The 138157-nt window shown below is 46.1% G+C and overlaps 8 protein-coding genes, 1 long non-coding RNA gene, 1 other non-coding gene and 1 pseudogene across 19 annotated transcripts in view, besides 1 other annotated feature; 6 read left to right on the plus strand and 5 right to left on the minus strand.

Moving 5' to 3' along the window:
- Sox12 (SRY (sex determining region Y)-box 12) overlaps positions 1 to 608 on the minus strand; it is a 4436-nt gene extending 3828 nt beyond the window's left edge. The window contains exon 1 of the mRNA NM_011438.2: positions 1 to 608. This exon is cut by the window's left edge and continues 3828 nt beyond it. Within this exon, the coding sequence (NP_035568.1) occupies positions 1 to 260 (260 nt within the window). The 5' untranslated portion in view covers positions 261 to 608.
- Positions 1653 to 2288: an enhancer, noted in NCBI's record as "VISTA enhancer mm271". NCBI's record gives its function as "enhancer in: midbrain (mesencephalon)[7/10]" and the evidence as "EXISTENCE:transgenic organism evidence [ECO:0001131][PMID:17130149]".
- On the minus strand, positions 14518 to 17606 carry Zcchc3 (zinc finger, CCHC domain containing 3). The gene has a single exon (NM_175126.4). The coding sequence runs from the start codon at positions 17337 to 17339 to the stop codon at positions 16137 to 16139; it is 1203 nt and encodes a 400-aa protein (NP_780335.1). The 5' UTR covers positions 17340 to 17606; the 3' UTR covers positions 14518 to 16136.
- Positions 17607 to 18148: 542 nt separating this feature from the next.
- 6820408C15Rik (RIKEN cDNA 6820408C15 gene) lies at positions 18149 to 46898 on the plus strand. 10 transcript variants are annotated; one of them, NR_110367.1, is made up of 12 exons: positions 18149 to 18284; positions 30031 to 30327; positions 30503 to 30557; positions 31487 to 31586; positions 36598 to 36710; positions 40047 to 40205; positions 42172 to 42271; positions 43327 to 43484; positions 43562 to 43663; positions 43778 to 43905; positions 44936 to 45054; positions 46635 to 46892. NR_110367.1 is itself a non-coding variant. In NM_001289738.1 (12 exons), the coding sequence occupies exons 2-12, from the start codon at positions 30317 to 30319 to the stop codon at positions 46693 to 46695; spliced, it is 1068 nt and encodes a 355-aa protein (NP_001276667.1). In that variant the 5' UTR covers positions 18149 to 18284; positions 30031 to 30316; the 3' UTR covers positions 46696 to 46892. The 10 variants fall into 10 exon arrangements, 7 of the variants coding, with proteins under 7 accessions (NP_001276667.1, NP_808324.1, XP_006499379.1 ...); NM_001289738.1 differs by having other exon boundaries at positions 36595 to 36710; positions 43778 to 43864; NM_177656.4 differs by having other exon boundaries at positions 43778 to 43864.
- Gm27343 lies at positions 19824 to 19886 on the plus strand. Its single transcript, XR_003954177.1, has one exon. It is a non-coding gene; the product is annotated as a U7 small nuclear RNA (small nuclear RNA).
- A 3611-nt stretch (positions 46899 to 50509) lies between the features above and the next one.
- On the plus strand, positions 50510 to 52611 carry Gm39960. Its single transcript, XR_866859.1, has 3 exons — positions 50510 to 50660; positions 51340 to 51444; positions 52389 to 52611. It is a non-coding gene; the product is annotated as a predicted gene, 39960 (long non-coding RNA).
- Positions 52612 to 61616: 9005 nt separating this feature from the next.
- Defb23 (defensin beta 23) lies at positions 61617 to 67182 on the minus strand. The gene is made up of 2 exons (NM_001037933.2): positions 67097 to 67182; positions 61617 to 62154 (listed from the first exon to the last, which is right to left on the minus strand). The coding sequence occupies exons 1-2, from the start codon at positions 67152 to 67154 to the stop codon at positions 61712 to 61714; spliced, it is 501 nt and encodes a 166-aa protein (NP_001033022.1). The 5' UTR covers positions 67155 to 67182; the 3' UTR covers positions 61617 to 61711.
- On the plus strand, positions 69937 to 70485 carry Gm14156 (predicted gene 14156; annotated as a pseudogene).
- Positions 79625 to 82496, plus strand: Defb20 (defensin beta 20). Its single transcript, NM_176950.3, has 2 exons — positions 79625 to 79733; positions 81916 to 82496. Exons 1-2 carry the CDS (start codon positions 79685 to 79687, stop codon positions 82155 to 82157), a joined length of 291 nt encoding a protein of 96 aa, NP_795924.2. The 5' UTR covers positions 79625 to 79684; the 3' UTR covers positions 82158 to 82496.
- Positions 82497 to 88227: 5731 nt separating this feature from the next.
- Defb22 (defensin beta 22) lies at positions 88228 to 92700 on the minus strand. The gene is made up of 2 exons (NM_001002791.2): positions 92616 to 92700; positions 88228 to 88767 (listed from the first exon to the last, which is right to left on the minus strand). The coding sequence occupies exons 1-2, from the start codon at positions 92671 to 92673 to the stop codon at positions 88286 to 88288; spliced, it is 540 nt and encodes a 179-aa protein (NP_001002791.1). The 5' UTR covers positions 92674 to 92700; the 3' UTR covers positions 88228 to 88285.
- A 17617-nt stretch (positions 92701 to 110317) lies between these two features.
- Defb26 (defensin beta 26) lies at positions 110318 to 114298 on the minus strand. The gene is made up of 2 exons (NM_001039120.2): positions 114197 to 114298; positions 110318 to 110862 (listed from the first exon to the last, which is right to left on the minus strand). The coding sequence occupies exons 1-2, from the start codon at positions 114252 to 114254 to the stop codon at positions 110360 to 110362; spliced, it is 561 nt and encodes a 186-aa protein (NP_001034209.1). The 5' UTR covers positions 114255 to 114298; the 3' UTR covers positions 110318 to 110359.
- Positions 114299 to 120816: 6518 nt separating this feature from the next.
- On the plus strand, positions 120817 to 124009 carry Defb28 (defensin beta 28). The gene is made up of 3 exons (NM_001037502.2): positions 120817 to 120922; positions 122578 to 122742; positions 123884 to 124009. Exons 1-3 carry the CDS (start codon positions 120829 to 120831, stop codon positions 123892 to 123894), a joined length of 270 nt encoding a protein of 89 aa, NP_001032591.1. The 5' UTR covers positions 120817 to 120828; the 3' UTR covers positions 123895 to 124009.
- The last annotated feature ends 14148 nt before the right edge of the window (positions 124010 to 138157 follow it).

The following is a 138157-nucleotide window of genomic DNA, read 5'->3' on the forward strand; positions in this document are numbered from 1 at the left end:
ATCTTCTCCGAGTCCTGCAGCAGCTGCCAGCGGCGGCCCAGGCGCTTGGAGATCTCAGCGTTGTGCATGTCGGGCCACTGGTCCATGATTTTTCTCCGCTCGTGCTGCGACCACACCATGAACGCGTTCATCGGCCGCTTAATGTGGCCGCTCGGGGTCTTGCACCAGCCTGGCTCGCGCGCCCCCTCGGCGGCCGGCCCGGGCCCCGGGGGCGGCGGCCCGCCGTCCCGCTTGGCCCGCGCGCCCCGCTGCTGCACCATCGTGCCGGGCCCGGGCCGCTAGACGCCGCCGGGGGCCGTCCGCATCCTCCGCGGCGGCGGTGGGGGAGGAGGCAGCGGCGACGGAGGGGCGGCCCCGCCCCGCGGCTCGGCCCGGCCCCCGCGAGCTGGGAGCGCGGCAGCCGGCGCTCGGGCCGTCTGTGCGAGGGGGAGGTCAGTGGCGCGGGCTCAAGAGGGCTCCGCGCGTCCCCGCCGCCCCGGGCCAGTAGAGCTCCTCCGCGCGCCGCGCATTGTTTTGCAGGGCCAAGGACTCGAGCCTCGTGGGCTCCTGCGGGCTCCGGTCGCGGCCTGGCTCTCCGCGGCCCCGCGCGCGCTTGCCCGCCCGCCGCCGCCTTCCAGTGTCTTTCTCCCCGCGCGGCCCCGGAGGCGCGCTCGCTCCCCTCCCCCTCGCCGTCTGCGGGCCGCTGCGGCGCGCGCGGGGCCGCCCCGTGTAAACACCGAGGTGCCCGCTCGGGCAGCGGCCGGGCCACGCCTCGCGCTCGCTGCGCGTCATCCGTTGCTGGGCAGAGAACTCAGCATTTGCATCTCCCAATCGCTGGTTGCTTGGGCGGGCGGTCTCGCGCCTGGGTTGGGGGCTGGGGGGACGGATGAGATAGGTTTCTTTTCTTAGGATCCGGGCTGGAGTGAAGTTGGGGGGCGGGACGTGGAGCGCTGCCCATCTGTTCTCCAAGGTTTTCCTTTCTTCGCCTTGCACATTTATTCAATGACACCTGCCGCCAGGTAGGACTTCTTCCCGGTCTCTTACTGGGACACTGATGGACTCCCTGCTACAGAGAATTGGTAGAGGGACGGAGACTCCTTTAAGGAGACAGACTCACCTTGTAGTTAGAGCCCCTCCCTACTACACACAGGGTCCAGCCACAGAATGCTTAACAAATGCTTTTAGGCCCAATAATGGTTTTTATTTTTGTTCTTTCTTATCCTTTGGGGCGCTAAAGGAATCCCTAAGGGACTAGAACGCCTGCTTTCCAAAGACAAGCCGCAGGACGCGCGCTGCCATTCTAGCTAGTCTGGCGGTCCTAGCTTGCTCCCTAGAGCACCTAGGGGCTGGGCCACCGTGCTCCGGAGCGGAGTCGCCTTGTACAGTTATTGCACCCCGGGCGCGTCCTGGATCTCGCCCAGCGCGCGCAGCCAGTCCACTGGGGGCGGCTGAGCGCCTCGCCCCGCCCTGGGCGGAGTCTTCCTAGGGGCGTGACCGAGAGGACTGCGGGCCGCGCGTGGCGGGGAGGCGCCTCGCTCTCCAGGCTCACCACGTGTGAGCCAGTTGTAGCACCGCCCGGCGCGTGCAGCCCTAGGGGGAGGTCACCTTCATGGCGCCTGGGCTTGGCGATGGGAGGGGCTGTGAGGGCCTCGCCCCTCTATACCCATACTGGGAGGGGTCGGGTCAGTTTCTGGAAAGTGACCTCCTCTGTAGTGGAGTGGGCATGGTTCCGTGTAGGCAAGGAATAGTAGACCTCACTCAACTCCAGGTGCAGCGAGGACTGAATGCGAGGTGGAGTGAGCGCGGGCCGAAGTGTAGATGCAGGATAGTGAGTGATCTGGAAGGCAGGCGGGCGGGTGGATGGTTGGAGGGAGCATCCCTCGTGGGAGGGGGCAACTCTAAAAAGGCTCCGATGCTGGAAAGGCTCTGGCTCTGCTCCTGCCCGGGGTCCCTTCTCATTGGAGGCTGGAAATCGCTGCATTTTAATCCCTCCAACTGAGGCCTGGGTGGTTCTTTGTTCAGTGGAGGCTGCCTTCCTGCGCTCACTTCCCAGTCCCTCCTTTTGCTTATCTTCAAGTGCAGATAAAGCAGTTTCTCCTTGGCTCAGTGGCCTTATGGATTAAGTGGGATAATGCTTGCAAACACGGCCTTGATGCTTAATAAAAAGTACAAGTTGTCGGGAATTAGATTTTCCTAGGTCGCCAGCAGTGCACAGATACCAACTTAATGAGAAAAACATCTAGTGAGTTTGGGATGTGTTTCACATTTCAAAAAAAAGGCATCAAAACGGTAATCATGGTGTGTGTCCATTGAAATGTCGTAGGCAGATATTTTAGCGCATTCTCTCCCAGCAGCAGTCAGACTGACAGGAATACTTACCTTGCGGTTGAGGCTAGCCTTGGCTAATATCCGAGACCTTTTCTTAAAATTAGTACTTTTGCAGTTTACTAGACAGAGTATTTAAAGTGACGAAGGAGCCAGCGAGATAGCTTAGCAGTTATAGTCACTTGCCTGAGTTAAAATCCGGATCCCACAAATTGAAGTAGAGAACAGACCCTTATAAGTTGCCATGTGACATGGGCCTCTCTAGCTCTCATTCGTTCTCCGTGTCTCTCTCTTTCCCCTACACAGACACAAAATAGATAAATACATGTTTTAAAGTGTCATTAAAGATTGCTAGCTAGCAGAACATTTCTTTCATTGTTTCAAACCTGTCTCCAACCATTTTTTGACCTTGTAGCTGCAAATGCCCTCCTGCCCGTGCCTTAAGGACCATTCTGAACCGTGTTCTTGGTCAGATTAATTTGGTCCGGTTGCTTCACTCTTCTCAAAAGAACAAAAAAGCACATTAGCTATTCCACCACCCTTCCCCTCTGTCCTTCCACACACGTGCTCATCCACTCAGTTACGAGGTAGGCCCTGTAATGGATGCTGCATAGATCACCTGGTAGGCAGGGGGGGCAGAAGGGGGAATTCTGCTGCTCTGTTACAGCTGTTAGCATGGATTTCCATGGGGAGAAATGTTATCACCTGCTTTTTCCCTCTCCCTAGAGACATTTATACAGTATGTGAGCTGTTCTAAACTCCCCCTAAATGAGAAGACATTTAACATGCAAGACATTGAATTTAAAGCCAGGGCTACTGAAGTACAGAACTGACTAACATGAAAGTAGTCTTATTTTTATTTATTGGGGGGGGGGGGGGAGATAGCATTCAAGGACAACTAATGGCAGTCACTTCTATCATGTGAGTCTTGGGGGTCCTCACCTCACCACGCCCGGCTGCTGGGGTCCTTTCTTAAGGAGCAATTGGAGGAACAGGAAGAAAAAAATGGAAAACCTCTGGGTTATACAGAGAGACCCTGTCTCGAAAAACAAAAACAAACAAACAAACAAACAAAAAAATGGAAAACCAAAAGAATGAGTGCCTGGGACAGATAGGATGCTAGAGCCTGGGTGTGGGTTTACCATCTCAGGATATGAGATACACACTGGTCCTTAGGAAAATACAGACATCAAACAAAGCAGCAAATGAAAAGACTGGAGCCAAGCGTTTCTCTGTGTAGCCCTGGCTGTCTGGAACTCACTTTGTAGACCAGGCTGGCCTCAAGCTCAGAAATCCACCTGCCTCTGCCTCCCAAGTGCTGGGATTAAAGTCGTGCACCACCACGCCTGGCTTGAGACCCTATCTTTACAAATGAAATGGAACCAAGAGCTGGCTTGGGCTGGGGCTCTGTGGTTCTGGGGCTTGTCTAATGTACAAAGCACAGCCCCGGGTTTCCTCCCCCAGCACTCTGGGAATCAACAAAGCCTGGAAAAAAGTTCTCAGTAGGGGGGTGGGTATGGGGGACCTTTGGGATAGCATTGAAAATGTAAACGAGGAAAATACCTAATAAAAAAAAATTAAAAAAAAAGTTCTCAGTAAATACATGAAAGCCAATTTCAGTATTAAGTATTCAAATTGGGTAAAATGACATTTTACTAAACAGTCAAAATAGAATTTCACTAAATTATACATTGTGTAGTTTATTTACTTTTTTAGTCTTTTAAAATTTTCAGCTGGGGACCAGCAAGTCAGGTCAGTGAATAAAGGCACTTGCCATCAAGTCTGATGATATGAGTTCTATTCCTGGTACCATCATGGTGGCAGGAGGGAGAGCCAACTCCTACGAGATGTTCTGTGACCTCTCTCTAGACAGGCATAGTACCATGAACCTTCTTTCCTCCCCAAAATAAATAAATGTAATTAAAAAAAATTTTTTTTTAAATTAAGTACGGGGCCTGGAGAAATGGCTCAGTGGTTGAGAGCACTGACTGCTCTTCCAGAGGTCCTGAGCTCAGTTCCAGCACCCACATGGTAGCTCACACCCCTCTGTAAGGGGATCTGATGACCTCTTCCAGTGTGCCTTGAGGACAACTACAGTGTATGTACATAAAGTAAACAAACAAATCTTTTTTTAAAAATTAAATACAGCCGGGCAGTGGTGGCGCACGCCTTTTATCCCAGCACTCAGGAGGTAGAGGCAGGCGGATTTCTGAGTTCGAGGCCAGCTTGGTCTACAAGTAAGTTCCAGGACAGCCAGGGCTACACAGAGAAACCCAGTCTCGATAAATAAATACATAAATAAAAATGCCTGAAATGGCCATATGAAAATACCGAATCAGACCCTTCAGTTTCAGAGCCGACGACGTGTTACTGTTTATTCTGAAACTGCTGTGTAAATGCAGACTCTTATGCTAACAGAGGGAGACATGTCCGTACAGGAATCAAATGTGTGCAGGAAGGAATTTTCCTCAAAACTAATTTGTGTAGCTACCTCTGGCTTCTGGGGTGCTGGGACTGACTGTGTGTCTGGAGTGCTTTGAATCAGTTTGCTTGTAAACTGTTACCTGTAACAGCCTATAAGCAATTTAGAGCTTACAAATGTGCTGCTAAAACTCAAGCTAGTCCATCAGCTCATTCTTTTTTTTTTTTTTTTTTTTGGTTTTTCGAGACAGGGTTTCTCTGTGTAGTCCTGGCTGTCCTGGAACTCGCTCTGTAGACCAGGCTGGCCTCGAACTCAGAAATCCGCCTGCCTCTGCCTCCCAAGTGCTGGGATTAAAGGCCCGGCCAGCTCATTCTTTTAAGAGAGATTACTTCTGGCATGCTTCAATAGCTGAGGTTGCAGGGTGTTTATAAAAAGTAGACTGTGTTTCAATGTTATTTTATGTGTGTGAATGTTTTGCCTGCATATATGTCTGTCCAACATGTGTGCCTGGTACTCAAGCTAGAAGAACAGGAGCTACAGAGAGTTGTGAACAACCATGTGGGTCCTGGGAATTGAACCTGGGTCCTCTGGAAGAGCAGTCAGTGCCTTAGCTACTAAGCCATCTCTCCTGTCCTTGAATCAACTTTATTATTTTCTGAGTTCTCTGCAGACAGTGTACCCATTACCCACACAGTTAATTGGTACCCCACTGCAGACCATTTCTGTAGTGTATCCTTCCGTGTGCCCCGAAAGCTCCAAGAAATTGAAGGGTAGATACATCTGGCTTTCTGTTCTCACTATGGTATATTCCAAGCACCTAGCAGAACTACACATACTGTAGGTGCCTACTGTGTGTTCAGGGAAGGAAGGTGCAGTCAACCAGCATGGGCATGACTGTGCTAGACTTACACCAACTGTGTGGCTCCCAAGCATCCATCCTCCAGCCTAGGGTAGCTGTCTGGTACATTCAGGAAGTCAAGACAAGTGAGTGGATTCACGATGGAGTCCTGACTATCCTGGAACTACCTATTATATGAACCAGGCCATCCTTCAACTTAGACATCCACTGGCCTCTGCCTCCTGAGCTGGCCTTAAAGGCATTCACTATCATACCTGACCCTTGAATAAATTTCTTCACTTAAAATTTCTTTTTTGGCCGGGTGTGGTGGCACACGCCTTTAATCCCAGCATTTGGGAGGCAGAGGCAGGCGGATTTCTGAGTTCGAGGCCAGCCTGGTCTACAGAGTGAGTTCTAGGACAGCCAGGGGCTACACAGAGAAACCCTATCTTGAAAAACAAAAAACAAAAACAAAACAAAAAGGCCAGCAAGGGTAAAGGTGCTTACTGTCTGAGGATAGAAACATGATGGCCTGAGTTTGATCCCTGACCTCACATAAAGGTGAAAAGAAAGAACCAGCTGCACAGAGTGTGCTTGGCCCATAGGGAGTGGCACTATTAAGAGGTGTGGCCTTGGGGCTGGAGAGATGGCTTAGTGGTTAAGAGCACCGACTGCTCTTCTGAAGGTCCTGAGTTCAAACCCCAGAAACATGGTGGCTCACAACCATCTGTAATGAGATCTGACGCCCTCTTCTGGTGTGTCTGAAGACAGCTAAGGTGTACTTGGATATAATACTAAATAAATCTTTAAAAAAAAAGAGGTGTGGCCTTGTTGGAAGAAGTGTGTCACTGTGAGGGTGGGCTTTGATACCCTCCTCCTAACCATGTGAGATCCAATCTTCTCCTGTTTGCCTTGGATCAAGATGTAGAACTCTCAGCTCCTCCCTTACCATGCCTGCCTGGATGCTGCCATGCTTCCTGCCATGATGATGATGGACTGAACCTCTGAACCTGTAAGCCAGCCCCAATTAAATTGTTTGTTATAAGAGTTGCCGTGGTCATGATGTCTCTTCATAGCAGTGGAATACATAACGAAGACACACTGTGATACTTTCATCCAAGTATCATACACACATGCAATTACTTTCTTTAAAACTCGGATATTATGACATGGTGATGCATGCCTTTTATCCCAGGACACAGGAGCCAGAAGCTGGTGGATCTCTGTGAGTTTAAGACCAGGCTGGTCTACATAGTAAGTTCCAGGTTAGCCAGAGCTACATAATAGAGAGACTTATCTTCAAACAGACATATAACCCTCAGATTATAATAGTATATGTGTGTCACAAGGTTATATAGTGTAAATGTGTGTACATGTGGTGGCCAGAGGCCCATATCAGATGTTGTCCTCTGTGGCTCCATACCTTACTTTTAGACATGATTTCTAAAAGGTTGAGAACTGCTTTAGAGTGTCAAAACATTTATGTGGCTTGATTCAAAATTAGAATGACTTACTGGTCCTGGTGGCTCATGCCTGTAATCCTAGCACTTGGGAAGCCGAGGCAGCGGTTGGCAATAGGTTTGAGGTCAGTCTGGGCTCAGCCTGAGCCAAAGTGAGAACCTGACTCAAAAGATAACAAGACTTGCCTGGCGTGGTGGTGCACGCCTTTAAACCCAGCACTTGGGAAGCAGAGGCAGGCGAATTTCTGAGTTCGAGGCCAGCCTGGTCTACAGAGTGAGTTCCAGTGCTACACAGAGAAACCCTGTCTCGAAAAAAAACAAAAAACAAACAAACAAGCAAAAACAACCAAGACTTAAATAATCAAGGGAAGAAAAAATGAAATTAAAGTAAGGAAAAAAAATCTAAATTTCTTGAGCTGGGTGGTGGGAGTGAAGTGGAAACTTAAGGGTTCTTTAGGAAGTCAGTTGTGAGTTGTGTTGGGTGATGTTTTGCTGGTGCAAAATCGTGAAGGAGTTTCCCTGAAGTGGACACAGGTAAAAGAGGAAGACTAATGAAGGAAAGTTTAGCTGAAGCAGACACAGGAGAGAGGATGTTCTACTAGAGCAAGCATGTGAAAGGACACGTGATGAAGGACTCTTTGCTAAAAACATGCATGTATTGGTCCACATTACATAGTTGAGCTGCATTTGTCAGGACTCCATGGAAAGAAATGTACCAAAAAACTTCTGGTGGTGTGCTGCATTTTCTTGCCACTTCGGTGGACTTGGGCTGATTGGCAAAGTGAGGTGAGCTGAGACAGGCAAGGGCCGAGGCAAGACAGGCGCAGGAGAAGGCGCAGGAACTTACTCTGACTCTGTTAACGGTGAATGGACCCTGTTGTCCTAATTGGGTTGCCTTGTCTGGCCTCAGTGGGAAAGAATGTGCCTACAGGTGCCAAGGTGTGTTGGTACCCAGGGGGATTTCCCCCTTCTCAGAGGAGAAGGGGACACGGTTGGGGAGGGGCTGTGTGAAGGGGGTCTGTGAGGAAAGGGGCGTTGTGATCGGATGTAAAGTGAATAAATACGTAAGCTAATCGGGAAAATTATTTATCCTCTAGTTTTAATGTTTGGGATTTGGGAGTTAGGCTGAGCTCAATAAAAGTCACTTGTTAATCAGACCGACACTTCATGAGTTCAATATCAAAAGTCCAGCATTGGGCCGCAGGATGGTTATGCGGTAAATGCACTTGTCACATGTTAGTGAAAGCTGGCCTACAACAGAGACTCTTCATCTCCTGATCTTCCTGCCTTCACCTCCCAAGAACTGGGAGGAGTCTTTCACTGTCATAGACAGCTTGCAATTTGTATATAAAATATCAAGGAAGAGGGACAGGTGATGTTGATCTGTAACTTAGCACACGATAGGCGGAGCTAAGAGGATCGCTGCGAAGTTACGGCCACCGTGAGCTGCACAGAGAGATCCTGTCTCAAAATGCCAAAGGATGACGAATTTCTTGATCATTTGCAAAAAAACAAAAACAAAAAACCTGATCACTGCTTGAAACTGCTTTAGTAGCGATCAGCACGTATTGTTTGATCTAATACAAGATGAGACCGAAGAGCACTCAGGCTGTAACTGGCAGAGGGGCTTTCTCCGGTTCCTTCTATTTTGAATTCCTTTTTTAAAAATTACAGTCCCATTCCAGAGAAACCATTAGGCTGTCAGGGACACTGTTCATTGGTGGCGTGCCTGGGCAGAAGGCCGAGCACTCAGTCGTGGGAGCCTGCCGATTGGTGAGTGGCGCTATGGAACTTGTTGCCCATTGGCTGAGTCGCTGGAGCGTGGGGCCCGGCGCCGCCGTTCCCTTGGCAACCAAGGCCTGGAAGGGTAACTCAGGCGGGTGCCGCCCCCAGGTCCGGGCGCTGGGGGCAGGGCGCCCTGCAAGAGAGTATCGCTCCTCCTCCCCTAGGGACAAGAACTGCCACCTAGAGTGGAGGGTTGGGTGGATGTGTGTGTACGAACTATCCTCAAAGAAAGAAAACTGACCTGTAATTCAACCCTCTCCAGGCCTCCTCGGTTGGCATCATTTTGAATCCAGAGCCTGCCAGAAGAGGATCCTGAAGATGAAGGCAGCAAGATCTGGTGGGAAGCCGGCACTTGCCCTGTGGACTCCTAGCGCCAGGGTTATGACAGCCTTGGATATATACACACATTCAATGGTGTAGTGGGAGGAATGGATGTGTGAGTGTGGAAGTTTAATAGCCACTGTTGTGTGGCTCCTGTTTTATTTCTCAGGCTCAGAACTATCCCAGAACCTGGGAGGTTGTGGGAAGTGCTACTCACCTAGGCACTCCACATCTCTTAGACACCCATCGACGCTGAGGCAGCATTCCTGCTGTAAACCGAAAGACAGAACTTATTTTAGCTCACAGTTTTGGTTCATCGTAGTGGGCAGGGCAGCATAGACAAAGCAGACTGCCCAGCTGTGGCCAGAGGCAGAGAGACTGCCTATGACGGTTTTTTTTTTTTTTCTGAGACAGCCTCACACTTAGTCCAGGCTAGGTCAAACTTTTGGCAGTCCTCCTGCGTCAGCCTTCAAACTGTTGGGATTACAAACACATTGAGATTATAGTTTCCTATATCCAGGTTCCTAATCTCTCTTGACTGTGGATGTGCATGTACAGTCGCATGGAGGCTGTAGTATAACACTGGGTTTTGATCCTAGATCTGAGGTTTAATTTTGAGGCAGTGTCACTCACTGCCCTACTGCTTACAGTTTACCAGATTGGTTAAGTATTTATCCCTGGCTGGCTCTGCGCCTCGGGCATCTGCCTGTCTCCCCCTCCCCATTGCTGGGCACCATACTTGGCTATTTTATATTTTACACGGGCCCTGCTTATTGGATGTAGGTTGTCATGCTTATATGGCAAGCACTTTTTTTTCCCATTTTTTATTAGGTATTTAGCTCATTTACATTTCCAATGCTATACCAAAAGTCCCCCATATCCACCCACCCCCACTCCCCTGCCCACCCACTCCCCCTTTTTGGCCCTGGTGTTCCCCTGTACTGGGGCATATAAAGTTTGCAAGTCCAATGGGCCTCTCTTTCCAGTGATGGCCGACTAGGCCATCTTTTGATATATATGCAGCTAGAGTCAAGAGCTCCGGGGTACTGGTTAGTTCATAATGTTGTTCCACCTATAGGGTTGCAGATCCCTTTAGCTCCTTGGCTACTTTCTCTAGCTCCTCCATTGGGAGCCCTATGATCCATCCATTAGCTGACTGTGAGCATCCACTTCTGTGTTTGCTAGGCCCCGGCATAGTCTCACAAGAGACAGCTACATCTGGGTCCTTTCAATAAAATCTTGCTAGTGTATGCAATGGTGTCAGCGTTTGGATGCTGATTATGGGGTGGATCCCTGGATATGGCAGTCTCTACATGGTCCATCCTTTCATCTCAGCTCCAAACTTTGTCTCTGTAACTCCTTCCATGGGTGTTTTGTTCCCAAATCTAAGGAGGGGCATAGTGTCCACACTTCAGTCTTCATTCTTCTTGAGTTTCATGTGTTTAGCAAATTATATCTTATATCTTGGGTATCCTAGGTTTGGGGCTAATATCCACTTATCAGTGAGTACATATTGTGTGAGTTTCTTTGTGAATGTGTTACCTCACTCAGGATGATGCCCTCCAGGTCCATCCATTTGGCTAGGAATTTCATAAATTCATTCTTTTTAATAGCTGAGTAGTACTCCATTGTGTAGATGTACCACATTTTCTGTATCCATTCCTCTGTTGAGGGGCATCTAGGTTCTTTCCAGCTTCTGGCTATTATAAATAAGGCTGCTATGAACATAGTGGAGCATGTGTCCTTCTTGCCAGTTGGGGCATCTTCTGGATATATGCCCAGGAGAGGTATTGCTGGATTCTCTGGTAGTACTATGTCCAATTTTCTGAGGAGGCAAGCACTTTTTAACCTTGCTGCTCTTTCTTCACCCCCTCCTTCCAGATTCAAGGCACTGTTTCCCACCAGGTAGACTGTGTGCAGCTTCTAATTGGGATCTTTCTTTCTTTCCTTTTCCTTCTTTTCTTCTCTTTACTGGATACCTTAGAAACTCATCGCTGGGCTTGGAGTTGTAGCTCAGAGGTTGTCTTAGTCAGGGTTTCTATTCCTGCACAAACATCATGACCAAGAAGCAAGTTGGGGAGGAAAGGGTTTATTCGGCTTAGACTTCCATATGGCTGTTCATCACCAAGGAAGTCAGGACTGGAACTCAAGCAGGTCAGGAAGCAGGAGCTGATGCAGAGGACACGGAGGGATGTTCTTTACTGACTTGCTTCCCCTGGCTTGCTCAGCCTGCTCTCTTATAGAACCCAAGACTACCAGCCCAGAGATGGCACCACCCACAAGTGGACCTCCCCCCTTGATCACTAATGAGAAAATGCCTTACAGCTGGATCTCATGGAGGCATTTCCCCAACTGAAGCTCCTTTCTCTGTGATAACTCCAGCTGTGTCAAGTTGACACAAACCCAGCCAGTACAGAGGTGGAGGGCCTGCTTTATCTCTATGTTCAATCCTCAGGCCTCTAAATAAAAATATCCCAAACAAGAAGGTACCCTATGGGGGCTGGAGAGATGGCTCAGTGGTTAAGAGCACTTGACTGCTCTTCCAGAGGTCCTGAGTTCAATTCCCAGTAACCTCATGGTGGCTCACAACGATCTGTAATGGGGTCCGATGCCCTCTTCTGATGTGTCTGAATATAGCTATAGTGTACTCATATACATAAAATAAATAAATCTTTTTTTAAAATCTTAAAAAAAAGATAGTACCATATATTACATTATTTCCCTGCTTAAAAATTCTCCTGTGACTGATGCATCATTTTTAGACCTAGATTTGTTCATTCCCCCGCTCCTCCTCCTGCCTCTCTCGCTGGCTTTGCTTTGTATGTAGCTCAGGCCCGCTTGAAACTTGCCATCCTCTCACTTTAGCCTAGGGGGGTTGGAGGGCAAGGGTGGGGCTGCTGGAATGACAGGCATGAGCCACCTTGATATTGGCTCTGTTGCCCAGGCTGGGCTTGATCTCATTAAGTATAAAAATTTTGAGCTTGCCTTCCGGACAGAGACCTCGCAGTCTCAATGACTCGCCAGAGCATCTCATGAGACCTGTTGGAGCACTGTGACAGCACAGTGTGGCCAGGACTGCTCGGTTATGTTCACCTGTATTTGAACTTGTTAGGACCCCAAAGATGGATCTGACCTACAGAGGTCCTCTTCCCAGAGTGGCCACATTGAATAAATCTCTTTTCTCTGCTTTTCACTGTTGTTTGTTAAACTGCCCTACGATGGATTTTTTTGGCTGACCCTGGCTTGTTCTGGGCTCCAGGGCTCAGGCTCTGACCCTCACACGTGACAAAGATGGGAGTCACACTTCTGACATCTTACCGGTGGTATTGGCAGTGGGTGCTTCATCCCAGCCGCCTGTCCTTCCTTGAGCATTAGCTTCAGCAGTGTGACCTCAGACTTCCAGGGGTGGCTGCCTGTCTCTTGAGAACTGGTAGCGGTCCTGGCAGCTCAGCTCTGTGGTGATCTAGAAGGCACTGTCAACCACCCAGCTCAGGGTCCATCCATTTTTAATACCTAAAGCGGCATGAACACACACCTGAGCCAGTGCACAGGGTTTCACAGAAGTTTCTAGAACACCTTCCACTCTTTATTTTAATTGCTCTCTGATTTGCCTAGGTCAGCCGCACTTTTGCTTTCTCACAGTGCACCACCTTCCCTTCTTGTCCTTTCCAAGTCAGGTAAGGGTTTTGCTTTGTTTTGATGACAGTGTCTCACATGTTGTCTGGCTGTCCTGGAACTCACTATGTGTAGACCAGGATGGCCTCTGTTTCCCCAAGTGCTGGGATTAAAGATATGGGCCCCTACCACAGCCTACTTCAGGTATTTTCTGTGGGAAGCTTTCTCTGACCAGAGTCTGAACCAGCTTTCCTTGATCTAGAGACTTCACCCTTGCATGTATGTGTGACTAGATTACTGCTGAGTTCCAAATGCTTTCAAAAAGCCCTTGCTTTACAAATGTTGAAGTGGACAGGACAGAGGTCTGACCGGAAGCCCTGAAACAAAAAGCATTGTCCTTAGATATGGCCTTCTAGCCCCATCATCTCCTAGCCTTGTCTCTAGCCACACATGCAACCCTCAGCTGGCCTGAATCCATTCTGTACCTCGGGTATATTGTGGTAGGCGGGCACTATATCTCCAACTGTGTGCTCTCTGCTCCTAAGATGTCTGCTTCCCAAGCCCTTGTCTTCCTTGTATGGTGGGTCTCAGTCAAGACCTTGCCTCTTCCAGGAAAGACACTTGCTTTAGCTAGTTCTGGGGAGGTGGGTTTGTTTTGATTGCCACATGAAGTATCTTAAGTTACTGGATGAGACTGTTCGAGCTGCCTGCTGGCTTGGTTACCTGTGCCCATCTCCACCGTAGCCCTATCTAGCAGATGGCGGCTCTACAGAGTGCCACGCTGGGCCTGTTTGCTGCAGGGACAGCCTCTGGAAAGCTGAACAAATAAATTCACTGGTCAGGCAGCCTCCCAGAGGAATTGCAGCTCGGGGGCTGCGCTCTGACCGGGAGAGGAAGCTGGGGGGGAGGTTTGGTGTGTTCCAGCCTGAGCCTGGACCGCCCGCTGGAGGCCCTGGCGTGCATTCCGAGGGGGATGGGCAGAGAAGCTGTTTCTTTCTCGGGGTTCCAGGGGTGGGGGAGGGGCGTCGAGAGCGAAGACTCCTTCAAACATCAGCTCCTAGGCACACAGCCTGCTGGGAGGAAAGGGGTGGGGAGCGTGCTGAAAGCCCGCTTTCTCTGGGAGGCCACTAGCCGTGTCAGAGGGAAGAATACGGGGAAGAGGAAGAAGGGGAGGGAGTTACTTTAGAGGGGTGAATCTGATGGCTTTCCATCCGAGGAAAAAGCGTTGAGCTGGTTAAGAAAGCACGTTCCCAAGGATTTCCCAGGCCCCTGCTTTTGGTCAGTTCTGCAAAACCACCCTCGTCAAGTCTTGAGACTCCTACGCTGGAAACCTTATCCTTCTAGCATCAGATCTTCAGAACACCTAAATGGTGGAAGTCCTCCAAGCCTTTAGCAGCAGCAGGGAACCAGATATGGGTCCAGAGACCTAGCATCTATTTTGCCTACACGCCAACCTCACCCTCACGTATTTCCAGTTGTGTTCTGCACACATCTGTCCCCAATAATCTCAGCGCACCCGGGAGGTCTAGGCTGGACAGAGTTCCAGGCCAGCCAGGACTACACAGAAACCTTGACTCAAATAAACAAAACCCCAACCCTCCCCCTGCCCCCAAACCTGAAAAGCACATAAACTAGTGAGCTGAGCACTGCGCTGGGTTTAGCTAACTGCAGAAGGCCTGCAGGTTAGAGAAATAGCAAGTAGGGAAGGGTTTTGAACTCGGGGTCCGCAACTTCATCTAACACTTCAGAGAAAAAAAAAAATACACAGTAATACGAAAGATAAATATTTATTCAGAACAAATCTTAACAATTGATTTTACATTCTAAGCCACGAGGAAATAGCAAAACAGCAAAGAGAAGACAACAGCTGAAGAAAAGCAGTTTATCGAATTTCAAGCTAACTTGGTGACATGTCATTGACCCAGGCCCTGGCCTGGCCTGGCCTGTTTCCCCAAGAACGCTTTCTGGTTTACCACTCACTCGTGATTCTGGGTTAGAACCACCTTTCTCCTGAGGGTCAGAGGTTAAACGTTGTGGGTGAGCTTCTCTAGGGTTCCTAGTGGCTGAGGCAGAGGTGCAAATGTAAACGTCTGCTAAGTTTCTTTACTGAGGGGAACCGTTTCTCACTGGTGACAGTGATAGTGGAAAGGGATGGCCCTGGAACATTCAAGATGTGGTACTCCGAGGGCTGATGCAAGCAGCCTGGAGTGCTCCTGGCCCCTTCCTTCCCTAGCTCCCAAGCAGCAGGGCGAGCTTTCTGGGCTCTTTCGGGATGATTTCTCCACACTGCTGGGGTCCGCACGGTGGAGAGCGGACTTTGGGCCCAGCAGTGTCGAGGAGATTGTTGTGAAGTGTGAGAGGTAGTGGGATGAGCACCGGGCTTGGGGTCAGGGGACTCTACTGTGGGCTATCTGAGGCACCGCGCTGTGTACTTTGTCCCTGTAATTTAACTTCTCTGGGTTCACTTTATCTGCTGGAAAACCAAAAGGTTAGTTTAAAACACCGTCCGGGGAGGCAAAGGCAAGAGTCGGGAGGGAGAGTTACTGCACGTTTGCAGCTAGCCTGTTCTCTGAATGCAGCCGGTCCAAGCCGGCCTACGGGAGACACACTGAGACCCTGTCTCAAAACACAAAACCAAAAGCAACCCGCCTCCCAAACTCAACAAAAACCACCTCTTGGGTCTTTTCCAGCAGGGAAGCCTAGGCTCTGTGATCTTGTAGAAACTCGGCTTCTTAGCCACCACATGGAGCTGTCACAATGGAGGGACATTTTTTTTTTTTTTTTTTTTTGCCACGAGAGGCCCTTGGCCACCATTCAGAGCTTATTCAGAATACACACTTCTAGCAACACTGTTTTCACAAAGTCTGATACCACAGAGAAGCAGCAAATAAAAAGGGCCCAGCAGAGAGTTGCAAAAGGTAGACACTTTTGACAGAAGCCAGTCGATACCGTTTTGATTCAATGAAAGACTTGATAAGAGTGTCTATCCCGCGTTGGGCCCAGTACCCTGGGCTGGAGGCATAATGACCAAGGCGGCCCAAAGGGCTAAAACCTTTTAAGGATTAAATGTATGAGGAGGGAGGTAGTAAAATAAAAAGTAGAGTGGGGAGGGGAGTAGACGAAAGTACCAAAAACAAATACAAACCGGGAGAAAAAAAATATATCTGTATGCAATGGTTCTGAATAGTTCTTACGGGCAAAAATTCACCATTTCAAACATGCCAAAAAGGAGCACACGCGGTTTAAAAAAGGCATAGAGAGAACGTCTCTGGTAGGTTTTAGAAATATCTCCATTCAAAACGATTAAAAAAAAAAAGGTTAAAAAAAAAGTTTTGGCACTTAAGGGAGGGGTAAGCTGGCAGTGTATTCACCCTGGCAGGCAGTCGCGCCTTCAGTGCCCCGCCACGCTGGTGAGCTGAGCTGTCACGGAATTGTGAACTGCTTTGGGACACTGGGCAAAGGCGTGTCCTCTTTTGCCACAGAGGTTGCACACGATGACCTTCCGGCAGTAAGGGCTCAGGTGCCCCTCTTCCCCGCACCTGAAACACCTGTCCTGCGTGCAGGTGCCGCTCATGTGGGTCCGGGAACCACACTTAAAGCACGTCTTGGGCTGCCCCTTGTACCAGCTGTAGCCCCTCTCCGCTCCCAAGAAGAAGGCCCCGGGCAGGTGCCTCACTCCGCCCTCCCCCTGGCGCAGCTCGATCTCGCACTTGTACTCCCCGGTCCAGATCCCGAACCTGTCGGTCACTTTCACGGGCACGGCCAGCACGTCGCAGTGGCGCTTGAGCCAGGTCACGATGTCCTCCACGTCCACGGTCTCGTTCCGGAAGAGGATGAAGAGGGTCTTCAGGCTGGACCTGCTCCGCCCCAAAACCACAAAGTTCTCCCAGCAGTCCTCCAGCTCTCGCTTCTCCTCGTAGACGCGGAGAAACAGGGCTAGCTTTTCGGCGGATCGGAAACTCACGTCGAACTCGCGGCTGCCGGGGATCTGAATGACCGCGTAGATGTCGTCAGGGTCCATGCCGATGGAGCGCAGGATGAGCGCGCCCACCACGAAGTCCCGGGTCGGACAGGCACTTTCGTCTCCCTGGAAACAGATGCGCACGAGGAAGCGGCCCTTACCCGGGCCGGCAGCCGGTGGCTCGTCCTGGAGCGGTCGCTCGGTGGCATCTTCGGTCGTGCCGGGCCTGGCGGGGGTCGCCATGGCCGCCGTCACCTCGGCCTTCTTCCTTCGACTCGGGTCTCCCGCGCCGCTCGCGCTCTTTTTCCTGTAAGCGTCTGACGCCTCACCCGTAGGGTCTCTGCGGCGGCCCTTTGGGTCCCCGCGAGCGGCGGGTGGGAAGTCGCCGGGGTTCGGGGTGGCCAGGCCCCCGGGGCTGCCGAGCCCGCCACTTGCACCGCTGCCAGTTTCGTCGCGCCGCCGCGGCTCGCGGAAGTCGCCCTTCTTCTCCGCCAGGTTCTTGACCACCTGGGCCCAGCCCATCTTCTCGCGGACGCCCTCGGGTTCCTCGACGCGGGCCACGGGTCGCGCGGGGAGCGGGAGCTGAGGCCGGCCCCGCTGTGACTCCTCCTCCGCTCCGCCGCCGGTGGCCATGTTACCTCTTTCCCAGCATCCTCCACTCGTTCCCGCGGTCCGAGGTGCCCATGGCGCGCTCCCGCTCGGGATGAGGGATGAGGGCCGCGGGCTGCGTGGGCGACTCCCCGCCCCCGCTCTGAAACCCGACGCTTCTGGCTTCCGCCCTCTTGGAAGTCTTGCGTGCGGGAATTCGTGCCGGCCGGAGACGGCTCGTCTTGACCCCGGCTCGCCTCCCCTCTGCGGACGAGCGCCCGCCCTACCGCTCTCGAGGGTTTGGCATTTCTCAAGCAGGCTTCAACTGCATTCCAGGAGCAGTGCTTCCTGCGCGCACTGTGAGGGCTTCGCTACAATCTCGCTCCTCTTTTGAGTGGCTTCTGTGAAATAGCAAAAGAAATGGCGGCCCCCAGATCTCATCACATTTTTTCCCCACCAATTTTGATAACCTAATCAACACTTTCCAATGTACATGATAGGCATTTTCTCCCTCTTAGTGGCACACATAATAAACCAGATTAGACCCGATTAAAAGTAGGTAAAGGCAGGTTTATTAGGAGGCAGTTCTCATGTGAGTCACCGATCTCACAGGTGGAGGTCAGCGAAGTTACACATCTGGGCTAAAGCAAGGGGGTTTTATAGAGTTTAGGGGAGGAATGGTATCCATACATGGTCAAAAACTAAGTCCCTGGGCAGGCACTTTTGGGTGGGTTGCTGGGAGATGAATGATAGCTGGGGAGAAGAGTGATATGTTAGCAGGAGTTTTCTTCAAGGGAGGAGGGGTTGGGAGAAGGAGGGCAGACTGAGTTTTCCTGCTTGCTCAGGAAATGAGGGGTTCCAGCCTAACATCCCAACCTCTTTGAGTATAGGGGCAACGATTCAGATCTGGCTACTTCCTGCTGAAAAGGGACAGCCTGGGGTGGGAGAGTCCGGAGTCGGCGGAGTCGGCGGGGTCCTGCTCATTGGGAGGTAGGAGTGTGGGAGCATTTGGTTGACTGTTACTTGGGAAATCCTATGAATCTCTTCCTGGAGGAAGAGGAAAAAGCATGGTGCTAACAGAAAAAACAAAATTAGTATCATTTGCCCTATGAACAGGGCTAGAAGCCATGTGAAGAGTGAAGACTAGCTTCAGAAGGGACAGTATGACAGGGTTTCCACTCCTGGAGTGGAGCCAGTGGGGTGTGGGCCTTCACAAGTGTTGACAGTTGCTGCAGGTGTGAGGCTTCTTTGTATAATAATAATTACATGTTTTCATGTTCCCCTTTAGGGGAACGCTCTCCCTGCTAAAGTTAATGACTCTATGATAGTTAGAAACAGTATGCGTCCAAGAGGGGAGACTATGTTCTGTGTTCCTCAACAAAAATGGTAAATGCTGAGACCTTCAGGACCGCCCTTGAAGCTGTGGAAAAGAACTCTGAGAACATGAGTTCAAGAATACATAAACAGGATTTTTCAACTATGCAAAATAAAAGGATGCAATATGAATTGTACGAGGGGCTTCATGGACCCGAAAGAACAGGGCCAACTGCCCTAATGAGTCAGTAATGGGAAATGAATGGGAATGGGTAGAGGTAGCAGGGAGTAAGAGTGGTGATCTCAGGGCAGGATCCCACCCAGCTAAGCTTATTGTTTGTGTTTAGAGAGGCAGGTTGATCTCTGAGCTCAAGGTCTGTTTACAGAGCAAGTTCCAGGACAGCCAAACTTAGGCATTGAAGGAACTGGAAAACAAAAAGCTAACTTTCTCACCTAAAATAGCTTCTGTGGGGCTGGAGAGATGTTTCAGTGATTGGGTACTGACTGCTCTTCCAGAGGTCCTGAGTTCAATTCCCACCAACCACGTGGTGGTTCTGAGCCATTTGTAATGGGATTTTATGCCTTCTTCTGGTGTGTCTGAAGACAGTGGCAATGCACTCACACATATAAATAATCTTTTTTTTTTTTTAGAAGATTTATTATTTGAATTTTGTGAGTATACTGTCTCTGTCTTCAGACACACCAGAAGAGGGCTCTGATCCCATTACAGATGGTTGTGAGCCACCATGTGGTTGCTGGGATTTGAACTCAGGACCTCTGGAAGAGCAGTCAGTGCTCTTAACCACTGAGCCATCTCTCCAGCCCCATAAGTAAATCTTAAAATATATATATATATATATATATATATATATATATATATATATATATATATATATATATAGATATAGCCTCTATGTCTAGATTTGTCAACCACAAGTACTATACCCAGTGAATTGCACAGGACTAGCTATGTTAAAAAAAAAAAGTTGTCTGGTTCATTTGTCTTGAATGTATTCTATATTCCTAAGAGGCATAAAATGCTGATTTGTGGGATAATGAAAAGGGAACCTGTGGTAAATGATTGAATCAATATGCAAGTAAAATACTGGGCTTTGGTCTGCAAGGGAAAGCTACTGAGAGAGCTGTTACAGTTCTCTGGCAATTTTTTCTAACAGGTTTTCTGTCTTCTGCCAGGAAACCCAAAGCTATCTGAAGAGCTATTGCAGCTCTTTTAGAATTGTTTCTAGCAGGTTTTCTGACTTTGGTTAGAAAATGCAAGAGCTGTCTTAAACAGAGAGCTATCACAAGCCGACTACCGAGCTACCAGCTTGCACCCATCACTGACGTGGAGTCCTTCCTTCTGCTCCTCCCAAATACCCCTTCCTCTGGACCCCCCTATGCAAGCTGAGTCTGGTCCTTGGCAGAAGACTGTTAGAAAGAATGGAATGTGTTAGAAAGAATGGAGGTGTGTCCTGGTTGTATTGGCACAGTTCTTTAGACCATTTATGGAGTGACTAGATCTGGGTCTTTACCAGGTCAGACTCATTGATGTAATTAATAGTAGCATCCTTTTCCCCAGGAACGTGCAGGTGTCACCCTTATTAGTCATGAGGCTGTTAAGGGCCCTCTAGTTTTATAGGGCCATTGAAATTAAAAGAATCTTATTCAGTTAGCACTATTGTTGTAATTTGTACTGAAACCCATAGTAGACTTATACTCGGGAAACAATTAAAATCTGATTAGTATTAAAGCTCTGAACTTTGTGTGTGTGTGTGTTTTGTTTGTTTGTTTGTTTGTTTTTTGTTTTGTTTTGTTTTTCGAGACAGGATTTCTCTGTGTATCTCTGGCTGTCCTGGAACTCACCCAGCAGACCAGGCTGGCCTCGAACTCAGAAATCCGTCTGCCCCTGCCTCCTGAGTGCTGGGATTAAAGGCATGCACCACCATGCCCAGCTAACTTTGAAGTTTTAATACAATAGTTACACAGCAAGGGGGAGAATCTGAAACATTTTTAAAATATTTTTTTTCATTTAAGCTTTTACATCTTTTAACCTTTATAATTTGTATTTATCAACCTTAAAACATCTTTTTAGACTCTGTCATGGTTTGAATATGCTTGGCCCAGGGACTGGCACTATTTGGAGCTGTGGCCCTACTCGAGTAGGTGTGTCACTGTGGGCGTGGACTTAAGACCCTCATCCTAGCTGGCTGGAAGTCAGTATTCTGCTAGCAGCCTTCAGATGAAGATGTAGGACCTCCGTTCCTCTTGCACCACTCCTGTCTAGAGGATCCTATGTTCCTGCCTTGGTGATAATGGACTGAACCTCTGAACCTGTAAGCCAGCCCCAATTAAGTGTTGCTTTGGTTGTGGTGTCTGTTCACAGTAGTAAAACCCTAAGACTCTAAAACAGCTTTTGTTTAGATACTTAGAATTTAAGCTTTATATCCTCAGAGCCCATATAAATTTCATCTCTTTTAATCCAGCTATTATGAGACATAGATGGCTGATCATTGAGAGCAGTTATTGCAAAGTATGTTCTTTTAGATAAAGGAATATCAAGAAGTCCTATAGAATGTTTTTGAATCTAATAGTAAGGAAAATTGTGTGTAAACCTAGTAGTAGCAGCTCTAGGAGGGAGAGGCGTGAGGCCTGATTTTTACACATGAAGACTGAGAAGGCAACGGAAGTCTTGGTTTTTGTTGTTAAACTGATCCTCAAACCCGTCAGAACCCCTAGAAGGATAAATTTCATCTGAGTAAGCAGGAGGTGCAGAGCAAGTAGCTTCCAAGTCTATTAAAAATGGCACCGACTTGCCAGCTACCTGGAAAGTCATTCCTCTGGTCGGTGGGGCATCCCTGGTTGCCATCGGGCCCAGAAGATCTTCCAGACTTTTCTGTGAAGCAGGACTATGAAGGACTGTCTTACCTTATTAGGGAACGAACGCCAGTCAGTCAACTTCCCAGTGTCTTGCCCATCCACAGTTTGGACAGTGTGCTGTCAGCATTTGAGGCAAAGGGCAGTTTTATAGCCCAGACTCCAGCTTTGCCACATTTAAGGAAGCTTTAGTGAAGGTTCTTCTGTGTCCATCTTCTTTGGAGGAAATCAGAAGTGCTGTCAGGAGCCAGTGTGTCTCTATTACAAAAAGCTTTTTTATTAGACATTATCAATGTCCTAGTCTGTAAATCTTTGACGTGTTTGAGGACCATTCATTTATCTACAGTATATATAACAATGTTACTTGGTTTTTGGCTATTTAGTTTTTAACTTTGAAAACATATATATGAGACTAAATAAAGCTTGTTTTGGTAAATAATCATGACTATAAGTATAATTAGGAACATATTAAAGAATATAATTATGAGGTAATCATTAATTGTAAGTTTTAATTATGTTTAACAGTTTATGATAAGTGTTTATATGATATATTTAAGCTGAAGGTAGTGTTAGGACAGGAAAGGGTTAATAGGTTGGGAAAATGACAATGTTTTTGGCTTTTAGGCTAAGGGAACCTTGGCTGAGGGAACTGTTATTACAGGTCATAAATTGTATTGAAGCTTATTTGGTTATCACCAATGTAGAATTTAGCTCTAGGAAAGGAGGGGAACGAATCATTGGGCTTTTTTGGAGCCATATCAGTGAGGACGAGGTGGGATTATTGGCATGGTACAGTTGGAACAAGGTTTGGGACCCATGGGGGCTGGAGAGATGGCCTAGCAGTTAAGAGCACTGACTGCTCTTTCAGAGGTCCTGAGCTCAATTCCCAGCAACCACGTGGTGGCTCACAACCATCTGTAATGGGATCCGACGCCCTCTTCTGGTGTGTCTGAAGAAAGTGACAGTGTACTGAGTACTCACATACATTCAATAAATAAAACTTAAAAAAAAAAAAGTTTGGGGAACCATGGCAGCAATGGGGGGTTGGGGTGGGAAGGGTGAGGGGTCTTGTGGGAGAGAGGGTTTGCAGTGGGATGGTTTAGAGGGACAAGAGTGACAGTTGTCAAGGAGTGGTGGAGAGGCTGATGTGCTCAGTACATGGTTATTGAGGCCTCCCTGCCAGGTCAGGCTGGACTGTGCAGAGTAGGCTGGGTTGACATGGCAGTGAGCATGGCCTTGCCTGGTGGGTGAAGAGAAAAGGGAGGTTACCAGGAGGGAGGTGGGGTGCTGGAGCTTTACAGGAGCTCAGGCAAGCTGAAAGGAAGAGAGAGAGAGAGAGAGAGAGAGAGAGAGAGAGTGTGTGTGTGTGTGTGTGTGTGTGTGTGTGTGTGTTGTGGGGGAGGGACGTTGCAAGAGCCAGGGCCATGTGGAAAACATAGTGGGCTGAAGAATCAGACTCTGTAATTTAGAATCAATTTCACAAACAAGACCCATATGTACCTTACTTAAGAGGACTAAATTAGCAGCCTGGTTTGGAGGAACCATTGTAGCTTGTGCTGATTCAGTGGAGCCTTGAGGTTTGAGCTGCTGCTACTGATTCATGTGTGCTGTTCATCCAGTGGGCTGCACTGCTGCTACTGATTCATGTGTGGTGGTCATCCAGTGGGCTGCACTGCTGCTGCTGATTCATGTGTGGTGTTCATCCAGTGGGCTGCACTGCTGCTGCTGATTCATGTGTGGTGTTCATCCAGTGGGCTGCACTGCTGCTGCTGATTCATGTGTGGTGTTCATCCAGTGGGCTGCACTGCTGCTGCTGATTCATGTGTGGTGTTCATCCAGTGGGCTGCACTGCTGCTGCTGATTCATGTTTGGTGGTTTGTTAGTGGACTGAGCTACTGATAAACGGACAAAGACGATTGGAACCACCCCAAAGAACTATTTTTAAACAGTTCCACATGCTCCTTTTTCCCTATTAACATTTCTTTTGTACTACCTCTGGTTGGTGTGGGAGGTTAGAAGGGAGTTTGAAGCATTAAAGAACCCATTAAAAGTAGGTTTTGAAAACAAACAAACAAACAAACAAACAAAACTAAGCCTATAGGTGATGCCCAATGTGGCTTAGGCAAAATGGATAGCTCACCTTTTAATGTAGTAGACAAAAAGGCAAATTGTGAGGGGTTAACATGTTGTTTGAGAAAGTTGGCAAAACAGCCACTGCGTCTGCGTGGCTTCCTACCTTGTCCCTGGAGGGAGATGTCTGGTTTTGTTTTGTAGTCTTCATGCATACCATTTTGAAAAAGAATGGGGTGAAAGCTGAAAACTCAGAAGGTTCACGCAATTTTCTTGTGTTAGAAAGGACTGCAGAGTTGGCTCTGCACAGAGAGTATGAGAGGCTGAAGTGCTTGGGAAGCAAAGAGAGCCAGTGTGAGAACAACAGGGTTCAGGCTTAGTGTCGGAGACCAGGAATTCACTGCATGATGGAGGGAAGGAAGCAAACTAGGCTGGATGGTAAACTACCACCCTGCCTGGCTCCACAGACTTTCTCTGTCAGGTCAGGGTTGGAGAGAGCAGGAGACGGTCCAGGGATGTACTACCTTGCCTGGGCCTAAGCTTTTCATGGCCATTATGACTCAAGATCTCCATGTCAAGATTCTGGTCAGAAGCCTGTGTCTTCCAGCTTCAAGATCTGGATCACAGGTGAGCCCTTCATTTCTGAATTGTAGTTCACTCCAGGTGTAGTCAAGTTTGACAACCAGGAATAGTCACACATTTTGTATTTTTCCTTTTTTAGCTTGCCTTTTCATTAAAATGTTCTTCATAAAGAGTGAACTTTAGTAACCACAATACAAAATCATTATTATTATTATTTCATCTTTTTTTTAACAGTCCAGTCGTTATCACCCTCCCAGTCCACCCTCTGACAGTTCCCTCATCCCATTCCTCCGACCCCATCTCCAACATACAATAAAATTTATAGCAGGCTGTTTTGAGACTTCCTTTGTCAAAGCAATTAATCTAAATCTCTTTACCTTAGCCTCAGGCAGACTCTTTGAACAATGGCAAAAAGTAGTCCTATTTTTCACCAAAATATCACAAGAAACTCTCAGTCACATACTAACACTCTTTTCCACCGAAACCTCTTGGACCAGGTCTGCCCAGTTCAGATCATCCTCAGCACCACTGTCTTCCATTAATTCCCACATAAAGGATTCTCCTGCTTCCCAGATCCACATCCTCCAAACAAAACCATAACCAGGCCTATCACAGCAATACCCCAGTTTATGGTGCCAACTTCTGTCTTAGTTAGGGTTTCCATTGTTGTGAAGAGACTCCCATGGCCAAAGCATATTCAAACTACTACATGTGTCCATGGTCCAAAACAGGATATCCAGGGATTGAATTTCCACATTTTAAAAGGGGGCACTGCTGACATACCAACATCCTTGCCCTTACAGACCTGTATGGCAAGAGCAGTGGCCAATAATAAAAGAAAAATTGCAGGCACTTGAACAACTGGTACAAGATCAGCTGGAGGCTCAACAGATATAAGAGTTTACCAGCTCATGGAATTCACCTGTGTTGTAAGACTCTATAAGAAGACCATTGTCCTGATCCCTTAAATTGGGGTGGGTAAGTTTGGCACTTGATATGTTAATGGTTGTTATCATCTAGAGTGGAAGACTGTTATTGGTCATGATCAGGGACTGATAAAAATTTAAAGTCTCCAGGCAGTGGTATCACATGCCTTTGATCCCAGCACTTGGGAGGCAGAGACAGGTAGATTTCTGAGTTCGAGGCCAGCCTGGTCTACAAAGTGAGTTCAGGACAGCCAGGGCTATACAGAGGAACCCTGTCTCGAAAAACAAAACAAAACAAAACAAAAAACAACAACAACAAAAAGTCACTGGGCAGTGGTGGCACATGCCTTTAATCCCAGCACTCGGGAGGCAGAGGCAGGCAGATTTCTGAGTTTGAGGCCAGTCTGGGCCTCACAGAGAATCCCTGTCTCAAAAAACAAAACAACAAATTTAAAGTAGTTTTGCTTAATTATTGTATATTGATAGAAATTTAAGTTTTTTTGTAATTATTATATACTGATAGAAATGTAAGGTTTTTGTTTAATTATTGAGTATTGATAGAAATTTAAGCTTGTTGTACTATTGTTTGACTATCTTGTACATAAGACATTTGTTTAAGGTGTGATGTGAAGTTCTAGTTTTGTAGTTCTTATAATTGTTTCTATTGTGTGTAGATTGTTAATGCTAGAGAAAAAGACAATTTCAACCAGAAATAGGGATATGAATTGCAAACTTCTGGTTTCTTTCGATACTCAGTGTGGTCATATGTTTTGCTGAAGCAGACACAGGTGAGAGGATGTTTTGTTGAAGCAGAAACTTGAAGGGATGAGTATGTTTAGAAAGAATATAAAAATGACCCACAGACGGTGGTACAGAGCTCAGGCATTGGTTCTTCTTGCTGTGGCTTCACTAGTCTTCCATGATGCTGTCTGGCATTGGTTCACCTTGCACTATGTTGCTGATCTTTGCTGCTTGTGACTCTGTGGAGAGAAAACAAATGCACCAAAGAACTTCTCACGATAGACCTTTGGCTGTTTGCCACTTACGTGGATGTGATGGCTCTCCATGGTTGTCAACTTGCCTATATCTGGAATGAACTACATTTCAGAAATGGAGGGCACATCTGTGGTCCAGATCTTGAGGCTGGAAGTCATAGCCTTTAATCCCAAGAGATTGAGGCAAGCAGATCTCTGAGTTCTAGGACAGCCTGGGACACATAGGCACTTGAGACTTCCTCTGTTCCTGACAACATGGAAATGTTCTGCATTCTTTGTTTTGTTTCTTGTTTCCTTTGTCTTTTCTTTTCTTTTCTTTTCTTTTCTTTTCTTTTTTTTTTAAACAGGGTTTCTCTTTATAGCCCTGGCTGTCCTGGAACTCACTCTGTAGACCAGGCTGGCCTTGAATTCAGAATCCACCTGCCTCTGCCTCTGCCTCCTGAGTGCTGGGATTAAAGGTGTGTGCCACCATGCCCGGCTGTTTTGTTTTTTCATTTTTGTGATGCTTAAAGATTGAGACCAGGGTCTGTGTATACTAGGGCACTGCTCTACCCCTACCCTCTGCAGTAGATTTTAAAATGTATTACTTTTATATATACAGAGTCCTATGGTGGTCTCAAATCTCTTATAGTTCAGGGTGATTTTGAACTCCTAACTCTCCTTCATTTGCCTCCCACGTTTTGGAACTTACAGGCATTCTTCACCATGCATAGCTATTTATTTTGATTTTTTAAAATATTTTTTAAAGATTTATTTATTATTATATGTAAGTACACTGTAGCTGTCTTCAGACACTCCAGAAAAGGGAGTCAGATCTTGTTACAGATGGTTGTGAGCCACCATGTGGTTGCTGGGATTTGAACTCTGGACCTTTGGAAGAGCAGTCGGGTGCTCTTACCCACTGAGCCATCTCACCAGCCCCCCCCCCCCCCTTTTCTTTTTTTCTTGAGGCTGGCCTGAAACTCCATTCTCCTGCCTCAGCTTTCTTTCTCTCTTAAATATTTGTTTTTATTTTATGTATACAGGTGTTTTGCTGGTGTGTAAGTATGGGCATCATGTGCATGCTTGTACTTGCAGAGGTCAGATGATGTCTCCTGGGACAGGAATTCTAGGATTACAGATTGTTGTTACTCACTATGTGGATGCTGGAAATCAAGCCCGAGTCCTCTGCAAGAGGCCTGGAGCCATCTCTAGCTTCCTGCCTCAGCTTTCTTTTCTTTCTTTTGCTTTTTATCTTAGCTCTGTTTGTTTTCAAGACAGGGTTTCTCTGTGTAGCCCTGGCTGTCCTGGAACTCACTCTGTAGATCAGGCTGGCCTCAAACTCAAAGATCTAACTGCCTCTGCTGGGATTTTTTTTTAAAAGATTTATTTATTATTATACATGAGTACACTGTAGCTGTCTTCAGATGCACCAGAAGAGGGTGTCAGACCCCATTACAGATGGTTGTGAGCCACAATGTGGTTGCTGGGATTTGAGCTCAGGACCTTCGGAAGAGCAGTTGGTGCTCTTACCGCTGAGCCATCTTGCCAGCCCTCTGCTGGGATTTAAGGGTGTGTCCCACTACAACTTGGCACCTGTCACCACAGCTGTCTAACCACTGAAATCACAGGTATGTATGACTGTGCTTGTTCTATAATGTTTTTTTCAAAAAAGTATTTACAGCTTTTCCCTAAACTATAAATAGATTTTTTCTCCTTGGCCAGTGTGTGTGCGTGCGTGTGTGTGTGTGTGTGTGTGTGTGTGTGACTTTACATATGTGATGGTCAGAGGACAACTTCTGGGAATTGATTTTCTCATTCTACCTTATGAGTCCTGGGATAGAACTCAGGTCGTCAGACTTGATGGCAAGCAACTTTACAGACTGCAGACTGCACCAGCCTCTTGTCTGGTTTATTAGATGTTAACTTCTTTGCACTGGTGAGCTCCTGTGGTACAGTAGGCCTTATGAATGGAACAGAGACACTTGGCATAGTGATTCCTTAATTTCTCTAGGAGCTCTGAGGCACACCTTGATATTTAGGACACCCAGGTTCATTTTTTCCCCCTCTCTCTAACAGTAACTTTTGTCTACCATGGTGAGTATGCCATTGAAAACACACTCTCTCTCTCTTCCCCCTGAGACTGGATCTCACGTGGTCACACAGCTCAGCTCTGTAGATAAAGATGATCTTGAACTCCTTAATCCTCCTGCCCCTCTCTGTGGAGTGCTGGGGCTACAGGCGAGTGCTGCCATGGCCTTGTTGAGACCTGCTCCTTTTAACATAACTGCAGCCATTTTATATTCAGTCTCCATTTTGCTCATGAGGCAAAATTAAGTTCAGGCTCTTAGACTCCACTTCCCAGAAGTAATTATCAAAAGCTGATACTGAAGAATGCTACTAATAAGCCAAAAAGTTATGGTTGAATCCCTCGTACTACTGTTATCTCAGTGTTCTGAAATCCCCGTTTACCACTTGTCCACCATCCCCTGTACCTCACCCAGGACCAATCAGCTTAAAGGTTAGCTGATAATACTTGTCTAGATAGACAAAAATGTTGTACCACTTCTTGTACGGCTTGCCTCGGAATTTTTGCACATGGTTTTTCATATAAAAAGCGTGCCCCGAGGACAGGTTGGTGCACAATTAGGGTTTTCCCTTCTTGTGGGCCTGGATGTCCAGTATTATGGTGTGTATTCAACAAATTGTTCTTCTTTGAGATTGGTGTATGCATGGTTTGTGTAGCAACTCCCAGACCCCAACAGTCCTGCTAGCACCTATGATCTACAGAGGGTGGGGAAAGTTAGGAGCTTTCCCCTAGTGTTCTACAGTAACATCCTTCTGTTGGCGTTTTGGAGATTTTTATATCATTTGTTCTTTTGTAGTTATTTTAAAATTGTTTTTTTGAGTTTGATTACATCTAAAATTAACTAAAATCCAAAAATGGGGGGCACACCAGTGAGGATTTTTCTTTTTCTTTCCTTTTTTTTTTTTTTTTTAGATTTATTTATTTATTATATGTAAGTACACTGTAGCTGTCTTCAGACACTCCAGAAGAGGGCGTCAGATCTCATTACAGATGGTTGTGAGCCACCATGTGGTTGCTGGGATTTGAACTCCTGACCTTCGGAAGAGCAGTCGGGTGCTCTTACCCACTGAGCCATCTCACCAGCCCTTTTTTTTTTTTCTTTCCTTTTCTTAATTTGAAGTAGCAAGATCCAGGTCTACTCTGGGTTTTGAGGAGGGAAGAAGACACACCTTTAATCTGGGCCACCCCTTCTGCCGGCAGCCCAGAGGAGGAGGGAGCCTTTGCTCATTGCTTGCTGGCCCCTTGCTAGCAATTCTGTTCCTTCTTTCACTGGCATTAATGCTGGTGGGATTCCAGCACCAGCTGAGACATCCAACATTATGGACCCAGCAACTTCTAGATTCTTGGACTTTTTGCTCACACCAGGCATTGTTGAATTAGTTGGACCATAGCCTATAATAATAGCAGGGCAGAGGATCTTTGTGAGTTCTAGGCAACCCTAACACAGTGAGTTCCAAATAAGCCAGAGTTACACAGTAAGAACCCTACTATCTCTGTCTGTCTGTTTCTGTCTCTCTCTTTCTATATATGTGTGTGTGTGTAGTTCCCCCCTCCCAAATTTATCCTTTGAGGCTTCATAGATGCACAGAATGTACCGCGATCATATATATGTACCCCCACCTCTCCCCTATCATCTCCTCCCTTCACTCTGGGATCTCCCCTGCAATCCATGATGGAAAGTGGGCTAACTTGATTTCGTTCTGCTCAGATATCTTTGAGAGAGTGGGAGTGTATGGGATTTGGAGTGGAAATTTAGGAACTGGTCCTGGGTGGTGATTGATCCATGAATACGGTGATACAAGTGTATGTGGGAGAGTCGGGGTGGGGGTGGGGACGGAGGATGGGGGAGTGTTCGTGAGACGAACATGTCATGTTTTCTAATCTCCACGATATATTCGATGAAATAGGAAGCAAAGTCGGGAGTGAATACGAGAAACAAGTGATGGAAGTTGGATGAAAGTGGAGGTAAAGAGAAGACGTTTGAAAATATGTTGGAACTCCGTGGGGCCTCTGCAGTCTTGCCTGGCTAGGTCTCTCTCTGCGTTCCAAGGTTGTCGTTTCCTTGGAGACCAGACGCTGCCAGCAGAAAGCTCGCCTAGTCTCCTTGGGATCCGTTCTTAGACAAGAGGCGGCAGAAGCCTCACCGGTATCTGGAGACAGCCTATACCCAGAGGACCTGGATTCTTTTCCCCAATGGCACAGAAGTACGCAGAGAGCATGGAGGCTAAGGGGGGGGGGAGCGCATGTGTGGGCTCCATCCCTCAACCGTTGCTTTCCAGGCTCCAGCTCCTGGTTTGCTTTGGTAAAGTGGGGCTGCTGGATCCCTGCTTGGGCTGGGGAATAATGGAAGTTCTCCCACCCACTCTCAACTCTTTCCAGACAAACCTCGAGACCTCAATTCTCAGGGAACAAGTTTCAAGTACCTGTGAGATTGGTGAGTTCGGGAAAGGTTAGAGCAGATTGTTGTTCGGGTGGGTGAGTGGTGGTGGTTGAGGGTCTCCACGACCCTGTGTTCTACCTGCCTTCAACTCCCATGGTGATAACTGCGTGTTGCGCTCTGGGCTTGAATGCTAAGCCCATCGAGCCTCACTTAAGGCCACTCCTTCCCTGATCAGAACATAAGGGTGAATCAGGCTGCTTGCTTACTGTGACTCAGGTTGCCAAAGGGTGGTTCTTGCTTTCTGTTTCTTCAGCTTCTTTTTTTTTTTTTTTTTAAAGATTTATTTATTTATTATATGTAAGTACACTGTAGCTGTCTTCAGACACTCCAGAAGAGGGCGTCAGATCTTGTTACAGATGGTTGTGAGCCACCATGTGGTTGCTGGGATTTGAACTCTGGACCTTTGGAAGAGCAGTCCTTTGGAAGAGCAGTTGGGTGCTCTTACCCACTGAGCCATCTCACCAGCCCAAAGATTTATTTATTTATTTATTATATGAAAGTACACTGTAGCTGTCCTCAGACACCCCAGAAGAGGGAGTCAGATCTCATTATGGATGGTTGTGAGCCACCATGTGGTTGCTGGGATTTGAACTCCTGACCTTCGGAAGAGCAGTCGGGTGCTCTTACCCATTGAGCTATCTCACCAGCTCCCTCTTCAGCTTCTTTAGTGCCTTGCAGCCTTGGTTCTGATTGGCTGATAAAAACAGACAAAAGTGATGGTTAGTACTCACAGACTACTGCAGCCTTTTCAAATCCTCCTCAGAATTCTTGCACCAACTCAGGGAGTTAGGTTGTGTTAGGAGGTTCACATTAGAGTTCAGGTCACTTTAGGATACAGATCCCCTGAAAGGGCAAGTCAGAGTTGAACCCATCAACCCTTTGACTCACTGTGTTATGTATGGTGGTATTGTGTTCCCTGACAGGGGCCAGAGAAGAACTTGAAGCCATCTACTCTGCCTCCCCTCCGACAAGTCAAAGGCCGCAACAAAAGCAAGACGAAGAATCTGAATAAAATCCAACCAGGTGGGCAGAGGCTCTTGGGAGAGTTTGTGGATGCTGGGGATAAGCTATAGTGGCTGCCTTTGGCCCTTGGCACACCATTCATATTATGGTAGGCTTACTGGTGTGACAAATAGCCTTCAATTTTCAAGTATCAGTATATGGAAATTCATTTCCCAGCAATGCATTTGTAGAAGTATGGTCTGCTTTATTCAGTGATTTAGGAATGTAGGCTCCTTGCACCCCATAGATCTAATCTTTGGTAAGCCCTTGAGGTCCTCTGCTGGTAGAGATGAAAGAGAAAGCAAGGACAAGAGGATCCAGACCTGAAGTGACACCACTTGTATTCCTTCCAGGAGCTGTAACTCCCATCACATAACCATCCCTGACTGGGAAGCTGGGAACTGTCTGGCTCTATGTCCAGGAGGGGAGCAAACAGTCTGGGGGAATGTATAGAATCATCTTTAGCACATCGTCGTTAACCTTTCCAGGGAAATTCTGAGGTCTTGGCTCAGGCAAATGTGGGTTTGCATCTTGGCAGTGCTGCTCACTCACTTTGGAAGAGTCCTTCATCTTTCTGAGCCTTAAACATTTTCACTGTGAAAAAGGACTGTGGGATAGGCAAGGTGGTGCACATGTGTAATCCCTCCAGCATTCAAGGGGCTGAGGCAGTAGATAATGAGTTGAAGGGGGCAGCTTGAGCTTCAAAGGGCCACCCCTGGGTTGTGTAGCTGTTTCCTCCTAATAGAAGCATGGAGGGAGAAGGAAAGGAAAGTCACAGGGCTCAGGAAGGAAAGGAGTTATCAGGCTCAGGATCGCCCCTAAACACAAGCTGCAAGGCCCTCCCTCCTCTAGCTTCCCAGAGTGAAATGGAAGAGCTGTTTGCAAACAAGGAGCTCCAGGAACACAGTTTTTGTGAATTTTCACTCATGCTTGGGTAGGCTTTGGGGGATACAGCTGCCTATGCGTCATCTATGCCATCTATGCTACTGTAAGTAACCCTTAACTACAACTCCTTCAAGTAACCCTAGAAAACATTGGTTCCAATGGTTAGACTTGGTTAGAATAATGTGTCTGGTTTGTTGCTTGGTGTCCTGTCTAAATGTTCACACCTCTCTAGGAAAAGTCATACTATACCCTGTCTGCCCCAAGTACCACACACACACACACACACACACACACAGGAAAAGCCTCAAGCTGGTCTCAAACTCAGAGAAATCCTCCTTCCTCTGACACCAAGTCTAGACGAAATAATAGATATTTTGGAAAATTCCTTATTTGAAGAAGTGCTAGGGTGGGGGTGGGGCTGAGTGGGTTTTGTATTTGCTATGGAAGCATTAGGACCTGAGGTCAGATCACCAGTACCCATATGAAAATGGGCATGGTAACAGGTCTATAGCTACCGAGCTACATCCCATACCATCTCTTTGATTTTTTTAAAAATTATTTTTATTTTATGTGTATTGATGTTTTGCCTGCATGTATGTCTATGGACCACTTGCATGCCTGGTACCCTTGGAGGTTGTTTGTGCTTCAGTGGATGGCCCCACACCCATGCATATATGGGTAGCAGTAATTAGTAATTATAAAGACATGAAGTTGAAGTTGGGAGGACATAGAGAGTATCTGGAAGCAGTTGTGGGGAGGAGGAGGGAGTGGACATGATAGAAACACATTATGCATTTCTCAGAGTAGATGAGAAATATTAAATATATATTTAAAAAGTCAGTAGCCCAAGCTAGACTGTGGCACAGCCCTCTAATCCTAACTACCTGAGAATTTGTAGGAAGACAGTCAGTTATAGGCTTTCCAGGGCAACTTAGCAAGACTCAATCTTAAAATACAAAGCAAAGAGAGAGAGGCCAAAGAGGTATCCCAGTGGTTAAGAGCATTTGCTGCTCTTCCAGAGGCCCTGGACCTGGTTCCCAGCACACACAATAAACAACTCACAGCCACTTGTAACTTCAGTTGTAACTTTAGTTCCAGGGTATCTGACACTATCTTCTGGCCTCCTGATACATGGCATATGTGTGGTACAAAGACAGATAATCAGGCACACATACATACAAGTAATATAAATGAAGAAAAATTAACTAAAAATAAAAGCATAAAGTGAGAGAAAATGAAACACAAATCCGTACAACTTTTAGAAAAAGGCAGAATAGAAAAATATCTTTGGGGCCTGTCTTGGTTAGGGTTTCCATTGCTGTGAAGAGACATTGTGACCAAGGCAACTCTTATAAAGGCAAACTTTTAATTGGATCTGGCTTACAGTTTCAGAGGTCCAGTCCATTATCGTCATAGTGGGAAGCATGGCACCATGCAGGCAGACTTGGAGCTGGAAGACCTGAGAGTTCTACATCTTGATCTGAAAGCAGCCAGGAGGAGGCTGTCTTCCTCAGAGGAGACTCTCTTCCATCCTGGATAGAGTTGGGGCACCAGGAAACCTCAAAACCCTATACAGGAACACACTTCCTAACAGTGCCACCTCTCATGGGGCAAGCAGATTCAAACCACCACAAGGCCTATGACTAAGTGTGGAATTTGTTACATGTTACTCTATCAGCTCATTCCAGGGAGGAAAAATAGGTATACCAGAATCCATTAAAATAAAACAATCTGGAAGGGGCTAGCAAGATGGCTCAACCAGTTGAGGTGCTTGCTAAGAAGCTTGGTGACCTGAGTTCAGTCCCTCAGCCCCACGTGGTACAAGGAGAGAAGCATCTTCAGACAGTTGTTAGGGTCCCCTGACCTCACACATAGGCTATGGTATGCAGTGTTCATGATCTGTCACCCACGCTGGGGTGGGCTTTGAGTTATGCTCCTGTGACCCCCCACCCCCACACTCCTGTAAGTGGCCCCAAGAAACTCACTGGTTCCCTCAGCTAGAATTGGGCAGAATCATTCCTTTGGTTTGCCGTCCGTGCCTATGTGGGATGAACAGCTGTTTGTTCGTATGCCCCAAGGGAGAGTCCTACAACACCCAATGTTGGTAAAGAAAAACTGGGACAGCCATACGTTGCTGGTGGTTTGTAGAAAGACATCTCACTCAAATGATGATTTACATGTGACACTCCCACACAACTCAGTGTCTTTTTCTACAAAAGATGATTTTATATATATATAAATTTTTTGTGCATGAATGTGTGGGCAGATGTGTACAGCTGTGGGAAACATGGAGAAGTGTGTGCTAAGTGTCCTCTATCACACTCCGCCCACTCCTCTGAAGCAGGGTCTCTCCTTGAACCTGGGGAACAAGTTTTCTCAACTAGGCTGGAAGCCAGCGAGCCCCAGTGGTCTGCCTATCTCTGTAGCTGGCTAGCTAGACTGGCTGGATTGGTGAGCTCTGGGTTCAGTTGAGAGGGTGTGTCTCGCTATAATAAGGTGGGGAAGCTAATGAGGATAACACTTGATGTCAACCTCTGCCTCTTCATGCATGCTCACACACATGCACCTGCACATACACCCACCCCCACACATGCCAACACAGCTGCACACGCAAAAAAAAAAAATCCGAAAAAGTACAAAACAAAAATGCAATAATTCTGTGTATCTGACACCAGACTTGTACATGTGAGTAAACGTGTATTCTTCTAAAGTCCCAATAGTTTAGTTTAACACATGTCTGTGACCCCAGTACTTGAGAGGCAGATCCTAATCATGCCAGGGGATTAGGAGAAAGTTATCTATCGCTATGTAGCTTGTCCAAGACCCTGTCTCAAAAATCTACACACACACACACACACACACACACACACACGGAAGAAAGAAAGAAAAACAATCCCTGTAGTTAGCATATATATAATAACATCTCATATCTTTCAGCACTTAATACTAAAATTCCCCAGCATTAAGGATCTTGATCTGTTAAATACTTAGTATGGTTGCATGTGGAGTAGGGATGTTGTCTGTTGACTGAGGCTGGAGACAAGAAGTTGGTTGCGGTTGGTACAGAGTCGTCCATCTGAAAGGAAGCGTGGTTTCTCCCTCCCCCGCTCCCTCCCTTCCTTACTTTGCAGCCTAAGTTGTCCTTTAATTTGTTGATCCTCCAGCCTCTACCACCTGAGCGCTGGGACCACCATGCCCAGTTTATACAGTACTAAGGATTAAATTCAGGGCTCCGTGTGTACCGAGCCAGCACTGTACCAATTGAGCTATATCCATCCCCAGCAAGGTTCTAAGCCTCTGCTCTCCACTCTGTCTGAAATGCCTCTTGTAGTATCACAGAGATGGCTGGTTGGAGTTCTGCAAAGCTGTAGTGATCACTAGCTGTCATAGTAACTAGGAGTGTGTATCCAGCCTTGAAGGCATGGCAGGTCCTGTGTCAGGCACCTTAGGGCAAAGTGACACCCAACCTTCATGACCCACTTATGAGGCAGGCATGGCTGTTCACATCTTATAGGAGAGACTAAGGGACAGGAGACTGCCTTCCAGATGACAGAGCTACTAGAAAGTCCTTCCTTCCCACCTCACCTGATCTTTTGCCAGCCAGGTGGGAAGAGCAAGGATCTGGGTTTGTCTGACACTCTATCCTTCACTTGTTCTTGCCGCCCCTATCCATGGTGTGGGGCTGGAAGAATGGTGGGAGCGGTGTTCTTTATTTTATTGGTCTCTCTTCCTAGTCCTGGCTGCCCTCGACTCACAGAGGTCTTCTGTCTCTGCCTCCCAAGTGGGATTAAAGGAGAGTACTACCACGCCTGGCTATGGTTGGGATGATGGTGGCTGTGGTGTTCTTGACTTCCTTTTTGGTTGAGAGAGTGGTTGGCCTGTGGGGAGAGGTCCCGTTCCTGGCCATCTGTCTGCCTTTGCTGGCCCTCCCTGTCACTTCTCCACATCACTGCCTTCCTGGCCTTGTCCTTCCCTGTCTGGAGGCCCAGGCTGTGGCTAGGGGTTTCTTTGAGGGCAGCAGTTTCATCCTTTGTCAGGGTCACAGGGTAAATCTGTAATGAGGGGGCCTGGGGCCTCTCTGGGACCTGGCCCCAGGCCTGTATCCACCCTCACCCGCTCTCTACCCTTTCCCCCGTGTCCTCAGCAGTACAGTCCCAGGTCTCTGTAGAGATGGCAAACTCAACAAAGACTTCAGGAGGACTTCGAAGAAGGGACCAAACGCACCACGGGAAAGTGCAGGCCAAGGTCCGGCTGATGAGGGTAAGAGAAGCACGGGACAGGAAACAGTCCGCAGCTTCGCTGACTGAGGCACCACTGAGGGTAGCAACAGTCTATTCCCGCCATACAGCCAGCTCGTGAACACACTTAACCATTCTCATTTTGGGAAAGAAATCACTTGTCCCAGGTCACACACCCAGAAATCAGTGGTGTGGGGGTCAAAGCAGTTAAGTTTGGGCTGTTGTGTTTAGACAAAAGAATTAGACTTTCCTTCTTCTCTGGGCTTGTCTTAGTGGGGCAGTGCATTGCCTCTCAAGGAGCCCCACTTGTTTGGGGGCAGTGCCTGGGAAGCTTGCTTCCAAAACCTCCACACCAGCGAATACCACTGTGGCCAACTCTAAGTTCTTATGCTATTTATTTATTTATTTAAACTTACTGAGGCCAGGTCTCACTGAGTAACCCAGGCTGGCCTTGAACTCACAGTCCTCCTATCTCTGCCTCCAGAGTGCTGGAGTGCAGGTGTGTGCCACCATGGCCAGCGTTCTTATACATTGTTTTAATGGCTTCTGTAATCATTTTAATCACATTTTAAAGGTTAAAAAAAACCCAACCAACCAACCAACCAAAAAACCAAAACTAGTCTCATGAAGCCTACCTTGCCTTAACTCACTATATAGATAGTAGAGGGTGACATAGTGAGTTCCAGACCAGGAAGGGTCAAATGATGAGAATCTGTCTCAAAAATAAAAATACAGAGGGGGCCGGAGAGATGGTTCAGCAGTTAAGAGCATTGGCTGCTCTTCCTGAGGTCCTGAGTTCAACTCCCAGCAACCACATGGTGGCTCACAACCATTGGTAATGGAATGAAGACAGCTGGTATGTCTGAAGACAGCTATAGTGTACTCATATACAATCACTCAATCAATCAATCAAATATAAAAAGAAAATAAAGAGGGAAAACATCTTTGCTTTGAAATTGCTTTTCTCTTTAACCCATCATTTCGCCAGGTGGTCTCAATGGGTGGATCATCTGTGGGAAGACCTGTTTCTGATTTTCTTTTTATCCTGACTGTAGGAGGGTTTCTGTGGCATTGTTTGATACACTTGTGGACATGAGCATTGTGGCAGTAAACCGTACCCCTCGGCAGTTCTTCAGGCTGTCTTTTGTAAGCGTTCAGTCAGTCAGTCAGTCAGTCAGTCAGTCAGCAGGCCCCGACTGAACACCTGCTATGTGTCAGGTCCTGTTCTGAGAGATAGATAGGGCTGGGGTCTGGCCTGGGGGAGACAAGTGATTAACCATAGATAAAATGTGAAGTGATAAGCCGGAGGCTGTGGTGGCTCATGCTTATAATCCCAGCATTTGGAGGCAGGAGGACAGCCTCACAGCATAGTGAGTTCAAGGCTGGCTTAGATTACAGAATGAGAACCTGTCTCAAACAACAACAACAACCGCAAACCAAACCAAACACCCCCCAAGATTATAATAGCAATATAAGGGAGCACCTGATAATACAGGTATGAGGAGACCACGACGAATGCTGGGAGCCTGAAGGGGCCCAGGGGGAAGTGCAGGAGGTCATTTTAGATAGGCCGGCCAAGGAGTGAAGAAGTAGGGTGGGAGTCAGCTGTGGGAGTGGGGTTTACAACTTGTTTGTGTGTGGTGCAGGGCAGAGGATGGTATGTATGAGGTGGTGGATATGCAGTCATGGACAGGGTACAAATAGATACAGGGCTTAAACTTCACTTGAGACACAGAAGGGTGAATTAAAAGCTCCCATAGAAGAATCTTAATTGATCCAGCATCTACTCTCAGAGCTCCACAGGCTGTCCCTGTGCCAGTGACACCACCATGAGAGCACAGAAGCAGTCTGCCCTCCTGCTGTGATTTGCTGCTGGAAGGAGACTAGCAAGTTGATAGGGAAGGGCCTCATGTGGGATGGGAGTCCTAAATGGAAGTAGGTCGGGAAAGGAGACACAGCTACACATTGTAATTGCATGATTACATATTGAGGTCAAGGTTAGGCAGGAGACACATTAGATCTGCCATTAGACAAGTCAATTTCTAGAGCAGAGGTCATAAAATCTATTTCTCAGAGTCACTAGGAGTGATGTGTGTGTGTGTGTGTGTGTGTGTGTGTGTGTGTGTAGGGTGACAATGTGTGTTCAGGCTTAGTGTCCCCAGGGATGTGAGAGTGGCATTTGTTTTTAAAACAAGGTATTTCTGGATTCAGGGGTCTGGAAATGTGGGGACAAAACCTAGAGTGTCTAGTGCCACAGACAACAGCTCTGCTCTGCATGACCTTGCGTCTGCTATGGAAGCTGAACTTGTATAAAGTGAGACTAATAATAGTTCCTGTCTCCCAGGATGCTATGAGGTAATGCAAGTGCAGGTCACGGCGCCAGCACACAGCAGCCACAATGCACTTGCGCTGGTTTTGTTATCAAGTACAGAATACAGGAGCTGAAGGCCAGGACAGATGCAGGAATCAGGTGACCAGAGGAGGAGAGAAGAGAGCATGCAGGATAGAAATGGGGGGTGGAGGGCTGGAAAGCAACCTCAGCTGCTGCTTGCTGGGCACAGGCCGAGCTTGCCAGCATCGCTCCGGTGGCTGTGTTAAGATTTTATCTTATTTCTAAGTGGCAGCTCTCTGAAGCAGCAATTAGCTATTAACTGCTTTGAATGAGTACCAATGAGTTATTTGATGCTAATTAACTTGTTCAGGTTAATGCTGAACTGTGCTGTCTAACCTCTCTGACTCCATGTGTCCTCTGAAGAGCAAATCATAGCACTTGCCCGCCCTCATGTCCAGTAGGCTATTTGTTGTTATTACTGTTATTCATTATTAACATGAATGATCTTATGTATCACTGGGGGTAACCTTGGGCAAGATTTCACTTGCTCCTTAGGGCTCACTTTCCATGGGGGCTAAATATGATAAGAAATTGTGGGTGTTCTCCCCTCTCCCCTTCCCTGCTTCTAGCCCAGACCTAGCCTGCTACCTCTGCTGGCTTCTTATCTAAACCGGACCATTATCTTGTATATTTTCTTGTGGTTTTCATTGATTCTAAGAGGTCTTTGGAGATTGGGCATATCCTTTTCTACTGACTGTCAGTTAATTAGGGAGTGATGAGCCACCAACTGTAGGAAGCATTCTCATCTCAAAGATATGACATGGAGTGGGGAGGGGGAGGGTGTGTAGAAGCTTAGTGGGTCAAAGGTAACAGCAGCTCCAATTTCAGGTGCTCTGACTTACAGAGGATGGGGAAGAGCCGCCCCCTAGGCAACATTTACTATGGGACGTTGTAGGGCCCCGGAGGATCTTTAGTCACCAGCAGGTTTGGGTGACTTTACTCCCTGCCCTTGCCCTGTATCCGTAGTCGATGCTTCGAAACCAGCGGACCTCGCTCCAGGAGCTCTACAGCCACGAAGGCTACCTCAGCAAGCTCAACAAGGAGCTGATCAAGGCCATCCTGGACACTGAGGACAGCGTGGCCTTGAGCGTGCGTGAAATGCTACAGCAGCAGAGTATCCTCGGGGTGAGCTGTCGCCCCCCCTCTGCCCGCCTTCTTCCCGCGCAGGCGCGCCCTCTGCTGGCTTCTTTCAACCTCTGCACTCCCTGCCGCATCTGAGCGAATGCCATACCTCCTTTCACCCTGCTTACCAGGGCTTTCCTGTGTATTGGAGCTTGGTGGAGTGAGTCACAGTAACACTCACCTCAGAAGGGAAGTTGTAGCCGTCATAGATGACACTTGTGCAGTAGAAAATATTTGATACTATCACTATCACCACCACTGCCTGCCAGGTGTCCATAGTGAGATACCAAATGTTTTTGTACGGTCCTATATGTGTGTGTTTATATATAAACACACACATACATACGCATATATATACATATATATATACACATACATACACACATATATGTATATATATATGCATATGTATGTATGTATGTATGTATATCTCACAACAGCCTGACAGGGCCGGCACTATTCTTGCCCTCATTTTACAGATTAAGAAACAGAAAGCAGAAGGCCAGGGAACTTGCCCCAGGCCACACAGAGAGCAAGAGTTGGGACTTGAGCCCAGACAGCCTTTCCCCAGGATTTCTGCTTTCTTGCCCTGGTATCATTTGTTTTTAGGAAGCACAGTTGATTCAATCCACTGTTGCCTTGCTGTGGGAGTACCTAGAGCACTGTCTGGAGACTGCTCTGCTAATATGAAGTTCTCCTGTTTTGAAGATGGCCATCTTCTTCCCCTGTCCTTATGTGCCTTTTCTCTGTGTGCATGGAGAGTACTGACTGCTGTCTTGTGGGGGCACGTCGGTCCTCTCAAGAGGCTAAGGTCCTGTCCTGTGACCTCTTATTTGTCTCCCTAAGGGGATGGTCCCTAGCTCCAGAAAGTAGTTACACCTAAGAAGCTTTGATGGACACAGTCCATTTTTAATAGAGACCAAAGCCACACAGTTCTTTAACTCATGGAAACTTTTTCTTCATTCATTCATCTATCTATCTATCTATCTATCTATCTATCTATCTATCTATCTATCTATTTATTTTGTTTTTCGAGACAGGGTTTCTCTGTATAGCCCTGGCTGTCCTGGAACTCACTCTGTAGACCAGGCTGGCCTCAAACTCAGAAATCCGCCAGCCTCTGCCTCCCAAGTGCTGGGATTAAAGGCGTGCGCCACCACTGCCCGGCTCTCATGGAAACTTCTTGTACATACATACCCACACCCACACCCTCTTGCATGTGGAAGCCATTAGGTAGTGGTGTTCATCAGGAGTTGTCTGTCTCTCCCTGGAATCCAAGGTTTGCATATTATGCTAGGTTGGCTGGCTAGTGTGCTTCAGGGATCTATCTGCCTGCTCTACATCCCCAGTACTGGAATTATAAACCCACAACATCTCTCCTGGCTTATGCCCTGAGTACTGGGGATTAGACTGTCCTGGGCACACCTATGGGCCCCTGGGAACAGCCATTATGTGACACCTTGTCTACATGAAGCCTTCCCTCTAGTGGGGTAACAGTAAGTTGCAGCTAGCATTGGGCGTGTGCAGTACTGGAGATGAGGAGATTTGGGGATCCCCAAGGGAACCTCTGACTCAGACATGGGAGCATCAGGAAGACTTCCTGGGGAAAGCCATACTTGAGCTGAAGTCTGCAGAGGTGTGACCTGGTAGAGGTTGGATGGGTGGGTACTGCAGGCAGTGGAAACAGGTGCCCCAGACATGGGGTATGAGGGAGTGAAGGAGATATAAGGCAGCTACAGTTGCTATAGAGGGTTAGACAGCAAGGTGTGAGACCAGGGACATAAATCTGCCTCAGGCCAGAAAGTAAAGGGTCTTTCAGCCATGGTAAGGGGTCCACTGACAATTGGAATGGGAGGTGATAGGTGGTTGGGCCTGGGAGTGGGGATGTGGAAGTACACTGTGGCTGTGGTCCACTGTGAGCTGGAGAGCCAGCAGAGGCTGGGGGTGAGCTGACCGTACCCTCCCGTAGAGTATCATCGACATCTTGGAATATTCAAACAAGAAGCGGGTGCAGCAGCTGAGGTCTGAGCTCCAGGAGTGGAAAGAGAAGGAGGAGAGCAAGACAAACAGTAAGGATTGACCTCCTGAGCCTCACCCGTGAGCTTTGGGGGTGGGGCAGCTCCTTTTACCACCTTCCTGGTGGTAATAAGCCCCTGTGCTGCCTTTTAGGGAGAACCTGTTGTTGAGATTTAGAGCGAGTACAAAAAAAAAACCAAAGAGCACCCAGTGTTTCCCAGGCCTGTGTTCATGCACTGCGACTGTACACTCACCTGGAGTGCAGGGCCTTTTCTCACACTTTGCTGATGAGAAGTCTTGAAGCTGAGTGAGAAGAAAAGTACCTGCTGTAGGCTTTGTGGCTAGGAGTTGGAATCTAGGCCAAGTCTGGCTTCCTTCCCATCAGGTCTGTCTGGAGGGGGCAGCTGGCACCCAGGTCTTCTGGCTTCCATTGCTCTAGAATGGGTTTTTTCCCCTTCCCTGAGCAGGATGGATAGTGAGGGTGTGTGTGTGTGTGTGTGTGTGTATGTATGTATGTATGTGTATGTCAGAGGGCTTGTGCCAGGCAGTCTAAGACACTGGGGATCCCCTCCATGGAGGAAGGAAGACTAGACATTACCTTTTATTCGTTTGCATTTTTGAGATAAAAATAAAAAAATCAGCTCAGGCTGACTTGCAACTCACTTTGTAGCCCAGGTTTGCCTTGAATTCTCAGCAGTCTCTTTTAGCCTCTTTGGTGCTGGGATTATAGGTATGAACCATATTTTGTCTTAATCCTGCCAAGGATCATGTCTTGGGCCCCAGTGTTGTCTCTGGTCTTGCTTCCTCAGGAGCACGTGTCTGAAGATGCTGAGAGCTAGTTAGGGATGCTCTTGGTGAGGACCACTTAGCAGTCAGCAGAGCTGGCCTGGTCCAGGGATTTTACACCTTTTTGTTTCTCTTTTCCGAGGCCTCAGACACTAGCAGCTTCAGTTTTCACCACCTCCTAACTCATGTGGGCACACCTCAGCCCTGATCCCATTGGTCAGGGGAGGCTGGGTTTTTGGGGTCTCCTGGAAAGGTTCTCTGAAAGAAGCCCCAGACATCTGCCCTTTTAACTGCCTCTCTCCCCCATACTGTCTCTCCCCAGGCCTTCAGAGGGAGGTGGATCAGCTGAACTCCGAGATCCAGAAGGCCAGCGAGGAGGTGAATTTCCTGGACACCTACATGGATCACGAGTATCCCGTCAAGTTGGTTCAGATCGCCAGCCACATACGCCAGGTGCAGCAGGCAAAGGACAACCAGCAGGTAAGGGAGTCCTTGGCCCCGATACCTGACCTACATGGAAGGTAGAGCGGTGGACGAGCCCTTTCTGCTGCCCCCAGGATGAGCTGGACAACCTTAGCGAGATGCGGGAAACCATCCTGGCACTTTTTTCCAACGTAATTCAAGAGAAGAAGAAGAAAATCCTGAAGTCTCTGGTCGTGGTGAGTGCTAGCCTGGCCCTCCTAGCTTCCCTGTCCTCTGCCTCTGGTGCCCTGTCAATCTCCTATGTACCCCTGCCTAGGGTACTTAGACACAGACTTCTCTTTCTTCCATAGAATACTCAGAAACCCCATGAGAACATACTGCTGCTGAAGACCCTGGACAGACGGCGACTGCAGAGGTGCATGGTCTTGTTCAGAGAGGTGAGGACAGCAGGAAGGTCACGGCCTCTGGGACTGAGCAGGTGGGCCTTGCCTTCTGCTGGCCTGGTCCTCAGGAGGGGCCTTGCTCCAGCATTGGCCTGCTTCCTTGACTGAGCCATTGCTGTCACTCATAATTCACCTCAAAGGGGATGCATGCCGGTCCCGCCCTTCCTCGTAGCCACCATTGCTGGCCATGACCCATTAGCATCATCCTCTGCGCTAACCACTGCCCTCCACTTTGCTCTAATCTTTGATCCTTTCCTCCTAATGCTTTGACCTAATCTAGACTCTTCATGTAAACGCTGAACATACTGATCCCCAATTGGTTTTTGATCGATCAATAAAGATGCCAATGGCTAGGCAGAAGAGGTGGGACTTCCAGGTTTCCGCTGGAGGAGTGGGAGGAGAGGAGATGTTTTGGAAGGAGAGAGAGCCTCCAGCCATGTGAGATCTTGGGGGGAGTGGCCATTGGCTGCTTCCCTGAGTGGGCCTGGGGTAGCATGATTAGAAACACAACTAAGCTAAGGGGAGACTTAGGGTGTTGAGTAGAGGGAAGGGCACGTTAGCCTCGGGAGGCTTAGAAGAGCCCAGCCACTGAACCACGAGGCAGGTTCAAAATGAGCTAATGTGTGTGTGTCTTTTATCTGTGGATCTGAGATAGCCCCTGGGCAGGTATGTGCCTGTGACTCACCAGGAACTCAAAGCAGTATACACAAAACTATATGCTACACTTCACCATGATCAGAGTTAGGGGACAAGGTGGAGTGAATGGCATTGTCTTGGCACCATCGCCAGTTTTCAAGTCCAAGTCCCCATCTGGGTCACCTTGTTTCTCTCACTGTGTGTCTCACCCTTTTGTAACTGGTCTCCATTCTTCACTGTTCCTTCCTCTCATCTGAGAGGCACATTCCCCTCACTATACGTGTGTGTGTGTGTGTGTGTGTTCACTCTTGCATGCAGTGCATCTTAGTGACAGGGCACATCCCATCTCCCCAGACACCCTCCTTCCACAGTGGTGTCCCATTTTCCCCAGGCTTCAATTCACACTTCCTTTCTGTGTCTTTCCCTCAGCTTATTGAACAGATGAAAGAAGAGATTCCCATCCTACTCTCAGAGGTGGAGCAGATGTGTGCAGAGCTCTGGAACCCGAGAGAGGCCGTTTATAAGGATGTTCTGCTTCAGAGACCCAAGTATGTAGCTTAGGCTGCCGTGCTGGGCTGAGCAGACCAGGGCCTAAGGATGCCAATTTGGGGAGGAGGCCTGGGTATGCCACGCTCTACCACTAGCCTAGATGTAGCTTTCCTTCCACTTCTGGTGTAGTTGAACCAGGTGGTTAGGTCCAGGGAAGACACAGGGGCAAGGGTGGAAAGGGCATTTTTTCTGCTTGGCAGGCTTCTGTGCCCCAAGGGAAGAGTGTCTTTCCTTTCAAAATTAACTCTCAGCCTGCTTTCCCCAGGATTAATGGCTCTGTGGTAGGGCCAGATGGTAAGGTAGGAACAGGCCAGGCTCTTCACGATGCTGCCTCAGGACCTTGTATGGTGGCAGAGCCCAGCATTTGCAGACCATAGACTTTTCCCGTTTGTCTCCCTGTCTCCCAGGCCTTCTGTTGTGTCCTATCCCCACTTTGTACTTTGAGACGGAGTCATGCTTTGTAGCCTAGGCTGGCTTCAATTATTGATCCTCCTGCTTAGGCCGCCTGAGTGCTGGGATTACCATGGGTTTAGAGACTTTCCTTCCAGGATGGAGGGGGTATTAACGCAAACTGATGTTTGATTCCACCAAAGTTCCTCCCAGGAAGCCAATGGGTTGATTGGGCTTCCTCACAGAGCCTGGATGAGGGGTCACTGACAGGATTATGTGTGAACCCAAAGTAGCCACACTGGAAAGCCTGCATGCAGAGTGGGTGATAGCTTGCCGTGGGTGTGTCCATAAAGCCCTCTTTCTCTAGTCTTCCTCAATCTATGAAGTCTGGCTTCTCCCTAAGGCACATGTGACTGGTTGGGAAGAGTGGCCAGGTACTCAACTGGCGGCCCCATGACCCTCCCACCTCCCTCGTTCTCTGAGGGAATGTCATCGGTCGACACCACCAGTCCACAGAGGTGCTGGTGTTTGCAGGCCAGCACAGCCGAACAGAAGATGGTGGCAGCTTGGCTTAGAGGATGGTCCTGGACCTGTGCCCAGTGCTCCTTGCTGGTTGGCTGTTTCCATGGCACCCTTTCCCGCCTCCCTTCTTCTTTCCTCTTCCTTTTCCTTTTGAGTTTATGAGATACCAGGGAGCCCATGAGTGAGAGCGACCCTTGACTCTGCCGCCACAGAGCCAAGAGGAGGAGAAGATAGTAGGAGATACTGAGTTCTGAGCATGGAGCTGCTGAGAGGCCCATGAGTCTAGAAGAGCCTGTTCCAGGGCAGTGGGTAGGGGCAATCAAGAAGGACTGACTCCCTGAGGACGTGACATTGACACGAGTTCCTGTTCCCTCTTTTTGTCAAGTTAATTCCCTTCCTACTTTGACCTGTGTGTGTATATATGTGTGTTTATGTGTGTGTTTATGTGTGTGTCTGTGTGTTTATGTGTGTATGTGTGTGCATGTGTGTGTCTGTGTGTGTGTGTGTACTTGCATATGTTTTCCCAGGTGGCTGCAGGCTGTGTTTTAGAATGATGCCTCCCCAGTAAACACCAGTATTGTAATGAAACTGGAGGTGTATCCCCTCTGCCCCTAATCCTGGTGTCCCTGGTTGACCCCTCACAGTCTTCTTTTCTGCTTCCTGCCAGGTGCACCCCAGACATGGCTGTTGAGCTCAACATTCCTGTGCAGGAGCCATTCCCCTTCTAGATGCAGTGTTGCCCCTCTTCTCCCTCCTCCCTTCCCAGCACCAGGGGTTCCGGCTGGTGACTTACAAGATGGTATCTCTGTTATGAATCTGACCCACAGCGCCCTCTTCTACCCCTCTCCCTTGCTGTTTGGACTAGGCAGGAGTTCCTAGTCCAGCCTGCTTGTTCCTTGGTGCCAATAAAGCTGTGTTTGTGTTTGCTTGGTGCTGGTCTATGGGGCCCCCATAGGTTTTCCTGGATATGTCATGGCAGTAGCCTTTGACTTAGGATCAGGGTTAGGCTGCTGTGCTGATGGCATCTAGAAGTGCTATAGCTGCCTCCCCTCATCTCCATGGCTTCCCCCTGGTCCAGTGGGAGCTTAGCGTCCCTAGCAGTTGGGAGCCTAGAGCAGTTGGGGCCAGTGCCAAAGCATAAGAGAGACTCCTTGGGATTCCTTCACCTGCGAGCTTTCTGGCTGTCCGGGGTTGATGGCCATTTCTCTTCTGGCATTGCCTTGCTCCTTCCTCAGACACACAGGGATATGGCCTGATCTCAGGCTATGTGCAGAGCTATTCACAGCAGTATACTGAAGTCCCTCATCTGTTAAGAGCCAATCCCCCAAAGTATGCCACCTCTGTCTCCAAGTGATGGCACAAGAGTCAAAGCTCCAGGCTTCTTGGTTCAACTTGGAACTACTCTACAGGGCTGTTCTGTCTGGAACTCCTGGAGGAGCTGGGTGGCTGGAGCTGCCCAGGTCAGTCCTGCAGCTGGACTGAGGAAGGGCAGAGGGTACTCAATACTCAATTCTGATACCCTACACTTCACCCATGACCTCCCCAGGACCTAGAGTGCTTCTGGCTACTCCCAGATCCCTTTTGTGCTTCAAGAGAATGTGGCTTCAGATAATAACAGCATAATTACCTTAAATTAGCAACAAGACTGTGGGGCCCAGGCAAATCCACAGGGAGGCTTCCTTCAGGAATCAAAGAATACCATCGGGACCCCTTTTCTGTTTCTCTACTGTGTTCGCCAATAGTCAGCACTTGCTGTGAGCCAGCATTAGCATCTTCAGGGGGCTTGAGGCTTCTTTGTACATATCCCACTGGGACAAGAGAGAGGGTTTGTCCCACACTCTTAAGCAGAGCATGGCCTGCTTATAGTCCCCGCATCCCATCTTGAGCCAGTCTTGGGTGGAGAGCTGGCTGGTTTAAGTACTGGTCACATGGTCCACCTCAGGGCAGAGGGAAGAGTAGAGCACATGACCTAACACCAGCCAATAGGCAGTCTCCAGAGTCACTGGCTCTTCAAATTGAAGATGTTGGACACACTGTAAAATCTCTTAAATAGAATCACTGTGCTTTACATATTTGAGTGCACGAAGTCCTCCTGAGAGCACCCCTAAGAGGCAGGCATTGCTGTGACTTCCATTCTGTAGATGAAGAAGTAAACGTTTGTTTTTCCTGAAGTCATCAAGGCCTGTCTGGCAGAGGCAGCCAGCCTTAGCCATGGCCAGCCAGGAGCTCAGATAAGTTGGACAGGGATCCTAATGTTAGCTCCTTCACCATTGGGGTGGTGCTGTGGCTTGAGTGATTCTGACTCCAAAATCCATGTTAAGCTTCACCCCCCCCCCCCACTCCCAATGCAACAAATGAAGAGGAGCACACTTTGGCAGGTCTGCTGGAATGAGCTCGCTCACTGCCTTTTGCTGTCCTGTTGTGGGCAGACAGGGCTTGTCCAGTTCTCAGGAGGATGCAGAGGGATCCCCTCAGAGGTAGAGTGCTATGCTAGCCCTTAAGGATATCGCCTGCTTGTACCTTTATTTTGCCCTTCCCAGCCCTAGGCTTCAAGAAGCCAATGTCTGTTTATATAAGTCACAGATCCAAAACATTTTGTTTCAACAGCTTGACCCAACTTAAGACAGAGAAGCTATTTCCAGAATTGAGTCTTGGGTCCTTTGGCTCCGTTCTTCCCTTGGTCATCTTGCTTGCTCTTTCTAAAATATGGGAAGAAGAAATCAGCCTTCACCTTCAACACATTTCTTTGAAATCTACACAGCGGTACTCAAATTCATTACTTGATCTTTTCCATAAACTTGGTCCGATTCTCCTCAAGCTTTGTCTCTATATACAAAGGATATACAAAGGTTTTCCTTCCTTCCTTTCTATCTTTACTCCTTTCTTCTTTCTCTTTCCTCCTCCTCCTCCTCTTCTCCTCCTCCTCCTCTTCCTCCTCCTCCTCCTCTTCCTCCTCCTCCTCCTTCCTCCTCCTCCTCCTCCTTCTTCCTCCTCCTCCTCCTCCTCCTCCTCCTCCTTCCCCCCCCCCTCTCTCTCAGTTCCCAGTATCAGGGCCCTCATTAGCCCTTGAGCTTGTGAGTTCTCGGAGCATAAGAGCTTAGATCTTTGAGTTCATTTAAGTCTCTGATCCCAAATTCTAGCACTTTAAAAGTGTGTGTGTGTGTGTGTGTGTGTGTATGTGTGTGTGTGTGTGTGTGTGTGTGTGTGTGTGTGTGTGTAGCCATTCAGTGTGTGCAGAGGTCAGAGGATAACTTACAGGTGTCTGTTCTCTCCTCCTGCTATGGAAGTCCTAGAGATCTAACAGGTTCTTATGCCATCTCACTGTTTCGTCTTCTATCTTTAAGGCCACTCATGATGACACAGGGTCCCCAGGCAGTTCAGAATAATTTCCTTGTCTTGAAGACAACTGACTAGCAAACTTAATGTTATCAGTAACTGCAGTTCTTTTCTTTTCTTTTTTTTTTTTTTGCCACAAACCTTAAAGACTTTAGGAATGGAGTGTGAACATCTCAGGGTGATAGTAGTTTGTTGCTCATGTGCCTCCTGGCCAAAGCTGACCTCAGAAGAGGCACTCTGCCTTATCAAGGTGTTCTTGATACCAAGACCATCGTGCTGGAGAGCACACCAGGCTTGCTGGCTCTGAGACACCATTTCCTTCTTTTTGTTCTGCAGCGGCCCATACTCCCCACACTGCAGAGACAGGAACTGGTCCCAGATGAAGCCTGGCTTCAGGAGACAGGCTTGTCAAGTGGGGCTCATCGGCCAGATGTATCTTTTCCAGGGGTGGACTGTACTGCTTTGCATTGCATAGTACTTGGGATGGGATTTAGGTGCCATGCATGTGAATCAAGCCAGCCAGCCAGCCAGCCAGCCAGCCAGCAAGCAAGCAAGCTAGCTGCTAACTACACAGCTTCCCCACCCCTCAGGATCAAACTAATCCTAAACAAGACATCTACCACTGAACTGCAGCCCAGCCCCTGAATAGGTAAAGCTCTCCATAGGGCTGTCTGGTTTACTCTCTTTGTGTCAGTGAGGCTTTTGTGTGGACACTATCTTCCGATTGTATGAGATGGGTGCTGGTCTGAAAGGAAGCACTTTGATGGACACTGGGCACCTAGCCACTCGCTAACGGCAGAGGCCACCGTTTAAATAAACAGGCAGCGTCTGACCCACCACTGTCTCTTTATATGAGGCAGTGGAGCTGGAAAGTTGCACCCACACACTGGTTGTTTTCACTGAATATATCTTTGGTCTTTGCAAGCAGGGAGGCAAATCTAGATGACCTCATACTCACCCCTGAGTAATCTAATAGCTACAGTTGTCCTTGAGTGTTCCCTGGAAAGAAAACACACCAGGCAGAAGATGCTAGGAGGGAAGAGAGCTTGTGTACTGGCTGGGTTTGTGTGTCAACTTGACACAAGATAGAGTTATCCCAGAGAAAAGAATCTCAGTTGAGGAACTGCCTCCACGAGATCCAGCTGTAAGGCATTTTCTCAATTAGTGATCAGTGGGGGAGGGCTAAGCCCACTGGGCTGGTGGTCCTGGGTTCTATAAGAAGGCAGGCTGAGCAAACCAGGCGAAGCAATCCGGTAACACTCCTCTATGGCCCCTGCATCATCTCTTGCTTCCAGGTTCCTGCCCTGTGTGAGCTCCTGTCCTGACTTCCTTTGGCGATGAACGGCAATGTGGAACTGTAAGCTGAAAAAACCCTTTCCTCCCCAACTTGCTTCTTGGGTGATGGTGTTTCATTGCAGCAATGGAAACCCTGACTAAGACAGCTTGCATGAGGGGTTGGAAGGTCAGAGTCTCTTTGAGCTGTGTGACTTGTAAGCTTAATGATGTAAGCTTGTCTCACATAGCTTTACAGGAGAGATGTTTTCTTTGATACCTGATGGGTGTTAAACAGGCCATGTCCTCACGTATGTTGAGTGTGAGCGAGTCCTCAGTCCATGTCATTAGTATATGAGGGACGAGGGGCAGAGGTTGGTTTTCTGGATAGTCTGTAGTGAGAGAGGTCACAAACATGTCTGCAGAGCATTGCAGCACTGTATTCAAGCTTGCTGGCAGCTGTGCAGACTTACCAGTAGGGTAGCAGGATCCCTGCTTAATGGAGTTGTCTCTACACTGTGCTGACCCATTGAAGCCCGATATTAGGGTAAAGATGTCCCCCATGGCCTTGGGGTTTATGTGGGGAGTATCCCAAGCTGGTGATAGAAACCATAAGAGGGCTTGTCGCATCCGCTCTCGACCAGCAAGAACGACACGACCACCAGTTCTTCTAACAGCAGTTTATTCAGCAAGCTTCAGTCATCTCTCTCCCTCTTCATATCGCTCCACCGAACCCTGAGCCTCTCACTCTTATATACTCTCAGCCCCCCTCCACCTCACCAGGCTTCAGCCAGTCAGGGCGGCAGGGGCGTGTCTCCACCAAATATGGACTTGTTTACACCACCAGCTCTGCAGGTGCCATCTTTCAGGTGAGTCTTGGGCAGCCCAAGGGGGTGGGGGGAGGCCACGGCCTCCCACAAGGGCTAACAAAGTCACAGGAACAGGCATGTGATGACATTTTCATGGTCTTGGTCACTGTAGTAGAATTTCCCCCTTTGTTCACTACTGCTGGGTACAGAAAAGGGGGTCCAGGGACACTGGGAGCGATCCTTGGCTCAGGAGTCTAGACTGCGGTGGGTGTTACCACTCTGTGAGGAGGGTCCCAGGCTGTATAGTGTTTGAGGATGTTTCTCGTTCGTGTGTTTGTGGCCTTGTCCCTTGTTCACCACTGACTTCATCTTATTGCTGGGCAGGGCGTGTACACCTTCACCTTTTGGGGGAATTTCATTGCTGTTCACAGCTGTGTGGCGGCTCTCGTCTCATGGACTTCTGCAAAGTGTCTGAGGTTCAGCCAGTTCCAATCATTCAGCTTCCAAGTCACTCTTCTGCGACCCATCAATCACTTTTCCGGCTGCTGTGATTGGATACCCTATCAAAAGCTTCCTTATGGAGGCAGGCTTTATTTGTGTTCATAGTTGTAGGGTACAGCCCATCACTGCAGGGGTCACAGGGGCAGGAGCTTAGGCATCTGGCCACATCATATAAAGGTCTCCAGGTTCACACCCCCCCATACTTTGTTTTTCTGCATCTTATGCGTGATCTCATTCGTTATCTTTATGGTGGAGCAATAGTCATATGCTTATATACAATCCATGACAAAATTAATTAGTGTAGGGCCAGGCATGGTGTTGTACACCTTTAATCCCAGCACTCTGGAGGCAGAAGCAGGTGGAGTTTGAGACCAGCCTGGTCTCCATGGGGATTCTAAGACAGCCAGGGCTAAGTAGAAAAGCCCTATCTCAAAACAATGAATTAGTGATTAGTATTTGTACAAAATAGCAAGTTTCCATATGGCTTTGTTTCTTTTTCCCAGGCCCAGGCTGGCGTGGAAAAGACTCTCTGGGGTCAGTGAGCAGGACAGAACTCCCACGTCTGAGGCCTCTCTCTGTGGACCTTGTGAGGTAAAGCATGACCCTCTTGTCTTGGGACACTGATATTGGGATAATTTTGTGAATGAATGCCTGAGCAGCATGTTTTGTTTGTTTGTTTTTGTTTGTTTGTTTGCTTTGTTTTTTTTTGGGGGGGGGGACAGGGTTTCTCTGTATAGCCTGGAACTCACTTTGTAGACCAGGCTGGCCTTGAACTCAGAAATCTGCCTGCCTCTGCCTCTCTGCCTCCTGCCTCCTGCCTCCTGCCTCCTGCCTCCTGCCTCCTGCCTCCTGCCTCCTGCCTCCTGCCTCCTGCCTCCTGCCTCCTGCCTCCTGCCTCCTGCCTCCTGCCTCCTGCCTCCTGCCTCCTGCCTCCTGCCTCCTGCCTCCTGCCTCCTGCCTCCTGCCTCCTGCCTCCTGCGAGTGCTGGGATTAAAAGCATGTGCCACCACTACCATGCTCTGAGCTGCAGTTTTTAAAAGCCTTTGCCCATTAAACCCATCTCTCTTGTGGTGATACCAGGTTCTGCCGGCAGATGGAGATAAAGGCCGATCGAAAATAACCTGGGGCAGGTTTGAGGCTGAGATGCAGGCTTTATGCCTTCTCTCACTACAGAAATGACATTTGGGCATCATCGTGGCTCTCATTGTTTTTGCCTGAGCCCTTCTTGCCAGCTGGCCTCAATTCTGTTCTCTGGGGCCTGCCTTCATCCTGCCACCAAAGCCTGGCCTGTGCCCTAGCTGCTCCCCTGCTTGGAACCATGTTCTCCAGGTCTTCAAGTTAAAATAAGAAATTAGTATACAGACAGTGGGTTTGTTATGATTTGCATAGTTTTGGGTTTTTTTTTTTTTCTGCGATGCAGGGGGCTGAACTCAAGAATTCCCATACATCAGGCAAGCACTCCCAAGTTGTGCCCCATGCTGTTTTTGTTTGCCTTTCTGCCCAGTCCCCTCCCTACCTCCCTTTCTGTGGCTCCCCTTCTCTCCCCATCTAACTGCTCTGCTTTCAGTCCAGACAGTTTGTTGGCTTAAAAACATACCTTTATCCATTCATCTCCTTCCTGCCCTCCCTCCTTCTCTTCTTTTCTTTTCTTTTCTTTTCTTTTCTTTCTTTTCTTTCCTTTCCTCTTTCTTTCTTTCTTTCTTTCTTTCTTTCTTTCCTTCTTCTTCTTCTTCTTCTTCTTCTTCTTCTTCTTCTTCTTCTTCTTCTTCTTCTTCTTCTTCTTCTTCTTCTTCAAGATTTATTTATTTGTGTATTTTATGTATCTGAGTGCTCTGTCTTCATGCACACCAGAAGTGGGCATCAGATTACAGATGGTTGTGAGCTACCATGTGGTTGCTGGGTATTGAACTCAGGACCACTGGAAGAGCAGTCAGTGCTCTTAACTGCTGAACCATCTCTCCAGCCCCTGTAGTCTCTATCTTTATGTTTTTGTTTTTTTTTGAGACAGGGTTTCTCTGTGTAGCCCTGGCTGTCCTGGAACTCACTCTTCCTTCCTTTCTTTTCCTTTCCTTTCCTTTCCTTTCCTTTCCTTCCCTTCCCTTCCCTTCCCTTCCCTTCCCTTCCCTTCCCTTCCCTTTCCTTTCCTTTCCTTTCCTTTCCTTTCCTTTCCTTTCCTTTCCTTTCCTTTCCTTTCCTTTCCTTTCCTTCCTTCCTTCCTTCCTTTATTTCTTTCTCTCTTTCTTTTGGACAGGGTTTCTTTGTTTCTTTGTATATTTCTGGCTGTCCTGGAACTCACTCTATAGAGTAGCCTGGCCTTGGACTCACAGAGATCCACCTGCCTCTAAGGGCACACAACTTAATGTATATTTTTCTTTTTTTCCCCCACATAGCATTAAAAAACCTTTTTATTGACTCTTTGTGAGTTTTGTGTCACGCACCCCAATTCCACTCATCTCTCCATCCCTGATAATCCACCCTCTGCCACTGCAACCTCATCCCCAAAAGAAAATTAAAGACAAAAATAAGATAAAAAGTAAACAAAACATAAAAGGCATCTTGTCGTAGAAGCTGTAGTGTGTCACAGTGTGTCCCGTAGTACACCCTTTTGTCCACACATCTTGCAAGTGTTTATTGCAACGAGTCACTGGTCAGGTTCGAAGCCTCTGGCTTCCACTACACTAATTGATCCTCACCCAGACTCCTCTCAGGTCATCCTGTTGTTGCCATGGAGATACTGCATCTTTGGATATGCAGGACCGAATGGTCCTTTTATAGGCTTCAGCAGTTCATCGATGAGGTAGATGTTGGGGTGTGCCAACCCAAACCATTGGGTCTGGACCTGGGTGGTCAGCCTGCCAGCTCTCCCACACTTACACCTCTAGGGTGAGCTCTCCAGCACCGCCCTGGCTAGCTCACACAATACTTTAGCCAGCAAGGGGCAGGGCCAGCTCTCCTGCTTTCACACCCTTGTGGCTGGCTCACTGATGCCTTTGCCATCAGGGCCAGCTCTACTGTGCTGTCAGAGCTAGGCCCAGGGCCAGATCTTCTGAATGCTGCCTGCAGTGAGGGCTGGGGCCAGCTCTCAGTTTTATTACCTGGAGACCAGCTCTCCCACCTGCTGCAGGATGAGGGGTGAGGAGTAGCCCTCCCATAGCCATGCCACTTCAGGGCAGACAAGTGGGGCCAGCACTGCAGTGCACATGCCTTTGGTGCTGGCTCACCATTGTCCCCACTACTATGGCCAGCTCTACTGTGCTGCTCAGGTGTGGTACAGAACCTGCTCTCCCAGGTGCTGCAGTCAACAAGAGGTGGGGCCAGAACGCCGTAGCCAGTAGGGGATGGGGCCAGCTCTGCACAGCCCTTGAACATGAACATGGCCTCAGGTGGCAGCCCAGGCTAGGACTTCCCCATGGCCTCAGGTGGCAGCCCAGGCTAGGACTTCCCCATGGCCTCAGGTGGCAGCTCAGGCTAGGACTTCCCCATGGCCTCAGGTGGCAGCCCAGGCTAGGACTTCCCCATGGCCTCAGGTAGCAACCCAGGCTTCTCAGAGCAGGTTTTTCCTCTTCACCTTCATGGCTCTCGTTCCATCTCTCTTTACAATACTCAAACTATTCCTCTTCTCGTTCCCTCCTGTCTGCTCACCACACATGTGCACATCTTAGTGGCTCTCTGCTGTGGGTGGGCCACAGGGCGAGCAGGCCTCTGGGTGTCCTCCCCTGCTTGAAAGAAAAGAAAGACACATGGTGGGCTTGAGGGCCTCTGGGTGTCTTCATCCATCTCTCAAGTGCTGGGATTAAAGGCACGTACCACCATCACCACGAGGCTCCATACCAGGCTTTCAAGAAAAAAATATTAAAAATTTATTAATTTTAATTAAAATTTTATGTGTATGAATGTCTGCCTGCATGTATGTCTGTGTACCATGTGCAGATATGCCCGAGGAAGCCGGAAGAGGGCAGTGGATCTCCTGGAACCGGAATTACAGATGGTTGGTAGCTATCGTGTGTGTGCTGGGAATTGAACCTGGGCAACAAGTGTTCTTAACCAATGAGCCATCTCTCCAGCCCCCAGCAGCCCTCCTGTTTAAAGACTTAACTTCACATTTCTTTGCCTGTTTTTAAATATTTATTTATTTATTTAATGTATGTGAGTACATTCTTGTTCTCTTCAGACACAAAGAGGGTATTGGATCCCATTACAGATGGTTGTGAGCCACCATGTGGTTGCTGGGAATTGAACTCAGGACCTCTGGAAGAGCAGTGAGTGCTTTCAACTGTTGAGCCACCTCTCCAGCTCTTCCTTTGTTCTTTAGATGTGACCTCAGATGCTTTTTCTCAAGTGTAGCAAAGTATTCAGGTATATTCTGTATATTTGCTTCAGGTCAAGAAATCATGATGACCTCCATGCCTTTGGGGGAACTGGACTTAAAGGTGACAGTCACATGGCCACTGTAACCAGTGCTTCTGGATGCTCAGTATTTCTGTGCCTCTTCATTGGACAAGGATGACAAAAAACGTTCGAAAATGAGGTGTTGCTAGGTGTGGGATTACATTTCTGCACTCCGGAGGCCTGGGCTATATATAGCAAGAGGCTCTGTCAAAGAGCGCCCCACCCCCCCGTTATGAGTTCAGAATAGGATTGGAGAAGCCTAACTTCACCTCATGTTTCTTCTCTCTGCCCAGGCGACTCAGGGGAGCAGTTTGCAGTGCTGTCCTCAGGCTGCCCCAGAGCCACCCTCTAAGCCATTGCAAGGCGTTTCCCCAGTGTGGGGAATGCCCCAGCCCACGTGCGAGTCACTGTATTCACATCACTTTACCTCGCCTTATTTTTATTAGTTTTCCAGACAGGGTTCCTCTGTGTATCAGATCCCTGGCTGTGCTGGAACTCACTTTGTAGACCAGGCTGGCCTTGAACTCACAGAAATCTGCCTACCTCTGCCTCCCAAGTGCTGGAGCTAAAAGCATGAGCCAACACACCTGGCATTCTATTTTTTTGAAAGTGGGTCTTATTATGTAGCTTATGCTGCTTACAAACTCACACTCTTCCTACCTCAGCCTCTTGAGTGCTAGGATTTTAAATGTGCACACCCATGCTTGGCTAATTTGGGTTCTTTAATTTTTAAAGACTGCTTCTTAAAAAAAATACACACACACACACACACACGTGTGTGTGTATATATATATATACATATATATATATACATATATATATGAGATTTATTTTTAATTGTCTGTCTGTCTGTCCGTCTGTCTCTGTGGGGTGGTATAAGCATGTGTGCGCGTGCCTGAGGAGGTGAGAGGTATCAGGTCCTTTAGAGCTAAGGTGCAGGCAGTTGTGAGCGCCCCGACGTGAATGCTGGAACTGAGCTGGAGAGAAATGCACACAGCTAACCACCGAGCCATCTCTCCGGCCCCGAGCCATCTCTCCGGCCCCGAGCCATCTCTCCGGCCTCTGCTTTTCCTTTTTTTTTTTAAATTGGATATTTTCTTTCTCTTTCTTTTCTTTTCTTTCTTTTTTTCTTTCTTTCTTTTTTTTTTTAAAGATTTACTTATTTCATGTATGTACACCAGAAGAGGGCATTGAATCCCCATTACAGATGGTTGTGAGCCACCATGTGGTTGGTAGGAATTGAACTCAGGACCTCTGAAAGAGTAGTCAGTGCTCTGAACCACTGAGCCATCTCTCCAGCCCCTGGATATTTTCTTTATTTACATTTAATATGTTCTCCCCTTTCCAGGTCTTCCATTCAGAAATCCCCTATCCTATCTCCCTTCCCCCTGACTCTATGAGGGTACTCCCCCCACCCCACTCCCGTTTTCCTGCCCTGGCATCCCTCTACACTGGGGCATCTAACCCCCTCAGGCCCATAGGGGGCCTCCTACTGCTGTCCAACAAGGCCATCCTCTGCCACATATGTGGCCGGAGCCATGGGTCCCTCCTTCTGTACTCTTTGGTTGGTGTTCCAGTCCCTGGGAGCTCTGGGGTGGGGGGTCTGGCTGGTTTACACTGTTGCTCCCCCCACGGGGGCTGCAAACCCCCTCAGTTCCTTCAGGCCCATCTCCAAGCCCTCTGCTGGGGATCCTGTGCTCAGTCCAATGGTTGGCTGCGAGCTGCCTCTGTATTTGTCAGGCTCTGGCAGAACTTCTCAGGAGACAGCTATGTCAGACTCCCTTCAGCATGCACTTCTTGGCATCTACAATAGTGTCTGTGTTTGGTGACTGTATACGGGATGGAGCCCCAGGAGGGGCAGTCTCTGGATGGCCCTTTCTTCAGTCTCTGTTCCATACTTTGTCTCCATATTTCCTCCTGTGAGTATTTTGTTCCCCCTTCTAAGAAGCACTGAAGCATTCGCACTTTGGTCTTCCTTCTTCTTGGGCTTCATGGGATCTGTGAATTGTATCTTGAGTATTTCGAACTTTTGGGCTATATCAACTTATCAGTGAGTGCATACCATGTGTGTCCTTTTGTGACTGAGTTACTTAACTCAGGATGATATTAGCCTCTGCTTTTTGAATTTTAGTATTTTTATGTTAGGTACAGATATTGAGGTGGTTCCTAAATATTCAAATTTGAGCAACACTGGAGTGGCCTCAGTTTACATCTGCCCCCTCTCTACCTACAGATTTGAAAATGTCCACCCGTTAAAGCAGGTGTCTCTCATGGCCTCTCGTCTCTATCCTTCACTTCCCAACAATGGGAGATACTGGGTTACTCAAGGTTAACTGAAGACAGGAATAAGCGAAGCGAAAGCCAAAGGCAAGAACATCACACCTGAGTGATGGGGACATGCCAGCGGCCAGAAGCAGTGGGGTGATGGGAGAGAGCCACTGAGTTACTGCCTGAAGCACCCGTCTTTACTGGACTTCAAGTGAGATTATCCAGGATGGAGCAGGGGTCTCCACGCTAGGCCGAGTCAAAATGAACAGATTGGCTAGCGTGGCACACACTAGAATAGTTATAATGGTTAGAATGGAGCACTCACAGAATAGTTAGAAGCTTGGCCTTCGTCTTACGCACATCTCTGCTGGGATCAAATCCAGCCCTTCAGGTGCTAGGCAAGTGCTTTACCTCTGAGCTGCATCCCAGCCCTGTCATGAGTGAGCCCTTCACTTAAGAGAGGGTTGTCTCAGCTACAAGCTCTCCATGCTACTCTCTGCTGACCGCGGGGCTTGACCATCTGCTGACCTCGGGGCTTGATCACCTTATGGCATTTTTCTCAGCTTTGTGTGTAACTGTGTAGGCTTTAGGCTTCTTTACCTCCAGCACAAGGATGCCTACCGGAATATCTGTTACTCGCTGGTTTGTGGGGCCTTAGAGGGAGTCATGCTTTTATTTTTTATTTTTTTTCTTCCCTTCAAGAACCATACCTGGTGTTGTTGTCTGGGTTGGACATGGCAGCTGCCATCTTGAGGCAGAGTAGTCGTGGCATTGGGGAGATCTTCCCAAGTTTGGCTTATTAAGATTCTGAGCACGAGCTAGGAGGTTTCGGTAGGGTCCTGAGCGCCTTCCCTCCCCCAGAGAGTCCAAGTGTCATGATGTCAGAGGCAAAAAGTTGTCTATTGTGTAGGGTGGCATTTCTCTTTGATGTAGCTACCTGTGAGGGGGACCATGCTCCTGTAAATAGTTCAGAGAGAGAGAGAGGGAGAGAGAGAGAGAGAGAGAGAGAGAGGAAAGAGAAGGGAGGGAAGGGGAGGCGAGGGGAGGGGAGGGAAGGGAAGGAGAGGAGAGAGGAGGGGAGAGGAAAGAAATGATCTAAAACATAGCTAGATGGGGTTGGAGAGGTGGTCAGGGTAAGAGTTCTTGCTGCTTTTCTAGAGGACCCAGGCTTGGTTCCCACCACCATGTTGTATGGTTCACAACCATCTGTAACTTCAGTCCCAGGGATCTGACACCCTCTGTTCTCTGTAGGCACCTGCATTGACATGGTACATATAAATTCATACAGGAAAACACAGATAATCAGTCAACCAATCTTTAAGACATAGAAAACAACTAAAATGTCTGTAGTAATTCCTCAACCTTCCAATAATCAACTTTAATGCATTTGTGGCAAAGGCTGGAGACCTGGGTTTCAGGGATATAACCTCTGTAAAGGATGAAGAAGAGAACAGACTCCACAAACTTGTCCTCTTACGGATCATGCAGATCACAATGAGTTCGAGGCCAGCCTGGTCTACAGAGCTACAGGACACCTAAGGCTGTACAAAGAAACCCTGTCTCAAAAATCCGAAAAAAGATAGATGGAGAGAGAGAGAGAAGAGAGAGAAGATGAAGTAGGGAAGAAGACCCCAGTGGCAGCAGCCCTGGGGAGGGGTGCGGTCCACAGTGGCCTTGTGTGGCCTTAGTACCGGGTAGGCTGTTGCACACAGCGTGCACCGGCAGGCTAACGGAAACCTCGAGTCCTGCACTAATTGGAGCTGACTCGGCGCTGGAGGGATCGGCCGGAAATGGCGGTCGAGGCATTATTTTTGCTTCCCCATAATGAGATGGTGTCCGCCAAGCAGGGAGAAGTAGAAAATGGATGGTGTATTTTACTAAGCTGGAGAACATGGGGTTTTGAGTGGGAGAGGGATTGATAGAAAGGTTTATGAAAGATACTACAAGGCTCAAGGATGAATTAGACATCAGAAAGTTCATATGTAAAGATTTTTGGACTACAGAATTCAAGAGACAAATTGGCAATCTAAGGACAAATCATCAGGGCATATATGTTCATCCGGACAACAAATTCCCACTACGTATTCAGCTGTCTGCATCCCCGTTCTCCCCAAGTGGCTTTTGTTAGGTATTTATTGAACCAACAAATTTGCACAAGGTCGTCCACCAATTTCTGTCTTCTGACTTTTATTTATTTATTTATTTATTTATTTATTTATTTATTTATTTATTTATTGGTTTTTTTCAAGACAGGGTTTCTCTATGTAGCCCTGGCTGTCCTGGAGCTCACGTTGTAAACCAGGCTGGCCTTGAACTCAGAAATCCACCTGCCTCTGCCTCCGAGTGCTGGGATTAAAGGCGTGCGCCACCACACCTGGCGTGACTTTCCTAGTTTTTGGTAGAAGCAATGGGTAGCAGAGCCTCTACCTCTGATAATGACTTCCTTGGTGTTTGTGTGTGCCAAACTTATCAAGTCGCACAGATGAAACACAGGCAGGTGTTTATATGTCCATGATGCTATAGAAAAAGCTTTCCAAAGACTGGGACCGAGGGCCATGCCACCGTCATGTGGAACAAGAAAGGAGGTGTGGTCTGAGATTGCTAAATTCAAAATGTTGGTATCTCTAGTAATGAATGAGTAAATTGATGGTAGCGTATGGATAAATGGTTCAAGGTCACACAGGTGAAAAATGTCAGAATAACTTCCGCGCTGATAATATTGTTTCAGATGTCATACTAAGGAAAGTGTTACGGAAGTGAACTTCACCAGCTTCTGTTTCCTCTGTGTTCTGGTTTGCACAGGGGCCTTTCCCCCAGATCTACAATAAGAGAAAGTACGTCTTAACCATTGCCACAGGAAAAGTCCATCAAATGAGCATTGCACTGAGGAGGCCTGATGCTCAGCACCTGTGGAGCCAGGGCTTGCTCTCTCCTGGCATCTAAATTTAAAATCCAGCCCTCTGTAGCTCAGCCCTCTGGGGGACGCCAGGAAGAATGACCTCATTACACAGACTGGAGGTGTCAATGCTATTTATTGTATTTCTGGGTTACAGAACAGTTATGTCTTATTTTAATGCCTGTGGAAGCAGAGAGGAGCCTGATGCCCCAGGAGAAAGACCTGCTACCCACTAATATGCTTTCCCCACTGCCATGGGAGCCCTGGGCATGTCTAAGGTGGTCCAGGTCGGGGCCGAGGGGCAGCATTGGCAGAATCCTTGCTTTGTTTGATGTGCATCTTGGTGGAAGCAGTAGCGCCCATGCGGCGTCTCCTGGTCCTGGTGGTGACAGACTTCACGGGGAAGGCGTTTGGGCCCATAGCAGAGTTGGTATTGGACAAAAGGTTCTTGGCAGCTCGGCTTTGGAAGAGTGCCATTAAGGCTTGTTTTCCTTGCATTTCCTCTGTGGAATTCTTTTTCGTTCTCATCATCTCTACGATGTCCTCATCCGGTATGTGGGGTATTTCTTGTCGCAGGTAGCTTTTAATCAGTTCTGACACTTTGGGGCCAATGCAGCACTTTTTGGCTTTGCAATGCTGCATCTGGGTTTCATCAGCGAGGCAGCTGTCTTTGCATTTCCCAAAGCCCACTAAGCATCTTTTCACGGTCGCAAATTCTGCATGGGGGCGAGAGAGGGAGAAAACACTGGGCCAGGGTTAATCATTAGAGGTGATGGTGACGGCTGGTGGGAGGGGATTAGAGTGAAAGGTGTTTGTCAGCCTTTGGGGACAGTGTTTGAATGATGGTGGTGCCGCAGAGAAGACCTGGAGCCGATAATAAATCTCTTGTTTTGTCTCCTCTTCTTGAGCAACCTTAATCACATGCCTTTAATCTCAACACTTGGGAGGCACAGACAGGCAGATGGTTGTGAGTTTGAGGCCAGCCTAGACTTCATAGAGAGTTCCAGGCTAGCCAGGGCTACACAGCGAAACCTTGTTTCAAATTTACAAATATTCAAGAATGGGATGGAGAGATAACTCAGTTGGTAAAGTGTCCTCTCTCTCTCCCTCTCTCTCTCTCTCTCTCCCCCCTCTCTCTTTCTCTCTCTCTTTTTTTGGGGGGTATAGTGTTTCTCTGTGTAGCCCTGGCTTTCCTGGAACTCAGAAATCTGCCTGCCTCTGCCTCCCAAGTGCTGGGATTAAAGACATGTGCCACCACTGCCCAGCCTGGTAAAGTGTTTTCTACCGAAGCATAGGGAAGTGAGTTCAGTCCTAAGAATATATATAGACAAGGCAGGTGTGGTAGCATGTTTAGGAAGGCAGGGGTGGACAGACAAGTCCCTAAGGTTCACTGGCTGGCTAGCATAACCTGATTGATGAGCCTCAAGCCAAGGAAAGATCCTGTCTCAAAAACCAAAATGAATGAGTCAGGCAACGGTGGCACACACCTTTAATTTTAGCACTCGGGAGGCAGAGAAAGTGGATCTCCGTGAGTCTGAGGCCAGCCTGGTTTATATAGAAAGTTCCAGGCCAACCAGGGACACAGTGAAACCTTGTCCCAAGAACAACAGAAAACAACAAAAACAAGGTGAATGGTAACTGAGGAAAGACACCTGAGTTTGTCTTCTGGCTTCTGGCTCAAGAGCATGGGTGTGCATCTTGGTTTCAGAATGGCATCTCCATCCTTCCCTCCCTCCCTTCTTTCCTTCCTCCCTTCTTTCCTTCCTCCCTTCTTTCCTTCCTCCCTTCTTTCCCTCCTCCCTTCTTTCCTCCCTCCCTTCTTTCCTTCCTCCCTTCTTTCCTTCCTCCCTTCTTTCCTCCCTCCCTTCTTTCCTTCCTCCCTTCTTTCCTCCCTCCCTTCTTTCCTCCCTTCCTTCTTTCCTCCCTCCCTTCTTTCCTTCCTCCCTTCTTTCCTCCCTCCCTTCTTTCCTCCCTCCCTTCTTTCCTTCCTCTCTTCTTTCCTTCCTCCCTTCTTTCCTTCCATCCTTCCCCTCCCTCTCTTCCTCTCTCTCTGTCTTTTCCCCACCTCTCTTTCCTCCTCCCTTCCTCCTTCTCCTCTTCCTTTTCCTTCCTTCCTTGGTTTCCTCCTTCCTTCCTTCCTTCCTTCCTTCCTTCCTTCCTTCCTTCCTTCCTCTCCAGTCTCTCCAGTCTCTCCCTCTCCCTCCCTTCCCTTCCCTTCCCTTCCCTTCCCTTCCCTTCCCTTCCCTTCCCTTCCCTTCCCTTCCCTTCCCTTCCCTTCCCTTCCCTTCTCTTCCCTTCTGTTTGGTGGTCCTGGGCTTTGGATGAAGGACTTTGTGGCAATCACTCTCTCACTAAACTACATCTCCAGCCCTAAGACAGCATTTTTGACCTCCAATCTTGCATCTTCCACACCAGCAGAGCCTCCCATCCCCCTCTGTAATTCCTATTAAAACACCAATGTCAGTAAAACTAGTCCAAGAAAGAATCATGATTATTATTTTAACATATGCTACATTAGTGAGTTCAGTGGGAGATTTCAGCATATGTGTACAATGTGTGCTGATCAAAGCAAGCCTTCTTTGGCCAGCCTGGGTAGTCACTGGTATATATTCAGGTGGACTATTTCTTTTCTTTCAAATAGGACAACATGTAGTACTCTCCTTTCTGTGGGTCACAGAGAAGAATGGAATGACCATTTGCAAGAGAGAAATGGAATAGGGGCTTATGTTGAGTGGAATAAACCAAGAAAGAATTCTAAAACAGAATTAATAGGGTGTTTAGGAGTGTTGTCTTTTCTGAAGCCTGTCATCTTTGACCTCTGTCAGTCACTAGACCTATGCTTCCTGGGACATAACATTTTCTCACGGCTTGCCTCTTTGAACACTCTGTGCATCCGAGACCTTATTTGTTAGTGTAGCTCCAACTTCGTCAGTATTAACATAACCCATATGTTGTCATCTCTAGCTAGTTTCCTACTGTTCTTAGGAATTCATCTTCATCTGCTGAATGTTACACCCCAATGTCTTACTGTTTTCCCTCAACTAAGTAATCTTTCCTTGCTGGGCGGTGGTGGCGCACGCCTTTAATCCCAGCACTGGGGAGGCAGAGGCAGGCAGATTTCTGAGTTTGAGGCCAGCCTGGTCTACAGAGTGAATTCCAGGACAGCCAGGGCTATACAGAGAAACCCTGTCTCGAAGAAAAAGAAAAAAAAGAAAAAAAGAAAACTTTTGTTTCTTTGTTACCTACCTTAATAATTTTATCACTTTATGCAAATTAGAGGTAATTTATATAGCAGCAGATAATTTCCCAAGGTTGCAGCACCTGTGATGACCTGCACAAGATTGGGTCTGTCAGCATCCTGCTGTGGAAGGAAAAGGGGTTCGAGAGGCCTCAGCCCTTCCTGAGGATCTTTATGTAGCTGAGGATGATTGGGGAAAAGAGATGCTTTCTTCAGTGGTGTAGCCACCGATAAGTTACCCACGCTGCTGAAAGCAACCCTAATAAAACTCATTGAGACACACACACAGACTCACAACACAGACACACAGACACACACACACAGACACACACACATACACATATATACAGACACACACACACATACACATATATACAGACACACACACACATACAGACACACACAGAGAGACATACACAGACACACACACAGACATACACACAGACACACATACACACACATACACAGACATATACACACAGACACACAGAACACACATACACAGACACACACATACAGACACACACACATACACACACATACAGACACACACACACAGAGACACACACATACACACACATACAGACACACACACACATACAGACACATACAGACACACACAGACACACACAGAGACACACACAGAGACACACACATACAAACACACACACACACACACACAGAAAGACATCAAGTTAGAAAGGGATAGCCAGGAGGAGTGGGAATGGAGATCAGCAGGAGTGGGAGGGGCAAGCGCGGATAAGGAGTAAATGCAATAAAAACACACCATGTGCATATGGAGATGCCATGGAGAATCCGACTATTGTATATAATTAATGTATGTCAATAAAACATAAATAATTCCCAGAGACTATTTTTGCACAGGTACATATTTGTTTTGTTATTTTCGTATATCTTCTCGTTGTTCTTCCAAGGACCATAGAACAGACGCGTTAGAACCAGAAACAGTCACGCCGACTCCCCCATTACTCTCACACCAACTCCCCCATTACTCTCACACCGACTCCCCCATTACTCTCACGCCGACTCCCCCATTACTCTCACGCCGACTCCCCCATTACTCTCACGCCGGTTTTGAAGCTGAACGTGGTTAAGGACTTTACTTAAGGACACACAGACTTACCTGACTCCGTCCCCAGCATGAGAGCTTTACAGACATCCCTGTCTCTTTCTTTTCTTTGTCTGACTCATTGTGATTCTCCTAAGTAGCTGGGTGTTTCTTGATCACGGAAACAAGCCTCCATCTTTCTCCCTTTTCAAGAAAAGTGGACCCCTGTTTTGTCATGTGCTATAGTGTGTCCCTAGACACCCTAATGGTAGTTGAAGAGTTTCCAGGAAGACAGAATCTGAGAGAAATTATAAGACTCCCCTCGAAAAGCTGATATGGAGACATAGACCTGCTTACCGAATCCTAAAAGTCTTTTCTTTTTACATAGAGGTAAGCATTTCATTCCTTGTGCACAGAGCTACATGGAGATTAGACCTTTGCATTAAGAGATGGTTTTGATGGGGGTGGGGAGAAGGCTCAGCAGGCAAAGCACTTGCTGTGTAACCATGAGGACCTGAGATGTGGGCCCTGAAGCCCATGCAAAGCCAGATACAGTGGTGCAGGTGTTGGTGATCTCAGTGTCCCTACAGTGCATTGGGAGGCGGAGACAGGAGAACCTGTAGGACTATCTCCCCACCCCAAGGACCAGCTAGCCAGGCATATACAGTGGCGAACAACAGAAGACTCTGCCTAAACAGGATAGATGGCAAGGACTGACACCTGAAGTTGTCCTCTGACCTCCACATGCATGTGCCTCTATGATCTCTCTTTGTGTCATATACTACACCCACTGTATTCTCTCTCTCTCTCTCTCTCTCTCTCTCTCTCTCTCTCTCTCTTTCTCTCTCTCTCTCACTCACACACACACACACAGATTTTTTTTTTTTTGAGACACGGATTCTCTGTGTAGCTTTGGCTGTCCTAGAACTCACTCTGTAGACCAGGCTGGCCTCAAACTCAGAAATCCACCTGCCTCTGCCTCCCGAGTGCTGGGATTAAAGGCATGTGCCACCAATGCCTGACAGACATACAGATCTTAAAAATATAAAAGATGGTTAAGCCAGAAATAGAGCTCAGAAGACCTGGGCTGAGTTGCAAGCTCAGAGACAAAGCCTACATAATATGTCAGACGGTTCCTGAATATACAAACAGTACCCCACCTACCCTGTAGCTCCTTGGTGTCTCCATTAGACACAGTCTAGGGACTGGGTTATCTCTCCAGCCACACTTTTTTTTTGGGGGGGTGGGGGGAATGTCATCTTTCAGCATCTCTTAGGGGGTCTCAGCACCACGGGCAGCCCAATCCTGCTTTCCCACATCCACCCTCCCTAAACCCAGGCCTCTACATTACCTGATTTCACCTGAGACTGAAGCATGAGACTGGCAAAGAGAGGAAAAAGGAGCTTCATGGCTGAGTGGTAGAAAAGCCCGGGGTCTGGACTAGTGTTCTTGAGCTCTGGCCTTTATTGGCCTCTTCATGGCCTTGGGCAATGAGCAGTGAAGTGCAGCCAAGGAGGTCTGTGTGCTGCTCAGGGGAGCTGAGTTTTCCCTGATTCTGCTTGATAACAGTTTTTCAGCAAACTTCTATGTGTTATTTTTTGTCTGGGGTGGGGGGTGGAACACAATATATCTAAGGCAAGAAAAAGATGATCTTTATACTTCTTGTTCTTTTATTTTAAAAGATTAAAAAAAAATCAAACACACGTGTCTGTGTGTCTGTGTGCAGGTATGTATATGAGAGTGCAGTACCCCCAGAGGCCAGAAGAGGGCCTTGGATCCTCTTACCTAGGTTAAAAGTGGGTGTGAGTGGCCCAATTTGGGTGCTAGGAACAGATCTCTGGTTCTGTGCAACAGAGCGTGAGCTCTAAACCACTGGGCCATCTCTCCAGCCCCACACTTGTTATTAACACTGGAGCAGGGTAAGCCTAAGTTTCTCAGCCTCTCCAGTCAAAGGAAGCAGACTAGGAGGAGATGGACCTGCAGAACAGGTCCCTCAAATAAGGAGCTCAGCTGGGTGTGGTGGCACCTGCCTTTAATCCCAGCACTTGGGAGGCAGAGGCAGGCAGATTTCTGAGTTTGAGGCCAGTCTGGACTACAGAGTGAGTTCCAGGACAGCCAGGGATATACAGAGAAACCCTGTCTTGAAAATACCAAAAAAAAAAAAAAAAAAAGTGTCAGGGGTGGGCTCTCATGGCATGGGTCTCAAGCTGGGCCAGACATTGGTTGGCTATTCTCTCAATTTCTGCTCCATCATTTATCCCTGCACATCTTGTAGGCAGGACACATTGTGGGTTGAAGGTTTTGTGGCTGGGTTGGTGTCCCCATCCCTCCACTGGAAGTCTTGCCCGGTTACAGGGGGTGGCTGTTTCAGGTTCTATATCCCCTGTTGCTAGGAGTCTTAGTTAGGGTCACCCTTAGATTTCTGGGAGTTTCCATGGTCCTTGGCTTCTAGCTGGTCCCAGAAAGCAGTATGCATTTTTAACCTCTGAGCCATTTCTCTGGCCCTAATCACACATTTTTTTTATGCCATGCACAGACAGGTGTCCCCTTCCTGCAAAGAGTAGCTGTGCCCATCACATTTCCATTCAGGTCTACCTCAGGCTTCACGAGCAGTCCTGATGTTCGTCTCCACTCAGCATGCAGAGGACCAAATAGTCTCCAGACCAGGACCTGTCCCAAAGCTGAGCTCCGTTTTTGTTTGTTTGTTTTTGTTTTTTCGAGACAGGATTTCTCTGTGTAGCCCTGGCTGTCCTGGAACTCTCTTTGTAGACCAGGCTGGCCTCGAGCTCAGAAATCCGCCTGCCTCTGCCTCTTGAGTGCTGGGATTAGAGGTGTGCACCACCACCCCTGACACTCTTAATGATACTCTGCTACACTTGCAGATAGGTGCCTAGTATAACTGTCATCTGAGAGGTTTCACCCAGCAGCAGATGGAAACAGATGCAGAGAGCTACAGCCAAACATTAGGCAGAGCTTGAGGAATCTTGTGGAAGAGGGAGAAGGAGGATTGAAGGAGCCAGAGAGATCAAGGACACCACAAGAAAACTTGCAGAATCAACTAGCTTGGGCCCACAGAGGCTCACTCAGACCAAATCACCAACCAGAAAACATGCATGGGATGGGCCTAGGCCCTCTATTCATATGTAACAGAAGTATAGCTTGGTCTTCACATGGGACTCCTAACAGGAGCAGGGGCTGTCTGACTGTTGCCTGCCTTTAGACCCCTTTCCTATAACTGGGCTGCCTTGTCTGGCCTCAATAGGAGAAGATGCACCAAGGCATATTAATATCCATGGGAGGCTTCCCCTTCTCTGAGGGGAAAAGGAAAGGGGCCTGCGAGAGTGAGAGCGAGAGAGAGAGAGAGAGAGAGAGAGAGAGAGAGAGAGAGAGAGATTGGAAGGAGAGGAGGGAGGGGAAGCTGCAATCAGAATGCAAAGTAAATACATTAATTAATGAAAAAGTTTAAATATGCTATAATCAGGAAAATATATATATGAAAAGATGCTGCTCTTCCAGAGGACCCAAGTTCAATTCCCAGCATCCATATGGCAACTCACAACTGCCAAGAAATCCGGCTCCAGAGGATACAACCCCCTCTCTGACTTCTGTGGGCACCAAGCACACATGTGGTATGGACATATACACGAGGCAAGACACCATACACATAAAATAAATATTTTAAAACAATCACGTGATTATTTTTCTCCTATTATTTATAATACTCAGAAAAAGGAAGGTAGCTAGAAAGCCTTGGTGCAAGAGTCTCCATGCTACAGATGAGGGGTTGGAAATAAAGAATATGTTTAGCTCTTCCTGGGGCCCGATGATTGCAGGAGCACACCCCAGCTCACCCTCACTCTGGGCCACTCCTTGTGCTCAGTGTCCTTGATTGATATTCACTCTCTGGAATGAGTTAAACATTTCCTCCTTTTTTTCTGTTATCATGGTGACGCTCCTGACTCAACCATGCCTCTAACGGATCCTTAGTTGTCTCTGTGAGCATTGCTCTGGGGCTGAAGACAGCATGACATCATGAACTGAGTATTCCCTGCAAGGTGGGCATGGTGGTGCACGTTGAAATCCCAGAACTTGGTGGGCCAAGGCAGTAGGATTGTGAATTTGAGGGCATCTGAGCTGTGTAGAAAGATTCTTTCTAAACAGAAAAGAACAGATAAAAAGAAAGACAAGCTCTCTCCACCAGCAGAGCAAGATGCCCAAAGGAAAGAAGGACAAGGGGAAGAAGGTGGCCCCGGACCCTGCCGTGGTCAAGAAACAGGAGGCCAAAAAGGTGGTCAATCTTTTGTTTGAGAGAAGGCCCAAGAACTTTGGCATTGGGCAGGACATCCAGCCCAAAAGAGATCTAACACGCTTTGTTAAATGGTCCCACTACATCAGGCTGCAGAAGCAAAGAGCCATCCTCTATGAGAGGCTCAAAGTACCTCCTGCCATTAACCAGTTCACCCAGGCCCTGGACAGGCAAACAGCTACTCAGCTGCCTAAGCTTGCCCACAAGTACAGGCCAGAGACAAAGCAAGAGAAGAAGCAAAGGCTACTGGCCTGTGCTGAGAAGAAAGCTGCTGGCAAAGGTGATGTCCCAACTAAGAGACCACCTGTCCTTTGAGCAGGAGTCAATACCGTCACCACCTTGGTGGAGAACAAGAAGGCTCAGCTGGTGGTGATTGCCCATGACATAATCTTCCCAAGATGCACTGGCAATTTTAGCCTTCCCATGATGCACTGGAGGTCTTAGCCTTCCCATGATGCATTGGAGATTTTAGCTTTCTGTTGGGCTGGTCCAAGTCTCATAGGCTTCTTAACACAAAAGCAGCAATGGATGCAAAGAAGAAACTCGTCCTCCCTCTTTTCCTTCCTTCAGAATTCCTCTCTCCCTCCCTCCCTTCCTGTGTTCCTTTCTTTCTTCTCTTCAGTTTGTGTGTGTGACTCTTCCTTTGTGTGCAGGTGCATGTGCGTTTGAGTGGAGGTCATAGGCACTCTGTTGGGGTTTCCCATTGGCCAGGAACTCAGCAAGTGGCTGGCTGTCCCGAGAGCTCCAGGCGCCCATTATCTCTGCCTCCCCCAAATTATAAGTGCACTCCACCATGCTTGGCTTTACAAACAAACAAACAAACAAACAAACAAACGTGGGTTCTGTGTAGGGTAAAAAGTCTGAGCTCAATCCTCCAGAAAATTCTGTCCCCAAGAAACCAGCTCCCCACTCTGTTCTTTACTGTTCCTCACCTCAGCAGAGGCAGCTGGCCTCCTGTGTCTCTTGTGTGAGGTTAGTTGTGCAATGTGGTGTTATGGTTTTCCTTGGATCCCAACTGCCAGGATGACTTTCCCCTCAGAGCTGTAACACATTCTGGGGATCAAATTCAGGTCCTCATGCTCACAGGTAAACATTTCACCAATTGAGCTATCTCTCCAATCCCCAGGATGGCTCTTTAAGTGGCGTGGTCAGTGAGTTACTCACGGGATGAGCTGAAACCAGCGCTGTGGCTTCAGTGTGTTTCATCATCCCTCAGGGGCCCCGAACCCCCAAGAACCAGCATCACTGATGCATTCTGCTTAGGAAAGAAATGATCAGGACACATGTCCACCCCTGAAAAATGCACCACCGCAGGGACACTGCTGCGGAAGAAGTGACTCCCCAACACAGTGATCACAAGCATCCATTGTTGTGCCCACCATTTTTACCTTTTGAGAGTGCAGACAGATCGGAGCAGGGGCGTTGACTTCCTGCGATCCTGTCCGTGGCATGGAAGACTCACAGCCTGAAGCCTGGAGTCTGGAAGCTCACTCATGTCAATTCTAGCTGGGATTCAGGCTGTGAGCTAGAAGCTGCCAGAATGTCTACGCCAGACCTTTCCACGTGGTCTAAGAGTCCCCCTAACGTGGAGGATAGAGCGAGAGTGCTTCATAAGCTGCCGGGGCTCTCTTCTACCTTGTTGGTCACTGTGGGTACAAAGATCAACCAATGTTCAAGCAAGGGACACTGGCAGCACTTTTTCACAATCTCATTTGTTATTTTTACAATAATGTTTTTATTCTTTGAAAGTTTCATATATTTATCCAGTGCGCACTAATCCCATCCACCCACTACCACCCCCTCTAGTTCCCCCTGGACCCTGCCCCTTCTCCCTCTCAACGTCACATCCTCTTTTTAAAAATTCTATCGACATAATTTCTTTTAAATTTTTTATTTTATGTACATGAGTGTTCTGTCTGCATATATTTGTGTACCACATATATGCCTGATACCTACAGAGGCCAGAAGAGCGCATCAGATCTCCCAGTACTGGAGTTACAGAGGGCTGTGAGAGGCAATGTACTTTTCTCATTGACTGCCATGTGCCAAACGAAGCAAGAGGTTATTTTCTAAACCATTGGCAACAGATAGCACTACTTTAGGTACAATAATAGTAACTTTAGTAAGCAGTACATTAGATATTCCTTTCTTTATCATTATATAACTATAGTTTCCACTGTCAGAGCTTTATAAAGGGTACTTAATTATGCTAAAATTTGTATTCTAGCATTTGGATTGATCAGTTAGATTAGTTTAACCAAAATGTCCTCCATTCATGTGGCTACATATTCGTCTACTGTCTTTTGTTTGGACAAATGATCCTAAAGAATAAGAACAATTCTTGGTATGGCAAGACAACATCCTACTGTTGTCTACTACAGAAAAGCCTTTTATTCCACCCCCTCCCCCATCAAAAGCATTTGGATTCTGCATGACAAGCTGAGAATTAATATGTAATATAGTCAGTAAACATATCAGCATCATTTTGGGGCTAGTAGTTGTGGTGGTTTGAATAAAAAAAAAATGGCCTCTGTAGGCTCATACATTTGAATGCTTAGTTACTAGGGAGTGTATTTGAAGATTAGAAGGGGTAAGAGGCATGGTCTTATTGCAGGGAATGTGTCATTGCGAGTGGGCTTTAAGGTTTCAAAAGCTCTCTCTCTCCTCTCACTTCTCTCCTCTCACTTCTCTCTCTCTCTCTTTCCCTTTCCACCCTCCCCCCCCCCCCATGGATCAGGGTGTAGCTCCCAGCTCTGATGCCACGCCTGCCTGCTGCCATTCTCCCCATCATGAGAGTGGACTAAATCTCTGAAACTGTAAGTAAGCCCCCAGTTAAATGCATTCCTTGTAATAGTGACCATGGTCATGCAGTCTCTCCACAGCAATAGAACAGTGATTGGGACAGAAGTATTGTGTCCTTGTTGCCTCCCCAAGGTCTCAGCTTGATGAGTTAAAGCCTTGGTGTCTCCCCAAGTCACTGGCTTCTTCTCCCTCTTGGGATGTCTCTTCTTGGTGGGTGTGTTGTCTGTCTACAGATGTTTTACTTGTCTGGCAGACTAGCAGATGCTGTCCTGGTTGAAAGCATTGGAACAAGAGTCATCTGGGACTTTATTTTCTGGAAAGATACAAGCATGACTTCTCCCTGGTGTTAGAACACCTGGCCTTCTCCATTGATTAGTATCTAGATATCTACTTAAGCTACATCTTAGGCCATATCTCCCTTAGGAACAAAGGTTCTGGGCCATTAGAAGACACATTATCTTTCAAAGTGAAAAAAATTAAAGAAAACATGGCTGAATGTAGTGTGTGGGGATTTAAACGGGTTTACTTACCCAACTTTCACTTTTAAAATTTGCTGTTTGATTACTCGATGGTGTCATTCTACGATAGCTTGACCCTGTGATTTGTAAGAGATTCCAGTAAGGTGATCACTACTCCATAAAATCGGAAAACTCCTTGAAGGGTTTGCTAGGAGAAGCAGGAGCGTTATCAGGTTTTTGGTTGTAATGGACGTCCTAGAAAGATGCATCATAAGTGATTTGTAGCATCTGAGGTGCTTTTGCGCCTGTGAAAAGAAGCAACGATCATATTAGAAGAAGTATCAATTGCTACACAAACGTATTTTAAACTTTTGCTACATGGTGTTCATTTTAACCTGCACAGATTAATTCTGCCAGTAGAGGGCAGCAAGAGGCCCAGATAATCTATTTGTCCTGCTTGTTCACCGGTAAAGAGACTTGATTTTGCAGTTTGATAAAAAGGTCCATGAGACTTTTAAACAGTCTGAGAAAAAGGAAAAGCATTAGGGATGAGGAGGATGCCAGCACACTGGCTTGGGCATTAGCAGATGTTAACAGACCCGGGAATTAAAATGATCATGAATCTGAGTTATGCCATATAGATATCTGGAGGGAGAGAATAATTATGAAATAATATTAATAATGGGGTGGGCTTAAGTCTTAGAGTTTTTAAAAGAGAAACTGTTCTTAAACACTAGCCCCACTTTTAAATTTTAATGTTTCCATTTTTTAATTTTTAAAAATTTTTTTGTTTTGTTTTGTTTGGTTTGGTTTGGTTTTGGTTTTGGTTTTGGTTTTTCAAGACAGGGTTTCTCTGTTTAGCCCTGGCTGTCCTGGAACTCACTTTGTAGACCAGGCTGACCTTGAACTCAGAAATCCACCTGTCTCTGCCTCCCGAGTGCTGGGATTAAAGGCGTGTGCCACCACGCCCGGCTCAGCAATGGGGTCTTTCTGTCAAATTCTAGCCATGACGATCATCTGTAGTATTTGGGGTTCTCTGGGACCTCATTAGCCAACAACTCCAAAAGAGGTCCCTCACTCCTAGAACCGAGCTGTTTATTTCCTAGCCTGCGGCATGTAGGAGGGGACTGTCCTGTCCATTGCTGAACAGGGTAACATACATTTCTTAATGGCATTCCTATGTTGGTTCACTTTCAAATATCCATAATTGTTTCAAAGGGTGTTTTACAACTTGATTTATTCAAACAGATGCATTTCAGGACCAGCAAATGTGGCACTTTCTCCCAGCACCTCACATACTTGGCGAGTGTTAGGCTCAGGTTGTAGTTGGTATTTTGTGTGATATCATTGTGTATGTAAACAATTTGAGGGTTTTTCATAACAGTTAAAACCAGTTATAGTCTCTTTGTTCATTTCATTTTATTTTAGAAACTGAGTCCACATGGACCTCTAGCTGGCCTGGAGCTTGCTGGCTTTGAACTCACAGAGGTCCACTTGCCTCTGCCTCCTAAGTGTTGGCATTAAAGGATTTGAATATGGAACTCACTGATCAGCCAGACTTTCTGGCCATTGAGCCCCTGGGTTCTCTTGTCTCTGCCTCCTCCTATGGAGGCTAGAATAGTGTTAGATTCCTTGAAACTGGAGTTACAGATGGTTGTAAGCTGTAAGTGCAAGGAACCAGACCTGGATTCTCTGCAAAGAACAGTAAGTGTTCTTAGTTGCTGAGCCATCTCTCCAGCCCCTGTTAGTACAGTCTTTGAGGTTGAGGTCTCTAAGTGTCTGTGGACCATGCAGAATAATTGATTAAATTTACTTCTGTGGAGTTATCATACAATTTTGAAACGCTGGTGTCTGGGCAACTAGGAAGGAACTGGCCACTAGGTGGTACTTGAAATCCGAAGTAGGACATTTCAGTGGAAGATAATGAAAGTCGGGCTAGCCATACAAAGGCTTCCTGCTAGAGAAAGGTGCTTTATGGGGACTATAGGGTTATGGGATGGAGAGTTTCAACTGGAAAAGTATCTTTTGCTGCCTCTTGTTCTGATAATAAAAAGGGAATAGATTAGGAATATAATTTTGGCTAGTTTGTAAATCCTTGATTTCTGAACTTTGAACATTCCCGTATGTCAGTAGTTTTCAGCTGTTCTGACGCTGCGACCCTTCACACAGTTCCCCAGGTTGTGGTCACCCCTAGCAATAATGTTTTTTCATTGCTGCTTCATAACTACAACTTTGCTACTTATGAATTGTAATGTAAATATCTGTTTTCTGATGTTTTGAGGCAGCCCCTGGGAAAGGGTTGTTCAACTCACAAAGAGGCCACAGCCCGCAGGCTGAGAAGCACTGCTCTGAGACATCAAATGAACAGTTATTTGTAACTGAAATTTTTTGTCTGAAACAATGAGAAGTGCTTCTCAGTTGGGATTTTTGTTTGTTTGCTCTTTTTTTTCTTTTTAGACAGGATCTCACTATGTAGCCCTGGCTGACCAGGAACTCTAGAACTGAGTTTGTAGACCAGGCTGGCCTAAAACTCACAGACATCTACCTTTGTCTGACTCCTGAGTGCTGGTATTGAAGGTGTGTCCACCATACCTAGCAAGGACAGGTGTTTTGTTGAGTTTTTACTTAACCTTAGAAATGTCTTCTCAAAATAACCTATCAACTTAAACTGAGGATATTTTGGTAGAAAAAATATATTTATTTTTCTGAACATTTGAAAGGGCACTCAGAGTCCTTCGTCAAGAACCAAGTTTTCATCATTTGGAAACTGGCTATAAATTAATTTAGACACACCTCTGATCTCTCTGCAACAGCCTACCCGAGGGATAGATGTATTGGGCTCAGATTTAAATTTTTGGAATGTCTTAGAGGAAATTCTCTGCAGCTTGGAGCTGGGGAGTTGGTTCACTTAGTAAAGTGCCTGCTACACAGGCGTGAGGACCTGCGCGTGACTCTCGAGCATCCATGTAAGAAGCTGGGCTTGCCAGTGCATGCCTGGGACCCTAGCTCAGGGGAGGTGGAGGCAGGGGTTTCCCTGGCTAGCTCTCTGACCAGCCAGCCTAGCCAACCAGTGAGCTCCAGGTTCAGAAAAAGACCCTGTCTCAAAAAATATTCTTTCTCTCTCTCTGTTTCTCTCTGTCTTTCTCTGTCTCTCACTGTCTCTCTCTCTTTCTGTGTATGTGTGTGTATGCGTGTGTGTATGCGTGTGTGTGTGTGTGTGTGTGTGTGTGTGTGTGTGTGTGTGTGTACAACTAAACTATCACAGAGTTTGAGTTTCTAGACTTGAAGTTATCAAGTGTGTAGAGTCTCAGGGCAGAACTTGAAGCTTGATTCAGATCCCATGTTCTGGTCATGAATTATACTGGATCAGTTTTTGTGTGTGACCAAATACTGATCTGGTTTTTCATTGCTGTCACATGTTTGACAACATAGAGTAACACAAACTTACCATGTTAGGTTCTATAGTTAATTTAGAATCGTGGCTCTGAAGTCCAAAATGAATCTTACTGGGTTAAAAGTGCACCTTTCCACCTCAAAGATCAGAATTTCAAAGTGGATCTTCCCACTTCAAATTAAGCAAAAATTTCTTGCAGGTGTACCATAGACATTTTGGGGACTTTAGTTAATTCCAGATACAGTCAAGTTGACGACCAGAATAGCTATCACACATGTTCTTTCAACCAGTTAAATTTTGTACATATAAAATATTTATTGTTTGTTGCATGTATGCATGTATGCACGTGTGTGTGTGTGTGTGTGTGTGCATTTGGCATGTACATGCACTTGCGTGTGGAGTTCAGGGGTTGGGTGTCTTCCTTAGTTACCCTCTACCTTATTGTTTGAGACAGGGTCTCTCACTAAACCTCAGGCTCACTGAGTAGGTTAGCCTGGATGGCCAGCAAGCCCCAGGGACCTCCTGTCTCTGCCTTCCTGGTGCTGGGATTACAGTCACGAGCCCTCATGTCAGCAGGATCATCTCCTCTCTCCCATTTGCTACTGTTTAATCCGAGGAGGAATGTTGAGTTGGAGTCACCTTGGGCTTAGATACCTGGAAGAATCAGGCACTTGACTTGTTGGTTACTGGAATCACAACTGTATGCCACTATGCCAGGCATTTACCGGTGGGTTCTGCTGAAGGAGCTCAGGCACTTGTGCTTGTAAGCACTGTGTTGACAGAGCCTGTTATTACGCAGTATTTAATAATTGCTAACTGAGTTTTAAAATAGGGGCTTAGATGTGCATTTCATAAATCATAATACACATTTTTTTAGTGACTCTTGTTTTCTTCAGGTCTCTTTCTTAAAAGGGAGATTTATTTGTTTGCTTGGTTTCTTTGTTTTTTGAGACAGGGCTTCTCTGTGTGTAACTTTGGCTGTTCTGGAACTCACTCTGTAGACCAGGCTGGCTTCGAACTCAGAGATCTGCCTGCCTCGGCCTCCTGAGTGCTGGGATTAAAGGTGTGTGCCACCATATCCAGCTCAAGATTTATTTATTTAATTTAAATGGAGGAGTGTTTTGCTCGCATGTATGTCTGTATACCACATGTATGCCTGGTGCCCATGGAGGTAAGACAAGGACATCAGATACCCTAGAATTGGAGTTATGGATGACTGAGAACTATCATGTGGGTGATGAGAATTGAACCTGAGTCCTCTGCAAGATAAAGTGCTTTTAAGCACTGAGTCATCTCTCTAGTCCCCATAATACACAGTTTTCAGTGTACATTAAGTCTTAGGATCGAAATATACTAAGAAAGAACTGAAGTATATACAGCCTTAATGGGCCTTGCTATTTGAGCTAGCATGACAATTTCTGGAGTAAAAGTATAAAAGGAATTTCCCTTTAAAGTATGTGCGTTAAAGGCAATGCTTTTTCAGAGAACCCAGGTTTGATTCCCAGGACCTACATGGCAGCTTTCAACTAACTATAATTTCAGTTCCAAGGGATCTAATGCCTTTTCTTGGTCTCCATGGGTACCAGGTGTGTATGTGGTACCCAGACATAAAATAAAAAAATAAAATCTTTTAAAACAGGAATATTGTGGGCTGGAGAGAAGGCTCAGGGGTTAAGAGTGCTTGCTGCTCTTGCAAAGGATCCTGGATTGGTTCTCTTCCAGAGGTCCTGAGTTCAATTCCCACAACTGCATGGTGGCTCACAACCATCTGTAATGGGATCTGATGCCCTCTTCTGGTGTGTCTGAAGACAGCTACAGTGTACTCATATAAATAAAATAAATTTTTTTTAAAAAAAGGGAATATTGTATTTTTTCTGTTTTCTTTTTGATACAAGTGATTTTTGAAGCATGAGTTGTCAATCTTCTGTTCTTTGCTTCTAAACAAACCAACAGAAGAGTCTTATCTCAGCTCTCTCTCTTAGTCTCTGTGTGCAAGAATTAGTACTCTTGTTTCTTCCGGATTCAACATGTCCAACCATTTGGAAAGATAACATCTTAAGTGGAATTCAGAGAACCTTTGCCAGAAGTGAAACACACTTAAAATCTCTTTATAAGTAAGGTATTAAAGACAATTTTTAAGGCTGTGAATGCTGGTGGGAGAAAAATATGTTGACAGGTGATTAAAAAACAAAACAAAACAAAACAAAAAACCAACCAACTGGCCACATCTATAAAGCAAGATCTCGTTATCTTCTCCAGCCTACTCAAGAGAAACCTGCAACTTAGTCATAAACAGCTTTGAAAATGAGGAGGCTGTGTGCTTTTGTACCTAATTCAGATGGTAATTTGACAGTAGCTCCGGGACATGAAAGGACCAGCCAGATGGATGGATAGACTTAGGGACAGACAGACTTAGGAATGGATGGATTGATGATGTAGGGGTTAAGTGTTACTTTCAGGGTGTAATAATGTCATTAGATTTAAAAAAAGAAAACTCTAGAAATACAAATGACCCCAGCACAGTGTGCTTCCTCCCTAACTGATGCACGGGTGCTGAGCTGAGAACATGGCCAACCCAGTTCGTTAATAAACATTATTTTGTTGGATGTCTCATCTTTAGTCTTCTGTGTATTCTAATCTAATGCTGTGTGTCATTTTGGGTTGTTTTTGTGAGTGAGAGGCATAGGGATGGCTCATCCAAACCAGGGAGTTTAGTTAACCAAACCTGACCCAAGTGGGCTGACAGCCAGGTGGAGAGAGCACAGCAGGGGTTCACATCCTGAAAAAAAAATGGAGTAGGTGGGAAACGTTGGAACATTGTGTGACTGTGGATTTCAAATTTGGGAATGTAGGTGGGGTTGGACTTGGGCTCCCTGTCTGTCCATGTGAGTTAAAACCCAGACTTGGAATGCTGGTGGTGTTCTGGGCAGTGAGTGGCACACCACAGGATCCCCTGCTGTCTCGGGAGGATCTGAAGACATGAAGCTGCTTCAGGTTCTCCTTGTTTTGCTGTTTGTGGCACTTGCAGGTAACGTGTCCAAATGTACCATGAAGTAGGAGACACAAGTGCTGGTGCTGGCTGATACTATCAGTGGTGCCCGTTCTCTTGGGTGCCTTGGAAGAGAGCTATGAGGTCAGAGGCATCCATGGTGAAGGTACTGGTTGGCCCATTGTCTTGACTCATCTTTATGATGCTGAGCAGTTTGTCCCTGAGAACTGTGGCCATCCCCATTTCTAATCAACCATTTTCAGCTCCGGCTATCTCAGCGACGTGAACAGCATACAGCCAATGTTGTTCTTCCTCATTAAGTAGTTAATTAACTCAGGGAGTTATTCCTTTTGAACCTTAGTTTTTTTCTCCTCTGGCATGTGAGTGTTACATAAATTTAGCTTAGGTGCAAAGATGCAAAGCCTCACATTTGTGGATGGAGACCTGAAATCTAGGATTCCCTTCTGCCTTGCTTGCAAGAAGCCATATTGGGTTTTCGTGTCCTTCAAAGAGCACCTCTCTCATCTTCGAGGGTGCTGCCTCATCATGAAGTTTGTAACAGGGAGAAAACATCTTTGCTTTTCACATTTATTCAGAAGGCTTGTCTGGTTTTGTGTAGACAGAGAGTTTTCGGACCGGAGTGCGTGCCACTGAACAGGGGGTGGTAGAGATCTCCAGAGGGGAAGGGAGCCAACAAATTGTGTTTGCTCACTAGGCAAGTCATTGATCTGAGTTGAAGAAGAGAGTGAGAGAGAGGACAGCCAGGTACTGGAGAAGTTGTCTGAGGTGGGGAAATAAGTTTTCAGGAGCAACTGTGGCTCACGAGGTCTTGGCAAGGGTGGTACCTGATGCCTACAGTGTGTGTAACACAAGAGGTGTGTGTGTTAGAGAAAAAGAGAGTCTACAATGCTGTGTGTGTCTGTGGTGTTGTATGTGTGCGATACACACCACACACACACACACACACACGTCTATGATGCTGTGTGTGAGTGTGTGTTGTGACTATCCACCCACCTGCTCTGAGTTCAGAAGAGGATTTTGGGTGTCTGCTCTAGCATTCTCTGCCTCACTCCCTTGAGACTAGGTGTCTTACTGAACCTGGAGTTAGGCTGGCAGCTAAGGTCTCACAGCCCTCTTGTTTTTACCTGCCCCCACCCCCCCCCGCACCCCCGTCCATCAGGCTGGAGTTACGGGCTTAGCCACACCTATCTTTTATGTGAGTGCAGGGGATTTGAACCTCCTGAGACATCTCTCTTGACCTAGGTGATTTTCTTTTAAATTAAAAAAAAAAAAAAAGCTAAGAAGATGACTCAGTAAGTAAGAGTATTTGCTGTGTAAGAATCAGAATCTGAGTTTGGGCCTCTGAGCCAATGTAAAAAAAAAAAAAAAGCTTTGTTTGATTATTATTGTATATGTGTGAAGTATATTTGCGGTTGCATGTGTGTCCTGGTGTGCAAGTGGAGGTCGGAGGACAACTCTGTGACCTTACTTTCTCCTTCCACCTTCTGTAGGTTCTAGAGATTGAACACAGGCTTCTAGGCTTTCTGGGCAGCCATCTATCTGCAGGGCCATCCTGCTGACCCAGCCCGGGATGTCCTTTGAAAAGCTGATTTAACTCTGAAGTGTGCTGATGGTGATGCATTAGTGCTGTCTGGGGACACAAGGCTGAGAGTGTGCTGACTTCAGAGCTTGAAGTAGGGCAGGCTTTGCCTGATATAGGGTGGTACCCATCTCAGACTGTAACGAGGAGCTAGAGCGTCCTTCTCTCTCTTGTCATGGGTATTTGTAAGGCTATTTGGATATTGGCCAGGATCAAATGTCCTTTTTTTGAGATAAAGATTAACTTTATGTGTACACGTGTTCTACCAGCATATATGTATGTGCAATACATGTGTATTTAGTGCTCAGAGAGGTCAGAAGGGGATGCCGGACTTCTTGCAACATTACAGATAGCTGTGAACCACCATGTGGGTGCTGGGAACCAAACCTGGGTCCTTTGCAAGAGCAGCAAGCACTCTTAGCTGCTGAGCCATCAATCCAGATCCTTATCCGTCCTTAATCCGCGTGTTCTAAGTTTCCTTTGTTTCGGCATGGGGTTTCCTTTTGAGATGGAGTGGATGCTGACAGGGGGCAGTGTCTGCTGTCTCTCCCTGTGAACTCAGCTGCATCTGTTGCTTTCCCTCAGAGACTAACCCTACTCCATGTTGTCTCCTATGTTCAGATGGTGCACAGCCCAAAAGATGTTTTAGCAACGTAGAAGGCTACTGTAGGAAGAAATGCAGATTAGTGGAGATATCTGAGATGGGATGCCTGCATGGGAAATACTGTTGTGTTAATGAGCTGGAGAACAAAAAGCACAAGAAGCACTCAGTCGTTGAGGAGACAGTCAAACTCCAAGACAAGTCAAAAGTACAAGACTATATGATCCTGCCCACGGTCACATACTACACCATCAGTATCTGAATGAACCACTTGTTCACGAAGGCCGTTGTCCCCTGCAGCCCCATGGAATCCAGTGGGCTGCTTCTGTCCTGTCTCTTTCCTTCTGTGAACTTGAGTCTGCACACAATAAAGTTCGACCCTTTTGCCTGTATCCGCTCCTTGTCTGGATATTATAAATGTGAATGGTTAGCTGCTGTATTGCTTGCGTTTCACCTGTGAAATGGGGACACAGAGATTAAGTGAATGCTGGGGGAGGTGTCAGCAAGTCTCTCCACTTTGCAGCCAAGATGGTATTTCACAGATCTCAAGTAGTTCTCTTCATTCAAAAAAAAAAAACATTAAAAATAATTTTAGACAGTTAAGCATGTGTGCTTGTACACGCACACTTGTGTGCATGCATCAGGGCATGCATGTGTCATGGTGGTGGTGTGTGCATGTGTGTATGCGCGTGTGCGTGTGTGTGTGTGTAGGTCAGGGGATAGCTTTAGGGAGTCAGTTCTCTCTTTCCACTTTTTGGGTTCCAGGGAGGGAACTCGGATAGTAAGTAAACGTCTCATCTGTGTCATCCCATGCTCGCCTCACACTCTGCAGGGAATTTTCTTATGTCTCTAAGAAACTATGAGAATATACAAACACATACACATACATACACACTCAGAGACACACACATATAGTAACACACAGACACACATACAGAGACACACTCACACACAGAACCACAGACACACATAGAACCACAGACACATACATACATACATACACACACACACACACACACACACACACACACACACACACACACACACACACACACAGCTTTGATGAGAGGGGACGACAGCTATTGAGAAGCTTAGGATGCAATGCAATCTGGATTCCTTCTGGTGTGCACCCCATCTGCTCTTTCACTAGCAATTAGAATATCTAGTTGACACAGATTTTAGACACACACAGGCCTGTGGTGCTGAGGTAGAGAGATCTCCCGTTTGGACACAGCACTCGGTGTTTTCTGTCACTGCAAATCCTTCTGCAGTGTCCATGCACAGGGAGATCCTAGCATCTCTCATGTTGTACAGTTATTGTGCAGAAAGAACCCAGGCAAACTTGAGCCTGAGGTGGTGCACTTGGTGTGGGAAGGCTGAGGAGGTCTGGGGGGACTAGGGAAGATTAATGCACCCTGAAGAATCCTGTCTAATCAGGTGAGCTCAGGCTTTACATTTAATGGAACCACTCATAGAGTCCTGGCCAGGTTCTGAGCCTCCCTCCAGCACTCCAGAGACTAAAAACATCAGGTGGTGTTTGGGAAAGTCAAAGGCCTGCACTGTTGAATGGATGCTTTGGTACCCTGCTCCATCGGCACCTCAGTAACTCTGCCTGCTCCTGAATGCTTCCTGGACACTACATCCCTTCCACTGCCCCAGCTCTGAAACATGGAATGAGAAATCCTAACTGTACATCCTTTGACTCAGAAATGATGTCATTGAGTTTCACCACAGGTATGAATCATTTTCCTGTCACCAGTCAGGTGACTTCCCCTGGAAGATCTCCTCACCCCGCCTACTCTCAGCATCACATACTTCCTCTGGTGTGTTGCTTCTTTTGGCTTCTCTATCATGATAGCTGGGCCGCCCCTCTTGTTCTTGGACCTGTTCTAACCTTCTTCCATTCTGTTGGAATAGGTTTTTTTTTCCATTGTAAAAGGGCACAATGTAAAATAGAGTACAAATATAGATAACTTTTCTTCTTCCTTTCCTATTTGTGTTCTTTTTAAAAAATTAAATTTTTTTTATCTTGTGTGTGTGTGTATGTATGTATGACTGTGAACCTGGGTGTGGTTGGTGCTGGCTGTGGTCGGACTCCCCTGGAACGTGGAACGGCAATTCCAGATGGTTGTGAACCACTATGTGGGTACTGGGACTTAAACCTAAGTCCTCTGCTAGCTTCCAAGACATCTCCTCCAGCACCCCACACCCCCACCCTGCCACGTGTATTTATTACTTATTTTTCTTGTCTTATTGCTTTGGTTAAGATTCCAAACCCTGTATTGAGTAGGAGTGGAGATAGTAGGCACCTGTAACTGCCTTTAGGTTTTAGGAGTCATGTTCTCCCCGCTCCACCCCATAATGTTGGTTATAGAATTGTTATATATAGTCTTTATTGTGTTGAGGGTTGTCCTTTCTATTGCTAGTTTCTTCAGGGTTTTTACCACAGCAGCAAAGGCAATTTGCTGCTTAAGTTCAAGCATGGTATGAGGAAGGGTGAGCCTGGAGGCAAGAAGACAAGAGGCTGTTATTAGTCCTTAGCTTAGAGTCGCTACCCACAGTCAAAGTGATCGCAGGCCTAAGGTATTTTTTGAGGCAGTAATCCACTTAATTACTAAGGAGCGAGCACATCAAGTGCCCCCAAGAGCCTTATAAGAGCACCTGGCTGTTCAAAGAGAGCCTGCGATCCTTACCTCTCGCACTCTTCTGCATGGTAATACATTGCCCGTAGGTGAAACATGGTTTATTATCACATGCAGAGCAGCCATGGTCCAACAGGCAGGGCTCTCGGAAAAGTTCTTGTTAACCCTCATCCAGGGATGAGCAATTAGCTGTAACTGAGTCCCTGCAGTATACACCACTCCTGTAATTCTCAAAGTGCCTTCAGTGGGAGCAAATAGTCTTCATGTTCAAAAGGACATGTCCAGAGATGGGACATCACTGGCCCCTCGTCTAAAAGCAAACATCTGATTTGACAGAGAACCGACCCTAGATATGTTTGATCTTCAAAACTCGCATGCTTTCTTTCCCTACTGCCCTTCTCTCTGAAGGGGCCTGTTTTCATTGCCCATCCTGTTGTGTGAGTTTATGAGTTCTGTCCACAAAGACAGCCACTGGTAGAGGAGGAAATATTGTCCTACCAGTTGTTACACATGTACTGACATCGAGCATAGCTATGTCTTTAGAAGGACACAGACACTTCTTTTCCAGGGGAAGATCTACACTAAGTGAAAGTAAGCTTTCAGTGACACCCAAGATCTTTGGGGCAATCAAGAACGGCAATTTAATTCATCAGTGAGACAGAATGCAGAATCCATGGGTCTGACGACATGGCACAGAGGCTGAAAGGACATACTGTACATGGTGACCCATGTTGGTTACCAACCCAACCACACCTGGCACCAGTGAAAACCCAGGCAGCTGGACATGCCTGTGTGGGATCTTTCTTGATTGGATTATTTAAGGTGGGGAGACCCGTACTCAATTTCCATCATTTGAGGTTGGAAGAGTCACAGGAGATCTGGGTCACACCTTCTGGTGGCAGCCCACATAAAAGGCTTCTTGCCTGCTTGCTCTCCCTCTCGCTGGCAAGTTCCTCTCTCTTGCTGCTGAGGCAACCCTTCTTTGGGATTCCAACACAGACTGAAGAGCAACTGAGACATGCAGCCTCATGGACTGAACAACGATCAGATTCTTGAATTTCCCACCGGGAGATAGCCACTGCTGGCCTGTAATCTACTCCACTATATACCCTTTTGATAGCTAGATCCATTCTATCAGTTCCATTGCTCTAGAGAATCCCGAACAATACACAGCTCATCCAGAAGGCTTGAGTTTGTTCCCAGCACCAGGGTTGCATGGTTCACAACCGCTTGTGACTCCAGTTCCAGGGATCTGACTCCCTCTTCTGTCTTCTGTGAGCTCACACACTCACTCTCTCTCTCACACAGAGGCACACGATTAAAAATAAAACTAAGTTATAAAAATATAATCTTTAAAGGCAGGAGAGATGGCTGAGTCACTAGTGTGCCCATTTCTCTTGCAGAAGGCCTGAGTTCTGTTCCCAGCACCCACATCAGGCAGCTCCAAGGTATCTGGCACCATTTTCTGGATTCTTCTGATACCCACACATTACCTGTGCACATACAAAATTTTAAAAATTAGAAAAAAAATTAGTACAAATTCTAGTTAGGGCATGACGAGAAAAAAAAATGGTTCCCGTTATTAGACAAATGTCATGAGCAGATATAGAGTGTAATAGGCTGATGAAAGCTTGCAGATTAGTTACGGTAATGGAACCTCAGAAGTGGCAGCATTCATTCTACAGTGTGGTTATCTATATTGCTAACAAGAATTACAAGGACCTTCTCCCACCCCCTCCCCTGCCACCCAACCCCCAGGCAGGGGTAAGTGGAAAGAGATGAAGCCAATAGCAAATCAATCCCAAGGTGAGGTGTGCATTAAAACTCACGCTGCTTTGTGGAGAGGACTAGGTAGATTTGTGTTTCAAAAGAGCAACTCTGGCTTACCCCTTAGGAGAAGGATCCTTATGTGTGAAAGGAGTACAGAGCAAAACGTGGGAGGCTTTGGTAATAACTCCGAGGGACAGGCATTAGAGAGGACGGGAGGCATCTGGATCTATTAGTAACTGGACCAGGCTCAAGTGACTATACACTAATAGAACTCACAGACTCATCCATATTGGAGATGACCGCTGTGCCCAATGGTTTTCTTCCACTGTTAGGCGTCTACAGTAAATCTTTGGTTTCTTAGGAAGTCAGAGCATAAACTAATCGTGTGTGTGTGTGTGTGTGTGTGTGTGTGTGTATTGTCACAGTGCCTATATGCCCACGTGGAAGCTAGAGGACACTGAGTCTATCATTTACATCTTATTCCTTGGAGTTAGGGTCTCTCACTGAACCCAAAGCCCACGCAATCCTCCTGCCTCTGCTCCTCCCCACAACGCTGGGTTGCTGGGTTATAAGTGCTTCTGTGCCCACGCCAGTTCTTTTTATGGAGCCTGGGGGACAGAACTCGTGTTTCCGCAGCAAATGCTTTTACCGAGACTCTTCCTAGCCCCCTCATCCCTTTTAAAGTTAGAAGTGCGTTAGTATGGCAAGGATGGAACATGCCTAGTCCCATCCTGTCATCCTCAAGTAATCAGAAAGATTAACAGGCAGACATGACGACCCAACCGCAGGTGCCCCAAAAGTGCAGCGGACCGCACTTCCTGCTCTTTATCCAGCGGTTGCCGCACTGGAATTCTCCCAGGTCTGCATTTAGGAAACCCTGTTACTCAAGGTGAGTATCTTACTCAGTCTTCAGGTCACGCCAAAGTCCTTGGTATCTCTTCCTACCTAAGCTAAAAGCTAAAATTCAGAATTCCCAAGGGATAGAAAATGATCAGATAACGCCACAGTGTCTCAGGTCCCTAATATTTAGAAATCGTTTGTTCTTCTGGTATGTGAGCTACTGTATCAGGACCTGGATTGGTGTAGGAAGTCAAACATATGAAAGGACTCTTCAAAGAATTCTTTAGGTAATTCTTCAAAAAAAATTTTTTTATATGTATACCTGTTTGGCTTGCTTTCATGTATGTGCGCCACATTAGTGCCTTGTTCACACAGAGGCCAGAAGACAGAGTCAGAGCCACTCGAAGGGGAGTTGCAGAAGGTTGGGAGCTGCCGTGTGGGTGCTGGGAACTGAACACTGGCTCTCAGCAAGAGCAATGCCAAACCACCTCTCCAGGCCCTGCAGGCACTTTTTGGTACTTCCAATCACTTCATAAATATATAGGTGGTTCAGTCTGGAGGTGCAGGCCTGTAATCTCAGTGTATGGAGGGCTGACACCGAGAAATCCCATGTTTCAGGCTGGTTCGGTCTACATAGTGAGATCCTATCTCAAAAAAGAAAATATGGCCTTTAATTCATAGAAAATCGCTTCCTCAGGAGACCTCCAATTTGCCAGTCCCTAGTGCCTTTGTATGCTGGAGCATACACTCTGGGTTGCTCCTGTTGCTTCCTGGGACAGGAAGGAGTGTGAGGCCCAGCGTCTGCATCGTCCTTCCCTAAACTTCCTGTACAATAAAGCTTACCACTCCTGGCCAGGGACATACTGAAGGTCTGTACTTGCTCTGCTTGTTCTATGTCAGGCTTCTACTTCTCAGCCCTCAGTGGGGCTTGGAGACTAACCCCTCTTATGGCCCACCTCTCTCTAATTTGGATCCCCAACCTGGAACTGCCACAAGTGAGGAGGCAGGGTGACTTGGCAAACGTGGCTGAAAGGCGGCATTGTGGGAAAGGGCTTTAGAGAGGAAATCAACACTGACTTAGGCCTCTTGGCTTTAATCAACCAGGGATATTAGGTCAGGAGAAAAGAGGCAGTAGTGTTCAGGTAGAGTTGGCCTTTGTGGGAGTGCTGGCCTGTGCGGGAGTGCTGGCAATTGCAGCAGTGCTGACCTTTGTGGTATTGCCAGCCATTGTGGCAGCGCTGGCCTTTGCGGCATTGCTGGCCTTTGTGGTAGTGCTGGCCTTTGCGGCATTGCTGGCCTTTGTGGTAGTGCTGGTCTTTGCGGGAGCGCTGGTCTTTGCGGGAGCGCTGGTCTTTGTGGGAGTGCCAGCCATTGCAGCAGCACCAACCATTGCAGCAGTGCTGGCCTTTGCGCTGCTCCCTTCGTCCCCACCTGCTGTGACAAGATTATCTGAATTCTGTCCACCGCCCCCACAGTGACCACTAATTTTGAAGTCCAGAACACAGCACAGTTTTCCTATGGGACATTTGCTCGTTGCAGGTTCCGTCTGCTTCTCCCCGTCTCTGCACATCTTCCTGCAGTTGCCCAATGTGTTTGCACACTTTTTCACATACCAGCCACCTGCAGGGAGGAAAGAAAGCCATCAAGCCCAGGTACTGAGCAGATAGCTGAAACCATGCCAAGGCACGGCTTTGTGGCCAGTGCCTTTAAGCTCAGAGGCAAAGGCAGAGACAGACAGATCTCTGTGAGTTCCAGGCTAGTCTGGACTACAGAAGTTCCAGGACAGCACAGTCTATATAGAGAGAGACTCTGTCTCAAAAATCCAGGAACAACAGCATCTGCCTTCTGAGCACTGTTTCCCCTAGGCTCTAGTTTTCTTAATCATGTAAACTTTCTCTAAAGAGAAAATTAGATTTCCTAAGTGCACATATACAGGAGGACCTGTCATATCTAGGGCTAGAATTCTGCACGCCCTCATGGTGCCCATTTTCCAGTATTTTAAATGGGAAAAATATATGAAATTTTTTATTAAAAAAAATCTGAAATCTGTTTCCTTAAATGTAACAAAAACAAATAAATACCCAAAGAGAAGAAATGGCACATTTTAAAAGGGAATGCAAGCTGGGCAGTGGTGGCACACATCTTTAATCCCAGCACTTGGGAGGCAGAGGCAGGTGGATTTCTGAGTTTGAGGCCAGCCTGGTCTACAGAGTGAGTTCCAGGACACCCAGGGCTACACAGAGAAACCCTGTCTCGAAACACACACACACACACACACACACACACACACACACACACACACACACAGAGAGAGAGAGAGAGAGAGAGAGAGAGAGAGAGAGAGAGAGAGAGAGAGAGATTACACAAATCACTGTGGGACTGTGGGCGTCTCTCTCACCGTTGCCAAAACACACATCTTGCTGATGATGGGTGCTATTTTCAAAGTCTTTCCACATTTCCAAGGTCCTACAAATGATAGACTCTGACTCTAGACTTGTCTTACACATTGCCTTGTTAGAAGCAGACACTTCGGGTCTGGAGAGAGGGCTCAGTGCTACTCTTGCAGAGAACCAGGGTTCAGTTTCCAATAACCACATGGCAGGTCACAGCTGTCTAACTCCAGTTCCAGGGAATCTGACACCCTCTTCTGGCCGCTATGGGTACTGCACCCTGGTAGTCCACATGCACACAAGCAAACAAACACAAAAACATAAAATAGAAAATAAATCTTCTAAAGTGCAGATGATTTTGGAAAGATAAGCATACAAATTCCTTGCATATTTATATAATGAACTCTATACCTATCTCTTTCTGTATATACCTCTATGTGTACTGAGCTGTAAGTGCATTCTATAATTTTTGTTATTGTTGTTTTGAGACATTTCACTATGTAGCTCAGGCTAGCCTGCCTCAGTTTCCTGAGTACTGAGACTATAGGAGTGACCCTTGCAACTGATGGTGAGGAATATGTTTATTAGGGAGACTCCTCTCAGGGGTACCTGTGTGTATGTCCACATCATATGTAACTGTGGACTACCACACTATGTGTTGGAATGTATAAGGATCAAAAAGAGATTCCAAGACTAGTCCTTACCTCACCTTTTGTGCCTTAACTCATTCCTGAGGTCAATATCAAGAACTTGGCAAGATTTTTGGAATAAGATAATGAACAAGAAGGCAAAGTCTAGAAACCTTAAGATCAGAGAGTTGGGGCGGCAAAGCAGCCAGCAAACGAAGAAAAATAGCCAGAGACAGAGACAGAGACAAGAGGTCCCGTGGATGGATGTGTGTGGTTGACAGTCAGTGGCTGGTCCATTGAACCAATCATTGGTCATAGATCTTAGCTGCTCACCCTCCTCCGAGGACTAGAGGAGTGTCCTGCAAAAAGAAAACTTTGTCTCTTAAATAAAAGTCTTAGAGGCAACAAACATTTTATAAGATATTTAAATAAATAGAAAATAGAAATAGAAAATGTCTTTTAACACTTGTAGGGAATCTGAAGCAGAAAAGTAAAACATGCAACTCGTGTACTCTATTACCATTAGCAGCAGACAGGCCAGGTGATAGAAGAGAAATGACCCCCTTGGACAGAGCAATAGAACTCCCACTCTTTGCCTATAGGGTCAGGGAAGTTCCCAGCGACGCACACGTCAAATTGTATGGTGTTATTTACAATGATCTACACTACAAACCACCATAGTAGCACAAGAAGGGGCTCTCCAAGTGGATGTCTATAACAGATAGCAGAATAATGTTGTAAGAAAATGACATAGAAGAATTAAAACTACAAACTTGCCAATTGATGTAGAGAAAATAACAGCCTTGGACTGATGGAACTGACGAAACTTATAGAGACAGAGGAAGCTCTCTGTCCAGCCCTCTCCCTGTTCTGTGACTGTTTACCGTGTACTGGGTCTCTTCTGCACATGCAATCTAGACAGCTGGGACTACATATGTGCATAAGCGAATTCTTTGCATTTTTTTTCAGAGAAAACTCTATGCTATTGTTTACTGGTTGAACAGTTTGCCATTCTGTTGATAATCTGGGAATTCAGAAAGCCAAGTTATTCTGTACAATTAATACACTCTAATCAAGAGCAAAGGACAGGAAGCAGGTTACAGATGTATATCTGCTGGTCATAATGTTTAGAAGTGTTAGTAGAGATAAAGGGTTGTCAAGTTTCTTTATTGCTAAAACACTTCTTGGTTTTTGTTCAGGTTTTGTGGCTATAAACTATAGAGTCACAGACAGGCAGATTGTATGGTTATTCAGTAGGAGAGCTATTCTTCATAACAATGTGCTGTGTGCATCAATACAGTGGGAAGAGGGTTGTGAGTGTTCCCACTACAAAGGATATGAATGTTTATAGTGAGTGTTTATGTGATGCTTACGGTGACAGATACTATATTCTAACTACTCTTTATTTGATCTATTTCATTATGAATTGTATAAAAACATCACATTACACTCCACAAATATGTATAATTGCATGCCAATTAAGAGTGAAGAAATGCAGCCAGGCAGTGGTGGCGCACGGCTTTAATCCCAGCACTTGGGAGGCAGAAGCAGGCAGATTTCTGAGTTCGAGGCCAGGCTGGTCTATAGATTGAGTTCCAGGACAGCTGGAGATATACAGAGAAACCCTGTCTCTGAGTGAAGAGATGCTGCAGGTGTAGCCCAAGGCCAGAAGCCTAACAAGAGCAAGCTCTGAGTGTGAGCCTTAGCTCTGCAAAAATGAAATAAAATAAAAGCCATGGCAGTGCCCCATGCCGCAAAGCTCAGCACCCAGGAGGCAGAGGTGAGTAGATGGTGAGCTTGAGGCTAGATTAGGTCATGGAGTGGGCCATGTCTCAAAATATGTAAGTTAATTAACGAAGCAAAACACAACTGGCAGAGTGTGGTGGTGTGTGCACCTGTAACCCCAGAACTTCAGAAGCAGAGGCAAGAAGATCACAAGCTCAAGGCTTGCCTGGTCTGCACAGCAGGAGCCTGACTCAAAACCAACCAACCAACCTGAAGAAAGGAGAATGCCCGTGTAGACAGAGCTGTCCTGTACAGTCTCCTATGGCTCCCCATACCCACACATCAGCTATGTCTCCCCTTATCTACCATTCCAGTCCTATAATCAGGAACCAGGACTACAACACCAAAGAGGAGCAGGGAAGTAATACTACTGAGACATCCTCATGGCCCTCAAAGTGATATCAACAGGACTGGCCCCAAGTGACAGGACAGGGGGACTCTAGATGCCACAGCTCCTCTGCCTCTGTTGGGAATAGTCCTGGGTTCCCGTTCCTTTTCCCCAAGCTCCGATCACAGAGCAGGCTGTCCTTGGAGAACCTTGAGGAACCATAGCTCCCTCCCAGCGAAGACCCCGCTCCACAGTTTACTGGACGTTAGGGACTCATGTGGAAGATCCTGTTCTAGGCTGACTAGTGTTTCCTTCTCCCCAAGAGTTTGCATTTACCTGTGACCAAATGGGCCAGGAACATAATGATCACAAGAGTAGACAGTAGGGACTTCATGGCTCCTGTCAGTAGGCAGTAGGTTCTATGGAGTCCAAGACTCTCAGGCAGTATGTCTCTGAATGCAGATCTTTACTGTCACTTTAGGAGGAGCCTGGGCTCAGCCAGTAGAGCAGAAGAATAAAGGCTACTGTGTCAACCATGACCTCAGTCCATTGGCCAGCAGCTCTGATTGAGAAAGCACCACCCAGAGGCCTGCACTAGCCATGCCTTCAGGGAAGTAGGAAGGCTCAGAGGTGTGAGCTCTATTAAAGCACTGGGTGACTTACAGGCAAGAACTGTAGGAGGCATTTCTATGACACTCTCATGGCTGGAGAGTTACACCCGAGGGCTTCACAGTCGCCTGTGTTAGCAGAGGGCTCAGCTCACTGCAGGGTATACACTATCTGTTCATGTGTCCGTCTGTTCTCCTGAAGCCCCGAGTCTTTATACGTATTGTGCTTTTCTGCATATAAATTCGGCATCGCCATCTGTATCTATATATGCATGTGGTTCTTTTCTTTACCCCATTTTTCACAGAGAAGAATCAAAGCTACGGTCTATTAATTGAGCAGGTGACCCCCTCTGTGGATGATCTGGGAACTGAGATAGTCTTTTCAAAATTAAAGTTTATTTAAAAATATCTATGTTTATTTAATGCTCAATGTGTGTGTGTGTGTGTGAGCTTGAGTATATATATGTGTACCACATGATCACAGGAGCTTGTTGCAGAAGTCAGAAGAAGGGGTCAAAGGAGCCAACATGTGTGTGTTCTGGGACCCAAACCCAGATCTTCTGCAACAGCTGCAAGGCCTTTTAACTGCAGAACCATCTCTCCGACCCAATTATTATTATCATCATTGCATGTATATGATGCATGTATGTATAATATGATGTGGGAGCCTTGGCTCATGAGAGGAGGTCAGAGTACAAGTTTGGGGGAGTTGTTTCTCTCATTTGACCATGGGCTCTGAGGGGTGGGTTCAGGTCATCTTGTCTGTGTGGCAAGTGTTCTTACAGGCTAAGCCTTTTTTTTTTTTTCTGGCCCCAGAAATTCTCCAGCCACATTAAGAATCCACATTTAACAAGGCAATGTGTAAGACAAGTCTAGAGTCAGAGTCTATCATTTGTAGGACCTCGGAAATGTGGAAAGACTTTGAAAATCTCACCCATCATCAGTAGGAGCTGTGAAGATGAGTTTTGGCAGCGGTGAGAGAGACGCCCACAGTGATTTGTGTATCCCTTTAAAACGTGCCATCGATTCTCTTTGGGTATTTATTTATGTTTTTGTTACATTTCTGGAAACAGAGTTCAGATTTTTTTTTGTATAAAATTTTCATATATTTTCCCATTTAAAATACTGGAAAATGGGCTCTGTGTGTGCGTGCAGAATTGTACCCCTAGAAATGACAGGTTCTTCTGTATATGTGCACATAGGAAATCTAATCTACTCTTCAAGCAAAGTCTTTATGATTGTTTCTGCTAGGGCTTCATTGCTGTGAGAGACACCACAACCACCACACATTTATAAAAGAAACATTTATTGAAACTGGCTTACAGTTTTAGAGATTTAGTTCATTATCATCATGGTAGGAAGCATGGCAGCATGCAGGCAGACATGGTGCTGGAGAAGGAACTGAGAGTTCTACATCTTCATCTGCAGGCAGAAGAATGAGACTGTGTGCTACACTGGGCATAGCCTGAGCAGAGAAGCTCTCAAAGCCTGCCCCCAAATGATACACTTTCTCCAACAAGGCCATGACACAGGATATACATTACTGTTCCAAAATGTAAGGAAGGGAGCATAGTAAAGAAATATTAGACCCAAAACCATCTGGACAAACTCCAAACTCTATGGCTCCATGTCTGATGTCAAAATGCTTGGCTGCAACAAACTGCTTTCTCCTGGGCTGGTTCCACTCCCTGCTAGCAGCTTTCCTCTGCAGGTATCCCATGGCTGTGCCATCTCCAACATCTTGGGGTCTTAAAGGCAATCCAGGCTTCCCACAATGGCCTCTCTGGCCTCCACACAGGGACATCCCTGACATATGCCTGGCCTCAGTAGCTTTCCTTAGTCACTGAGGGAGATTCCATAATGCCTTTCTCCTATCCTTGACTCTAAAGCCAGAACCACGTGGCTGAAGCTGCCAAGCTCACCTGTTTGCTGGGGCTGGAACATGAGCTGCTTGTTCGGTTATACCTTCAATCTTCACCAGATTTCTGTTTTTGATTGTTTCCTTCACTGCCGAAACCTCATTTTAGACCAGACTGACCTTGAATTGATCTGCGTGCTTCTGTCTCCTGAGTGCTGGGATTAAAGGCCTGAACCATCACACCTGGATCTAAACTGTACTTCAGTTCCTTTTTAACAAGATGGAAGCTTAGCTGAGCGGGGTCTTGCCTGAGGTCATCACTCCCTTAATTCCATTCAATATCTTTAACCTTTATCTCCAGGATTTGGTTTTGGTTCACTTCCTGGTGCCCCCCCCCCCCTTTGTCCTTGAACCATACGGTTTGTATTTTTCCTTGCTCATCTTGCTCTTTTTATGACACAACAGAGTCTATTCTAGGCTGTTTAAAGATTTCCTTTGCCAGTGCTATTAATCTAAATCTCAAAACTTTAGCCTCAGGCAGACTCTTTAGACAAAGGCAAAAAGCAGCCACATTCTTCATTAAAAATATCACAAGAACTATCTTTAGGCAACATACTAAAATTCTTCTCCCCTGAAGCCTCTTGAGCCACAGTTCAAACCACCCTTAGAACCACCGTCTTCCATGGTTCTACTAGGATGGCCCATTAAGCAGTGCTTAGAGTATTCCACTGTTTTCCTAACAAAGTCCCAATATCCACAATTCTTCCAAACCTGGCCCAGGGTACAACAGGAGCCTGGACGCCTCTCCAACACACAAAGGTGCTAGCATTAACAGGGTTGGCTAATTGAAGGCCTCCTGCTGAAGTGATTTTTAAAATAAATAAATAAATAAATAATAAACTGAAGATGCTATTTTCTGAGTTTGAGGTAGGATCTCACTATGTAGACTGGGCCTGCCTCAAACTCGGCATTTTTCTGCCTCAGCCATCCAAATTCTGGGATTACAGGCATGTGTCAGCAGCCCCAACCACCTGTATATTTATGAAGTCACTGGAGAGGTGGATTAGCCATTAAGAGCACGTGTTATTCTTGCAGACGATCTCTGTTTAATTCCTACCACTACATGGCGGCTCTCAACCTTCTACAGCTCGACTTCCAGTGGCTCTGACACCTCCTGCTGGCAGACTCAGGAACCAGGCACAAATGTGGTACATGTTCACGAGTGCAAGCAAGTTATCCATACATATTGTTCACGAGTGCAAGCAAGTTATCCATATATATACATATACATATACATATACATATACATATACATATACATATACATATACATATACATCATATACATATACATATCACCCTTAAGAACTTTTCAAAGACTACTTTTAAAACTGACTCTCAGCCATTCAAATCCTTAATGAAGGAGCTGAACCAAAGCCTCTAAACTTCTTTCTATAAGTTTTCTTCTGAAAATATAAATCTCTGTGACCTTCGGTTTAGCAAGACTATTAAAACTATCCAAAGGCATGCATTCAAAAGTATCAATGATCTGATTTCATCATTCTTAAAAATAAATACTATAGGACATGAAAATGAAGAGGCAAGCCACAGGCCAGGAGACATTGTTGGCAAATTATATATTTATTCTACAGATTTAGAACATATAATGGAAATTTTAAATTTATTTTTTAGAATACCTTTTGTTTTACCTTAGACAGTTTTATATGTGTACACGCTATGTCTTGATCAGATTCACCTCCAACTGCCCCTGGTGCACATACATACATGCAGGCAAAGCACTCCCACACATAGAATAAAAATACATACATCTTTTAAAATACAGCACAGTCTGGGTACAGTGGCACACTCTTGTGATCTTGAGAGCTCTCGGAGGCTGCGGTAGACAGAATGGAAGTCCAGGGCCAACTTGGGTTATATAGCAATTTCTGAGTCAGCTATATGAGACCCTGACCCTTAATGTGTTTGTTGTTGTTGCTGTTTTCATTTTTGTTTTTTTGTTTTGTTTTTCTGAGACAGGGTTTCTCTGTATAGCCCTGGCTGCCTTGGAACTCACTCTGTAGACCAGGCTGGCCTTGAACTCAGAAATCTGCCGGCCTCTGCCTCCCAAGTGCTGGGATTAAAGTCATGTGCTACCAAGTGTTTTAATTAGCACTTGGTAAGTGTACATATTAATGTAGTTCACTGTGATCTCTTTCTGTATACACATCTGCATGCCTTATCAAACCCAACCTATTATCACTCCCTCCTCAGCAAGCTTTATCTTATTTGTAGGTTGACTTCTAAAAGCTTCCATTACAGAACAGGAAGTATTCCTTTTCTTTATGTGGATTATTTAACATAGTATCTCCCTGGGATACCTGGACCACTAGGAGAGCTCAGTTTGTCTGTTTTTGAGAAACAATCATACTAATCTTTATAGTGACTGCACGAATTCAGCTTCACATTCCCACTAGCAAGGGCTGCCCCTCCCCCCACCCCCTCTTTAAGCAGCACAAAGTTGGGTTGTTGTTGTTTTCCAGTCTGTTTTTCCTCCTCCTCCTCCCCTCCCATTTTTTTAGTTTAATTTAATTTAATTTTTAATTTTTATTATTTTTTCTTCTCTTCCTTCTTGTAGACAGGGTCTCTCTGTGTAGCTCTAGCTGTCTTGAAACTTGCCTGAACTTACAGAGATCTATCTGCCTCAGCCTCCTGAATTCTAGGATTAAAGGCATGTGTCACCACTGCTTGACACAGTCTGTTGCTGCCCCTCCCTCCCTCCCTCCCTTCCTTTCTCTTTCTCTCTTTCTTTCAAACTTTTTCTTGATTCTTTCTGAATTTCACATCACGCACCCCAATTGCACTCATCTCCCCATCCCTCCATAGCTGCCTTCTGCCCTTGCAACCTCCCTTCAAAAGAAAACGAAATATAAAAAATAAAAAAAACCAATTTTACCTGCAAATTTCATAAATTCATTGATTTTAATAGCTGAGTAGTACTCCATTGTGTAAATGTACCACATTTTCTGCATCCATTCCTCTGTTGAGGGACATCTGGGTTGTTTCCAGCTTCTGACTATTATAAATAAGGCTGCTATGAACATAGTGGAATATGTGTCCTTATTACATGTTGGAGCATTCCTGATGGAGGAGTTGGAGAAGGGACTGAAGGAGTTGAGGGGGTTTGCAGCCCCATGGAGGGAGCTACAGTGTCAACAGGCCAGACACCCTGGAGCTCCCGGGACTGAACCACCAATCAAAGAATGGACATGGACAGACTCATGGAGCCGGCCACATGTGACATAGATGGACTTGTTGGACATCAGTGAGAGGAGAGGCCCTTGGGCCTGAGGGTGTTCAATGCCTCAGAGCAGAGGAATGCCAGGGCAGGAGAATGGGAGTGCATGGGTGGGTGGGGGCGCACCCTCATAGAGGGAGGGGGAGGTGAGATGGGATAGGGGCTTTCCGAAGGGGAGACCTGGAAAGGGGAAAACATTTGAAATGTAAATAAAGAAAATATCCAATCAAAGCAACTAATTTTAAAAAACCTCTGCTTTGGAAGCTGTGGTGCGTGTCAGTGTGTCACACAGTACACCCTTTTGTCCACACAACCCTACTTGTAAATATTCATTGAAACGGTCAGGTTCAAGGCCTCTGGCTTCTTCTGTGCTATCAATACTGGATGCTCATCCGGACTTCCCTCAGATATCCTGCTGTTGTCCTGTGTCATGAAGATCCTGCAGTTTTGGTTTTGCAAAACTGGCCCCTTAAAGTGCTCCCAGAGTTCACTGATGGGGTAGTTGTTGGGCTGGGCCAACTCAAAGCCCTGGATCTGGGCCTGGATGGTAGCTGAGTTGGTCAGCTCACCAGCTTTCTCAAGCTCATGACCTGAGGGCTAGCTCTCCAGCATCCTAGCCCTGGTGAGGGATGGGGCTAGCTTACCCGAGTACCATGCCAGCAAGGGACAAGGCCATATCTCCAGGGCCAGCTCTGTAGTGCTCCCTGGATGAGGGTTGTGCTGTGGCCTGTGAGGACTGGGCTACTCTGTGCAGCCCTTGGGCATTAACAAGGCCCCAGGCAGCAGCTTGGACCAGGGACATCTGCATGGCTTTTGGTGGTAATGTGAGCCATGGGCCGCAGGGTCACAGACTCAGACGTGGTTCTCGGCTTGGTGACAGCATGGGCCAGGACCTCACCATGGCATCAGATGGCCGTGTAGGCTACTCACATCAGGCTCTTCCTCACCACCCTTACATCTCCAATTCCTCCTCTTTTCATCCTACACACACCGTTCTGCTTTTCTTTCTCTCCCATCTTTCCACTTGCTTATCTTAGTGATGCCTGGGCCTCTGGGTGTGTGCTGCCCTGCCCGCACCGAGTGGCGGTGGACGGGGGGTCCTAGTTTGTTTCTTTTTTTTAAAAAAATATTTTATTTACTTATTTTATTTATATGAGTACAGTGTAGTTGTCTTCACACACACCAGAACAGTTCATCGGATCCCATTACAGATGGTTGTGAGCCACCATGTGGCTGCTGGGAATTGAACTCAGGACCTCTAGAAGAGCACTCAGTGCTCTTAACCACTGAGCCATCTCTCTAGACCTGCCCCCAAATCTGTTTCTTTTGACTAAATAATTTAGTTTGTTTACATCCAAGGATACATGCCCTGAATTGCATGAATGGAGAAATTGATGTGACCTCTAGCAAGCAATCAAGTGAGCACATGGGGACTCATTTCTCTATGCTCCTGACTGTGGGTGTGATGTGATTAGCTCTTTTAAGTTCTTGCCTTGCATTTCTCACAATGACTGACTGTAACCTGGAACCGTAAAGCTGAAATAAGTTCCCCTTCTCCCTTAGTTGCTGTTCTCCAGGATATTTTGTCACATCGACAGACATGAGCTAAGATGGTTAATCTTAGCTGTCAACTTGACAGAGGGAATCTCAACCGAGGAACTACTTCCTGTGGTGTCTTAGTCAGGGATTTGCTGCTGTGAGCAGACACCATGACCAAGGCAACTCTTATAAGGATGATATTTAACTGGGGTTGGCTTACAGGTTCAGAGGTTCAGTTCATTATCATCAAGGCAGGAGCATGGCAGCATCTGGACAGGCATGGTGTGGGAGGAGCTGGGAGTTCTACATCTTATCTGAAAGCAAACAGGAGAAAACTGGTTTCCAGGGAGCTAGGATGAGGGTCTTAAAGTCTTCACCCACAGTGACACACTTCCTCTACCAAGGCCACACCTACTCCAAAAAGGCCGTACCTTCTAATAGTGCCACCGGGCAAAGTGTATTTAAACCACACATGTGGGTATGTCTGTGAGGTGTCTTATTTATTGATTAATTGATGTGGGAAGGCCCAGCACACTTTGGACAGTGCCATCCCTAGCAGGTCGGCTTGGGCTATGTAAGAAAGGCAGCTGAAAGTGAACCTGCAAGCAATCCAACAAATAGCAAGCACCCTTCCATGGTTTCTACTTCAGGCTTCTGCCTTAAATTCTTGTCCTGGCTTCCTTTCATAATGAACAGTAACCTGCAAGGTAAAATAACATTCTCCAGCCGGGTGGTGGTGGTGCACGCCTTTAATCCCAGCACAGGCAGATTTCTGAGTTCGAGGCCAGCCTGGTCTACAAAGTGAGTTCCAGGACAGCCAGGGCTACACAGAGAAACCCTGTCTTGAAAAACCAAAAAAAAAAAAAAAAAAAAAAAACCAACCAAACAACCAAACAAAAACCATTCTCCACCTTAAGCTGCTTTGGTCATGGTGTTTGTCACAACAACAGAAAGCAAACCAGAACTGACGTCATAGATACCCATACTTTTTTTTTTTTTTTTTTTAACCAAGATCAGGGAAGTTTTGAGTGTTCTATACACTCTTCATCTTTTTCTCTTTATCTTCAGGTATTCAGGTTTTATATTTATATAAATTTCTGCATATTTGTATTTCAAAAGCAGCCATGTGAGCATGCCTCCTGACGGCCACTTCAGTTTGGTCAAATGATTGCTATTGGCATCGTCCTCAAGAAACAGCTCTGTTTTGCTGAGTCAGCTTTCCCCACTTGCTCCCAGGATTTCTTCTGAGGAAACTATTCCTTAGCAAATCCATTTATTCCATTAGAATCACTTCACACCCGGGCCAGTGAAAGCTCACTTCTCACATGGTTAGGGGAAGGCCGTTTGACATCTGCTTCTTGTAGCAACTGAAGATCCCGACTAATGACGTTCCTGGAGAGTATGGCTTTCCTTCCCGATGGTCCTTTCTGCTGTAATTAATTGGTCACTGGATTGCAGAAGGTCTCTTCCTGGATCACCTGACAACTCACTCCCATGTCTTCCAGACTTCTGTCTTACTCTTATATATCCCATTTATCATATTTTTAAAATTAATATTTAGTACTTCAGCTTGTCACTATTATTTGGAGGGGCCTGAAGGTAGTGACCTGCACCTGAGAGACAGATTGGGATCTGCTTGGGTTCTCTCTAACCCTCCAGTGCTTGCACTCTCTGTGGCCCAGAGAGATGGAAAGTCTTTCTCACCCCACTATAACACTCTATCTATGTTGAATTTTTATTCATATCCCATATTATCTTCCCACAACCCCTTGGATCCCACTGAGCCTTTTCAAAAATAAGTAGGCTTTAAAGTTTTGTCAGTTATTCTATCCATATCCGTTGCTCTTAGGAGCTGTTATGTTCTTTTGAAAACATCCCTTTTCATCTCCACCCCTTATATTTACCAGGATTCTTCTTAGAGTTCTTGAGCTATTTTCCTCTTGTGACATAATAAACATTTCCAGTTAGAAAGGTCTTCTTGTAGTCACAGGTACACACCTGTGATCCTGTCACTTGAGAGGCGGAGGCAGGATTGTGAGTTCAAACGAGGCTAACCAATGAGTTCCACATCAATTTGGACCCACTAAAAAGCTATCTTAAAATAAATAAAGAAAGAAATAAGAGAAGCGGGCTGGAGAGGTGGCTCAGCAGTTAAGATCACTGACTGCTCTTCCAGAAGTCTGGAGTTCAACTCCCCGCAACCACATGGTGGCTCACAACCATCTGTAATGGGATCCAATGCCCTCTTCTGGTGTGTCTGAAGACAGCAACAGTGTACTCATATATAAGTAAGTAAATAAATAAATAAACTAACAAATCTTTTTTACAAAAGGAAAAAACTCCCTCTTTTGAATTTAAGAAAAGGCAAGTTCTGTCAACACACCCTACTTAATTTCCATGGTTCAGCAGTTGGGAGGCACTGCTGTATGTGTCGTAAAACACTAAAATATAAAAATTATGTCCTCTACAAACCCAGGTTCTATTTGTCTCATAAGGCACAAGTACAGCGATTTAAATATCTTTATCATGCTGGAAGCCTTCTCTTCTCCTCTTATGTGCTTGCGCATCCTCGCCATCACTGTAGACAGCTTTGCCTCCATCATCGGACCACGTAGAGACGAGAAGGGGGCAGGACAGACAGCAGGGGGTTGCCACTTGAACTTATGTCTCCCTGGTCTCCTTTGTAGCCCAGGCTAGTCCCCAGCTTCTCATCCTCTATTCTCAGCTTCCTGCGTGCTGGGATTACAGTCACAGGCCGAGCTCCCTACCCTTCCTTTAAGGATCCTTCTAGAAACCCTGGTGAAACTACACTACTTGACTAAAACTGCTAATAATTTCATCTCATTCTACAACTGTGTGTGTAGGAGTTTGGAGAAATGGGCTATATGTACAAGCCACTGATCCCAATCTGTCATTCCCACAGCACAACCTGACCCAAGGCAATAAGGGAAAACAACCAAAATGAAACAAAAGCCAGAGATTCCAAGAATATGTTTATGCTTCAGGTCTTCTCATACAGCATGCTGTGTTCTTCAACAAATCCGGCACATTCGGTAGGGCCAGCCAACCATCCCTTTCTTAGAACAACACGATCTCATTGCGCTGATGGCAGGGGCTGAGTAACATCCCTGCACTTCAAGGGCAGAGCTGCGTGTTTGTGCCTCCATCCATGAGAAGATGCCAGAGATAGAAGAGCTTTGATGACAGGTGGTAAGTGTGCTCTTCGCTTTTTTAGTATAAAGTCCTGAAGTCTTCCACATTCCTCAAAAAACCAACAGCCCTCTGGTACCAGTTTCTGTACTAGTTACTTAAAAAAAAAAAATCTAATAGCACACCATGATCAAAAGCAGCTTGTGGAAGAAAGTTTATTTGGCTACAGTCCCAGAGGAGATGTGATAATGGACGGGACAGCACAGCAGCAGACTGCCAGAGCAGGAAGCTGGCTCATCTCCATTTGTTAGCACAGCAGAAGACAGAGCTACCTGAAAGTCGCAAGGCTACAAACTCTCAAAGGCCCATGCTCCACTTCCTAAAGGTTCCATAACCGCCCCCAAACAGAACTATCAAAAAGGAGCCAAGTGTTAAAATATATGAGCCTATGAAGGGGTAGGGGAGGGAGGCTCGAGGGTGCATCCACTTTCAAAGCACACAGCTGAGGACTGCCAGTCACAGGTCCTGGGTGTGCTGATGAGATAATCGAGAGACAGAGACTGACAGGCAATGATAGAAATGCAAGTCAGAGAAGGGAGCCCCAGAACCAAGGCATGCAGGCAGCGGTCAAAGCAGAAAGAAAAAGAAGATTTTTTTTTTTCTAGTAGCAACTGATTTTAGCTTAGAAGGTCCATTTAGCACTTCTGACTCCAAGAACTTAAACTATAAATTGCACACGAGGTTGGAGAGATGGCCCGGTGGTTAAGAGCTTAAGGTGGATGGCTCCCTTTCTAGAAGATCCAGGTCCTAGCACCACCTGGCCTCTCTCTCAACTGTTTGTTTACACCACGTTCCTGGAGATCTGATGCCCTCTTATGGCTTCCATGGGTACTTCATGCATGTGGTGCATAGACATCCTTCAGGCAAAAACACCCACACACATAAAAGAAAATACCTTAAAAATTGTACGTGATTAATTTGTGGGGTTTGTTCGTTTGTTTGTTTTTGAGACGGGGTGCCATATACTTCAGAATGGTGTCAAGCTCATTGTGTATCTGAAGCCAACGAGGATTCTGAGTTTCTGATCCTCTATCCCCACCTCCATAGTACAAGGTTACAGTAGAGGTTTGAGCACCACACTAGGTTTATGCAGAGCTAGAGGATCACACCCCGCATCCCCTACAGGTCATCCGACAACGTACCAACTGCACAATGTTCTCAGCCCAAATTACTATTCGAATCTGACAAAAATTTATAGAAAAACAATAGGAAATGAATTCCAATTTTGGTAGCTAAAAGTGCTACAGTACCCAGAACAGTGCAGGGCGTTCACATGGGGTTAGGCTAGAGGCAAATAATATAAAGCGTCAGGCTGCCTTGAACATGTCATTGGAGAAGTCGAGTGTGAATAAGTATGCAGAAGAAACTGGGGAGTGTGGTAAAGAAAGCCTGGGTCGTGCCCCTCAACAGAGGAATGGATACAAAAAAATGTGGTACATTTACACAATGGAGTACTACTCAGCTATTAAAAAGAATGAATTTATGAAATTCCTAGGCAAATGGTTGGACCTGGAGGGCATCATCCTGAGTGAGGTAACACAATCACAAAAGAACTCAAATGATATGTACTCACTGATCAGTGGATATTAGCCCAGAAACTTAGTATAGCGAGATATAAGGTACAATTTGCAAAACACATGAAACTGAAGAAGAACGAAGACCAAAGTGTGGACACTTTGCCCCTTCTTAGAATTGGAAACAATCACCCATGGAAGGAGCTACAGAGACAAAGTTTGGAGCTGAGACAAAAGGATGGACCATCTAGAGACTGCCATATCCAGGGATCCATCCCATAATTAGCCTCCAAATGATGACACCATTGCATACACTAGCAAGCTTTTGATGCAAGGACCGTGATATAGCTGTCTCTTGTGAGACTAGGCCGGGGCCTAGCAAACACAGAAGTGGATGCTCACAGTCAACTATTGGATGGATCACAGGGCCCCCAATGGAGGAGCTAGAGAAAGGATCCAAGGAGCTAAAGAGATCTGCAACCCTGTAGGTGCAACAACATTATGAACTAACCAGTACCCCGGAGCTCTTGACTCTAGCTGCATATGTATCAAAAGATGGCCTAGTTGGCCATCACTGGAAAGAGAGGCCCATTGGACAGGCAAACTTTATATGCCCCAGTACAGGGGAACGCCAGGGCCAAAAAATGGGAATGGGTGGGGGGGGGAGGGGGGACTTTTGGGATAGCATTGGAAATGTAATTGAGGAAAATACGTAATAAAAAAAAAAAAAAAAAGAAAGCCTGGGTCGAAATGGAGTCATTGGGTACTAAAGTCTGCATATACTGCTGCCTACGCCCATGTCCACTCCCTTCACTGGTATGAATATAACATATGTATATTATGAAGTTGGAGGGGGTAAGGGTGGGAGGACTTAAAGGGGGGAACTGGGGTGGATATGATCACAGTACATTTTATAAAGCTCTCAAAGAATCAGTTAAAATATTTAAAAACAACATTTAACAGAAATAAGAAAGAAAACCAAAACTCAATCCGCACCTGCCGCACACCTTCTGCTCTGGTCTCTAGCACCAGCCTGGGTTTGGCTGGCTTCTCGTTGGTAGATGCTGTGCCTGCTGCCTCCTCCAAAGGGAGATTTAGCCAAGACCAAAACACAAGCGACAGGCAGGACTGGGAAGCATTTACACCTAAAACACCATGAAGTCTTGGTTTAAAGACAGCATCTGCAACGCTACAAAATGGTAATGCTACAAAATGGCAACACTACAAAATGGCCCTCTACCGGGAAATCTCAGCTCACATCTCAGATTGTTGCCAGAGAGCCACAGCAGTGGGCCCATTAGCCACCTGTGAAAATGGAGAAAGTGAGAAGTAAGACAAATTAAAACCAGAGAATGCAAGCCTGGCCATGTTGGGATTAGGAGCCCTGTCATCAGAATCTGTCTCTGCTTCCCCAGAATTCGTCACCTTGAAGACCCATCAGGGTGAGTGTACCGGTCTCATCTACACTCCTCGAGCTGGCAAGGCAGCTGCCGAGGGTCGTCTCAGCTCAGGAGGACCTGCCCCTGGAACTCTTCCCACCAATGTTCAAAGTCTTTGCCAGCAGACAAATTAACAACCTAAAGACAATAGTATGTGTAGAGAGACTATCTTGTGTATTGTATGGACACATCACCTGTCAATTCAAAAAACCTATGGCCTACAGGGAAGGGGAGAATAGAAGATGGGACATCTGGGAGGCAGAAAGGATTCTGAGATAGAGCCAAGCCAGGGAGATTCTCCTGGGAAGATGTGACCAGTTGGATGCATGGTACCTGAACACAGGTAACCAGCCATGTGGAAGAATGCCGATTAAAATGAATGGGCTAATTTAAGTTATGATCTAATCAGAGAAGAGCCTAGCTATATGGCCAAGGCATTTGTAAATATATTTTGAGTCTGAGTCTTACTTATTTCTGGGAGCATGGGGCTGGGAGGATGAATGGGAACTAAATTTGTACAGGTATCATCTCAGCCTTTCTCCTTCTTCCCTATGGGGTCCATGACGAAGACTCCTGTCTTAGTCACAGTTCTATTGCTGTGAAGAGATGCCAGGACCAAGGCAACTCTTTTTTTGTTTGTTTTTTGAGACAGGGTTTCTCAGTGTAGCCCTGGCTGTCCTGGAACTCACTCTGTAGACCAGGCTGGCCTCAAACTCAGAAATCCACCTGCCTCTGCCTCCCAAGTGCTGGGATTAAAGGCGTGCACCACCACTGCCTGGCCAAGGCAACTCTTATACAAGAACACATTTAATTGGGTGTTTGCTTACGGTTTCAGAGGCTTACTCCAATATCCTCATTGGAGGTTGTGGGGAGCATGGCATTGTAGCTGTAGCTGAGAACTACTTCCTGATATGAAGGCAGAGAGAGAGAGAGAGAGAGAGAGAGAGAGAGAGAGAGAGAGAGAGCGCCTGGTGTTAACTTTCTTTGAAACCTCAAAGCCCATCCCCAGTGACACACTTCCTCCAACAAGGCCACATCTCCTGACTAAGCATTCAAATATCTGAGCCTTTGAGGGTTGTTCTTATTCAAACCACCATCCATAACTCCTAACATAGAAACTTCTCAGGTTGTAATGTGTTGATTGCCTGGAAGGTTTGCCAAGGAGGCAGGAACTTTAAGTGCTCAATGTGTCTTGCTCCCTAGCTTCTAGGATGTGTGGGCTGGGAATGAAGATGGTGGCTGCTCATGAGAGATCATTCGTCAGAAGCAAATAGGAAAGCAGTCCTCAAAGGTATTGGCTGATTTTGCCTCCAACCCAGGGAAGGACATCTGTACATGAAAACTTCCACTAGACAGATGACAGTCCCTCTCTTGGTCTCAATATCTGACTGCACCCAAGAATTTTATCTTAATAGTCCACTTGTGATCTTTGTCTTTATCTTCTTAAGAGAGTGCCTAAAGCCATTAATCTCCCCTTATCTTTATAATCAGACGCTGATAAAGCAATTTTGAAGAGTAAACATAAATGTACTCTATAAATTAGAATTAGAATTTGTCAGTTAAGTATTAATAAATTGTTTTTAAAATATCTATTAGGGGCTGGTGTTTGTCCACACTGTACCTGAACACTCGTTTCAGTTGTCTGGTATACACACACACAGAAAGCTAGTTGTTCTGGTTGGGTCAGTGTCGTATCTGCCCTCGACCAGCAAGAACGACACGACCACCAGTCCTTCTAACAGCAGTTTATTCAACAAACTTCAGTCTTCATCTCTCTTGCTTCATCTTTTTCCTCATCTTTCTCCTCCGAACCCCGGGCCTCTCACTCTTATATACTCTCAGTCCCCATCCACTCACAGCAGGCCACATCACCTCATCAGGCACGCAGCTTCAGCCAATCAGGGCAGCAGGGGCATGTCTCTACCAAATATGGACTTGTTTAAACCGCCAGCATCATGGTGCACCTGCGCAGCTCTCATGATGGTCGTGGCTTATTTTCAGGTGCATGAGGAAGTCAGGTGCAAGTCATAAGACTTAGCTGCAGTCCTGGGCGCCATCTTAGGGCTGCTGCCACACCCGTCCCTCACAGGTCAGCATCTTCACTGTTAAGGTGGTTGGAAACTTTTGAATGTAAAGATCTCATATTCAAGGAAAAACATGTCATGGACAGAAGCTCTTCTTTTGAATGGCTTGAGGAAACTTCGGGGTTGTTCTCAAAAGACCCATATATGCCTCACCTCTAACTTGGCTGCTAATCTCTGCATGATTTTAGTTCTTACTGAGAAATTTTCATTCCTTGGGTCAAGGGTTTCTCTATGGACAACGTGGTGAGTGGAAAAACAAGAAAGAGAACCCAGTGGTGAGGAGAAGAGCTAACCTGTACTGTTTCTGTCTTATTTATGAAGCTGGATACGGTGCACAGTGCCACACCCTCAGTTAAATGTGAAGGAAATCGATGCTTGTAGGCATAGAGGAATAACAAAGTTTGGGCCAAAGATTTTACCTGTAAGTATTGTTAGGATACGTTTTCTATTAAAAAAAAACAAATATAAGACTTTATTCATAAATATCCTAATAACTGTATCTTTGAGTGTGGAAGAAGCCTACTAAATCTAAAGATCAAAAAGAAATGGGGGGAGGGGTGCGCTGGTGAGATGGCTCAGTGGTTAAGAGCACTGACTGTTCTTCCAGAGGTCCTGAGTTCAATTCCCAGAAACTACATGGTAGCTTACAACCATCTGTAATGAAATCTGATGCCCTCTTCTGGTGTGTCTGAAAAGAGTGACATTGTACTCATGTGTATATATATATATAAAATCTTAAGCCTTCTGCTCTGGGAAGGAGCGGGGCCAGAGAGAGAAGAAAAACAAGCAAACAAACAAATAAGTAACTAAGTAAATAATTCTAGCATACAAATGTATGTTGGAAATTAAAAAAGGAAGAAGAAAAAAATGGGGGACTGGAGCAGAGGCTTAGGGGTTAAGAGGGCCCCCGGTGCTCTTGCAGAGGGCTTGAGTTCAGTTTTCAGCACCTATGTGGACAGCTCATACCTCCTCTAATGCTGGTTCCAGGAGGTTTGATGCCCTCTCTAATGACTGAGGGCATTCCATAAAATATAGCATGTATGTATACCTTTAAAAAAATCCATGGAAATCCTGGAAAGCCACTAAATATGACATTTATGTCCAGATGGGATGTAGGTGACCTGAAGCAAGGCCAATACCCAGTCTTTGATGAGATAGTGAGAGGTATCCTTGTAAAACTACCCTAGTCAAAATGGATATTATTAAAAACAAAACAAAACAAACAAACAAAAAATAAACAAAAAAAGAAGGTCTGGAGAGTTGGCTCAGTGGGTAAAGCACTTGGCACACAAAGGAACTGAGTTTGCATTTCCAGAAGTCACATAAATCCAGATATGGTGTATGTTCATGTAATTCCAGGGTTGTTAGAAGTGAGACAGAGGGAGACAGGCACATCCCTGGTTGCTCACAACCAGATGGTCTGAGGTACCTGATGGCAAAACACAAGAGGTTTTGTCTGAGACAAGGTAGAAGGCAAGAATCAACCCTCGAGGTTGTCCTCTGACCTTCCATGTGCACACTGTGGTATGAGTATATCCACACCCATATACGCACATTATACAGAGAAAAATTAAATAAAAAAATTTAAAAGCTGCTAGCGAGAATTTGGGGGTAACCAAGTCCTTTTACACTGTTTTTGGGGTATGAAGTTGTACAGCTGTCATGCAGAACAGAATAAAGTTCCTCAAAAACGTAAAAATTGACTCCAGGTTTAGCAACCCAGTTTGGGGGATATACCCAACAGAACTCGCAAGGAGAGCCCTGCATGCCCGTGCTTACTGCTGCATTATTCACAGCAGAGGGTTAACATAGATATCCGTCAACACATAAAGGACAGTGTGATGTATATAAACAATAAGGCATTCAAAGTAACTCTTGTCATTTGTAGAAAATGGGTGTTTCACTTAACATGTTAAGGGAAAGAAGTCAGATACAGAAAATCAAATGCTGCATGTTCTTGGTCCTCTGTAGATGCTAAGAAGTCAGTCTAATGTGAAAGGATTCTCTGCTGCTGGATGGGAGGCATTGCAGAGAATGAGGGAGGCTGGCTAATGGTTACCCAAACCCAGTAACACAGAAGCAGTAAATCCCAGCATTCCACAGGCCAGCGTGTTGATTATAAGTACGACAACCTAGTCTATATTTTATTAATAAATAAGAGAAGAGCTCAAATAATTCCAAATAGAAGAAAATACAAGTAGAAGGAACTCTGATCTACCATGATTGAAACTCTATATAATACATTATATGGACATGAAATTATCATGTATACAATTAAAGGAAAAACAAAACACCAATACCATTGTTCATCTGAAACTAGCCTGTATATTTTAATAAGTCAAAAGGATCTAGGTAAGGAATGTAAGCCTGATAAAGAGAATTCTCATGTCTAAAAATCTGTGTTCTGACTTTAGCACATAAATCCATACCCATGATTATACAATTTCTGAAAAAAGCCAAGATTGGTTACATTAGCTTCTTCTTATTACTCTGGGAGGTGTTCATATCCCAGAAACAAAAGGAGACAAATTATTTAAGTAGTATTAGGCATCATAGTGAATGGTTTAGTGTTAGTGGCCCAGGAATAGATAGGTGTGGTGGTTGTGGGTGTCTTGCCAATACCAGCAGGATTGACGGTAGTTCCTGTGGGTGTCTTGCCAATACCTGCAGGATTGACGGTAGTTCCTGTGGGCATCTTGCCAATACCTGCAGGATTGACAGTAGTTCCTGTGGGTGTCTTGCCAATACCTGCAGGATTGACGATAGTTCCTATGGGTGTTTTAGAGTCATTTGCATCCCAGTTATCAGTAAGTCGGGTCGCTGATGAATTCACTGGTATATTGAAACTAGGGATCACTCTTGTTACAGTGTGTATGGGAGGTCCTGAGGGTAGTTTGTCTTCTGATAGAGTTCGGTGAATGCAGCATGATACTTTGTTCTTACACAGATATATGTACCGTTCCTCTTCTTGACATCGGACTCTGCAGTACCCTAAACTATTCTTCCAGCATTTTGGTATGGGTCTCCTCCAGGCAGCTACAGAGAATAAAAAGTAAATAAAAATTTTAATTCTAGCATAGACATAACTATCATTCAATCAAAACCGAACCTCTGCCCTCTAGACTAACACCAATGCAAATCCTAAGACACTGAGACAAGAAAATATAAACCATTAAAATTGTGATATGTTTTTAATTTTCAGTGGTGAGGGTCCAACCCAGGAATTTTAACTCTCTCTCTCTCTCTCTCTCTCTCTCTTTAAGATTTATTTATTATTATAAGTACACTGTTGCTGTCTTCAGACACACCAGAAGAGGGCATCAGATCTCATTATGGGTTATGAGCCACTATGAGGTTCCTAGGATTTGAACTCAGCACCTTCGGAAGAACAATTAGTACTCTTACCCACTGAGCAATCTCACCAGCCCAAAATTGTGATATGTTATGGGCCCTCAAAACAGTGCAGTGGAAGCACATGCCAGAGAGAGAGAGGGAGAGAGAGAGAGAGAGAGAGAGAAAGGGGGGGAGGGAGGGAGGGAGGGAGGAAGGGAGGAAGGGGGAGAGAGAGAGAGAGAGAGAGAGAGAGAGAGAGAGAGAGAGAGAGAGAGAGAGAGATCACATTTGGTGCTGTTATGTAAACCTAGCCTCTTTTTATTTGTTGTTTTGGTTTTTTGAGACAGGGTTCACTCTGTGTAGCCCTAACCATCCTAGAACTCGCTCTGTCGACCAGGTTGGCCTTGAATTCAGAGATCTGCCTGCCTCTGCCTCTTTGAGTGCTAGGATCAAAGGTGTGCACCACCTAGACTCTTAAGAAGTATGGAAGAGAGAAGGAAAAATCCACAGGGGGCCAGAACTGCTTCAGAAAAGAAGCAGTGCCACGTGGTCTATGTAGAAGTTACTGAGTGTATGTGAGAGGCTTCAGGCATGGTTGGTATCAGGGTCTCAAGTATGATGTGCAAAGCCCAGAGGACACAAGGTAGAAAAGGATGTGAGGTAGTAGGGTCAAACCCCCAAGTACCTTTACAAATTCAGTGTTTTTAGTTTATTCAGAACATGATGAGAATTTAATGGCTTAACTGTGTTCCAGATTAGTCAGTCCCAGGAGCCTTGTTGAGGGGCAGGAAATAGCGGGATTTCACACTACTGGTCTACCAGTAATAGTGTATTGTTACATTGTTACAAACTAAAGCTCTTCCTCGTCAACCTATTAGGGCTGTAACTGAAATGTTGCTGCAGACAGATGGTTTGGATACAAGGTAAAGGAAACAACAAATGGAGAAATCCAAGAGAACTGTTGGATTTCTGAACTGTGAAGATAGATGGAATTGAGATGAAAAAAAAAATAACGGGGGCCAAGAATTTGCTTCAGGGCACATAACATGATAAACCCAGGGTATCAAGAAGATAGTGACAGCTCAGAAGAAAGGTCACAAGTGAGATGTGAATGTCAGAATCAATGCTTGTAGACAATAGTTAAAGTTAAAGCTATGGAATAATAGGAGAGAAAAAGAGAGATGATCAGGGTCTGCTAAGTCTCAGTATTAAGAGACCAGATAGAGGCTAGGGCTGTAATCCAGTTATGCAAATGCTTACCAAAATCAACCAATCCTCACTATCATAGACAACTGAGTCCGTGATGAACATCTGAAATTCTAGCATTCTGGATGTGGGAAAGGACAATCAGAAATTCAAGGTCATTCTTGGCTATGTATCTATTTAGAGACATTTTATAAATTCAAGCCAATTCATTTATGGAAATGGAAGAAAATATTTATAAGCAAACTGCCACACCTTCAAATTTAGTGAGTTTTCTTAGTACATGAAGGCTCTTAAAAAAAATCAATAGGCAGAGGCTGGCGAGATGGTTCAGCAGTTAAGAGCACTGATTGCTCTTCCAGAGGTCCTGAGTTCCATTTCCGGTAACCATATGGTAGCTCACAATCATCTGTAATGGGATATGATTCCCTCTTCTAGTGTGTCTAAAGACAGTGACAGATATTAGTTAAATAAACAAACAAATCTTTTAAAAAACAATAGGCAGGTGTTTCAAAAAACTAGTGGGACATATATTAAGACTCACAACCACAGCACCTGAACTCAAACCCTAGGAGACATCATTTCACTTAGCAGATTGTAGTCTTGGAAGATTAAAATAGAAGCATGAGGTGAGGGACTGGGAAGATAACATAGAACTGGTGATGAAGAAAGCAGCCTCTGATAGCGCTCTCTCTCTCTCTCTCTCTCTCTCTCTCTCTCTCTCTCTCTCTCTGGAAAAAGCAAACATTTGTTTATACGTTCTCCTTGAAGAATTGTTGGTGACAAAGAGTCATTTTCCAGCCTCAGTGAAGCTTCAAAGTCTACCTGCCAATTAAATATAATGAATACCATTAAATATAATGGGCGTGGTGTCTCATGCCTGCCATCTCAAGATGTGGGAGGCAGACACAGGAAGACTGCAAGTTTGAAGCCAGCCTAGTTAACGTGTGAGGTCTTATCTTAAAAACGAAGTCCCTAAGGCATGCTCCTACATTTGCAGAATGATCCACATGGTTCATTTACAGCTTAATTCATAGACTTTGTCTATAAGGGACAAGCATGTAAATAGATTCATATATACTAGTACATCCTGAAAACTAGCAGTGCCTATTTGGCCCTGAGGGGGAAGACTGAACCAGGGCTTTTAGGTTGGAATTCCTCTTCCTTAGATTAGTTGTGTTGATTTTTTTTTTTAAATGCACAAAGCAATGACAACCATTCCTCAATAAAAACAGAAAACCAAAAGTACCAGTGCTTTAAACAGGGGGACAAGTGCTTCACATTGACCTGAAACCAGAGGCTCTTCATCAGCCACGTGTCTTCCCACCACATCTTTATCCTTATATTGACCACAAACTTAGTGTCTCTTGCACAAGACAGCTCTGCAGAACTTGCAGCCTGGACCTCTTTAGTGCATCTAAGACCAGGGGAGGCTCCCTCTTAGGACTAAGGAGAGCTTAGGGTGAAGAGAAGGCTTAGGTCAGTAGTCAGTAGGACACAACCATAAAGCAGCTACGGGAGAAGAGTAGGGAGGTCAAACTGATACCAAGTGATTGTCCAGAAAGATCGCCAGCGCAGCTCAGAGTGTGGGGGAGAGTCTTGCCTTCTGGAGACTCATCTCAGCGGACTCCCCAGATATTTGGATGCTCGTGACAGAAGAATATCAGAGAGCAGGGGCAGGGGCTGCCAGAAGATCCCACTTTCCTTCCAACTGATCCAAGTTGAAATGATGCTTCTCACCACCACCAAGGATGGCAGGGTGGGGGTGAGGGAATAGGCTCTGTTCAACAACTCACCCAAACCCCACCATTCCCATTTTAGAAGGTCCCATTACCTTTGTTCCCCTGAGTTAGCAACCCATGGACAATGAAGGCCAGTGTTAGGAAAATCATGGCTTCAGAGAGAGAATGATCTATGTCCGGAGGAAGTCAGATTGCTTTATCCAGCAGGTGATCTAGGTCTTTAGCTTTATTGGTGTCATGATGAATGGGAGAAGTGAGCCTGCTGTGCCCTCTGGCCTGTCAGGCCAACCATTTGCATGACTCAGTCATGCCCATCACAAGAGATCATTAAAGGAGAACAAAGCTTTAGGAAACACTGTGTAACCCTGGATGGGTTGATGGGAAGAGCTCCCAAGAGGAAGTTGCCCTCAAACCCAGTGGGGTCACTTTCTTCTCTGTCCATGTGCAGTGCCCTGTACACATCTAACAAGAGTCAAATGGTATGTGAGGTTGCCTCTATGCCAGACCAGTGGGTCATAGTATGTAGCAAAGTGTTTGTGCTTTCTCTGGCTGTCAGTCCCAGTATGATTCCCTGTGAAAGAAGGGAGATGCAAAAAAAAAAAAAAAAAAAAAAAAAAGAAAGAAAACAAACAAACAAACAAATGCACAAACAGAAAAACCTTTTATGCCCGGACTCAATGCATCATTAAATAGAAGGGATCAGGAATCGAAAGTCAAAATAGGAAAGCAGATTTACTATGATTGTCTTTTCCCATTCCACATTCCCATTAACTCTACTTGTTCAAAGAACTAAGTAAGAAACAGTATATTGGGAAAGGTGAAATATTTTTCATTATTTTATATTTTATGTTTTATTTTATTTTATTTTATTTTATTTTATTTTATTTTTGCTTTCTTGAGCCAGGGTCTCTCTACATAACCCTGGCTGTCTTGGAACTCACTATGTAGTCCAGGCTGGCCTTGAACTCACAGAGATCTGTCTGCCTGTGGAACAAAAGGCTTGCACCACCCTGTCTGGCTCTTTTTGCTTGCTTGTTTGTTTTATTTACAAACCAAGATCCAAAATTTTATCTTAGGAAATTAGGAAGAAGGAGGAGGAGGAGAAGAAGAAGGAAGAGGAGGAAGAAGAAGAGGAGGAGGAGGAAGAAGAGGAGGAGGAGGAAGAAGAGGAGGAGGAGAAGAAAGAAAAGAAGAAGAAGAAGAAGAAGAAGAAGAAGAAGAAGAAGAAGAAGAAGAAGAAGAAGAAGAAGAAGAAGAAGAAGAAGAAGAAGAAGAAGAAGAAGGAGAGAGAAAAATATGTCTAGGATAAGTAGAAGAAATGAAGTCCCAAGCATTAAATATCACAACACTGACAATGGGGACTCAGCGATGAGCCGATGGAGGCAAGTTCATGCAGTATACGAAGCTGTAGCTGTGCCCACAGTGCAGATGATCACAATATGGACCGGAAGGGAGGTCGTAACTACCAACCCCGTTGGCGGTAAGAGGACAGTAACTGAATGTAATATTATAATCACAATGTTTATTGATAGATGAGATGAACCAAGACCTTGAAAGACATGCAAACAACCTGACAGTGAAAGTTTACCCAAACAATCCTGTACCTGACTCAAAAAACTAAATTAACAGTTTTCAATATTCTCTTGAAGAAAGAATCAAGCCTAAATGGTTTCAGTTGAGCAGATACGCCTCAGATCTGAATAGGCAGTTTTCCAAAGAAGACATATGAATGTCTGATAAATATAAAGGGGTGTTCAGCTCATTAACATTGGACTGAATGTAAAATAAAACCACAAGGTGCTACCCCAGGAGAATGCAACTTACTAAGAAGTTCACTGCAGGGACTGGAGAGATAGCTCAACAGTTAAGAGTACTGGCTGCTTGCTCTTCTAGAGGACCCAGGTTCGATTCCCAGAGCCCACAAAATGGTTGAAAACCATCTGTAACTCCAGACTCAGGGACCTGATGCTATCTTCTGGCCTCTGCAGGCACTGAATACAGATGGTACACAGACATGCATGAAAGCAAAACACTGTACCCATAAAAATAAATAAATCAGAAGAAAAGTAGTAGAGATAGCAAATCCATCAGATATGAATATGTAAATGTAGGGTCCAAAATGGGAAAGGTAACATGAAGTTTCTAGAATATTACTCTCCACAGCAGTTACAAAGGAAATAAACAGTCCAGAAGTTACAGTGCAATTCATTCTACTATAAAAGCTTTAAGTCAGTGGTTCTCAACCTTCCTAATGCAGCAACTCTTTAATGCAGTTGTTTTAATACAGTTTCCTCGTGTTGCTGCTACTTCATAACTGTAATTTTGCTACTGTTATAAATCATAATGTATCTATGTTTCCTAATGGTCTTAAGTGACCCCTATGAAAGAGTCATTCAACCCCAAAGAGGTCTTGACCCAAAGATTGAGAACTACAGCCCCCCATGGTGACAGAAGAGTTCAAAGGGACTCAAGAGAGACGTATAATGTTTAACCAAACGAAGAAGACACATGGACAAGGGACGCCACAGAGTCGGTGACTTCTGTAAAAGAGTCAGACAGGAGCCTTGGAAATGAAGGCCCGATAAGGAGTCCAGAGAACACGGCTGCAGGCATCGCTAACTGATCAGCTCAAAGAGAAGAAAGATTATTCATATTTGAGGACAGGTTTTAAAAAAAAATTCCAATCACACAAAAGAAAAAAATTAAAGATAAAGAAAGATATTTCACTACAGCTGGAATCTCCATAGCTCTACTTTGGAATGCCTAGTCTCTAGCTGAAATTCCTAAGCTGAGAGGTTGTGGAACCTTAGAAGGTTCCAGAGGGCACAGTTGATGACTAGAGGGAAGCGTCTGGTTAGCTTGGCCTCTAATTCCAGGCTCACACTTTGAGCTCTGCTTCCTCTCTTGTTATGGACTGAAATGTTCTAGAACCGTGAGTTAAAATCAGTCTTCTCTCCTTTAACTTGTTTTTGTCAGGAACTTTGGTCACAAAGATTTGATTATTACAAGTCTCTGTGTGCCTAAGGCAGAGCAATCAGTTCTATAAAACAGACCCAAAGGAAAGAAAGATAAGCTACAATCCAATAGCAGCGAGCGACTCCCATACTCCACTCTCACCAGTGGACACGTTAACTAACAGAGCAACGCAGAGGCATGAAGAGTGAGGTGCGCTGGGGACCAGACAGACGGACAGACGGACGAAATAGCACAGAACTACCCAGTACATACAGAGTAGGTCCTTTTTACTCCCGTGGAACTTCCTCTAGACCATGCCATACATTAAGTTACAAAACAGACACTGGTAAGTGGATTAAAATTATATTCTTTATATTTTCTTATCACAGCTAGACAAAACCACAAGTCAATAATAAAAAATTAGGAATTATGCCATAAAGGGAGGTGTTTTTTTTTGTTTGTTTGTTTGGTTGGTTGGTTGGTTTTTGAGACAAGGTTTCTCTGTATAGCCCTGGCTGTCCTGGAACTCACTTTGTAGACTAGGCTGGCCTCGAACTCAGAAATCCGCCTGCCTCTGCCTCCCAAGTGCTGGGATTAAAGGCGTGCGCCACCACCACCCAGCGAAGGGAGTTTTTTTTAAAGATTTTTTTTCACTCTGTAACCCTGGTTGATCTGGAACCTACTATGTAGACCAGGCTGATCTCAAACTCACGGAGGTCAGCCCACCTCTGCCTCCACAGAGTTGAGATTAAAGATGGAGCATACATCTTTGAGTGAACTCAAAGGAGAACTAACGGCAGAGAGAAATGTCTTTAAACTATGTATGCACTAAAGAACTTATGTCCAGAGAAAAGAGCTTGGAAATTAAGCAACTAAAAAGAGCCCCTGTAGAAAACGGGCATAAAACAATTACAGACATTTAGCAGAGGAAGCTATGGATGGCTAGAAATACTTGGAAGATATGTAACAGCATTGGCCTTTAAAGAAGTACAGCTTAAGACCAGGAAGCAACCTGGCATTGTAGGATTAAACAGTGAGAAAGGACAGCTGGGTGTCGGAGCGCACATCCATAAACACCGCATTTGGGAGAAAGACCGAGGGGAAGTGCGGTTACACGGTTAGTTGTGGGCCCCCCAAGCTACTACAGTGACATGCTGCCTCAAAAATCAAGAGGTGGGAGACAATACTTACATCCTGGAAAATACTATGTAAGTGTTTTGTACTGTGTCACTCAGCCATAAAAGGAAGCAACCACGAATTGGAATAGCAACCTCAGGAGTCTGCCCACCAGGATTCCACGCATCCAGTATCCTCAAAACCACTGACTGGTGGAGATGAAAACCCAGTTGGTTTCTAGACATGGTGAGGACTGACCGGAAAGGATCATAGTGATTGTGTGTCCCCAGGAAAGTTGGCTGCCCTCTCTGAGCTTCAGTTTTCAATTCCGTAGGATGGTCACTATCATCCCAGCTCTACATTCTGGCTGATTGTACTTCACCTTACAAACTTCCCTGCCATGCCATCGATGGCCTGATTTTTCACTTCTTTTCCCAGAGACAACACACCATTTTATTGGCCTGATCAGCATTATCTAAAACAGCACCAGGTCTAGCCTCTGGTGAAAGGACTAGGCATGCCCTGCTGTGCCCGCTGCAAGTCACATTGCCAGTGACACCAGCACACACCAGGTGCATGCCATTCAGCCCAGAGAAGTTTCAGATGGAGAGAATGATGTCAGGTTTGAAATATCACTTAAGAGTAACCCCAGCCCCATATCCCAGCCAGAACAAACCCCATATGGCTGTGTGTGGTCTGATGCAGGTGGTGGCTCCGCCATTTCTGGGATTTCAGCCAAATTTATTTCTTCTCACTTACTCTACTGTAGGGCACTCTCCTCCTTGCACTTCTTAAACTCTCCTGCCGTGGGGCTCAGCCTTCGATGTTCTTTCTGCCTGGAAGACTCTGGATTCTCAGAAGGATCAAGTTAAGTTCTCAGGACATTCAGGTCACATTTAATGTCCTGTCACTTCCTCATAGATTCCTTTCTGAACTCCTCTGCCTAAAGTGTTCATACATCACACACACACACACACACATACACACATGCACACACCCCCAACACCATGACCACACACATACACAACACCATGATGACACACATACCACACTTACACCACATTCACATGTACACCACATACATACAGCATGACCACACACACACACACACTCACACACACACACACACACACACACACACGCACACTAACACACACAGGTCACATACACTTGACATATGACTACACATAAACACATCCTCCCAAAGTACACACTCAAACACACACAAGCACACATGCACACAAACCATGATTAATTACACATGCATACACCATGACCACATATACACAGCACCATGATGACACACACACCACACATATGCCACATACATACAACATGATTACACACATACACCAGACACACTAACACCATGATTACATGCAAATACTCCCTCACACCTGCCCCCACATACCATGATCACACAGCACATTCTTACCATGACCACACACATCACACTATAGCACATACACACACATATAGTACTCTTATTTATTGTTTGACGAGTTCACACACATGTGAACGGTGTATCTTGATATAATACATATAGCACATATACACATACACCACACATACCATGACTACACACACATCAGACACCTATACACCACACACTAACACCAAGACAACACAAAAATACCCACCCCATATCTGCTCACACGCACTCACGCACGCACGCAATCACCTTGCGTGTTTCTTTCCTCCTCGCCCTTTGACCCTGCAGAATTCTCTTCCACACTCTGAGCCCACATTTTCCTAGCTAAGGAATGTCAGCTCCTCCGTGGTCTGAGGGGTAGGCTCGAAGGTCATACACTGTTTAATCCTCATCTTCCTCCTCCTGTGCTCTAGTTATTTGCATACAGACAGGCTCTTACATAGTAGGCCAAACCTCCCTTGAACTCACTTCACAATTGAAGATGACCTTGTACTTCTGATCCTCCTGCCTTCACCTACCTTCCCAGTGATGGAATGGAATGGAAGGTTTGGCTCCTGCCAAGCCAACTCTGCCAGCTGTGCTCCATCTGCTGAGCCAACCTGCCTGTTCAGCCAATGTTTTCAAAAGGAGTACTCTTATTTATTGTTTGACGAGTTCACACACATGTGAACGGTGTATCTTGATCCTATCCACCCCAAGTCCCCTTTCCACCCACCCCCTGCACCTCAACATGATTTTCTCCTTCTGTTTTCTCTCCTTTATCATTGCTAACCCTGTGAGTCCAGTCAGTGCTGGAGTTAGAATGTTGCCAGAGCTTATCCAGTGTTTGCGGTGCCTGCGCTACACGCTCTGGGCACACAGGCACAGCAGCCTGTTTGCACCTGCAGGGCTCTCAGGCTCACAGTTGTCCTTGAGGCCACCAGTGTGTGAGAAAATGAGCTAGAAAAACTGCATCCCGATCATGGTGAGCATGGAGCAGAACCAGGCTGGAAGGAGGGACAAGAAGACTCCTTGGGGGCTAGATCTGCACTGTCCACAAAGCAGCAGGCTTACTGTCCTCTTGCCAAAGGACTTCTAGAGCTGACCCAAACACTGGAACGAGCTGCTCTTAGCACTGACCAGCAGAGGGCCCTTGGCCTTCCTCAGATTTATTACCCATGACTAGGCCCTACCTTAGTCATTAAAACCAAAATCAGTAGGAGTTTCCCCAGCACATTCAGTATGCTACAGACTCGCTCCTCCACCCTCTCGGGACACAATAAGCTCTGGTTCCTGACCTTAGCTGTCCTTGTGGTCCTGGCTCAGACATCCCCAGGTAACCAAAATGGTGGTGAGATGGGGAGGGGGAGAGCGGTAGCCTACCCACTGAATCTTTGGGATGGTGCCCATGGGGTCGGGAAGAATAGCCCGCAGGAACAGCCGAGAGAAAACCTTACTATGCTCGTGTCTTTGAGACCAGGGATGTTGCTTGGTGGTAGAGTTGTTTGGGGAACGTGTGTGAGGCTCTGGGTATGATCTCCAGTACTGGGATGGAAGGGAAAGAGAGTGGAAGGAGGGAGGGAAGAAAAAATAAGGGAGAGAGAAGCTGAGGAGGGGGAGAACGAAGGGAGTGAGAAAGGGAGGGAGGAAAGCAAGAAGGAATAGAGGGGGAGAGGAGGAAGGAAGAGAGGAGGGGAGGAAAGGAAGAGAGAACTGAAGAGGGTATAAGGGTGAAGAGAATAGACAGGGAGGTAGGCAGCAATAGGAGGAGGGAGAAGAGAAGAAGAGTGGGGCAGAGACAGGGATGTGCTGTCCTGTGGGATACCTGTAGTCACCTTGATGCTTCTCACTGGGGGGTGGGGGGGTGACTGGAGAATGCAAGCAGAGAGCAAGCAAATCCTTGTCCCCTGGCAACAATGCCTCTGCTCCCAATATATCCAGTCTGATCCCAGGCTCCCACTTCAGTCCCCTCCACTAGTCCCATCCCTTATGGTAACCAATGCATTTCCTTCACCTCCCCCTTGAAGCAAGCAGAGGAGGCATCTTGCTTTTTGGATATGTGTTGGGAAATGCCTGGGCAGACATTGGAGAGCTACAGGTTCATCCTAGGCTGCAGACACGGACCTGTTGTTAGGGCAGAAGATTGTGTGTGGCAGCCAGAGATGGACATCAGATGGCTTCTGCTCACTTTCCACACAATAATAGCTATTACTTTTATTAATAACTATTATAGGATAACGGTTGTGGCTGTCTGGAATTCACTATGTAGACCAGGCTGCCTTTGTACTCAGAGATCCACCTGCCTTCCAAGTTCTGGGATTAAAGATGTGTGCTACCATGCCTGGAACCACCTTATTTTCGAGACAGCGCTATTTCTATGCCTGGAACACACAGAATGGCTCTGCTGGTTGGCCAGTGAGCTCCAGGGACCTACCTGTTTGTACAACCCCACTAATGGGCTACAGATGTGTGGTGCTGTGCCCAACTTTTATGTGGGTGCTGGCTGCCCAAACCTCCATCCTCATGCTTACAAATCGAGTGTGTCCCCTGCTGAGGGGACCCCCAGCCCAAGTTCCTGGCTTTGTTATTGGATCTCTGATTGTTCTAGAGAGTAGGGGGAGGGGAGGAAGAAAAGGTCTACTCTTGGTTACCATGGATTGTAAACCGCCTTAAACTCTGGAGAAGACAGGGCAGAGGAGACTGTTGCAGTTAGGACATTTCAGAGAATGCCAGCACACCATCTGCAGAATCCTAACATGGGGAGAGGAAGTCAACCTGAGATTGTTTTTTTTCCAGGTTTAGTGTCTTGGGAGAGAGAACTCAGATTTACTTCCTAGGAGAGGATTTGGGGAGAGACAAGAAGAGGGAGTTTGTAATTTACATTGGGGTCTCAATGTCTCCCTGAACCCACCATTCTCCCGGGTCTGCAGACATTCTCAGGATATACAAGTGTGTCTTCTTCACACAGTTCCTCTCTGTTCACTGTGACAGAGGGATGGTTCAGAACCTGCTTTTATGGCTTGGGGAAATGCAGGCGCATATGCAGGGCCAATGAGAAGAAGAAAGAGAGATGCGGAGAGAGAACTTTTTGCTGTCTCAGAGAAACAAACTCAAGACTATCCCACATTCCAGTGACCAAAGATCGGGAAAAGGATGGTATGTATCTGTTTCAGACTTCTGGTTTTAGAGCTTCGGTTGTCATCATGACAAGTCGGGGACACATACAATACCCTATGCTGGAGCTTCTGAGGGTTCATTAATCAATGTCCATTGCAAAGGGGTCTTGACATGGGTCATCAAGTGTCCTACTTTTCATAAGGATCATGCACTTAACTTAGGTTAACAGTCTCCAAACTCATGTAGAAGTGAGAAAGGTGCAGAGGAAATCTGGACGAATCCATAGGGTGTGGCTAGCTTCTTTACCAACCATGGCCTCCACTCGTCTCTGAAATGGACATTTCAGGCTGGACCACTGTAATTCCAGATATTTTTAAAGCTTCATTCTTCAGATCACCATGAACAGACTCTGCTTTCTCGGGCAAAGCAGGGAGGGAGGTGGTGGAAATCAGCCTACTGATCAGCCACAGTCCTAAAGTGTATAGGATACACTTCTTGGTCCTCACTGCCTACCCTATACATGCATAACCTTCCAACAACCTCAACCCAATGACTTCAACCCAAGTTGGCTTCCAGGGCACCTACTCACCCCCGCCCCCCCCAGCTGTCTTAGCTACTTCTCCCAATGCTGTGAAGAAATGCCCCTAACAAACGCTACATAAGAAGGGATGTAACTTCCAACTGGACGGATTCCTTCTGTCCACAGCAGGCACCTGCAGCATCAGGAGCCCGAGGCAGCTGTATCCACAGCCAGGAAGCAGAGACGGCTGACTGGCTGCATGTTCAGCTCTCCGTTTAGAAATTCAGTCTGGGACCCGCTTCCCAGGCCCCAGGCAGGGTTGGTCTTGGCAGTTCTGTTGACTTTCCCTCACGGGCATGCCTCAAGCCCTGTGTCTTTGGTGATTCTAGATCTTGTCAGGATTTCAGTCCATATTAACGGTCACACCTCCCCCTACTATTCTGGTTGGGTAGCCATCCTTCCCCCATGGCCCAAAAGCTCCTAAAGGTGATTCCAAACCCCAGTCCTCCAGAATGTGAGGCTTGGAGAGAGAGAGAGGGTCTTTAAGAAGGTAACGGAAGTTAAATGAGGTTGTTAGGGTGGGGTCCTAGTGCTGTATGATTAGTGTTCTTATGAGAGGAGACTTGGAAGTAATCATTTGCCATCAATTATAACACACAGAGTCATGTTGAGATCCGAGAAGCCTCAAGGCATTGGCAAGCCAAGGAGAGAGGCCTGCGGAGAACCAATCTTCCTTTGGACTTCGTCCCCAGAATTCTGAGAAATTAAACTTCTGTTGTTCAACTCACCCAGTTTGTGGTAGTTTCTAATGGAAATGAATGCAAACATACTATGACACCCGTACCCTAAATATTGTCCTGAAACTCAAATCTGAAAGTTTTAGTTATCATTTTAATGTGGGTGTGCGGCGATGGCTCTGTTGGTGCCGTGCTTGCCGTGCAAACTTGAGGACCCGAGTTCGAACCTTGGGAATCACTTGGAAAAGTCGGGTGATTTCAGTCCCAGGGTTGGAGAGCAGAGGTGGGAGGCCCCCAGCCAGCCTAGCCTGCTTGTTGAGTTCCAGGCTACTGAGTGACTTAGACGCCAGAAAGAATTAGAAGGTGGTTGGCACCTAACCAACAGCAACTCTTCTTGTTTGCCTCCTCTTGCTACAAGAAACACCATGACTAAAAGCAACTTGTAGCGAAAGAGTATTTGATTTGAGGTTTACAGAACACCACTAGGGGAAGCAGGAACTCGAGGCAGGGACCTGGAAGCGGGAAGTGGAAAAGGAACCGTGAAGGAAACACTTGCTTCCGCTCTCTTTCAGCCACTCAGGTCTTGAGTTTAACTGTGCCACTCCTTGCTACTGTCTAAATCTGAATACTACACCTCACAAAGCCACCTACTGTCCCTGTCCCAGACAGACGGAAAGAAAGGAGGGCTAATCAGGGCCGAGGAGAGGGTGCAGTGGATGAAGTCCTTGCTGTTTAAGCATGAAGTCCTGACTCAGATCCCCAACACTATGTAAAATCTGAGTGTGGTGGTACATGTCTGTCACCCAACACTGGCATGGTGGGGGTAGGTGGCTTCCCGGGGATGGCAGGTCAGCCAGTCTCACTGAAACAGCAAGCTGCAGATTCAAGGAGAGCCCTGGTCTCAAAAAATCAGGTGGGTGATGGTAGAAGGTGAGGGGCTACTTACAGGAACATGGGCCATGCAAAGGCAGCTGCATCACCAACATGGGTAAAAGTTCACAAAAGCTGCAACTCCGGGCTCTCTGTGTTACCAGAGAGGGCTCTTGGGTCAGGTTCATTTTCTCCACTGACTGAAGAATTAAAAAGGCAGAAAATGAATAATGGTCATAGAAAGCTAACAAGTCTTAATAAAAGCAAAAGGACACATGTACATGAATGTATACACACACACACACACACACACACACACACACACACATGCATATGTACAGACGCTTCCCAAGTAAAGAGCGGATTCATCAGCTGAGCTCTGTGTCTCCCTGGAGAGCTGTGGATCCTGGTGTTTCTGGTGGCCTGAGATGGGTCCTCTTCACCTCATTTTCAATCAGTCAGCTTGGACAAATGAGAGTAGGATGGTTAGTTGATTGACAGGCATGTCCAAGGCCTGCCTGGGATGTGTCTGGGCAAGTCAGCTGGAAGGGGGCCCACGTGTGAAGAGATGCCAAGGAACTCTGCCAAATATTTATCCTGGGTGAAGAAGAAGCTAGAAGTGTGCCATGTTTATTTTTGGTGATTTTCTTACCTGTCTGCCCATCAGGATACTATTCCTTCTTCTTCCTGACTCACAAGAAGATTGACAAATCAGAGTGTGTCTTCAGCCTCCTTACTGTTTATGTAACCTGTGTGGGGTGGGGGTAGAGGTGTGTGTTGTGAATCTGATACATTTCAGGAACTTCTTGAGACTTGTGAGTTGTTTGCTACCTGAGTCTTAAGCCTTCCTTTGAAAGTTCTCAAGGAGCTTCTTCCAAGGATGCTCCAATTTGGCAAAAAATTGCTAGGCAGTCATGAAACAAAGCATGAACCCTGACACTTCATTGGGTAATTCCAGGGTATAGATGGAAATGTTACCAGATGTACACAGTTTAATGAGAAAAGACTTAGTTGTTTGGTCAACGAGAATGCTGCAGGAAGTCGAAGCTACTTGCCGACTCACTCTTGCTTCACCTCCTTATTGATTGGTTTGCTCCATCAGCACCCACCCTTCCACCAGCACCCCCTGAGCAGCTATTGCAGTCAGCAAATCCGATTCTCCAAGCTGTAAGACTTCCCTAAAAAATGGAGAAAATATCTAGAAGCCCTGCAGATCTGCTGCAGCTCCCATTCCAGTGAACGAACGTGGCACAGGTGTCCTTCCAGACCCCACACTCCTAGAAAGAATGGCAGAGCTGGAAGCTGGAGAAGTGGAGGTGATATCTGTGGTGGACAGGGATATCAGTGAGTGAATGACGAAAGCTTTAGGAAGCAATAGTGCTGAGGAATCTGGAGACACAAAAATCCAGTCAATTTTTTCAACCAAGTGAGCAAAACAATGCAAAACAGCTTAATAGAGCAAGGAGTAGAATTGACAGATGAGCACTTCCTCAGTGACACAAAAGCTCTGGCCAACATGAAAGTTCTGTCTTCCAAACATACCTAAAATATCTGCAAAAACAACATGCATTTTTATCATCTAAAAAACAGGTGAGAAGCTGTGGTGGTTTGAATAAGGATAGCCTCTACAGGTTCATACGTTTGATAGTTGGTCACTAGTTGGTGGAACTGTTTGGGAAGGATTATAAGGTGTGGCTTTGGTAAAAGAGCTATGTTACTTGAGTTTCAAAAGCCCTTGCCATCCCCAATGTGCTCTTTGCCTCCTACTTGTGGACCAAAATATAAGGTCTTAACTACTGTGCCAGCATCATGCCTGCCCTGCCTGAGTTCATGCTCTCCACCACGATAGTCATGGACTTTAACTGTCTGAAATTGCAAGTCCCCGATAAAGTCTTTATTCTATAAATTGCCTTGGGCATGGTGTCTTTAAAGCAATAGAACAGTGATTGAGAGAAATGTCATTAAATATTAAGGATTAAACTTCTGGTCTTGACAATTATGCATGGAACCATCTTTTCAAACTATCATTTAGATCCTCTATAGTGTAACAGTTTGGTTTGGTTTGGTTTGGTTTGGTTTGGTTTTCTTATCATGTAGCTCTGGCTGGTCTGGAGCTCATGGTATAAACCAGTCCTTGAACTCATAGAGATCCACTTGCTTCAGCCTCCCAAGTGCTGGGATTAAACTCATTTGCCATCCACCCATCTCTTTAACAGCTTTAAGAGTGTGAGAACTGAAATTTGGTGAGGTTGGGAGAGCCACACCTATGTTAAAGATTCCACAAGGCTAACTGACTAATTAGAATGGCAATTGTGGAGCGTTAGAATGTTGCAAGGCCAGAGGAAAATTCTCTTGAGCTACTTTTAGCCTCCTTGATAGCTGTTCACTGCCTATCATCCTCTGGCTGGTAGATACAACTTTGGGATACACTAACAGACCAGTAGTTTACATCACCCAATGCTGAGTTAGCATCTGAGACCAACAGAAGGGTTTTCTCTTAGCTGGGTCTGCCTCACTCCCAGCCTCCCACTGACATACTTGAAAAGTCCCTTGATTTATGAATTTCTCTTGTTCCAGGCCAAAAATAAAAAATCTTCATGAGAAACAGAAGAGATGGTTCCATGGGTAAGAGCACTCTGCAAGTGAGAGGACTGACTTCAGTTCCAATCTGCACACCTATGTAAAAAGTAAGGGGTGGCCTCATACACACCTGTACACAGCTCTGGGGAGAACAGAGACAGGAAGGTGGCTGCCAACTTAGCTCCAGTGAGAAAACCTTTCTCAAGGGAATAAAGTGGAGGCTGAAAAAGCAGGTAGCCTGACACCCCTCTTTGGCCTCTGTGTGCACAAACATGAGAATGAGAACATGCATACAACACACACACACACACACACACACACACACACACACGGCTTCAAGAAAGGATCACCATTCTCGAACATGGTAACTTGACTCTGGGCCATAATCCCTCATATTAGGTTCCTGAAGTGTTAATGACCTAAACCTTCTTGTTTCTTACACAAGATGAGCTGAGGAACCCCTGACTCAGCATAAGGATAAGAACCCACAACTGACAAGAAAGTGAACATACGAAGGAAAACATCCACTGTCGTCACTTGGCCTTGGAACCATAAAGAATGCATCAACTGATAAAACTTTCCTCCCTAAAACTTGTGCCCCATAAAGCCCCAAGCCTCCTGCACCCGGGCACACAGTCTCATCCATCAGAGAGACTGGTGTGGTGTCCTTCCTTGTTCTGACTAAAGGACAGTTGTGCTCCTGTAGAGGTTTGAACACGTAATCTCAAATACAGCATCTAACAAGGTTTTTGTAACATCGATGGCACACATATTGAATTTTTGGGAGTATGAAAATGTGTGAGGAAAATTACTTGGCTGAAAATAAAAGGAAATGAAATTCTAGTCAAGTTTCTCTTGAGGATCACAACTGATAGAATGAGTTCATATCAAAAGGAAATTTATTGGTTAGCTTTCCTGGTAGGGTCTAGATAGTCTAACCATGGCTGTCTCACAGTGAAGGGGCCCCTAGAATCTGGTAGCTGCTCAGCCCACAAGGATGGATAGCACAGAAGTCCCAACATGGACCCAAAGACCTGCAGGATTCCTGGAGAATCTATGTTGGAAGCCTGAAGAAGCTGATTTTAATATCAGCAAAGGAATGCAGCAGTGGCAGCCACAGGGTTGATAAACTTGCCAGTGAGAGAAAAGGAAAGTAGGCAAAAGGCGAATTTCCTTCTTCTGTCTCCCTTTTATCTGGGTTGTCACCGGAAGGTGCTGCCCATATGTATGGTGGGTCATCCTACTTCAAATAAAATGATCAAGAAATTTCCTCACAGGAGTGCCCCAAACCTTACCTTTTACTTGATTTTAGATCCAACCAGCATGAGCCTTCACAGGCACACATCAAAGCTGGTGTCTTAAAAATGAATTTATTGCATATTGGTCAATTTACAAATTCTTATCATTTATATTATGATTAATTACTATGATTTATCGAACCAGAGGGTCTTTCCTCTTTCCAAAGTGGGCATTGACAGCTTGCTGGTAGAGATAAGTCTTAGAAGCCCCTGAAAACTTGGTGTAGAACACACGAAAAAAAAGAAATTTTTAGCAAGAGAGGACATGGGCTTCGCAGGACAGGGAGCCTCAGCAGGATGTACCCATGCATCGTCCCATTGGACAGGTCACTTCTTCCAAACCCTGCAAACGAAAGCAGTCTGACATGTCCTGAGCACATGCCTCGAAACAGAAGCAGAAGACTAAGACCCCGGCCTAGACGGGCTGACGATGCACTTCTCGGCTCTCCCCTGACACAGCCCCCAGTCACCTCCATAGCTCAGGTAAACTGAATGACTTAGCATGCCTAGATCATACACTGCAACAAAGCTGAAGGTCTCATCTGCCCAAGTTTTAAAAGCTGTTGTCTTGGTCACATTGTACATCATTGCTAGTCCCCCAGTTCTCCTGGGACACTCAGGATGGTGACTCTAAGTGGTGATTCAGGCAGCTTGTTCTGAGACATATCAGAAAGACCTAATTCCCTGTAAGGCCCGATGGCATGGGTTAGTCGGAGTTACATTTTTTTTAAGGCTTATTTGTTTTATGTGAGTACACTGTCACTATCTCAAGACACACTAGTTAAGACCATTAGATCCTATTAGAGATGGTTGTGAGCTACCATGTGGGTGCTGGGAATTGAACTCAAGAACTCTGGAAGAGCAGTCAGTGCTCTTACCTGCTGAGCCATCTCTCCAGCCCCCATTTTTTTTAAAGTGACTTTTCACAGAGGGCCCTGATTTGATTCCAAGCATCCACATGGAATCTATAACTCCAGTTTCTGGAAACTATCGGCCTTATCTTGCCTTCCCAGGTGCACACACATGAGGTGCACAGACATACACACAGGCAAAACACCCGTACACATAGAAGGTAAAAATAACATTAAAATTGAAAAAAGAAAGATCGGTAGTCACCACCATTCTGAGACCACTTCCTCATAATCACCTCGTAGTTCAAAGAGCTACAGACCAAAGCAATTGCTTCTTAGTTCAGTGAGCTACAGACTAAAGCAAAGCTCTCTCACCCTCACCCCATACAGATATTCAGTGTAAAATGATAGCATAAAAACAAAACAGCAAGGGCTCTAATTTAAAAGGGGAGGAAGCAAAGACACAGAGCGTCAGCAATTCCAGCAGGTAGATGTGGTAAGGCTTCCATGAGCATGGGCAAGACCATGCAGAAAGTATGGATTCTCCATGGAAAATCATGTGCTCTTCCTATTCTCTATGGTCCAGGGCTCCACTCCGTATGAAGTTTCACTTTATATCCTGTAGGTATAACGGGTTTTTCATCTTTATTTTTTATTTTTTTAAATGCTGTGTGAAGTTTACCCTTGGGTTATTCAAATACTGATTTCTCTGCCCTCGTGTGTCTTGTTTCAATCTGGACCCGGCATCGTAAAGCTTATACCAAGAATCTCCTGTCTCAGGTTTGTGTAAACAGTCCTTACTATGTATTCTCTCCCTTGTCAATAAATGTTGATGGCCCAATGGCTGGGCAGAAAAGAGAATAGGGTGGGACATCTTTCAGAGAAAGGAAAGGGAGAGTCAGATGTGTGGGGAGGACAGAGGAACTGGAGTAATGACGAAGGGGTCCAAAGAGCCAGTTTAATAATAATACGCAAATATCATGGGATGGGGCTGAGAGGAAGCCAAATTAACATAGAAGTTTAAGATGCATCATTTAACTGCTCAGCAATTGAGGTGTCATCTTAAATAAATCTTGGTTTCTTTGTGAAGTTATTGGGGATTAGCATACAGTAAATAAATCCAGCTGCCAGATTAGTCACTGTTTACATGGTCTAGTAAGAATGATTTGTGCCTGGAGAGATGGCTCCATGGTTAGGAGCACTGACTGCTCTTCCGGAGGTCCTGAGTTCAAATCCCAGCAACCACATGGTGGCTCACAACCATCTGTAATGGGATCTGATGCCTTCTTCTGGTGTGTCTGAAGATAGTTGCAGCAGATTCATACACATAAAATAAATAATTCTTTAAAAGAAAGAATAATTCATTTTCAGTGTCCCTCTTGCTCACATTTGAGATTGGAGAACAAATCTCCCACCGATGGGGCACAGCCATGAAAGCCCCCTGATTAACAGTATAAAAGGCAGTCATATTTGAAGCTGCCCATTCTACCAGGTGAGAATCAAGTGGGTTCAATCAGAAAACCGCCTCCTGTCTCTTTGCTCTGATATTTGCAGTAGTATCTTGCCTAAGTCTTAAGGAAGAATTTCTGTGATAACACCGGGTTCCTGAGAATCTAGTCCCACTTCCACTAAGCTTCTGCATATCTTAGTGAAAGGGAAATTTCAAAGGTGCACACTTCTATTAGTGTCACTGTGAGATCTACCAGATATGCCCACAACACTGCTGGATAAACGGAGAACCCCAAACCATGTTCTTGTCTCTAAATAGGAGGCATAGGAACACACACCTCAACTCTCATGCTGAATCCAGAATCATATTCCAAATGTTAGATTTTATTTCTCTTTTTTAATTCTTTATTGTGTTCCCAATTTATTTGTCTTGCCCTGAAACCTGGCTTCTGCCAAGCCTGTCTTCTGTGTGACCTATGGTCTCACACTAGTGAATTTCAAAGACATAAATACCCTGATACTTCTCCACCACGCCCTTAGCCACACTCGAGATAAAAAGTCAATCTTAGAACCAGGTAGAGTGGTACCCGCCTGTAATCCCAGCACTCAAGTAGAGTGGTACCCGCCTGCAATCCCAGCACTCAGTCGGCTGAGGCAGGAACCTTCAGAACTTGAGGCCAGTCTGGGCTAAACTCTGTCTCAGAAAGAAAAATGAAAGTGAAAAAACACACCCAGGATCAGAGGTGAGGAGGACACAACATCTGTCCCAACACCGTGAGTAACTGGGGCCAGCATGACCCAGGCACGCAGGAATTCTGCCAGACCAGGCTGTCTGGGCTAGTGCCCTGAGCAGACCTTGGGCACAAACTCTGCAGCCAGCCCCACAACACTCAGAAGCAGCTCCACTCCCAGGTACTCTAACATGCCCAGGATCATAGGATCCCAGGAGCTTGGTCACGCCAGGATCTCAGGGTCCAGAGGCAGTTTGACCCCCAGGAGCTCTGACACACCCAGGATCTCAGGATCACAGGATCCCAGAATCACAGGTTCGCAGAGACAGTTGTACTCTGAGGAGTTCTGACACAACCAGGATCACAGGAAGGAGAGGCCCCAGTCACATATAGCCAAGCACTAGAGATAACCAGATGGTGGGAGGCAAGTATAAGAACATAAGCAACAGAAACCAAGGTTACTTGGCATCATCAGAACCCAAGTCTCCCACCATAGCAAGTCCTGGATACCCCAACACATCAGAAAAGCAAGATTCAGATCTAAAATCACTTCTCATGATGATGATAGAGGACTTTAAGAAGGACATAAATAACTCCCTTAAAGAAATGCAGGAGAACACAGGTAAACAGCTAGAAGTCCTTAAAGAGGAAACACAAAAATCCCTTAAAGAATTTCAGGAAAACACAAACAGGTGAAGGGAAGGAACAAAACCATCTAGGATCTAAAAATGGAACTAGAAAAAATAAAGAAATCACAAAGGGAGATAACCCTGGAGTTAGAAAACTTAGGAAAGAGATCAGGAGTCATAGATGCAAGCATCAACAACAGAATACAAGAGATAGAAGAGAGAATCTCAGGTGCAGAAGATACCATAGAAAATATTGATACAACAGTGAAAGAAAACACAAAAACCAAAAAGCTCCTAGCCCCAAATATCCAGGAAATGCAGGACAAGATGAGAAGACCAAACCTAAGGATAATAGGTATAGAAGAGAACAACGATTCCCAACTTAAAGGGCCAGTAAATATCTTCAACAAAATTATAGAAGAAAACTTTCCTATCCTAAAGAAAGAGATGCCCATGAACATACAAGAAGCCTACAGAACTCCAAATAGACTGGACCAGAAAAGAAATTCCTCCTGTCACATAATAATCAAAACACCAAATGCACTAAACAAAGAAAGAATTTTAAAAGCAGTAAGGGAAAAAGGTCAAGTAACATATAAGGCAGGCCTATCAGAATTTTACCAGACTTCTCACCAGAGACTATGAAAGCCAGAAGATCCTGGGCAGATGCCATACAGAACCTAAGAGAACACAAATGGCAGCCCAGGCTACTATACCCAGTAAAACTCTTAATTACCATAGCTGGAGAAAACAAGATATTCCATGACAAAACCAAATTTACACAATATCTTTCCACAAATCCAGCCCTACTAAGGAGTCTATACCCAAGAAGAAGCAAGAAAGTAATCTTTCAACAACCCCACACAAACATAATTCCATCTCTAACATCAAAAATAGCAGGAGGTAACACTCTCTTTTCCTTAATATCTCTTAATAAGAAAATTAATATTACCAACATATCCTAATCGTTTGAAATTCAAAAATATGAGGAATTAGAAATATATTGGCTGTCATCCCATGGTCTCTCTAGTTTGGTAATTGGAGAAATAGGTCCAATACTGTACAATCCATATACACTTTCTGCTTGTTTGTATGTGATGGTATCTTGCTGTGTGCCACATAATGATCTTGAAATCATGCTTCTCCTATCTCAGCCTCTCCATTAGTAGGATTGTTTATTTGATGTTTTTACACTATACTATGGTTTTCAGAACAATTCACTTATTTCAAAATTATTTACATAGCCAAAAGAAACGTAGACAATTAATTTGGGGGGTGGCTTGTAAGAGGCATATTCTTGTTTGAGGAACTGTGTCAATGGGGGTAGGCTTTGAGGTATCAGAAGCTCAAGCCAGGCCCAGTATCTCTGTCTTCCCAATGCCTGCAGATTCAGATCCAGATGTAGAACTCTCAGCTACTCTCCAAAGCCATGTCTGTCTCCATGCCACCATGCTCCCTGCCATGCTGACAATAGACTAAACCTCTGAACTCTGAACTCTAAGCCAGCCTCAATTAAATGGTTTCCTTTATAAAAGTTGCTATGGTCATGGTGTCTCTTCACAGCAATAGAAACTCAAACTAAGACAGAATAAAGATAGACTAACAAACACACGCACATTGGTCATTTAGTACACAGGTAGAATATGGTCATGGTGTCTCTTCACAGCAATAGAAACTCAAACTAAGACAGAATAAAGATAGACTAACAAACACACGCACATTGGTCATTTAGTACACAGGTAGAATATGAAGAAGGAGATGGATGAGGGCTGGAGAGATAGCAGTGGTTAAGAGCACTGACTGCTCTTCCGAAGGTCCCAAGTTCAAATCCCAGCAACCAGATGGTGGTTCACAACCATCCGTAATGAGATCTGACGCCCTCTTCTGATGTGTCTGAAGACAGCTACAGTGTACTTAGATATAATAATAAATAAATCTTTAAGAAAATAGAGAGAAGGAGATGGATAGGAAGAAGAAGGAGAGGGATGGGAGATGGGGAAGAAGGAGAGAGAGAAAAGAAGAAGAAGAAGGAGGAGGAAGAGAAGGAGGAGGAGAAGAAGGAGAAGAAGGAGAAGGAGAAGGAAAAGGAGAAGGAGAAGGAGAAGAAGAAGAAGAAGAAGAAGAAGAAGAAGAAGAAGAAGAAGAAGAAGAAGAAGAAGAAAGAGAGAGAGAGAGAGAGAGAGAGAGAAGTCGTAGTAGTAGTAGTAGTAGTAGTAGTAGTAGTAGTAGTAGTAGTACTATCATACTATACTATACTGTCATGGGGCAAATGAAAGATAAAACTCCAAAAATTACAAAGAAAGAACTCCCAGAAAGCAGAAGTTGAGGCAGATAAGAAAGGGATGGTGCACAGCCTAAAGGCAAAGAAATGGTAAAGAATGGCGAACCTGTCAACAAGGTGACCATCAGTGACCAAAGCCCATCAGCATAGTAAGAGGTGCAAAAGCTGGATTCTACTTTGAGTGAGACCAGGCATTTAGAACTTAGAGAACATTTTTTTGGCAAGACTAGCTCTAGAAGTCTCTGTTGGAAGAGGAGGAGAAGTCAAACATTGTCAGTAAAAGTTTGTATCACACAATAAACATATCACAGTATGCCAAACACTACATGGACAGTGTGGTAGTTTGAAAGAATTGGCCCCCACAGACTCATCTGTTTGACTATTTGGTTACAAGCCGGTGGACTAAGGATTAGGGAGGATTAGGAGGTGTGGCCTTGTTGAAGGAGGCATGTCACTGGGGGCAAGGTTTGAGGTTTCAAAAGCCCACACCAGGACCTCCTGACCGACCTCCCTCTCCTCCAACTTGTGGATCAGATGTGAGCTCTCAGCTAGTGTTCCAGTGCCATGCCTGCCTGCTGCTGCGCTCTTCCTCACGGTGATTATGGACTAACCAACTGAAGCCATAAGCCAGCCCCCAGTTAAATGCTTTTAAAGGCTGCCTTGATCATGATCACATCACAGCAGTAGAAGAGTAACTAAGAAGATATTGGGAAGTTGGGCATTGTTGCACCAGGCCAGAGCTGCTGCTTTTTTGGAACTTTGGATTGTTCAGTTGAGTTGTTCAAGGGTTACTAGTGGTCGTCCTGTAACTGCAAGGACATAAAAAAACTTAAAGAGAAGCCTGATATAAAATGGAATAACCTCCAGGCAAGATCTCACTCTGAGAAGCTTCCAACTTGTAAAAAGAAAAGCATGTATGATAAAGGACAGCATCAACCAGGGTGGCAAGGCTCCAGCCCCAGCAAACAGAAGGGTTTGGCAGCTTTGGGCCACGTGGTTCTGGCTTTAGAGTCAAGGAGGATGCAGAAGTAAAGGGTCTGTGGCATCTTCCTCCTCAGGTAAGGAGGGCAACAGAGGCCAGGTGTGTGGCAAGGAGTCCATGCGAGGAGGCCTGGAGAGGCCCTGGCATGAAGGTTGATAGTGTGTTGTTTTTAATAAAATCTCAATCATTTGATTTTACCAGTGAAGACTCAGGATCCAGATGCTGGGGTGAAACCCTGCTATCTTACAGAGGCGAAAAAGCACCCAACTTAATGTCCTCCTCAGCCAACATCCCAGCATGATGCTCTTCCCCTCCACACTGTCTCTAAAAACCCTCAAACTGAATGTCCCTCCATTCTACTTCCTATTTGTCTCTCTATCCATCCTCCTGAGTTTCTCTTGCTCTCTATGGTTTTTTCCTATGCTCACTCCCTGACAACTGGTTGTTTGTTCCACCTCTTGACCCATGGTTAACTTTATTTAATCCTATTTACAATAAATAGGAAGCTCTTGGATTAAAGTTGTGTTCTAGGGCTGAGCCACACCACAACTGAAAACAGGCTTTCCAGCAAATAATACAATCTCATGGGTCACAGTGTGATCAAATATCCTGTAACATTTCCCACCTTTTGTCTAAATAAAAAGGAAAGATCTTGTCTCTAACATAGTAAAACTATTTACAAAAATGAAGCTATTTCTGTCAAGCTTTCCACAGTATTTAGCTTGGTTGTATTTGGAAGTCTTAGGATTAAGTATTTTTTAGTTCAAAATTCTGTAAAATGTTCATGTCAGTCTGTGACAGGATTTTCCCTGTCCAATCACACTAAAATATTAGGGCAGCAGGAGGCCTGTGATTGGACGGGGAAAAGGGAGGTGGAGCTGAGAGTTGCAGAGACCGAGCGCATCTCAGGGAGAGGCGAGAGGTCAAGATGGAAGCAAACGAACAGGAAGAACCTGAACCAGCGTGGCTTTAATTGGCCATGGGTAGTTATGATATTAAAGGTTAGAATAATTGGGATATTTGTCTAATCTAGGTGGGCAGCTTTTATTGTTATCAATTGGTTCTGAAATTATTGTATTGGCATCTTGTGAATTGAGAATTTATTGATACATAAATCTGTTTGGTTAATTCTAAGCTTCTAGAGTTTTGTGTCTACCAGGGTGATGGGTGTTGTGCAGCTAACCATAGAGTGGACGGTCGCTGCAGGGTCTAGCTAGAATGTTGCCGGCAGCAGGAACATGGGAAGTCTGCCGGCCTGGCCCTGCCAGAGGGTTGGCAGGAAGGGAGCAGCTGGAGCGTGGAGAATGGAGGATTCATTTTTAATATATTTCTATGAACTCAGCAATTTGAATGTCCTAAGCAGCTTGTAGTCTGAAGCTGATTATCAGTGTTTATCAGTTTAATGACAATCTAGGCTAGGTCGACAAAACAGTCAATCTAAAGATGTCAACTCTTTGTGCAGAACCTGGTGGCAGAAGAGGTATGGGGCAGTCTCTCCCAGTGGTTAGGATTACCACACTACAGGTGGGTTTGCCATTCGCAGGGCCCCATCTTCTCAGAGACCTCAAAGGTTACTTTAGTAATGGTAGAAAAGGTAGACATTTTGAATGCCGTGTTCAGCAGATATCGGAAAGGTTTGAGCACCCGTCTGCTAAGTACCTGTGAGGTTCACAAGCTTTGTTGCTAGTTACTTGCTTCAGACTCAAACCTAAGAACACTTGCAGGAAGCTAGATGAAGCTTATTTCTGGAATTTGGTAGTATTCTTTACGGCTACTGGTATCATGACAGGAAGTTTATGTGGAGAGCTTTAGGGGCTACTTCTAGGAATTTGGCAGGAATTTGATACTGGGTTGGGACTGCCACTTATGTCTGTAAAGGGCAGCAGAGACGAGATGGAGCTGGGCGACACCACTTGGCCACCGCACTCTTTGTCTTGGGACATGTTCCTTTGATGACCAACTCTCTATCTTCAGATGTTTCCTGTGTCCAGTGGTCTCTGGCTTCTTTAGTAACATTTTATTCTCCTGGAAAAATAAAACAAACCCCGCCCCAACCCTAACTCTGGGGGTTTCCTTTTTTGGTAGGTTCTATCTTTTCTAGAGCAAAATGTTTTTTTTGACAACAGAAAAAGTATTATCTTTCAACTGAAATAAAAAAATTCTTTTGAAATTTTGAAACTAAATACACCTTAATATGTGTGGATAAATATACTGATATTTCCCTTTCTTTATGCATATAAAGTCGAGGTTTAAATGTGTTTATTTTTAGATCACAAAGGGAATTCACTTTGAATTTCAGCATAACTTTTGCCAGCAGCTTTTAAATTTAAATCACTGGAGTCCCTATGTGCCTAGCTTTGCCTCCCAAATGCCACGATTAAAGGTGTGAGCCACTGCCTGACTCTGGATTTCTTATAATAGTTATTCTCATAGCATTGTCCTGGTTTAATTTAGTTCTCTATTTCTCCTTATTTCTTAGTGTTAGGGGTGAACTTTCAAGTTTTTTGAATGTGTAATCCATCATTC

This window comes from Mus musculus, chromosome 2, assembly GCF_000001635.26.
Source record: "Mus musculus strain C57BL/6J chromosome 2, GRCm38.p6 C57BL/6J".
Lineage (NCBI taxonomy): Eukaryota > Metazoa > Chordata > Mammalia > Rodentia > Muridae > Mus > Mus musculus.

Bases quoted from the DNA above. Each gene is read 5' to 3' on its own strand.
- Zcchc3 (NM_175126.4), bottom strand. From the start codon at position 17,339: ATGGCCACCGGCGGCGGAGCGGAGGAGGAGTCACAGCGGGGCCGGCCT.
- 6820408C15Rik (NM_001289738.1), top strand. The intron at 30,558-31,486 runs GTGAGTTCGGGA...GTTCCCTGACAG, and splicing joins TTCAAGTACCTGTGAGATTG to GGGCCAGAGAAGAACTTGAA. The intron at 42,272-43,326 runs GTAAGGATTGAC...GTCTCTCCCCAG, and splicing joins GGAGGAGAGCAAGACAAACA to GCCTTCAGAGGGAGGTGGAT.
- Defb23 (NM_001037933.2), bottom strand. From the start codon at position 67,154: ATGAAGCTCCTTTTTCCTCTCTTTGCCAGTCTCATGCTTCAGTCTCAG. The intron at 62,155-67,096 runs GTAATGTAGAGG...GCCCCCATGCAG, and splicing joins TCAGTCTCAGGTGAAATCAG to AATTTGCGACCGTGAAAAGA.
- Defb20 (NM_176950.3), top strand. From the start codon at position 79,685: ATGAAGCTGCTTCAGGTTCTCCTTGTTTTGCTGTTTGTGGCACTTGCA. The intron at 79,734-81,915 runs GTAACGTGTCCA...TCCTATGTTCAG, and splicing joins GCTGTTTGTGGCACTTGCAG to ATGGTGCACAGCCCAAAAGA.
- Defb22 (NM_001002791.2), bottom strand. From the start codon at position 92,673: ATGAAGTCCCTACTGTCTACTCTTGTGATCATTATGTTCCTGGCCCAT. The intron at 88,768-92,615 runs GTAAATGCAAAC...TCCTCCCTGCAG, and splicing joins CCTGGCCCATTTGGTCACAG to GTGGCTGGTATGTGAAAAAG.
- Defb26 (NM_001039120.2), bottom strand. From the start codon at position 114,254: ATGATTTTCCTAACACTGGCCTTCATTGTCCATGGGTTGCTAACTCAG. The intron at 110,863-114,196 runs GTAATGGGACCT...TATTCTCTGTAG, and splicing joins GCTAACTCAGGGGAACAAAG to CTGCCTGGAGGAGACCCATA.
- Defb28 (NM_001037502.2), top strand. From the start codon at position 120,829: ATGCTACAGACTCGCTCCTCCACCCTCTCGGGACACAATAAGCTCTGG. The intron at 120,923-122,577 runs GTAACCAAAATG...TCACTGTGACAG, and splicing joins CCTGGCTCAGACATCCCCAG to AGGGATGGTTCAGAACCTGC.